This window comes from Lytechinus pictus, chromosome 2, assembly GCF_037042905.1.
Source record: "Lytechinus pictus isolate F3 Inbred chromosome 2, Lp3.0, whole genome shotgun sequence".
Lineage (NCBI taxonomy): Eukaryota > Metazoa > Echinodermata > Echinoidea > Temnopleuroida > Toxopneustidae > Lytechinus > Lytechinus pictus.
In genome coordinates, this window is record NC_087246.1 from 64283009 (window position 1) to 64427187 (window position 144179).

A 144179-nucleotide genomic window follows, 5' to 3' on the forward strand; every position below is an offset into this window, starting at 1 on the left:
ATGTTGACGCCGCCGCCGTCGCCGTCGGAAAAGCGGCGCCTATAGTTTGCTCTGCTATGCAGGCGAGACAATAAAAACAGTGAACTCATGAATAAAATAGCGTGGATATCCACGGCAACAGGCGTCAATTTGGTGCACTGTGACAAAAGCGCGCATCAGCATTGGACATTTTTTATACACGCGCCCGATATGCGCTAAATTAAGCGTAATTTATACAGGAAATCTGCATAAACCATGGACTAAACCATGGGTTTTCAAAACCACCTTTGTGAATTCGGGCCAATATGGCCCTGGCAAAATCAAACATACAATATTTTTCGCATCCTACCGAGTACCCATTTAGCACCTGGGTCGAGAGTGGCAAAGTGTGGATTAATGCTTTGCCAAAGGACGCTAGACAGCGGTGGGATTCAAACACACGACCATCTGTTTACAAGGCGAGAGTCAGAACCACTACACCCGGCTCTTCCACATATGTATCTTTTAATATTTTCTATTTTGTTTGTTTGTGTATTAGCTTCATAACCTTGTAGAAAAGAGAAATTTATATCCTTTTTTTATTTGATGACTTATGACTTGTTTAGTGTAGAACCAAGTTAAATCATATTGGCCCATGTTCTGAACTCAGATTTCGTCTAAACACTAGTCTAAAGTTGTGGATGAACTATGGATAGCCAATTGTAACACTAATCTCTTAGTGCACCATTAAAACATAGGAAAGAATAAAGTAACAAGTGGAATGCCTCTGGCCGTCTCACCTGCATCACGCGATTCAATATAGCAGCAGTGCTGATTTTGAAAACTACTATAACTCGCACAAGATGTTCAGTGATACTTGGTTACTCTTATTTCCACGTTTTATGAACTAGACCAATACACTTATAGAGATATGATGGCAATTCAACAAATACCCCCAACGTGGCCAAAGTTCATTGACCTTACATGACCTTTGACCTTGATCATGTGACCTGAAACTCGCACAGGATGTTCAGTAATACTTGATTACTATTATGTCCAAGTTTCATGAATCAGATCCATAAACTTTCAAAGTTATGATGGTAATTCAACAGATACCCCCAATTCGGCCAAAGTTCATTGACCCTAAATGACCTTTGACCTTGGTCATGTGATGTGAAACTCATGCAGGATGTTCAGTGATACTTGATTAACCTTATGTATAAGTTTCATGAACTAGGTCCATACATTTTCTAAGTTATGATGACATTTCAAAAACTTAACCTTAGGTTAAGATTTTGATGTTGATTCCCCCAACATGGTCTAAGTTCATTGACCCTAAATGACCTTTGACCTTGGTCATGTGACATGAAACTCAGGCAGGATGTTCAGTAATACTTGATTAACCTTATGGCCAAGTTTCATGAACTAGGTCCTTATACTTTCTAAGTTATGCTGTCATTTCAAAAACTTAACCTCAGGTTAAGATTTGGTGTTGACGCCGCCGCCGCCGTCGCCGCCGCCGCCGCCGTCGCCGCCGCCGTCGGAAAAGCGGCGCCTATAGTCTCACTCTGCTATGCAGGTGAGACAAAAATAAGTAATATACAATGTAAACAAGATTTTAAGAATTTTTGGCATCCCATAATTTCAGCACAGATCAATCATACTCTAAGTTAAAAGAGACTTCATAATACAGAATCAGGTTCAGAACTTTACATCCACCTGTAGGAATTATAATAAGCTTACACAAGAGTGTCGCTAAGACGAGCACATAATACGCCCTCCTATAATACTGAAAATGGAGTTATTGTTCAAGCAAGAACAGTGGAAGGTGGCAACTTTATCTTTGACCTTCTGACCTCAAAATCAATAGACTTCCTGGAATCTATGCTAGTATCATACACCAAATTATATGAGCCTAGGTTAAGTTTAATAAAGTAAAGTTATCGTGTTTACGAGGACTGCAGAAGGGTAAGATGAAAACATGTCAGTGTGACCTTGACCTTTTGACCTCAAATTCCATAGGCTTGGTTGGGATCCATGCTAGTATCATACACACCAAATTATATGAGCTTAGCTTAAGTTGAACTGAAGTTATCGCTTTTACAAGGAAAAGTTGACGGATGGACGGACACCGAGCGTGATACCATACCGGTAGGCCTAAGACTTCCCGTAGGACAGCATACATGTATATAAAAAAATCGGACACCCAAAATAAGTCATACCTATAGAGGCAGGCCTGCAACTTCCTGGATTAAGTAGGGTAACAACTAAACAACAAGGAGAGCATATTCCATGAAGCACTTTGTCGGTGGTATTTTCCTGACAACTATTATAAGCTACTAAAATCTTTGCAACTGATTGGCTGGAAGCACATTTGTCAGTGAAAATCAATGTTATCATGCTTCATGGAAGTTTCTACTGGAAAGGAAGGAAGTGCCGTGCCTTCCTGAATTGAAGCACTTTCACATGACTGTACATTATATAATAGATAGTACATGTAATTACACAACTTCAGCTAAGAAATTTAGAATAATACATGTACTGTAGTGAAGGGTTCTCTAAGGTTTCCACAAATTATAACATAAATTGTATGGAGTCCAGTTTTTTCATGGACCGAGATGGATATAAATATTTTATGATAGAAGGGGGTATGATATGATGTACCTCATAATATACACCGTCACCAAAATAAAATAAATTCATTTTTCTGAGAATATGGCATTTTGGGAAATTATATCACATAACATAATGAGGAGCTGCTCGTCTGTGATGTCACAAATCAAAATATACATATCCATAACTTTATTTTTCTTTGACATATCAAACCTTCACCAACATTTTTCTCTTTTTTTGCTGCTGTTATCAAAACAAAGTTATCCTAAGGATTAAGTTCTTTTTGAAGGAAAAAAGAGGCATACCTGCTTGGCACCATTTTCCTTTATTAGCTGGGTCATTCCGGAAATTAAACTTCTGTTGGTCAGCAATGGTCTCGATTAGTAGACCAATACCAAACAGGACTGTTCCTACGTAGTCCAGGGCCTCAAAAGAAGTTCCCTCATCATGTTTCTGAGCATTGATGAAGATGACTGGTAGACTCACCGTGAAGACCCATACAGCCTGCAAAAGGGTGAGAAGTAAACCACATTAAATCCACATTGACTTTGTACAGCGATTATCTGGTTCCAGGAGGCAGTAATATATAAACCACTACAAACCACTACTACTACCACTACAAAAAAAAAAAAATATATATATATATATATATAGCTTTTTTTTTTCATATTACAAAGAACATTTGTACAGAAACCACCTTCAGTCTATGGTAGTCTAGATCCAAAACTTCAGTCCTAATCTCCAGGAGGGAAAATCCATATGAAATAATTCTGAAATCCATAGAATCAAAAGCTTTCTTGTGAGGGGCCAGAGCTCTTTAAAAAAATCTTATCGGCCGGATGAATACATGAATATTCATCACTTGGTAATAGGGCAGGAAAATATGACAATTGACCCATTAATTTGATGGTCTCTTCCACTCCGCACTATCCATTGTTAATATGTGTGAGTAAAGCTGTCATGAAAGACAGCTCCTGATTGGCTCTGCCATCTTGGTAGTGAACAAGATGCAAAAAGCTGCATCACTGGAGCTGATTTGCAGCCTCTTAGTGTAGTTTTTCTGCATCAGACCTTTTACACTAGATGCAGAAGGATGCATTGAGCGTTGGCTATTAAAGTGGAGTAAGAGGTGAATAATTTGAGATGTCTTTAAGCACTTTCATAACAATATCCTTTCCTTGCATCATACATGTACGCACTAACACTTCATGTGTGTTTCAATGGCATTCCCATTAAACTTCATGTTGACAATATCTTTAGGAACATAATATACCTCACATGTTCAATCATTTCATTATAAATGCAAGACCAGTTAACCTGTTATAATTAAATTTCTGTAATTCCCACACTTTGTTTAGGTAGTACTCCTTAATTCCTGTATGCCATAAATTCAATAGTCTTGACCTTGATCTCGATTCTCACCTGAAAAATCCAGAAGCCGGCAAACTTGAGGCAGTTTTCTCGCTTATCATCAAATCGTTTATCCTCGCCTATCTTGATAATTCTATACAAGAGGTACCCCGAGAGGCGTATGCCCCACAAAAACACCAGGACAGTAGCCACAATCTGACGTACACCATATGTCTGAAAGAGAAGAACAAAAATAAGGGAATAGTCGGTCCTTTCTAAGTTACTTAATATTTTCCCTTGGATTGCTTATTAAGCATTACCAAAATGGTTTGACACTAGCAAATTTACAAGTTCTTCAAACTGCAACATGACAAATAAATTTGAGAGTTTTTCATATACATGTAGTTTGGCAAGTAATTACCAATATGTGTGCTGTTCAAATCACTACTACATTTCCACATACACTGTAGTACTAGTAAAACATTTTCAAAACGGATACACAGTACATTGAGTTATAAATTTCTCATGTTTTCATGTTGAATAGTATGTATGGGGGAGGGTGAATTTAGCAATAGCCAGACATCTTGCTAGAAGAATTTTTAAGGGATTGCAGACAATTTTATTCAATAGTTTTATTGTTATGACATAATATACTATTAGTATTTAAAAGCCACTGGAAACAAAATTTATATGTTATGCCTGCATTATGGACTAAAAAGATTATTTTGTATATTAATCCCATATCTTTTTACTACTGGAAAACATGAAATCTTTGAAAAGCCTTATGTCCATCAATAATAATATAATATAGGATATTTATATTGCGCACATATCCACCTTGTTAGGTGCTCAAGGCGCTCCTATATTACCCGGCTAAGCTAGGCGTTCATAGCGCACACAGCTTTTTAAGGAATTACTTCCTACCGGTACCCATTTACCTCACCTGGGTTGAGTGCAGCACACTGTGGATCAGTTTTTTGCTGAAGGAAATTACGCCATGGCTGGGATTCGAACCCACGACCCTCTGTTTCAAAGTCCGAAGACTTATCCACTGGGCCACAACGCTCCATCAAGACATATGATCAATAATAAAAAAAAAAAAGAAGTCTGAATCATATTTTACCTGAGCAAGAAAGAAAGACAGCAAAGCTAGAACAACAAAATTGGTTCCTCCAGCAAAATCTGTGACTTTGTCAAACTTGCATGTTGCTGCTATAATGAAGAAAGATGCTTGCATTGCCACAGTAACTATGGCACAAAGAGCCAAGTTGTACTCATCAATGATGAATGGGCCTCCAGTTTGGTTATTGGAAGCGTCTGTAGGGTCCATGGTGGACTGCAAAGAAATATGGATGAGATTAAGTTAAAAATGCCAATAAATAAAATGAAATTTTTTTAAACAATAATTTCTGTAGTAGTACAAAGTATAAATATTCACATCATTGGTTCTAGGTCAGGCATTCCATCACCAGACATGAAATCTTTCGTTTTATTTAGCAGAGAACTTGTGTAACATTTGCAGAATTTCTGAAAAGGCCTATGCTGAATGCATATAAAACTTCAAATGTTTTTATTTCAATACCTTACTTTAATGATCAATGATTTAAATAGTTCACAAGTATAGGCAAAATCATAATATAATATTATATTTCGAGATTAGGACTGAAGTTTATACGCACCCAGTGGTGGTGGTACCTCGTAGACATCATGCTACGATATATGAATGCGATTGGTTGGCGCATGTATCAGTATGTTTTAGATCTAGATCTAGCTACATTGGAAATAAGACAAAGCAAACCTTTTGTTTGGAATAAAAAATTTAGATTTCATATCACATATTTTGAGAAAATAGTAAGCTGATATTCTCCATTAGTGACTTTATGTACATTATTGTGCTCTGTTTCCCACATCAAAAGAGGGAATTAAGCCTAAACTCTAGTCTGGACTAGTCTAGATCTGGAAGTTAGTAGTTATTTTTTTGGACTCACTCACACACCAATACATCAGTCCTCTCTCATTTCACCTTCGAGAACTTTAGTTATGAGAACAAATATTCGTCAGAGTCATAACAATATCCCAGGATAAACAAGTGGAACGCCTCTGGCAGTCTCGCCTGCATTACGCAATTTAATATAGCAGCAGTGCTAACTTTGAAAACTACTATAAAATAATCATTCACAAAAACATAATTCATATAATGACATAATACCACGTTCATTGACCATAAATGACATTTGAACGGAGACTTAAGACTGTCAACTACACCCATGTCCACATTTCATTCACTCTATCCATAAACTTTCAAAGTTATGATGGCACTTCAACAATTACCCCAACATGGCCTAAGTTTATTGACCTTAACTGACCTTTGACTTGGTTTTGTGACCTGAAACTCACAGGGGATGTTCAGTGATGCTTGATTACTCTTATATCCCAAGTTTTATGAACTAGATCCATAAACTTTCAGAGTTAGGATGGTAATTTAACATATACCCCCAACACGGTCAAAGTTCATTGACCTTAAATGACCATGGTCATCTGACCTGAAACTCGCACAGGATATTCAGTGGTACTTGATTAACCTAATGTCCAAGTTTCATGAACTAAATCCATAAATTTTCAAAGTTATGATGGTAATTCAACAAATACCCCCAACTTGGCCAAAGTTCATTGACCCTAAATGACCTTTGACCTTGGTCATGTGACCTGAAACTCAGGCAGGATATTCACTAATACTTGATTAAACTTATGTCCAAGTTTCATGGACTAGATCCATAAATTTTCAAAGTTATGATAGTAATTCAACAAATACCCCCAACTTGGCCAAAGTTCATTGACCCTAAATGACCTTTGACCTTGGTCATGTGACCTGAAACTTGAGCAGGATGTTCACTTATACTTGATTAACCGTATGCCCAAGTTTCATGAAATAGGTCCATATACTTTCTAAGTTATGATGTCATTTCAAAAACTTAACCTTAGGTTAAGATTTGATGTTGACGCCGCCGTCGAAAAAGCGGCGCCTATATAGTCTCGCTCTGCTATGCAGGCGAGACAAAAACCACACCTAAAGAGATCTTTGAAAGTTTAATTACTCAATTCTATATAAATGTCAAACGAGCATTATTATTTTTTGAAAAAGTTTATCGCTTTCTTCACACAATGAAAAGGGGACAATCATCGATACGAAGAAGCGTTGATGGCTAATGGATATTCAATAGCAATAAAAGCCAATCACAGAAAAGGAATTTGACTTTTTTTGACCGCGCCTTTTTTTGATGAAAAATCCATGTCATGAGACACTAATTCACTACATACGTGTACAAAACACATGTTAATAAATTTACATATATTTGGAATATTTTTGAGCTAACGACTGCAAAAAAAGTGCAAATGTATGATAATGTTGCTCTCTTTTTTTGGTGAAATTAAATCATGACATGGATTTGGTCATGCCTCATGGATTTCATTTTGCGCGAATCACCACCATTACGAGTCATATGGGAGTCTTCCGTCAGTGTAGGAGAACTGAGAAAAGATCAGAAAACAGACGATTTTTCAGTGGGACATGGGTGTTCACGAAAACTAACCTCGCATGCTTGTGTGAATGCCCGTAACCAGCGCCAGCAGATCGGCGTATCGGGAGTGGGTGAACAAGCATCCGTGCGAGAACTAGATTTTCCTTTTCTCTTTTAATTTTATCTAACGTTAGATATTTCAACTTACCAAGATTAATTGCTAGCCTAATAGCTGTTCTTATTCTTTATAAACTTCTCGTCTTTCTGTGAAGCTTTTTCTTGCCTTGGTCGTCTGCTGATCGGGCTTGTTGTTTGTTGGTACAGGAAAGGGGAGATCACAGGAAGCTGTAAGCGCGATATCAGCTAATAAATGGTTTCGTAACAATCACCGATTGACCTACAAAAGAACGCGTTTCCTCGCACGTGCGTGTGTTTACATGGTTCGTAGCCTTTTTAACCAGTTTTTTTAAACAAATGAAAATGTCTGTCAGCAGAAAGACGCGAGGCATGTTGCGTACAATCCTAAGAAACTCCTGGCTATTTTTTTGTGCGAATAAAACTAAAATAGATTATGACATATTTCTTACCTTCATAACTGAACTTGGTAAAAAAGAGTTTAGGCATAATTCTCTTTTGATGTGGGAAACAGAGCACAATAATGTACATAAAGTCACTAATGGAGAATATCAGCTTACTATTTTCTCAAAATATGTATGTATACATAATTATATACGATTTATTATTATTACACATATATTCGGATATCATTCAAGGTACCAGATATTAAATTCATCTAAGCATAAAGGGCCTATACCAAGAGAAAATACTACAAAGTATACCCGGGCAAAGTATGCGGCATTTTTAAATTAATTAAAAGCAAGCTTTTTAAAAATACACCTGCTCAACCCCGGCCCCCTGGATCCGCCAGTGTATGAACTTATGGGAGCGGAGAGGGGCTTATTTGTAAATATAGGCCTATGTCTCAGATAATGAAAATTATCTTAAATTTGTCATCATCATGTATGGCCATTTTTTTATAATGTAATCAATTTATATTTGTTTTCATTACTTCAAAAATTATATACAGTCATTAATTGGTGTATGGAAAAGGGTGGGGTGTCAACCGCACCATGATTTTCACGTTTTAAAAAAATTAATGAATAGAGATAATATACAAGCAAGGTCTAAAATCTCAATTGGGAAATTTTCACCTTTAGGTAATAATATACAAAATTTATAATCTGTTATATCCCGGCGGCCGGGTGCCGAGTTATTTTAGCCTTTTATCATATAAATACTCATGTTTAGTTAAAAAATTACATGTGTATCTTTTTATTTAAATAGGCCCTATATATTTTTTTTTCACACTGCAGTGTCGGGTAAACTTGGAAGAATTTTAGTCATTTTTCTTTTGTTTTACTTAATTAGTCGGTGATATACTAAATGCGTATTGCATTATTTATGATAAACTTCATCATCTCTATCTTGCCCTCCCCACTGAATCTCAGTTCGGGAATTCAAAGAACCGATTGATGATTTCGTGAATTTTTGGGCAAAACGAATTCATGGAAGATGTGTTGTAACAAAAAAAGCAAATGAAATCTGAAAAGTGCTTGATTGTCGTTATACGAGCATATGAGATGTCAACTGATATCCTAGTATGTATCATGTTGACAATGTCGTATGAACGGAGGGGGGGGGGGGGTCACTGCCAAAACTCTAACTCACCTGGGCCCCATTGCATAAAAGCCCAAAGTTACTATCATGGTAACTCTGTCATCGAATGGTAATTGCCATGGTAACGAACCAATCAAAATCGAGGATTCCAGACAAGTTTAAAATTAATAAATGGCAAAGTATTAATGGTACTTTTTGGGAGATGTTGTATTAATTTCTTTGCTAACTTTTCCACAGGAATTATATGGCTAAATAAATTTTGACCCTTTTGTATAGGTCCATGATAAGACTAGAGTGATTAGTTTCAGTATGGCGACATCACGTTCATGGTATCACTCTCTCTACATACGCGCGGGATGGATATACGTGCAAACACGTGAATTCATATTCCCACGTGTTATCTTCAGTATCCCAGTATCTTGACAATTATAAGAACTCTAACTAGAAGAAGTCGTCGTGTGTCTATACCGGGTATTTTTCAACATTTTCTTCTCAGGCCTAAATTAATTAGCAATTGAGAAATCAATTCCCAAACAGCTAGAACACTGCATGTGAATACTGTCACCAATTCTTACACACCGATACATAGACAATATAAAGAGCAGTGCATGGCGTCAGATATATACATGTAAAGAGAAAAGGAAAGAGAGAAGGGTGAAATATTATATTTTTTATGAATATTATTTTGAAATCTATCAAATTTTTTTTTTTTGGTGGGGGTAATAAAAAAATTAATTTTTGCTTTCTTGCAATTTCGTTTCTGACAAACATGTTCATCAAAGTGATAAAAATTAGATGGAAGAAAGTCCAGTCTTATTTCAATTTCTTACGTCCTGCGATATTTTTACTTTTATTGTTTGCTATCTAGTTCAACTTGACACACCATGGACCTACCACTCCATGAACACACTCGATGCAGAACATTCTTTATGTTTTCAGATGGTCTATATAGCTCCCATATCTAGTCTCGCCTCTCTGATTTGTTAAAGGCTATAAGAAGAATTTAGTTCTAAAAGTACATCCATTCACCAAGGTATCTTTTTAAATCATTTTGGCAGTCCATAGGCGGATCCAGGGGGGGGGGGCGAGGGGCCCGCCCCCTATTCATTGACGGAGCAAAAACAAGAAAAAGGGAGAGAAAGAAAAAAAACAGGAATAGAGGAAACAAATAAAAGAGGGGGAAAAAGAGAAGAAAGACGAGTGAATGAAATAAGGTGAGGGGAAGACTTGAAAAATATCAACATTTTCAGCTCACGCTGCGCGCTCGCATTATTTGATTTGTCAAGTACATTTTCTTTCCATGTATTTTATAAAGATCTCTAAATATCCCTTTTTAGGTTCTATTGTCAAAACCTATATCAGCTAGCGCTGCGCGCTTGCATTTTGATTGGTGAGTAAATGTATACCTCTATAGTAATTATACAACAAACTACTTAAAATCCTCCTTTCATGACAGTTCATTAACATTTTCATGAATTCCTAATAATTAAATTGTTCCCTTTTCAGAAAGGAATATCAATTCAATTTCAATTCAATTCAATTTATTTTCATTCTTCAACATAATACAAATAATTACATGATAAATCAATTAAATTCAAATAAAAGCATGAACAAAATTCAACATTGAATAAATAATATACATATTCAATAAGTGATTCAAATATAAGTGATTCAAATATCGACAGGTTGAAGAGGAATAAGAAGATACTCATAATTTTAATATGACAAAATGTCCCGGCCCTATATAGGTTAAAATAATAACAATAAACATATCAGCTCATGCTTCGAGCTCTTATCACTTATTAAGTGCGATCCACAGCCTCTTCACAATTTTCTACACAGTGCTTGAATTATTGCATAAATTGACCCTTTTGAGATCCGTCGGGATATCAAATATTTTCAGCTCGAGCTGCACGCTTGCATTATTGATTTTCATGATAAAAACGTATTTAGAATGTCAAGATTCCGGGGTCTAAATCTAGAACACACGCACGCAAGTTAATTGAGATACACAGCTTGCTCTTTATTTAAAACATGCTTGAATAAAAAAAAATTCGGCTCGCGCTTTGCGTTTGCATTATTAATGTAAGAACAAATACTAAATTACACATCCTTTTTATGATTTGCAAAACATAAATAGAATGTCCCGTTTTTAGGTCTGATTAAATCTCAATTTTTTTCCGCTCGCAATATTTAGAGAATGCATGTCCTTTTTTAGTTCGAAATGTCAAAAATTTGCAGCTCGCGGTTCGCCCTCGCAGAAATTATGTAGTTACATACCGTTACATACGCATCTTGCTCAGGATCACAAACATTGCACAGAATGTTCAGTTTTCAGGACAAAATACATGAAATTTCCAAAAAGTTTAGCTCGAGCTTCGTGCTCGCACTATTCAAATAGGGCTTATTATATTATTTTACCTGTATGTCGTTTTATAAGAATAATATAGCTATGAAGTGACTGTTAGGACTACCCCTTCAAAGAAACTAACAAAAATCAAATTTGAGCGGCTGATCGGGGAAAATATGGGTGACTTTTTTCGCCCCCCCCCCCATTGGCGAAAGCTAGATCCGCCCTGGCACTGTCAGTTAAGAATGATATATCCACTGATTATACCTACTAAAACTTCTCAGATTATCTTTGTGCTTTACTCTCTCTCAAGTTGAATGAGATAAAAAAAAAAAAAGTAGCCTAGTTACGTATGTGTTAACCAAGCTTTACTTCTAACATGTCTTACACATGGGCCCATCTACATGAATATTACTTATTTTCACTCATTTTTACAATTCAATACACATGAGAAAAAAAGACAGTGATGCATTCATAAGTCATAGACATTAAAATATTTAATATCAGTGAGAAAACTTTGCAAACATAGAAGTCAAATATGAATTGAAACATGAATTTTAGGATATTATGGACATATTACTAGCGCATTCTGTTAAACACAAGCCCTTAAATAAAATTCCTTTTTCACAAGCTAACTGAATTTCACTTATAAGGGAATGGTATATGGAAGGCAAATCTTAAAAAAATTAACATTCATGTAAAGTCAAAGAAAATTTGTAACTTTGTAAAATCTTGGAATCAATTGTTAAAGTCAAGCATTGAAGTTCATCTTGTTATACTTTCAAAGCATTTCAATTTATACTAATTTTAAAGTGACCCATGCTCTCAAATTGATAAATATGAAAGATACATTCTTTTGCTAATGTTTTAGCACTATTTGTATAAAACGAAAGATGTTTAAATTTGATTAAGTATAGTGAATATCTAAAATTCAATAAATCTTATATACATATTCATTTCCTTTAATATATAAAGTCAGTCATCTCAAAATAATTTACTTTTAATTCATTTCAAAATGAATACAGAATAGAATAAGGCATTACATTTCTTTCAAAGTCTTCAACAAGTATATATGAAAGGAATTAATTTCAAGTATAAATCAATAAATATATCTATGTCTATAAATGTACATATACACATATAAACTGGGTTCCAAAAGAAAATGGAAATTTTCACCCAGTAAAAATGAAAATATTTTTACATAGGTTAGCTTCAATAATCTTTACTAAGCACATGTCAATATTGAAGAGTGGTTCAGTCATAGAGAGGCTGTAGACCCTCACTTCAATTGGTTTCAGAATCAAAAGTCACAAAATGGCAAAAGAAAGACCCAATGAAAATGAGATGGGGAATAAATAAACTTCCCAGATTATCGCACATGTCCTTCACAGGCATGTTTAAGTGATTGGCTTGATCACAAAGAAGCTACAGGGAGTTCAAATTAAAAAAATTAATGACTGGAACAATCACATAGCCAACCACATATCCCAGAGGGAAGTCCCAGTAAGGGGGTGGATAATCTGAACACAGCATTTATCTGTGTGTGGCCGAGTGAGATGCACAAAGACACACAGCATGTTCATATTCACAGGGAGGTTATGTGTGGCTAGTTCCAGTACATCATCTAAAATTTTGATGTTAATTTCAGGTAGCTTCTTTGTGATTGAGCCAATCACTAAAACACACCTGTGAAGGGCATGTGTAATAAACTAGGAATTGTTAATCCCACCTCATTTTCATTGGTCTTTCTTTTGCCATTTTGTGACTTAGGATTGTGAGACTAATTGATGTGAGCTATAGCCTCTCTGTGATTGAACCAATCTCTTACTTATTGACATATGCTTAGTAAAGATTATTGAAGCTAGCCTGTGTAAAAATATTGTTTATTTTGACCGAGTGGAATTTGTACAGTGCGTTCTTTTGGAACCCAGTTTACATACAGACATTTCCTTCAATGCCTTTGGCAATCGATGAAAGGTTTCCATTTAAGTGGACAGTAATAAAATTGCAGCACACACAGGCGTAATAGATGGAAGTCATGTTTTACAAGAACTGGAAATCAAAGTATTTCAGTGTGGTCATCAATATATTTCAGTTTCAATTCAGGGTCCCATAACACAAAGGTTAGCAATTGACCATGTGCTTGATTTTCATGATTCATTAGACATCAAGATATTCTTCCACAATGATTTCTAAGCTTTGTTTTATGGGGCCCCCTGACTCCTTTTTCCCCATTTTTTTTTCAGTTTACATAAATACAAACATTAAATAAAAACAGATAAAAAAGTTATGAGTTTTTTTGAGGGGGAGGTTAGATACATGCATAGAGAAGACATAACAAAGGAAAATGATACAATTGCACAGATGTTTAACTAATCGTAGACAAAAGTATAATAGGCCACTCAATACATTCAAGGAAATGTATGGATCCTAAATAATAATTAAAAACCCCTGAGTTTGTAATTCCATTATAAACAGCAGTCCTATCCCGGGGGGGCCCACTTCCATTGACCATGCGCGACCATGTGGTCTCGAAAAGCACCCTAAACACATATTTTCCATATTCTGAAAATGCACCCCTTAACAAGTATTGGCGTCTGAAACCCTACCCTTAACAAGTATTGGAAACAAAACGATACTCTTGGCAAGTATTCCCTGAAATGAACCCCTAAACAAGTACAGCAATATTTTATTATGTCACGGGTCCGTCGGTCGTCGGTTTTACCTTTACACACCGTTTGGTTTAGTACGGCCCCACCTTCCACACCTCTTGCAAATCGGACTCTAAACACGTAGTGTTGGGGCAAAAAGGACATCCTTTATAAAACATTTTAATTTTGTTTTATCATCCCCGCAAATTTGACCCTAAATACGTAGCTGTCCTAGCGAAATAGATACCCTTTTTTCATTATTTTTGTGTTTTTGACACCCTTATCACGTTACGTACGTAACGTGCCCTATCTTGAAAAATACATCCTTTTTACGTGTTTTTTTGGTCGCGCATGGTATCCACTCGTCAATGTAAGTGGCCCCCCCGGGAGTCCTATATAACTCGTGGATAGATAACAGGGGAAATACTATGGTCAAACCCATAAGAAATAAATTAGTCAGCACTTAAAGGGATTCTACAAAATTTAAAAAGTAGATCTGAAACATGCAAATGTAAAATAATTTGTCAAAATGTTTCAAGTGAATCAGGGGGAGGGGGGGTTGGGGTAATTTTTTTTATTGACTGGATGAGGCATGTAGACCATGGAGAGCAGGCATTGGTTAAATAGGGACATCACATGACTGATAATTTTATTCTTTCTGTATGTTGGATATGAGGCATGTGTACCATGGGAAGGGGAGGGGGGGTGGTTCAGAGGTTTTTAGTGACTGGGTGGGGCATGCACACCCTGGGAGAGGGTAAGGGGCTATCATTCTTTCTTTCAGTGGCGTATGTATACATATCATGGGGGTGGGGGGGGGGGGGAATTGCCAACCCGTCCACTCAACACATGGTCTACCTTCACTTAGTCTTATGCCATTCCATCCAACATTTTGTCTAACAACCTTTTGGTCCAATAATCATTAGTTCTAATCATCAATACGTCTATGACAATTTCGTCTCATAACCAGTTAGTCTTATATCCATTTTATTTTCATTAATTTTGTCTAATCAACACTTGGTCCAATTAGACCAAATTATATATGGACTAAATGGCTATTGGACTGACTGGTTATTAGACGAAATGGCAATTAGACCATGTGGATAATGGATGAACTGATGTCAGACCAAATGACAGCAGACAAATTGGTAATTGGACGAATTAGCATTAGATCAATTGAAAATAAACCTGGTAGGGGAATAAAGGGCTTCACCGATATCATCATGGGTGGGGCATGATTACCAAGTTAGGGAGGGGGGTGGTTAGGGGTTAGTGACTGGGTGGGGGCACATACACAACTGGTGGAGGTTTGGGGGCTTGACCTGGGGGCAATGTAATATCATCCATAGGAGGCAATGTGCTGTACTGAAGGCTGGGTAGCTCTGTAGGAAATGTGTTGGTCATCACAGGAGGGAGGGACTGAGGGATCTCTACCATAGCAGCGCCATGTACTGCTCCTATAGGCACAGTAGCTGCTGTTTTCTTGCAGCAACACCAGTAACAAATACATGATATGGTGCAAATAGCTAGGACTACTACAACAACTGCTGCCACTACGATGATCGTAATTATTCTCGCTGTAAAAAAAAAGGAAAAAAAAGATGAAATAACATATCTGAATTTATATCAAATCATGATAGCATGTTGAAATGCCATAAAATACTTGGTAATGATCTGATAATCTGACCTAATGCAAAATGATATACATGTATAAAACAGCTACATCTAATTACTTTCAAGTTATGATGACATTTCAAAAACTTAACCTTGGTTAAGATGTTGATACCCCAAACATGGTCAAAGTTCAATGACCCTAAATGATCATTGACATTGGTCATGTGAACTGAAATTCATGCAAAATGATCATTGATACTTGATTACTCTTATGTCCAAGTTTCATGAAATGGGTCTATATGATACTAAATTATGATGACATTTCAAAAGCTTAACATTGATGGATGGAAAGAAGACAGCATGAGGACTTGAGGCACATTGAAAAAAAAGGTTTGAAAAATATATTCTGTGTCAAATATTTTAACAATTAACCAGATAAAAAACTGGATTTGTCATAAGTTTCACATGATATTAGATTTCAATATAAAGTGGGACTACAGAAATAAGATTATTGTGCAAGACTTCTCAGCTTTCTATGACCTCAAGTTTCTTTACCATGTATTGTATTGTATGGTTTGGAGTCAGGTTTGTTCGTGTGGCTGAATTACATGGACTAACCTGGATCATAGGAGTCACAGTTGACACCAACATCAGAGTTATAGCACTGTCCATCGTATGCAGGGTATAGATAACAGTCAGTTAGTGTTGACTCCCAACCGCTACAGATGGGATAGCCTTGTATCTTACCGTTGGGTGAGGATCCATAGTATCCACCATATACAGCAGTGTATACTCCATCCTAAAAACACACATCAAAGTCAATCTCAATGATAATGATACTTTCTACTTCTACTCAACTACAATAACATGCACTCTGGTATCTATCTAAGTGCTTAGCAGATTATTATTACCCTGGTCCGTGGATTCAATCAGTCATTCACCACACATTGTATGCACATCCTCTATTCTATGGGGAATATTTTGGCTAGTCCCAAATGAGACAGCATTTTATGAAAGGACTTTTCGGACGTTTTATCCGACAAGTCCCAATTTATCCGACAGTTACTCTAGTAACAGTGCCTCGCAGCCAATCAGAATCAATGACAGATGTCAGATCTGACATGTCAGACAAAAATGTTGATGAAACACTCCCTTGGACAAGCTGCAATGATATAAAGGGTACCCATTTACCACCTGGTTGGAGAGTGACAAAGTGTGGATTGTGACTACGTGTACTACTTCTACATCTACTACTGATGATGATGACGCGATCAAGGAAGATAAACAGCACAACTACCTGGAAAACTAAACATTGAAGTGACAAACTTTGCATGTAAACTGCTCCATCATTATTACACACAATCAATATAGAAATACTGGATAAATCTCATTATAAATTTATGCTGCCGCACACACGACCTTGAAGGAAAAGTGTTTCATGACACAATTAACGGTATGGAGCCACACCAACATTTAAGAAACAACACGCACACGCAAGAGAAAAAAAGTGTGGGACTTTGTTCGACCTTTTGGAGTACTATTAAGTGTTTCCGGTGGCTTCAATAGAGTGCTTTGCTGCTCTATCCATTCTTTTAATAATATCATTATTATACAGAAAATAAAATACATGAATAAATATATAGATATACAGTATATATATATATATATATACATACTTCGGGAATTCTTTCCTTTGATTTGATGAACCTCCAGTCAACCTTGTGAACTTGTATTTACTCTATATATATATAAGCCTTTATCCTTTCTATTCTTGCATTTTCATGATTGCGGTGGCGTCATAATAAGTGATTGTTACGTAACAATGATATCCTCACGCGATAATTTTTACAGCCTGCGCCTCCAATATGCTTTTTTAATTATTATTATGATGGTGATGCTGTTTTGTGCGCGGTTCCATGACTACCACAATCATGAATGTTATTATTTCAGTTCTTGTCTCTGTGAGCTTTATTGTTTCCCTGAGGAAGACGTATGTTTAACGTCGAAAATTTGGAATTCAAAATAAACTGTTGGAACTAAGAACAATGCATTACCAATTTGCCTCAGTGTTATCGTTATATATATATATATATATATATATATATATATAATGCACTCACTTACTTCACTCCCATATTCTTGAATATTTTATTTGTTCTTGTGTACAACAATGAATGGGAAATAATTGAATCACACAACTACGTTTGGTAGAATACAAATAATACACATCAGTGAGAAAATATTGTTGCTCTGCAAGTAAAAGGGCAATGTGACACTATCCATTGCATAAACAAATATCAGCCATATTGCCCTTTTACTTGCAGAATGTACCTCTGAAATAGTTCTAACACATTTGAACCTTCTAAAAGTTAACAAGCATGGGTAATTCTTCTTATGCCAGAGCAAAAAGATATGTATTACAATTTTTTATTAAGATAGTGATGTGGATATCATGACCGCTCATCTCTGGTTATTTACGCATTAGGCAGGATTAATGACCAATCACATGCATGTACTGTGCAACAAGTCATTAATGAGGATCTACTTTGTCATCTTCTAATAGAATAATCAATAACAGAAAAAAAATGTCCATAAAATAAACTGTTCCTATCTCACATAATAAACTTACTTTATATCCAAGCTGTCTACAAACTACTTCAGCTTCATTATCAGACCAAGAATCAGAGCATATGGAAGCCCATCGTCCGAGGATGAACACCTCCACTCGACCTTCATGAGGGACCTCTCCATCAGATAGTCGAACTAAAATTACACATTAGAAACAATAGTTTGCCTTGTGATTCATATGAAGATGTAGACATAGATGGAAGGTGTTTTGTTGATTTCACATAATTAAGCAATTATTCAATCAGAATGAATATGACAATATAAAATGTAGATTTAAAATGTTTATGTATCACTTTGTTGAAAGTTCATTAGATTTGTGACTGCTAATTAAGACTTGCATTACGTCAGCCAAAATTATTGCTGAGGTTCAGGTACTTGATTTGCTGAAGATCAAAATATGAGCAAATTGTTCCTGCAATTCTAGCTCTTGATATTCAAGTTTAGTGACTACTGAGAATCTACCTAAGCTCACTTAGTTGATTTTAATTATGCACATTTGTAAAACATTAATTCTGATTGAATATGTATGAAATGATAACCTTAAATGCCTATTTTTTCATTGCATGATTGCAAACCTAACATTGTCTGGAATGCCCCAATGGTACTGAATCACATATTATTGGGGTTTGTGTTTGGATGGTTGGTTAGTTGGAACTAAATAATTGCCATTTACAATATAGGCCTAACATACATTTCATTATTGATTGTGAGCCTTTAAACTAATCAAGGGGCACGTCAAAAGAAAAGTGTGATGATAACAGTGTTCCTTGGAATCAATATTTTTTAAAAAGAATTCATTATTAATAATAACTAGATTTTAATTCGTCATGCGGACGAATTAGGTGGTCTGTCGTAGACAGACAAATACTAGTAGATAAACATACATAATTATTTAACAAATGAGTAGATATAAGATTGAAAGATAAATAGACAGTCAGATAGACATACATATTTAAACAGAAACACATAAGAAAGATAGATAAACATACATAATAATTGAAACACATAAATATATATTAAATTGAAAGATAAATGGATCGATAGACAGATAGACAAATTCAAACAGATAGATATACGATAGATAGATAGAACATAGCTAGATAGAAAATAGATAGATAGAGAGACAGACATACAGATAGAGAGATAGAAAGAAAGATAGATAGTTAGATAAATATATCATGTAGGTAGATAGATAGATATAGATAGACAGACAGATATATAGATAGAGAGAGAGAGAAAGAGCGAGAGACAGACAAATAGATTGATATAGAAAGATAGACATTTTCAAACAGATATATATATATTAGAGAAATAGATAGATAGATGGATAGATAGATAGATAGACATATTTAAACAGATAGATATATATATCAGACAGAGAGAGAGAGAGATAGACAGATAGACAGATATACTGTAGGTCTACAATATAGACAGACAGACATATGGATAGATAGATAGAGTGAGAGAGAGAGAGAGAGACATATTCAAACAGATAGATATATATTAGACAGAGAGATAGATAGATATGTCATGTAGGTAGATAGATATACAGACAGATAGATAGATTTTAACATAGACAGCGGATAGATAGACGGATATGATTAGATATAAAAAAAAGTAATTATAATCTGTTTCATTTTGCAATATTTTAACTATTATTTATTAGAATTCTTATAATTGATCGTGCGCAAGTAAAAAAAAAAAAAAAATCATGTTCACCCGACTCGAACCCCTGCCCGCATGATTGAATGAGATGCAAGTCTGACGCCTAACCGATTGAGCTAGAATATTTCCCATAGACTTTACACGTAAGGAAAATACGAGAATCTCAAATCCAATTTTGCAAGTGAAATACGGGCATGATCCCGGCATCTGATCGAAAAATAAAGGCTAACATTTCCGAAAGCTTAGAATCTCAGCTACCACATACTAAAAGCTCAGGGATAACTGACAAGAAAAAATGGAGATATGACTCACAAAATAAAGGAATGTAGAATCTAGTTTTGAGAAAAAGTCATGTCCCATAGAGATTACACGCAAAATGAGTAAAAATTAGCTCCAATTCAGTTGACTATATTGTGATTTTGAACCTTGTTTTTAAAAGTGATTGTGAACACACAAAAAAGGAATACAATGGAGGAAATTAATATAATAATAACCCCGCGCGAAGCGCGGAAGCTGAAGCGTTTTATCAATTTTTTTTGCCATGAAAAGGGTCCAGAGAAAAGGGTATTCTCAATGATATATTGAATACTTCCCTTGGAAAGATCAGATTTGATTACAAACAATTTAGCGACAGTGCACATATTTAACTCGCAAAACAGAGGAGAAGAAGTGTATATGCCGGAAGGAAGATATTCCTCTCCGCGCAGAGCAATGAAACTCTGGAATTTCAAAGAGCGGATCGATGTTTCATCAAATGCAGATCTCTCTAATACCCCGGCCATCACCTCTAATTCAATTGATTTTCTAAGATTATTGAACTTCATGACAAGGAAAATAGTGCGCCAAAAGTTGAAACTTCTGTGATTTATATTGAAATTATATAAAAAAGGATGCCTAATTTCTTTGACTTATCATCTGAAGCGCTTCATTTTGAATTATAAAGAAACTTAAGTGTCATTCAAAATTTCAAACTGAGGGCGCAAAACAGGACAGGAGATGAATGTGCAAGGAAATGACATGAAGTTTAATAGAATTTGATACAAAATATTGTACTTTTTATTTAATACGACACGAATTTTATACCTTCCTCTTTTAAAATTAGGAACCTGTAATTGCCCCGAAATTATGGTTGTTTAGTAATGAGCTGAAAAGCGGGAGAAGTTGACTTTATGGAGGTGACGGCAGAAATTGATATAAAGATTTTACACGCCCGGAGCCGACCCGAACAGAAGTTGCGCGATCAATTAAAAAAAGATAACTTCATATACTTCGGCCTAACCTTACTCTAATTCCATGCCCTAATGTATACATTTGAACTTTAACTGGCAAGAAACACATATAGCTGAGGTGGAAAAACAGTGTTGGGAAACAATGGAGAACTTCAGTGTTGTCATTTAGCCGTGCGCAGCGCGGAAGCAAAATTCATATATAAATTTAGAGCAAGAGTGAAGGAGTTTTTAGAAAAAAAAAAGAATAACAAGAAAAAAAAACACAAAGCTACCTTTCTTCCCTTCCCTTTTCCTTTTCTCCTCTCTTTTTTCCCTTCTTTTTTTTTTCTTTTTGGGGACGTTTTGGGGGGGGGGCGACTGCCCCCACCGCCCCCCCCCCCCAGGCTACGCGCCTGTCATTCTCAACTGCGCCAGATGAGGCCTGGTGGCCTCTTGCTTGCTGCTTTGTTCACCAACAATTTAAGGGACAAGCCCGGTCAGCACATCATTCACAAAAGCTCTAGTATAGCACTTGAGGCCACCAGGCCCCAGATGGGTTAGCCAAGTCAAACCAAACAGTCATAACAAAAACAAAAACAAATACATATTAAATAAATGAAAATAGAAAACTAGATATTTATAAAAAAGATATGACTTGAGTTGTCGTTTGAAAGATGATATGGTCGGTGTTGTTCGGATGGTAAAGGGGAGTGTATTCCAAAGTCTAGATCCAGCTATACTAAAACGTTTTTTATTCATAAAGGCTATTAAAACATGCACTGTATAAACAAGGTGCTGTCACACTGGAATGTTTTAGCCAATGTATGCTGATATACATAAGGTATATGGCTAGCTGATTTCCTAACCCCATTTCTTAATTTTAAGAATTGCATTTTATCAACAAAACACAAATTATTCTTCAGAAATTGAATTCTTGATATTCGTCTTGTTAAAAAATGTGATTCTTGAGAAATGGGGAGAAAATATACCAACAGTATACCAACGGCAAACACCAGCTAAAACGTCCAGGGCCCCGCTGCATAAAAGTTACCATTATAACTTTGCCATCCATTTGTAACTTGCACGGAATCCTTGATTGTGATTGGCTGTTGATCAGTGTTACCGTGGTAGTTACCATTTGATGGCAAAGCTACCATAATAGTAACTTTTATGCAACGGGGCCCAGGTGTGACAGCACCCTTTTGCGCCCACAAATTATCATCATGCATTTAATAAACACAATAAATGTAGACAAAAAGGTAAACATAATTGTATACGTACTCTCAAGTTCTTCCTGCATGTTGCTTTCATCGGAGGCCATAGTACATTCTGTATAAGCCAATGATTGGCAGCGTGAATTATCGAGGTAGGATGAATAGCAGTCTGTCAAGAAAGATTCCCAACCATTACAATCAACATCACTCAACACTACTTCACGAGAGAGGGAGTCACTCCGCTTTATTGTGAAACAAAATAAAAGAATGGGAGAAAGAAAGAAATGGATATCATAACATTAACATGACATTGTCAATATCAACTTTAATGTCAATATTTTTGTTTCATTATGAAAAATGTTTTTTTATCTCTCTCCATGCAAACATGACAGCTGTAGTTGTGAGCAGTTTTGAGGGCAATATCATTTAATTTTTTTTGATATTTTCTTCCAGTTGCCCCCATTTCATATTTTCAATGTATTCTTTTCATGGTAGGGGAAATACTCTTTCAAAAAAGAGTTCATTGTTAACCCTTTCCTTTTGCTAATGAATTATAAGTATATCTGGATGAGATATTTTGTGAAATTTGTGAAAACACTGAAGTATGATGAGAAAAAAAAACCCAGATAAAAATTGTATTCACATGAGTAAATATATAAAACATTGATTGAAAAGAAAACAATTTCTAGGCTTAAGAAAAATGAAAAACATCCATTGACATTACTTGTTCACTTATACAGTATATTCAACAAATATTTTCATCAGGGGGAAAAAAATTGGGGGATATGAAAGACACCTTAACAGATAATCCACATCTTGAATATATAGGACTATGACTTAAATATCAATAAGGTAGCATGATATCCTACCTGGATTGATGAGGCATTAAGAACTCCACGATACCCTAGATTGATGCAAACTACTCTGGCATTATCATAAGACCAGGATTCACCACAAACCAATCCCCAAGAATCATCAAAGAATACCTCAACATGACCAACGTCAGGGCCGTCAACCAACCTGGATTTACCATCTGTGAATTATACACAAACAAATGAATTACCATATTCAATGTGATTGAAATCATATTGTTTGTCTATCTAATGTAATGTAATGATGGAGCAATAAAAACAACATTGAATGCACAGACCATTTTTTTAGCTTGCTAATAATAAACAGGTAGTCATTTTGAATGTCTGGATAGCTAACATATGTTATGTGGAGAAGGTTACAAGTAATTACAAACATCATACAGGAAGATAAAGATGCAAGACTTTACAAATTCAAGGAGTCCTGTACAAACTTTGTTAAATACAAATGGCAGGGTAAACTAGTCTCAGGAAGATGGTTGCAGTCTAGAAAATTATACATATAATTCTATGGTTTGATAGTACAGCTACACTTCCTCAAAGCTGAATCTATAGGTTTCAGAATATAATGAAAATGAATTAAGATTGAGATGAGGTAGATAATTTAGCTTATGTCTGGCTAAATATTTATTTGTAAGTTAGGTTGTCTAGGGAATCCATATGTTGGCTTACCATAAGGTACATCCTGATACTGATGGGTACAGACTACACCTGCAGCAAGGCCGTCATCAGAATTACATTCTACTTCATCTTCCTCCCAGGAATGTTCTAAATCACAGGATGTAATATGGCCTCCAAATTCATCACATTGTAGGGAATGCATATGAAAGGCGATTCCATCATCTGTATCAGGCACCTGTAAATGAATAATTTCTCTCTGTATATAGTGCTAATGCCAGTTCATAAGTCCATTTCGTTAATCATGAATGGAATATATACAAAAGCATGTACACTTATTGTTCTTTAATTAGCGCCACTTTGTTCACGTTTACATGATTGTATTTTGTCGCCCTCTACTGCAGGGCAATGCAATATACAAGCCAGCTTTTCAGTATTTAGGTATTCTATTATAAACCTGTTCAATCATTTTTTATTGTAGGTGAATTATCTATCATTATACATCATATTATATCAAAGTTGAAAATGGAAAAAAATAAAATGTATGAAAATAATTCATATCTAAATCTCAGCTTACAGCTCTAGTGGACTCAATGGCACCATAATATCCCAGCTGATAACATGCTATATTTGCCAGGGACCATGACCAGTCATCCGGACAGATTTTACCCCACACTCCATGGTAAAAGACGGCTATGGCACCACTGTTGGGACCTCCATCAGAAATGAATTGAACAGCGCCATCTAACAGAGATTGAAACAGATATTAAGTACTCTTAAGCTGAAAATAATTATATATGAAAAATATAGTAAAATTCACTGAGCAAAACGCTAAACATTTCATTAAAATCTGATAATAAGGAAGTTATTTAATTTCAAAGTTTAGCAATACATGTGAAAATAATTATATGCATTTTGTCATGAATATTCATTAGGTGGGCTGATGATGTCATGTCCCCACTTTCCCTTTTTTATGTTATATGAAATCATAATCATTTCATGTTTTCATACGTGTGTGTATGGTAAGTCCCTGTCATAGCAACATACGTTGCAGCAATAATTACCTTATATTAAATCGGAAACCAATTCCAATTGATTTTTTTGGAGGCCAAATATTTGGATAAATGTAATTTCATTTAATGAAATACAAAATAATAAAAACATAAGCTTACTCATTGCATATTCATGAAGAACTGCTTCACTGAAATAATGCAAAACATTAACAACTTTTTTTTATATCATGTTTGATTTTGATGAAATTTTTAGTGCTTCGTTTGTCTGATTTTAATTCATCTATTCAATTTTAAATATTGTTAGCCTGGAATACACCTTCAAATGTGATCTGGAAGATTTTCAAGCTATGGAAGGAACAAATGAGTTATTAAAGTAGAAAAAGTTATAGTGAACTAAATAGAAGAGAGGAGGGATGATAGGGGTAGAAAAGGAAAAAATAAAATTGTGCACAAAGATAAGGACTAATGTAAATGAGTAAGATTGAAATTAAACTCAGGTTTACCAAATAGAAGGTGAGAATTGTAAAGGAAAGGCAGAGGGAGGGTTACATTTATTAAAATGGAAACAGCACTTAGGTTAAATATGCTTTTATTACATACCATGTTTATTATTTATGAGTCAATAAGTTGAATACAGTTAGATGATAGCAAACTATTTCAATCATGATAACTATTCGAGGTGTATACTTTTGACTTTTAATAGATACTGCCTCAAACATTGCAAAATGATTATAGCTTTAAATGATCAATGAATAAATTTCTTTAATCTATAAATCAGAAATATAATTATAAATTTGAGAGAATTTTTTTTTAATGTAATAAGATTTTTTTTTAATCTATCTTACTCTCATGGATAAGAGATTGTGAAAGAGCACAGTGAGCACCACCGATGTATTGACAATCTGAGGTTAATTCCCATCCAATACTTGGTATATAGCATTCCTGTAGTCTGTGTTCTCCACCTTCACAATCTAACCCTGACCAAATGAATTCAGTCTCATCGCCATAGCTTATCTAGAAATGAGACAGGGGAGGGGGAGAGAAATATATTGAATAAAAATCCATCATCAGTTTTCATTCAAATTATATCATATATCTAAATCATATCATATTTATGCATTTAAATAAGTTCATTTAATTCTGGTGCCAGGTACAATTGGAAAAAGGATATAATGAGTACTACTAGAACTATCACTACAGGTGATTAATATCCCTGCCCTATGCCGTTGCCATGGCAACAGTTTCCATCAATTGGAAAATTATGTCTTGCCCATCTTTACCCCAAGACCTATGTGTGAGCAAAATATGAGAATTGGTTGAATACTGATAAAGTTGTTCGAACCCCAAGATTTTGCCTAGTTTTTGACATAATATAGGCTATTTTTACCATGGCAACACGATTTCCGACCCATGCAAAAATAAGTTCTGTACATCTTTACCTCAAGACCAATGAGTGAGCCAAATTTCATGAGAATTGGTTGAAAACTAATCAAGTAGTTCAAACCGATAGATTTTTACGCACTTTGGGGCCTATAATTTGTTTTTACCATGGTAACACAATTTCCAAACCACACACAAAATATGTATCTTGCACACCTTTGCCTCAAACCCAATGCGTGAGCCAAATTTCATGAGAAATGGTTGAAAATTGATAAGGAATTAAAACTGCAAGTTTTTTACCCAAGTTTTGTCATATAATATGTTGTTGCCATGGCAACATGATTTCTGACACACACAATTTATATCTCTTGCACATCTTTATATCAATACCAACGTGTAAACCAAATTTCATGGAATTGGTTTAAAACTGAGGAAGAAGTTTGAACTGCAAGGTTGTACCTTATTTTTGCCAAAGTATACCATTACCAGGGGCGGATCCAGCCTTCGCCAATAGGGGGGGGGGGCCAACATTTTTTTCATCAGCCATATTTTCTCCGACCGGCTGCTCAAACATAATTTTTTTTTGTTTCTTTGAAGGGGTAGTCGTAATAGTTACTTCTTAGCTTTATTCTTATTAATCAACATCATAATTCTTATTTATAATGCGAGCGCGAAGCGCAAGCAATTTTTTTTTAAATTGTATGTATTTCTTCCTAAAATTTAGACATTCTAGGCAATGTTTGTTATCCTGAAAAAGATGTATATGCAACTATACTACGAACGCGAAGCGCGAGCAGAAATTTTTGATACATGTTTTGAACTGATCGAAAAGGTAGGCCTACCTATATACTGCTTGCAGTTAGCCATGACGACATTACATATTTCAACAATCAAATAATAAGAGCGCCAGGCGCGAGCTGAAAATTTTTGGCACTTCTACCTAAAGAATAGAAATTTTATGCACTTTGTGTAACTTAAACAGAATAGGTATTTCACTAAAAAATTGATTTGAGCGCGAAGCACGAGCCGAATATTTCGAAACTTAGACCTAAAAACGAGACACTCTATTCATGTTTTGTAAATAATGAAAAGGAGTAATTGGGGATCTTCCTTATATTAATAATGCGAGCGCGAGTTGAAAATTTGATTGAAAATGATCAAAAAAGGTAGGCCTTACCTGCTAAGGACTGTTTGCACTTAGCCACAAAGAAGTTAAATATTTCAACAATCAAATAATGCGAGCGCAAAGCGCTAGCTGAAAACTTTTGACATTTCTACATAAATAATGGAAAATTTAAATCAATATTTGTAATCGTGAACAGGATAGCTATATAAGTAAACAATTGATGCGAGCGCGAAGCGCAAGAAGAAAAATCAAGATTTAGACCTAAGAACGGGACACTCTATTCATGTTTTGTAAATCATGAAAAGGGTGAGTAATAGGGGATCTTCCTACATTAACAATGCGTGCACAAAGCGCGAGCAGATGCATGCACGTGTTTCAGATTTAATCCAAGAATCTAGGCATTTTAAATACATCTTATATCATGAAAATCAAAGTGAGCGCGAAGCGCGATCATAAAATATTTGAAATTCCGATCTAAAAAGGGTCAATATCAGCTCTATATTTCAAGCACTTTGTAGGAAAATTGTGAGGTGAATATGGATCGCACTTAATTAAGGGCTGATATTTTTCATCATTATTATTATTTTTTTTTTGACATAGGACCGGGACATCATTAGGACATGTCATCATATGAAAATAATGACTTTTTTTTTTCTATCCCTCTTGCTAAGCGGGAGATGAAACAAAAGGGACAATTTAATTAATAAATTGATACCTTATTTATTAATGCATAATGAAGGCGCGGAATTAATGAGAGTGCAAATCGCGAGCCAAACTTTTTGATAAACTCATGAAAAGGAGATTTTTAAGTAGTTTGTTGTGTAATCAATATTGACACAACCATAACTCGCCAATCAAAATGCGAGCATGCAGCGCTAGCTGATACGTTTGGACAAAAGGACCTGAAAGGGATATTTTGAAAACTTTATGGAATACACAAAAATAATAAGTAGCTGATAAATCAAAATTTGCGAGCGCGCAGCACGAGCAGAAAATGTTAATATTCAGACCATAAAACTGACATTTTTACATAGCACTTTATAAAAATCAATTTGTAAATCACACAAAATAATGAAAGTTCGATTTCCGAGATGAAATATGTTTCGTATATTGACTTCCAAACTTGGTATTTAACCTCAATATTGAACAAGCTATGTAAATCACCTAACAGGCAATGCGAGTGCAAAGCGCGAGCGAAAATTTTATACAGTGACATGAAAGATACTTTTTGTTTTCCAAGTTTTCCCCTCATATCAATTTTTTTTATTCACTCGTCTTCCTCTTCTTCTTTTTTCTCTGCTCTTTTCCTTTTTTCTTTTTTTTTCTTTCTTTCCTTTTTTTGCTCCGCCAATAGGGGAGCCCGGGCCCCTCGGGCCCCCCTGGATCCGCCTATGGCATAGCAACACAATTTCCGACACATGCAAAAAGTGTGTCTTACACATCTTCACCCCAACACCAACATGTGTTCCAAGTTTAATAAAAATCGGTTAAAACCTGAGGAAGTAGTTTGATGCGCAAGATTCGCAATGGACCAACAGCTGATTCCTGCATAACCCCGTGACAGACGACAAAATGGCAGGGGCAAATGGGGGTAAGGGTAGATTGAGGAGACAATTAAAGTGCACACCCCCAATTCAGGTTTTGAAGTATATCTACTATAGCCACAATTCAATTTTTCTGTCTTATTACAAAGTGGAAATTGACTCTTTCTTTTTCTTTATTGAAAGGTTTCCCTTTGCATTGCTGGTGAATGCCCACTTTATGGTGCAAAAATGATCATATATATATATGTATATACATATAAATAATATATTATGTTTTTTGTTCAAATTATACATGTAAATGCCCACTAATACATGTCATTTCAAGTACCTTGATAAAATGCCTCAACATTTATAGGTTATCCCCCAAACCAATCATGAATTGCCATGATTTTGGTTCATGAATTACTAACCTGCCCCTCCCCCAACTTGTAAAATGCTCTAGTTTGCTGCCCTTGTATATAACCATTATGACAAAGATAAATAGATAAGTTGAGTGTATAATCATACTGTTAATTCATCATTCAATTGACTTTTGAAAGTACTCACTCAGGAAATAAAAGTGCATGGTAAGAGAAGAAATTACATTAAGCTAAAATTGTACTTTCACTTAGTGGTAAGCTCTGTAGTGAGCATATCCTGTAATATACACCAATGGTGGTTTCATCACTCCCATAGCAAGTTCGAACAGGGATACATGTGGAGTTTTCTTTCTGGCAAATCAAATTTTTGAGGCATTGTAAGCATTTGTGTCTGATTAAAAAATGGAGCAATCTTCAAATAAAGCAGAAAGGCTAATTCCCAAAGAACACTACAGCAGCATGCTGATCATCACAATTCTAACAAGTATTGGATTTTGTTGTGCTATTTTGAAAGTATTACCACTTCACCCTGAAACAGGATGGGATGATGAAGACCGAAACATCACCAATGCAATAATGCGATTGTTTTTTAGTTGTATCTACTTTTATCTCACTGTTTGTATCGTGTGGACAATAAAGAAAAGAGAAACGTTACATCGCCATCAACAGATTTTCTGGCCTTTGAGATGTCGGCACTGTGCTAGGATTGGTGGTTTGGTGTCCAAGTGTGGTCAAAGTCGAGCTGATGGTACAAAAACAACAAGTAGGAACATGACCCGTAGACGGTCACTCCCATTGCTTCCTTCAATTAATAACAAATCTTTAGATTCAATTGAGCCAGTGGCACCTAGGAAAGAAGACATCAGACAAACTTCTGATAATATATGCCTCTCGAATGATAATTCTGAAACATTGAAACAGGACTTTTGTCCTACAAATTCAGAGATCGAACAGGTTCAAAATACTCATTTGCTGAAGTCATCTGCATTTTATAGGAGACCTCACAAATCACTTGTTATACTCTATAACTTCTTTGGAACTATCGCACTACTTAATGTTCCATTAGAAACAATTGGCATCTTCATTTGCCTTGTAGATAATAATGGATCAGCTACACAGCTAACAGCAAACTTCAATCTGGTTTGCGAAGGAGTGTTTTATCTCATGGTGACTATCGGTTTAGCATGCAATCTTGCCTTCTTTAATATGTTCTATGATGCAGTCTTCCTTCAAACCAGTATCTTTCCAACATTCATTGGGGTATACTTTGCTTCAGGTCTAGGTCTGCTGGCTTTAAAATTAGTGTACCCTTTGGGAGTTCTCGCTGAGCCTTCTCATGATCCTCTTTTAGTTTCCTGCAGTGAACTACCAATAAAATTAGTGTCGGTATTAAGAATCCATGAAATGAGGGCTACACCCCTTTACACAGAGATTGGTCTAATAGCTGTAGGTATCTTCTGGAACATATGGGCATCTATACTACCACAGTCAGCCCTGAAGGACATTGGCAATGAAGAAGCAGCCTTTGAACATTTCAAGCAACCATGCACAGCATCCATCATCATCACACACATCAAGAACCCTAGAAAAATTTTGAGGAAAGTAGTAACTATGTGGCGGAAGCGCTTCGGTGTCTGTCACGTAATTCTCGCATCACTCCTTGCAGTCTCGATTTTCTTTTCATTTGATCATTTTGTCGTCTCTAGAAAGAGCTTTAACTTGTCTAAAATAACAAGGACCTACTTACTATGGTGTTGTAACATGATATGTTTCCTTCCGTTCATCGCTCTGTACCGTCATCAACTATTTCTTAGTGGTGATTCAAAAACTTTCAAGCTTAAGGATAACATTTCATTTCAATATGGTCTTACCGGAAGCCAAGATGTCATACTCCTGATTGGGACTGGAGGAATGTTCCTGATCAATTTATTTCGAATTGTTTCCGCTGCTGGAATCTTATACAACCACGATTCTCTTCCCACGGATGTACTAGCCCTTGCGTGTTTTGGCTTTATCTATTACCTTTCGCAGATGTACATAGTCACTTCAATAACTTCATTCCTGCTCATCGTCCAACGCAAACAGATAATCAGCAAAGCCGAGATGAAATTTGTACGAATCTGCTTGATGTACGCTGTATGTTTAAATGCAACAGATTGGCTGGCATCTGTAATTGACATTAGTGATTGGAAAGAATTGACATTATACTACGGTCCTGTCATGGGGTTAAAGATTGGACGATTCTTACAACCTGTAATATGGCTCTATTTCCTACATGTAACTATACTAGCATATGAGACTGAAAAAGAAATTCGTGAATCAAGGAAGGGGTGTGATACAAATAGAGAATTGAGTATTCCATAAGTTTGGCACCTTACTGAGTGGGAATGCTAGAACAGAAGCTCTGTGATCACTGCAGTCTGCAAGTATGTCTTACAATGAAAATTAATGTCTGAGTGAAAGACTGCTTGTTTTAAACTTGGACAGGTTTTCAACAATAGATCATTTAAAGGTCAAGTCCACCCCAGAAAATTGTTGATTTGAATCAATAGAGAAAAATCAAAGAAACATAACGCTGCAAATTTCATCGAAATCGGATGTAAAATAAGAAAGTTATGACATTTTAAAGTTTCGCTTATTTTTCACAAAACAGTTCAATGCGCAACTCAGCGATATGCAAATGAGAGAGTCGATGATGTCTATCACTCACTATTTCTTTTGTTTTTTCTTGTTTGAATAATACAATATTTCAATTTTTACAGATTTTACAATAAGGACCAACTTACCTTAACCATAAACTGTTAAAATAATGGTAATTGCACATGTTCAGGGAGAAATAAAACTTTGTTTCACTTGACAAGGAGGAGAAAATTAGAATATTTCATATAATAAAATACAAAAGAAATAGTGAGTGGGTGACGTCATCAGTCTGCAAATTTGCACACCGACCAGGATGTGCATATAACTGTTTTGTGAAATTAAGCGAAACTTTAAAATGTCATAACTTTCTTATTTTACATCCGATTTTGATGAAATTTTCAGTTTTTTGCTTGTTGGATTTTTCTCCTTTTTTTCAAATCATTTTTTTGTTGGGGTGGACTTATCCTTTAATGGTTTATAATAATGAATTGTATCCAAAATACTACCAATAAAATTTTTCCTCATTACGCCACTGTATCTTAATGGTGGGAATATATTACTGATCAATCACTAATATTTTTCATATGCCTTTTTCATAATTCTAACTAATTGGCAACTGAAAATGAAATTAGCTGCAATGACAAAATTGCATTAATTTAAAAACTAAAGAAATTATGTGATACATGGTTCCTGTAACAATTAATGAACAAAACAGTAAATTGTAAGTTTGTAACTTTAAGCTTTATAAGCAGAAGGCCTGATTGGTTTAAGTAGATCAAATTGTCTTATCAATTTTGCATTTTCTATTACTATATACCACATGAAACTTGCCCCTGATAAAAAGCATTTGCAAAATATACATCCAGAATCCTTTTCATAATCAGTTCAGACTACATCTTGGTAGGTAGAATTTAGGAAGTATTGGAGCCAAACTTTTACATTTGACCAAAAATGACCTTTGGCCTAATGGGAAGAATCATTTAAGTTACCACATAAGGGAATCAACCAATTAGAATGCGATTCTTTTAATTAATGTATACCTAGGCAGTGAACAAGGAACTGAAAGTAATTTGTTCACATGAAACTGATATCTGCAGAGTCTAAATAAATGAAAGTACATGTACTTGTTTTTCCGATTGATGTGGGGGCAACATATTATAATTTGCACATCATACTGCAATTTGTAGCAGGGAAGTGTGCATCACTTCACCAACTTGTTCTTAAAGTCATTAATTTTCAGTGGTAATCTTTACTTCATCATCAAAAACATGGAAGAAATGCAACCTTGTTTTATTCCAAAGACATATTATAATGGCATGATTTTACTTTGTTTTCTTTCTTGTGCTGGAGTGAGTTGTGTTATATTCCAGGCTCTCCCTCCAATTTTTCAGGATGGCAAGAGCAATGGACCAGGATATATAACATTTGTGGTCATCAATTCGGTTCTTAGCAGGAACTGAAAGTAATTTGTTCACATGAAAATAATATATGCAGAGTCTAAATAAATGAAAGTACATGTACTTGTTTTTCTGATTGATGTGGGGGCACCATATTATAACAAGGAACTGAAAGTAATTTGTTCACATGAAACTGATATCTGCAGAGTCTAAATAAATGAAAGTACATGTATTTGTTTTTCTGATTGATGTGGGGGCACCATATTATAATTTGCACATCATACTGCAATTTGTAGCAGGAAAGTGTGCATCACTTCACCAACTTGTTCTTAAAGTCATTAATTTTCAGTGGTAATCTTTACTTCATCATCAAAAACATGGAAGAAATGCAACCTCGTTTTATTCCAAAGACATATTACAATGGCATGATTTTACTTTGTTTTCTTTCTTGTGCTGGAGTGAGTTGTGTTATATTCCAGGCTCTCCCTCCAATTTTTCAGGATGGCAAGAGCAATGGACCAGGATATATAACATTTGTGGTCATCAATTCAGCTCTTAGCAGCGTTCTTCTCACATTCTCTGTCTATGTTGGATGGCTGATTAAGAACAAAGCTAAATTTCATCGCAACCAAGAAGTATTTTGGCCAACACAATGTCGACATTGTGCTCATGTCATCGGCCTAGAACATGCTGGTAGTTCATCTCCTGCACTAAAACACAATAAAAGAGAGCAGTTCCAGCAGAAATCTATACCAAGACGATGGTCACTCCCTGACAATCTTCATAGCTTTAAAGGATATATGACTAAGTACCATATGGATAACTCAACCATAATGTCATCTAAACTGTTTATGAAGCAGAGCAATTCTCCTTCAAACCAGAGGATCCAATTTATCTACAAAAAACCTCATAAGTCTCTCTTACTTCTTTTTTATATTTTGGGAAGTTTAGCACTCATTGAAGCACCTCTAGAATTACTTGGCAATTGTTTATGTTTTACAGATTCTGGAAGATCAGTATTATCAAATGTTGCCTTGGTAGCCAAAACTATTAACATTACAGCCCAAGGAACTGCATTTCTGTTTAGCGTGTTTTTCTTTAATACCTACTACGATGCTGTCATAATTGCCAAGGCGAAATTTTCAATAGGTATGAGCATATTCTTTGCTCTTAGTATTACCAACGCAGCCCTGAGAATAGGACATCCAATTACCGAAAGAATACTACCCGTTTATGACCCCTTAAAAGATTCTTGTGACATGAACACAACATTACAACAACTTGTCATTGATCAAGAAGAAGCGACACTAACAATGCGTACAGAGGTATCTATAATTGCTGTGGGTATATTATCTCATATTTGGAGATCTATGATTCCCCAGTGTTTCTTGGAAACACCAAATATTATTCCGGAATTTGATCACTTTGAGGCAATCAACAAAAGACCGCTCAGCCAAAGACTCCACCAGACCTTGAGGAAGGGTTACTTGAAAATAAAACTGAGCTTTTGGAGAACAATGGACAGTGATCAATACTTGTTACAAGAACCCTCCAGGAGATGCCACCATTCTCCTTCTCTTCGTCTTTTCTATATCTTGACAATTGTTTTTAGCATCACGTATGTTTCATTATATTTGTATACATTTAAAAGTAACACAATAGAATACAAAAGCACTAAGAGCTACATAGAATTGGCACTCAGGATGTCTTTTTACCTTCCATTTATAGGTCTTTATCACTTTCAGATTTTTCTTGCAGGTGATTCTAAAACTATTCTTCTCCGAGATCAAATTTCAGGTAACCTCATACAGAATCATGACATTGTTTTGATATTAAGTGCTGGAGGGATATTTATGCGCGATGTTTTCCGTTTGGTGGCAGCTTTAGGGATATTAATGCGCCCAATCACCATGTTTCCCGACGAGACTGCACTTGCATCATACTCAATTGTCTTCTCTGTATACCAAGTTTACTTCATTTGGACAATGACATCTTTCCTTCTAACAGTTCAACGCAGACGTCTCACAAGCGATGCTCAAGTGAAATGGGTGTCAATTTGCCTCATGTTTACCATGAGTATAAATGGCACAAACTGGCTAGTAGATTTATTTCATGAAAGCTCATGGATTGAATTTAAAACATACTATGGTTTGATAGGGACAGTAATTGGGGTATTAATAGAACCTTTGCATTCACTGTTCAGTCTGCATGCAGTAATGATAGCATATGGAACTTATCAAGGCATCAAAAAGGATACCTAACTAGAAATAAATGAAAGAGGTGGAGGAGAAGAAGAAGAAGAAAAAGAAGGAGAAAAAGAAGTAATAATAATAACAATAATAATCATAATGATAATAATGACATGATGTCCAAAAATTAAGCAGCTCACATTTCTAAAAATATGTATTATCAAAAGTAACATTACTACACAGAATGTAAGTTTTTTGTACTAATAATTTCAAACTAAATCATAAGCTGTGAAATACAGAAAAGCCATTCTAAGTTGATTTATATGCTGAGTAGTAAAAAGATATAAGGCATTGTGTGGACTAAAAACATGTTAATGGGTTGTCAAGACCGTGCATTTATCTGAAATGTGTTATTTTTCTGAATAGATATAAATCTATTGACATCCTTATCAAATCTCAAATCTCTATGTTGAAACCTTAAAACAAAGGATCATGTATAAAGAAGAACTTTTCCATAGAATACAGAGTTAAAGTGGGAAAAGGCATAAAAAATGATACCTAAGATACCTAACATCGGCCAGTGTTGGAATAACTAAACTCCAGAAAAAAGCACTACGCATTTGCACCAATTCTCCATATCTGACACCATCAGGGCCATTATTTTTTAGATTAAAAACAATGAGTCTGCAATATTCATAAATTTAAGATTGCTACATTTATGCATGCAGTTAAATATAAATATGCAACTATTGATATTATCAATTTTTTTCAATATAACTATGACTTACACCGATACAATACTCGGTCTGCTAATAACTTTCATTGCCCTAAAACAGCTTCAACCCTAATTCTGAATTCTTTTAAATTTACTGGACCATGAATCGGGAATAATCTCAATGTATGCACTTTTTCATGTTCAACTGTTTCTTTGTTTAAATGCAAACTCAAAAAGATCATTATTAGTACCTTTGCCTAATTTGAACTCAAACTAACCTCATATACATGTATTATTTTTGTTAATGAATGAACCATAACGATGGATGTTCGGGTGTGCTGTTGTGTGTGATGATGATGATGTTTTTGGGTGGATGTGTCTGTGTGTGAATGTGCATATTTTGCTTTTCCCCCTCTTCATCTGATGTGTACATATATTAATTACTGTAGTTTTTAGAGGCTTCTTATTTTCAAGTGTAAACTTTTAATTGCCTTCCTTTTCTTGTAATGATAATTCTATATATGAATGTACAATTTGATGATGTTTTATGATCAAGAATAACTTGAATTTGAATTGAATTGAATAAAAAACAATCATTTCATATGAAGTATGACAGGATATAAGAATAAGAAATAATACCCTCTTTAAAAGCATGGGACTGTGTTGTACATAACAATTATTAGAAAGGTTAAGTCACTGGTCAATGTAATAACAAATGATAAAATATTGTATGAGGTGTACAAGGGAAATTATTGTATCTTGTTCAGGTATGTATATGTATCTTAATACAATTGCTTTTTGAAAAAAAAAGCACTTTAACGATACCTGTCGAAGGGCAAAATAATACTAATAAACACTAAAGACAATAAAGCTCAACTTAGGCACTGCATGGAAGTCTGGAAATTTATGTGTGTTTTTTTAAAGCTTATACTTTAAAGCTTATACTGTCTAATGATAATGAATATAGGTAACAAACATGTCTTGATCTGCTATGGTCTACCTGCTGCATATCAAATTTTAGGGTTAAAATTTAGAAAAGAGGTTTTAACAACTGAGGTTATACCCATTGCAGATTCTTTAAGTCCACTGAAAAAATATATATATTTGAGCAATTAAGGCAAATACAAAATCAGAAAAGATTGATAGTTTTGCTTGGTTCCTTTCATCAACATTCATTTGACAAGTAGTCAGATCTAACATGTACTGGTATCCATGATTTGATTGGTTGAGAAGCAAACATGTTTGTTACCATGGTAACTGGTGAATAATGACTTGCCAGTGCTTTCATGAAATATTCTCAAAGGCTTGGAGAAGGAGGGGCTAAACCTCATTTGTGAATTCAATCTCATGGGTAAATGGGCTTGATGCTTTTGTGGAAAAAAAAGCTAATTTTCAGAAGTTTTCAAGTCCCAAAGATTCTAATGAATCAAGAGAAATATTTCAAGAGAAATATTTTAAGGGATTTGTTTCATCAATAGCAGTTTGACAGTAGTTTGAGGTTTTATTACTTAATCTCTTATTTGAATAAGATATTAATGTAGCAATATACTAGTAATGAAGTTTGAACTCATAAAGAAACTTAAGATGACTGTACGTGATAGCAAAACTGAAGTATTCTTACCGCTGTATATGCAGAAATAGCTCCAAGATATCCCAACTGCCGACAGGCCACTGTAGCTTCTTCCCACCCCCATTCATCCCCACAAACGGGTCTCCAAAAACCTTCATCAAACATCTCAATTTGACCGTCTTTAGATGAGGTACCATTGGTCAGCCTTAAGTCCCCATCTAAAAAGAGAAGTAATAAATATGCAAAACAAATATGGATTGAAGTTTATAATTTAAATTTGTTACTATTTTAAAAGTAATGAAATAAATAATGTGAATTTATTTATGATTCAATACCTTTGTCCACTTGATGTATACAAAACAACAAGAAATTGAGACACATTGAATTCATCAAAACAGTCAGTAGGCAGGTCCCAAAAAAGTGGCTTCTTTCATCCAAGTGATATTCATGACTTGAGAAGTTTTGCATATTTAATGAGCTTGATGCGAACCAAAACACCTCTTTTCATTCTGTCATTGCTGCTCTAATTGTGCATCGAATTTCATGATTCTGGTATCATTGTAAAGACGAAGAATCATTCTTTCAGGTCATGTGTTTGAATTCATTCAAAGATTTTGTAATATACGTTAAAATTGTGATCTAAAATATGCTACAAAATAATTATTTTCACCTGACAAAAACTGCTATTTTCACACTTTATTTTTGTTTGAGCCCAAATGATTTTTATATCATGATAAAGCTGAATATGTATGCTTTAAAATGGTATAGGTTTCAAAATAAGAATTGGTTTAATCGGGTCAAGATCACACTTTTCATTGTCCAAGTACATAAAGCAGCTTGAAAACAAGAATACTGCACTCTGATTGGTCAAAGGGACCACACACTGGCAAATTCCAACGGTTCCACTGCCTGGGCTCATGGGAAGGTCACACTTCCCATGTGGTAATCTCCTCAAACTACCCGCGCCTGTTGTTCTGTGAACCTTATCCAGCCAATCAGAACTCTGGATTTCATGCAAGTACAAAATTTCAGAAATCTCGTCTTGTACCTTGGTGGGAAAAGTGTGATCTTGACCCGATTAAAAGGTGCCGCATATCAAGAGTGGCATTGTGAGAAAGTACAGAAGTTCAGCTTTATGGTGATATATATATCATTGAGGCTCAAAATAAAAAATTTTGCACAATTTGCAGAAGAAAACAGAGGAAGAAACTTCAGTTTTGAGGCACATTTTCAGGCCAGAAATTCACTTTTTCTCAAACTATTGTATACAAAATAAATGACCAATGTGAAAGAATAACATTTACTCTATCTGATGGTGCAATGATATTTCATTTAACTAGAGGTTAAAACAGGTAAATTATTAGAGAAAGAAAATCTCACGAATCACGAGATTTTGCAAGGAGGAGGATTCAGCCACGAGATGATTTGGATGAATCTGGCCTTTTTGCTCATTAGCATAGGGACCTGCGGTCTGACTGAAAACCAGGGCTCCACACTAACCCATTTTTTCTACTGGTCCAACCAATTCATGTTGGACCAGTAGATACCCAGTTTTTCAAATTTTTACTGGTCCGAACCTAAAATCTACTGGTCCCAAAATATAAAGAAAACATTTAAAAAAAGGGGCAGGTTTATTTTTCTAGCCTTTCGTTACCCCCCCCCCCCCAATATAATGAAGGAATGAAGGACAAAAAGAAAGCAAGACAGAAACGAAGAAAGAAAGAAAGAAAGAATAAAAGGAAGGAAGAAAATAAAGAAAAGGTAAAGAAAGGATAGATGTGAAGGAAGGGAAAAAAGAACTAAAGAAGGAAAGAAGGAATAAAGAAGGAACAAAAATAAGAAAGAAAGAAAAGAAAAAAGAAATGAAGGAAAGAAATGAAGCAAGCAATACAGAAAGAAAGAACAAATCCAGAAAGTAGTAAAGGAAAGAAAGAAGAAGCAATAAAAAAGAAAGGGTAAAAGGAGAGATGGAAAGAAGGACAAAAGAAAGAAAGAGAGGAAGGAAGGATTGAAAGAAGGAAGAAAGGAATTAAGAAATAAAGGAAAGGTAAAATGATAGAAGGAAAGAAATAATAAAGGAAGGGAAGGAAAAAGCTAGCAATTTAAAAAAAAAGAAAAGGTAAAAGAATAGATGAAAGGAAGAAAAAAGAAAGACTGACAGACAAAGAAGGAAAGAATGAAAGACTAAAGGAGAGAAAAGAAGCAAGCAGTCAAAAAAAAAGAAAGGAAAGGTAAAAGGATAGATTTAACAAATGGAAAAAATAAAGAAGACAAATAGAAGAAAGGAAGGAATGAATGAGAGAAAGGGCTGAAAGAAGGTAGAAATAAAAAAACAAGAAAGGGTAAATAAATGATGGATGGAAGGAAGAAAGAAACAAAGTAACAAAGAATGAAGGAAATAAAGGAAGAAGAGATAAATATAGGATGGATGGACTCAAGAATTAAAGAAAGAAAAAAAAAAGAAAGACAAAAAGAAAGAGAGAGAGAAAAAAAGAAATAGAGAAAAATATTTTTTTTAAGGATAGAAAGAATGAAAGAACGAATTAAAGAAAAAAAAGGAATTTAAAAAAGAAAGACAGTAACAAAAAAAATGAAAGAAGAGAGGGAAGAAACAAAGAAAGATTGAAAAGAAAGAAGGAAAGAAAGATAGGAAGAAAACAGAAGAAGAAAGCTAAAACTATCATTATAAATAATTTATCAGTTTCTTTTTGGCTCAATTAAAATAGCTACGAAAGAAAGTCAGAAACCAAGTGTATCAACACACACATAAATGCATGTGTGGGGCTATTATGTATTCAGACGTTATCACCCGAAACCCGATCTGTTTGAACCAAAACAGAAGTGAAAATTTCTCCTTTTACTGCTTACAAATGACAGAGTTACTCCAATTTTTAGGAAATATGGACATTATAAGAGCCTTTCATGAGTATGAACCGTGAATTTTGACAGTTCTGTGAGAGATTTCTGCCAGAGTTTAGCCAAGCTTCGTTCGTGTAGCCAGTAGAGAATTTACCACGTGGGTTATGTGGCTGGCTACACGTACACTGTATGCTACTCTGACGTGCGATTCATTCTGTGTGTATTCTGTGTGTGAATGACAGAATTTAACGGGGGGAAATGGTTTGCAGTGAATTTGACCATTTCTGGAAAAGTTATTGGCCCAACAATGGTCTTTATTACTGGTCATGTCGGACCCTTAAATCTTGCTATTTTTGGAAAAATTACTGGCCAGACAATGATATTTTTTACTGGTCATGTCGGACCAGTAAATCTTCCTATTTCTGAAAATCTACTGGCCCGACAGCGATTTTTACCGGTCTGGGACCGTCGGACCGCCGCTAGTGTCGAGCCCTGTCAAAACATAAACGTATTTTACACACATCCGTTTTTTTTCTTTTGCAAAATAAATTCTTTTTTTTCACAGTGTATTTAAAGTAATTTGCACTTTTTCAAGAAAGCATCAACCTCGGCGTAACTAAACCAACAAGCAATTAAACCAATGTTATGAGAACGGACCCAATATAATTATCCGAATGGCATTCACCAAATATTGTACTACTGTATATTGCAAATGAAAATTTTGTAAACTAGAAGTGTTGTTAAACTTTTTCTAGTCAATGATTAACAGCTATCATCTATCGTCATTTTGAACAATGAATACTCTGTTACACTTAATTTCTTAATTGAGATTACAATTGTCATTTATTGTCATCTCACTGTTATATGAATAGTGATAAATGCTCTGTTAAAATCATTTTGCTCAATGATTATGCTCTTATGATGATGTTTTTTTTTTAGTCCTTCAAGTGTGTCTTCCTATTCCTCGTTGAATTCAAGTTGTCTCATTGTTTTTTTATTACCTAAAACAGCAACTAATCATCATTATGCATCTTTTCCTGGTTGTATTTATTGTAATGTGTTTTACTGTTAGCAATTCAAACTTATAACTTTTACTTTCTGTGAGACATTAAGACACCCATTAACCTTTATCAAATTGCCACTTATTCAGTTTCTCAACAACATAAATAGCATCTAAAGTGAAACTTGAATAGCAGTGGTTTCCAATTAGCAAAGTTAGCCTCACACTTTTATTTCAAAATAAATTGCATTTACGCAACAAAACTAAATTTGTGCAAACTTCTTTTCTTCAAACAGAAATTCTCACAAGTTTCTGTATTTCCTTGAACATTTCATTTGGATACTTTTCTTTAGAATGTATGAATAAAAATAAGGCTATGAACTTTAAACAAAACGTCTTTTAAGCTGAGAGTTCACAATGACATAAAAATTTATTTTCAAACTCTTTTCTTGGTTTATAAATTTTTACAGCACAATGTAAACTTCATAACCAGACATTGTGCACCGTGTCTAATGGAAGAGTCAGTCTATAGAATATGAATCAAATGCATATCAAACCTTGTAGGAGGTCTTCATAGGATTCGGCACATGTTACGGATGCTACCTTGTTCGATGTGCATGTAAGACTATCCCAGTCAGCTGAACAGTAATACAGGTGATATTCTGACCCATCACATGCAATATCATGCCCAGTGAAAACCATTGGATGAAAGTCCCTGAATGCATCCTGTGGATCAAACATGGAAGCGATGAATGCTAAACCTAACAGAAAACCCTTTTGCAACCCTAAACCTAACTGTACATCTTAGACAAAATTAAGCCTGGATCCCTCACAGCTTAGGGTCTTTTACTGGCCTTTAATACTTACACCGACTTCCCTTCGTGTCTGCCTACTCCTTTGCTTTCATCCCCTTCTCTAACCTGATTGGTCATCACAACTCTCTAATGCCCTTTTTGTCTCCTTGTTTCTAGTGTTGCTGTTGCATGTCTATGGTCTATATTATGTTTGTTCCACTTTATATGTTTGTCATTTTGCCTCCGACGAAAATTCTGCCAGGATCGAAAGCTTAGGCCCCTTTTGACTATCAAAATTAAGCCTGGAGTAAATGTCGCACTGCAAATGTCATGTCACTGTCTTATTGCAGGGCTGTCATGTGATTTCTCTGAATGTCATGTGACACGCATTCTTCCACTAAGCTGTCAAGGATCTATGAATGTGTTTTTATAAAATTTCCTATTTAATGATGCTCTATGGTGCCAAAACACTTTCCCTTTCCTAAATTCTGTCCCATCTGAAAAGCATGTACCTAAAACAGGTGTTTTATTTTTCATGAATGTAAACATGTAGCAAAAGTAGGAATTTCTTCCTTTGTGTAAAAGGTGGCATCCCTGATGCTTGGGACTTCCAACTTACTTGATCTATGTGATAAGATGTTCCAAAGTAGCCTGCTTGCCTGCATGCCACCTGTGCAGTTCTCCAATCCCAGTTATCGCTGCATACCGATTTCCATTGGCCGTCATGGAATAAAGACACTCGACTGCTTTGATAGGTGGCATTGCCAATCAACTCCACACTGAATTCTGAAAGAAAAAAATCATCATTAACATTAATTTGATCTGATAGGACTGAATACCACAATCAATCATTTGCATATAATAATACTACTACTAATAATAATAATATCACTTATATAGCGTATAATAAAGAGAAAGTTTCTCTATGCACTTTACAATAGAGGAAACAAGAATACATAAAATCTAAAGTTATAATAAAGTGTATGAGCAGTTATTTCCATTAAAGAATTACACTTACAATAAAAACAATGTGGGGAGAACTGATAACAAGTAAAGCTTGACATTTAAGGTCAAAATTAAGTACCGGCAAGTCAATTATAGTGGAAGATTGCAATTGAATAGAGGAAAACAGAGAAAGAGAGAGCAAGGGAAAGAAAAGTATAAGAATTATATGGTGGGAAAAAATGCAACTATTTATGTGTTGTTTTATAAAATCATTTACCAATTAAAAATCTGATGCTGACCATGAAATTGTTTATTACTATCAGAGTTAGTTATTAATTTAGTAGTAGTATGCTTCCAAAAGATTCACATGATGACTGCATTGACATCAGAGTGAGATGTTAACTTAGTACCTAATACAAGTTCATGGTGTTCAGGATAAGATATTAACCTACTATTAGTACATTGCTATCAGGGTTAGATGCTAAACTAGTATTAGTACTTTGCTCTCAGGGTTAGACGTACTGGTATATTGTTATCAGGGTCAGATGTTAACCCAGTAATATTACATTGCTATCAGGGTTAGATGTTAAACTAGTATTAGTTCTTTGCTATCAGGGTAAGATGTACTGGTATATTGTTATCAGGGTCAGATGTTAACCCAGTAATAGTACATTGCTATCAGAGTTAGATGTTAACCCAGTAAAAGTACATTGCTATCAGAGTTAGATGTTGACCTAGTATTAGTACATTGCTATCAGAGTTAGATGTTAACCCAGTAACAGTACATTGCTATCAGAGTTAGACGATAACCTAGTACTGGTATAGAGTTAAATGTTAACTTAGTACTGGTACATTGCTATTAGAGTTTGATATTGACCTAGTATTAGTACATTGCTATCAGAGTTAGACGATAACCTAGTACCTAATACTAGTTCATTGCGTTCAGAGTTAACCTAGTAGTGGTACATTGCGTTCTGAGTTAGATGTTAACCTAGTATTAGTACATTGCTATCAGAGTTAGAAGTTAACCAAGTAACAGTAGATTCCTATCAGGATTTGATGTTAACCTAGTACTAGTATATTGCTATTAAAGTTAGATGTTAAACTAGTATTAGTAAATTGCTATGAGGATTAGATGTACTGGTCTATTGCCATCAGTGTTAGATGTTGACCTAGTATTAGATCTTTGCTATTAGGGTTAGATGTTGACCTAGTATTAGTTCTTTGCTATCAGGGTAAGATGTTAAACTAGTATTAGTACATGCTATCAGGGTTAGACGTACTGGTATATTGCTATCAGAGTCAGATGTTAACCCAGTAATAGTACATTGCTATCAGAGTTAGACAATAACCTAGTACTGGTATAGAGTTAAATGTTAACTTAGTACTAGTACATTGCTATTAGAGTTAGATGTTGACCTAGTATTAGTACATTGCTATCAGAGTTAGACGCTATCAGGGTTAGATGTTGACCTAGTATTAGTTCTTTGCTAACAGGGTTAGATGTTGACCTAGTATTAGTGCTTTGCTATCAGGGTAAGATGTTGACCTAGTATTAGTTCTTTGCTAACAGGGTTAGATGTTGACCTAGTATTAGTTCTTTGCTATCAGGGTTAGATGTTGACCTAGTATTAGTTCTTTGCTATCAGTGTTAGATGTTGACCTAGTATTAGTTCTTTGCTAACAGGGTTAGATGTTGACCTAGTATTAGTTCTTTGCTATCAGGGTTAGATGTTGACCTAGTATTAGTTCTTTGCTATCAGGGTAAGATGTTGACCTAGTATTAGTTCTTTGCTAACAGGGTTAGATGTTGACCTAGTATTAGTTCTTTGCTATCAGGGTTAGATGTTGACCTAGTATTAGTTCTTTGCTATCAGGGTAAGATGTTGACCTAGTATTAGTACATGCTATCAGGGTTAGATGTTGACCTAGTATTAGTTCTTTGCTATCAGCGTAAGATGTTGACCTAGTATTAGTTCTTTGCTATCAGGGTAAGATGTTGATCTCGTATTAGTTCTTTGCTATCAGGGTAAGATGTACTGTATATTGCTATCAGATTTAGATGTTAACCCAGTAATAGTACATTGCTATCAGAGTTAGATGTTAACCCACTAATAGTATATTGCTATCAGAGTTAGACGATAACCTAGTACTGGTATAGAGTTAGATGTTAACTTTGTACTAGTACATTGCGATCAGAGTTAGATGATAACTTAGTACTAGTACATTACTATCAGGGTTAGATGTTGACCCAGTAACAGTACATTACTATCAGGGTTAGAGATTGACCTATTACTAGTACATTGCTATGAAGGTTAGATGTTAATCTAGTAATAGTACATTGATATCAGAGTTAGATGTTCTGGTACATTGCTATCAGGGTTAGATGTTAATCTAGTAATAGTACATTGCTATCAGGGTTAGATGTTAATCTAGTAATAGTACATTGATATCAGAGTTAGATGTACTGGTACATTGCTATCAGGGTTAGATGTTAATCTAGTAATAGTTCATTGATATCAGGGTTAGATGTTAATCTAGTAATAGTACATTGATATCAGAGTTAGATGTACTGGTACATTGCTATCAGGGTTAGATGTTAATCTAGTAATAGTACATTGATATCAGAGTTAGATGTACTGGTACATTGCTATCACGGTTAGATGTTAATCTAGTAATAGTACATTGATATCAGAGTTAGATGTACTGGTACATTGCTATCACGGTTAGATGTTAATCTAGTAATAGTACATTGCTATCAGGGATGTTAATCTAGTAATAGTACATTGATAACAGAGTTAGATGTACTGGTACATTGCTATCAGGGTTAGATGTTAATCTAGTAATAGTTCATTGCTATCAGGGTTAGATGTTAACCCAGTAATAGTACATTGCTATCAGGGTTAGATGTTAATCTAGAAATAGTTCATTGCTATTAGCGTTAGATATTAACCTAGTACTAGCACATTGCTATCAAGGTTAGATGTTAACCTTGGACTGGTATCATGCTATCAGGGTTAGATGTTAATCTGATACAAGTACATTGCTGAGTTACAGTGCCGGCCGCGGGAAACGTCACAGTGCCCCCTAGGGCGAACCCGGTAGCCCGTAGCGGACATTTGAGGGGAGCGGACGAGGGAAGACGCCCGCGTCCGCTCCCCTAGGACATGAGTGCCCTAGGGGAGCGCCCACGTCTATCCTAGGGTGTTTCCCTAGGATGTTCGGCCGTGCATTCTTGGTCGAAAGAGGAGGTCTGATTTGACACATTCGTTCAAGACTGCATGTGATTTTTATCTCATATCAAGCATAAGTTTTCGATCATTTATCGTGGATAAAATCTGTTATGAAAATTACACAGTTTTGAGTTGATAACTGGGATTTTAAGCTTTTTCACCGAATGACTTATTGTGTTCGATTACACACTGGCACCAGCGTAAAGGGTCCTTTCCTATGAATATTCTTCCCGTGGTGTCCGTTATTTCATTCACTGACATGGTTAGTCGTGATCTTAAATGAGTTGCTGACAAAGGAGCAGGTATTTGTCGATGTTGACCCTACATTCCGGAGGTCGTCCTAGAACTATTTATACTCTTCTTTCCCTGCATGGTCATCCTTTTTTATATACCCTGACATGCCTTTCAGGCGCGGATCTACGAGATGCAGAAAAAAGGGAGAAGAAGAAAGCAAAAATGAAAGAAAATGCGAAAAGGAAGGGATGGATTGAAGACGAGAAGGAAAGAGATAAGAGAAATAGAAAAAGTGAGAGAAGGGGAAAGGGGAGAAAGAGAAAATAGAGGGGGGGGCGAAGAGGAGAAAGAGGGAGAGGGGGTAAAGAAAAGAAATAAGGAAAAGGTGAATTGGAGAAGAAAACAAAAAAGATGAAAAAAGGGAAGGTGAGACAGAAAGAAAAGAGGGAAAAGGAGAAATGGAAAATAGATTGAAAATCGAAGGGGAGAAGAAGAGACAAAGGAAGAAAAGGAAGAAGGACAGAATGAGAAAGAGAGAAGGATAAAGAGGGGAAATTAAATAAAATGAAGAAGGGAGACATAATAAAATGGAGTAAAAAAGCGGAGGAGGGAAGAGAAGGAAGGGTGCAGGAAAAGGTAAGAAGTACAGGGGACAAAAGAAGTGGGACTTAAGAAAAAGTAGAGGAAAAGAGAGAAAGTGGGAAGAAAAATTTGGGAAATTGTCCAGTTTTTCATGTCAGAAAATACTTTAGTAACTCGCATCTGCCCATTTTTACACTGATGACAAGTATTGAACATTCTTGCGCTCAATCTTGTAATTATTTTCTCTCACCATGCTCACAATTTCCTGCTCTCGTTGCATTAATTAAAAACTTGTCCCGAATTAACATCCGCTCATTCAAGAAAGAAAAAAGAAAAATGAAAGAAAAAGGCAAAAAGGAAGGGATGGAAGGAAAATGAGAAGGAAAATAGAAAAGGTGAGAGAAGGAGAAGGGAGCGAAGAAAAGAAGGGGAAAGGGGAGAAAGAGAAAATAGAGGGGGCTTATTGTTTCATGGTAATATGGATACCCTATAGTTCTGCAGTACTTAGTTATGAAACTTGTTTTACTCAATAATGCTCACGCGTGATGATTAAAAGGATTTTCGACTATATAGAGGTGAACCGGGACGGGGCTTTCATTCTTTAACTTGGCTTGACTAACTCCTTTGTTCCCCGAAAAGGATTGTTAGGTTTAATAGTTAGCGTTTGCGTGAGCACCCTCCAAAACTCTTAACAAAAGATGAGAATGGTTTGTATAGCTCCATTCTTGCTTTGTCGGCAAGTGATAATTAACTCGTTAAGTACACATTCTACACACTACGTCATAGTAGCTTTCGTAAACATATTTTTACTTGGGTATGTGTTTAAACATTGAAGCTAAATGTGCTAAAAAAATTAAATAGTTACATTATGTAAATAACTTTTGTTGCTTTGCTCTGAATCGCATTGAGCATCCAATCAAGATGGAAAGTGCGCTTTACAAATATCATGTATTATTATTTTTAGCTACCATATAACACTGAATTCTGTATTATACCAAGTTGTGACTTGGTTTTATCATTTCCAATTCATTTAACAAATATATTTCGAAGGAAAATCTTATAACTTTAATTGATGTCCGACTAATCTATCAATATAAAACCGCAGTTCGTAAACATGATAGTTTAATATTTACTTTGACGTCAATTATTCGTGTTATTATCATCATGTAGGTGTATCAGGGATATTAATATTCGTTTTAATCCCATCTATAATTTTGTATAAAATTGCGCGAACTATATGAGTTGTTCTCATCATGAAGCTGGAACCCCTCTTCATGCTTCTCCTTTATTATTTCCACCACTTTCATCTCTTCCCAATTCGAATATCTACCAATGTAACTTAAAAACCGCAATAGAGAGCAGGCAATTCAGATGTTTTATAAAAAAGATAAATCTGTTCCATCTGTTACATTGAGGTAAATTTATACTTTTATAGGGTGAGGGTTTTAGAGACCCGATTTAAACCGAAATGAAAAGAATATCCTCATTTATTGTTGCTAACGCATCAACAAATTAATCCCCCCCCCCATTTCTATGAAAATTCTGTCATAAATTGGGAAGCGGATGTGATCAAAGGAGATCAAAGGTGTGGGTGGGGAGCAATACTCTACCAGACTGTTGACAATAACAAAAGAACCAAATAACAAATCGATGAGCACAACCAGTTTTGCTGGTGTTCGCTTTTTGCACATCTACTTTGTATGATCTTGGTCATACTAGTATTCGTTTTCAACGTACCTTTCATTCCCTTTATTAGGGTTTTATCAACCATGTCAACGAATTGACGATCCCAATATTGACCATACGTTTGTTTTAACATAATGAGAATTAGCAAATGCCCTTGATATTCATAATTCTGTTTTATTTTAAGTTTGTCATTAATGTTTGTTAACATTCACTCTGTTAATAACTTGTCAATTTTGATTTACCAAAAAAAAATCAAATCTGCTTATTAATGTCTTTTATCTATTTTAATTCTTTTTTTTTGTTAATATGCCTTTCTTTCTTCTTTCCTAATTCCACCCTGTGCACCCCGTTAAAACTCAATGAAGAATGTTTCAAATGTTTTCTAGTTCTTACACTGTTCATAAGGAGATGGGATTATGTGTATAGTTCACGCTGAAGGGAGAGGAATGGGTACGTATGGAAAAAAAAACTTATCCCAAAAGATAGAGAATTGATCTCCATGACATTAAATCACAATGGTGTCCTATTTTTTTTTTTTAAACAAGTTTGTATGATACATGTATGTCTTCCACGTAAGGCGTAAAGAAAAAAGTTTACCTAATGCATCAAATTAGATTAATTGATTAGATTCATTGCGGTAAATGAAAAATAATAAATTCGATGTTCCAGCCAGGATGACCAGATTCATAAAATTAAATACGGGATAATCGACAAAGCACTATGTACCATCGGATCGACCGAGCCAGGCCAAAAAATCAACAAAAAGGCTACACAATGTTAGACTTGTTAACGTAATATATTAAGAAAGGGGAAGGGAGGGTGAGCGGAAGAAAGAAAAGAGAAAAAATGAGGAAACAAGAAATGAATTGAGAGGAAAGAAAAAATAAGGAAAAATTAAAAGGAAAAAAGTTTGAATAAAAGGATGAAAGAAAGAATAAAAGACAGATAACGGTTTCCGTCATTACTTGAAATGAATAAAGAAAGAAAGAATTAAAATAAAGGAAGGGAAGATGAATAAATGTGTGAAAGAAAAAACATAAGGAGAGAAAAGAGAAAAGTAAGAAAAATGGAGGAAAAGAGAAATAAAGAAAAATAATTCCTTCATTATTTGAAAGAAACAAAGACAGAAGAAAACAGGAAGGAAGCAAAGAAGGAAGAAAGGGAAAGAAGGAATAAGGGAAAAGAATTAAAAAGGGAAAACGTAACTTAAAAAATGAAAGAAAAGAAAACAAACAAACATCTAAAAAAAAAAATAATAATAATCTACAATAGATTCCGATCACGCTAGTTTAAAAACATAATGGTCTATCACAAGATAACCAAAGTACATGCACATGTAAACATAATGCATGGTACGTATCCTAGGGTTCCCTAGGATAAGTGCGGGCACGGCCAATATTATAGAGCTCGCAGGAAACTGCGGGCGCGGCTAAATGCCCTAGTCTGCTCCCCTTGAATACCCTCGGGTAGACGCGAAAGCCCCCTAGGGTGTTTGCGTGCTCGGGCGTGACGTTTCCTGCGGCCGGCACTGTAGATGTTAAACTAGTAATAGTAATAGTACTAGTTCTTAGCTATCAGTGTTATATGTTGACCTCTTGTGGCTGAGTAAAGATTCAGGTATTGTCTTACTTTCTTAACATTCACAAGAAACCACTTACCATTGTAATAATCCTGCTCACAGATGACGCCACTATCATTTTGATGAGTGCAATCAGATAAGATGGTTCCCTGGGCTAAAGGGCACTCATCAAGCGTTAGTTCTGTACCAAGGCAGTTGTATCCAACAACCACCACACGGTAGGTATTCATGCCAAAGAAAGCCTGTGGAGATCATAGTAGCAGGGTAGTTAAGTTATGAATGACTTAACGAATGACCCGTGGTTAGGCCTGGGAGTAAAATTTGAACAATCAATGCATTTGGTCAGTTTACCAACATTCAGCAACCAAATACTACTTTTTACCCTAACTCAATGTTCGCCAGATCTTGATTACTGATTTCAGACATGTGACTATTAAAAGTAAAATGCAAGATAACAAATGAAATTCGAGGTAAAATTTAATGAATTCCAAACATTGTAATCATTTCTAGACATGACAATGATGGCAACGTAGGTGACAGAGCATCATTCAGTGGTGTTGATTGCATGTCAATAAGCACAGGATGACCAAGTCATCTTACTTTTTATGTTCCACCACTGGTAGGTCATGTAAATAAGTCAATCTTTTTTGTGATTTCTGGTAATCAAATAATATGGAATGGCAAAAAGGTATTCGTCCCAGGCCCACTGGTGACTCTTACTTGCGGTTAATGACACACACTAGATTTTTATAGATATATTTTCATGTGATATAGTTCTTACTAAAGGGTCATCAGTCGTTCAAAACTTACAAACAGCTTTATGAAACGCCCACCAGGGTCCCGTTTCATAAAAAACTTGTTCTAGTAACAAATGCTCAATTTCTATAACAAATCTACCATCAGCCAATCAGATTGAAGAATTTCAGAAGTTTTTAACTGTTATTGCAGATTTATTATTATAACAAGTTTTATGAAACTGGCCCCAGGAGTAAGTAGTCATTGTGACATGAAAGTACAGAGATTGGAAAAATCGATTCTTATCCTATTCCCTGAGAAAATAAACCAACATGATATTAATATCAATCACACTGGATCTTTATTTTTAAATTTGGTGTATATCTATAATAAATGAAATGCTTTTGGGACTAAATACATTTATGAATTATTCAGGGCCCAATGGAAGACTACTAATATATTGTGAATGGGCTATAACTTGATAAAAGATGTAAATAAACAAACTAATGAATAAAATTATAAATAAAAACAAACAAATATATAAACATATTATAAAATATTAAGTTTTTTATGAAAAAGAGCCTTTGTTAAATATATATAGATGGTCAGCCATTAACTTACCCCTTTCTTTGCAAAGGTGGCTCGTTTGTATCCCACTTGTCTGCAAACTACATGTGCATCTTCAATGTCCCAGGCTACATCGCATATTGACCCCCAGCGTTCTCCTGTAAATATCTCTACTCTACCTGCGTAGGGTACGTTTCCACTGACAAGGCGTACAGCACCACTAACTGATCATACACAAAGAAAAATTGAGATTAGGGGAGTGTTTCATGAGAAGTTTTGCCTATGATTTTCACCAACTAATTTGCTCTCAGCCTATCAGTTGGAAGGATCTGGAGAAGCTTACATGTCAGTGAAAATCATATCACGGACGAAAGATTGATAAAGTGCACCCCTAACTTGTTTAAAATTGTTATATAAATAAGCCAGTACTTAAGCTAATTTCTACCTAACACGAAGTTACATAAAGTAGATTAACAATTGACACACCAGAAATCAGTCATTTGGTGCTGAAAAAACCATGTTCACAAGTTTAGACGGAGCACTGGTATGGGTGGATAGACGAGCAGCTACAAAATTTATGCCTCTCCCAGCCTTTGGGAGACTCCATAAAAACCAGGTTGAGAGAGACAAGATTAAGCACTGATAATGCTGTTCCAAATAAATATAATAAAGATATGAGGAGGTTGTACAGTGGGTTAACTTTCAAATCTTATATTCACTGCTTTATAGATATGTCATGCATTAATTACTAAAGGTGTATTGAATAGAAAGATAGAAAGAGAAAATGTTAGGTGAGATTTCAAACAATGTGCAACTGTAAACTGTAAAATGCTGACAACTGCACAAACACATTCTGCACCAGATCTCGATCCTATTAGAAAATGGACTGTAGAAGGATAGGGAAGCCTAATAAAACCCTCCTAGACTTATATTCTGATAGCTTTGCAGTTTTTTCTTTATTTTCATCAAGACTTCCTATATTTTTTTCTCTCATCTCATGTATATTTTGGGATCCTTTTTTGACCGGGTACAGTGGTGTTTTCATCACGTCTGTAAGTGGGAAATATAGTCTTTAAATCATTTTCCTTCATGTTTTTCATCAGCAAATTAAATAATTGTGTTAGAATATTATGCTTATATAAACATTCTTAAAATTATTAGATAACTAATTATAATACTTAGAGAAATACATATAAAAATATAAATATGCATGATAGTTTACTAAGAGATATAACAAATTTGATTAATATTCATAAAATTTATAAGACATTTGTGAAGAATATGCATATTTGAATAATAAAGTATGCATACATTGAAAATTAAACAAGAAATCCTTAATTTCAAAATTTAATCTTGTACTTTATGCAAAGAAGGTTCACAAAGATTACTAAGACTCTTTGAATTCATGCAATATGTGGTTGAGATCTAATTAGGCTTCAAAATAGCTCAGTCGAGAACAAAATTTTATATAAAATTGAAAATTATGCGACAAACATTATAGATAAAAAGTAAAAGATATTGAAAAGATCAGAAGATTGAAAAGTACATAAGAGCATACCAAATTTAGTTTCATCACATACAACACCCACATCATCATCGTGTGTGCAGCCACCAGTGTTATCAAAGGTTGAACTGTATGTGCAATCTCTCAAAGTTGCCGAGTGTTGATAACAATATAAGTCCCCTGCTAGATCACCCGAACCAGGACCAAATGAATGCTGAAAATCAAAATATATGGTCCCATGAAATCACTCTATAGTAATGATATGATGCGGTCAAGGTATGCATTGTACGTATCTATAAAGCGCTTACAGATTTTATTATTACCCCGGTCATCGGATTCAATCAGCCATTCTCACACAATGTATGCACATCCTCCACTCCCTGGAAAGCATTCCAGCCAGTCACAATTGAGGCACAACACAATACTGACAAGCTACAATGACTTTCATATCCTACTGGGTACCCATTCAGCACCTAGGTGCAGAGTGGCGAAGTTTGGACTAACACCTTGTGAAAGGACGCTATGCAGTAGTAGTGGGATTCGAACACAGGACTCTCTGATTACAAGGCCAGAGTCAGAACCACTACACCATGGCTCTTCCACAATACTGAATTTAAATGAAAGTGCCAAGCATAAATGGTAGTTATGAACTAGAGGACAAACTACTGTAAATTTTAAGGGGCCAGAGGTGATTCAAAAGTAAATGTTATGAAATAATTTGATAACTGGAATGTGGGATGGCAAATGAGTTAGTTATTAAACATTTATGGATGGCAAATGAGTTAGTTATTAAATATTTATGGATGGCAAATAAGTTAGTTATTAAACATTTATGTGCAGTCTGTTGGTGCCAACTTTCATGAGCACAGTCATAAACTGGGGAAGTATTTTGATCTGCAATGAGTTTTCCTAGGTTTTTGGCCATAATATGCAGTTACCATGGCAACATAATTCCCTACACTTGCAAAAAAAGGCTCGTACATCTTTACCTCTAGACCAATGTGTAAGCAAAATTTTGTGAGAATGGGTTGAAAACTGATGAAGCAGTCTGAACCACAGGATTTTTACCCAATTTTAGCCATACAATACTTTGTTACCAAGGCAACACAATTTTGAATCAAGGCCAAGTAATTGTAGTTTGAATAAGCAAATACCGTATATTTACCCTGGATAATGCGACATCCTTATATCCCAGCTCATTACACAAGACTTTGGCTTTATAATCATCCCAGTCTCCACATACAGTCCACCATCTGTTATCATGGAATATCTCTACACGGCCACTGTACTCATCATCACCATCTACTAATCTTGATTCCCCATCTGAAAAGTCATGAAACAAAGGCCAAAGGTCAAAACGTTATCAAAATGCATGGGGAAAAAATTCAAGACTGATGAAGGGGATAAAAGGTGAATAAGAAAAATGATGGCATGATCTTGAAATAAAAGAAACCCAACTATTTATGAATAAATTATTGTCAATATCATGATTTCACAAGGGATACATAAATACCTTACAGATATCAATGATCAGGTTGAATTTTGTGCTCTTTGTTCATTTTCCTTTTCATTATTCTACTCCTTCTTTTCTTCCAGAGGCTCTTTGTTTTTTATTAATATTTTTTATCCTTTCTTTCTGCATATTCATCTTTTACTTTATTTAACTCTTAACTACTTCAGAGCATCTAGAAGTTTATTTTTCTCTCAAAATCGTCAGTGGAAGAATATCATGTATTAACAATCGCTTTAGGGGCCCATGTAACCAAAACATATACATTCAATTGTTAAAAGTCCTTTTCTATCATGTTTTCTTTTTTCATTTCTCTAAATTGTATTCATATGTAACAAGGCAAAAGCGATTTTGTGTCTCGCCCACTTATGAAAATAACCAGAAATATCGTGATTTGCGAGGGCACGCAACAGAATTGTATCGAAACTTCATTGTGAAATGACTGGGATGGAATAACACTTGTCATAAGAGTCTTGCATGTAAACTTTAACATTGACCTGAAAATGACCTTTGACCTAACCATGTGACCTCCGACTGCAGCATAACATGCAGGTCCCCCAAGTCCATCTACCATCCAAGTTTGTTTGAAAAGTGACTTACGGTTGCGGAGTTAGGTGTCATAAGAGAGTCTTGCATGTAAACTTTAACGTTGACCTGCATGTAAACTTTAACGCTGACCTGAAAATGACCTTTGACCTTACCTTGTGACCTCCAACTGCAGCATAACATGCAAGTCCCCCAAGTTCATCTATCATCCAAGTTTGGTTGAAAAGTGACCCTTAGTTGCGGAGTTAGGTGTCATAAGAGAGTCTTGCATGTAAACTTTAACGTTGAACTGGAAATGACCTTTGACCTTACCATGTGACCTCCGACTGCAGGTCCCCCAAGTCCATCTACCATTCGAGTTTGGTTGAAAAGTGACTTACGGTTGCGGAGTTAGGTGTCATAAGAGAGTCTTGCTTGTAAACTTTAACGTTGATCGACCTGCATGTAAACTTTAACGCTGACCTGAAAATGATCTTTGACCTTACCATGTGACCTCCGACTGCAGCATAACATGCAGGTCCCCCAAGTCCATCTACCATCCAAGTTTGGTTGAAAAGCGACTTACGGTTGTTGAGTTATGTGTCATTAGGTTTGTGACGGACGGACGACAGATGACGGACGGACGACATTTGGTTCCCCAAGTCTCGCCTTCACCTCTGGTGGGCGAGACAATAATATTATTCCTTTTATACATTCATTTCCACATACAAAGAAAAAAAAGTCTGTGGGATAATATGAACAAATAGAATGGACTGTCAGAGGCATAGCTTGAATTAATACCTACCCTAATGGGAAATTTAATTAATCAGCTTCAACTTTATCTTTACTTCCTTTAACCTTTCTCTATAACTATGCTTTTATTCTCTATGTTGTATACATTTCTTGAAATAAGATAAGGTCCCTGTTACATAAAATATAACATTGTTACATAAAATAGAACATTGATTGTTCGGTCAAACATAACCTTAAGTCTATGGCAAACCGTGTACAAAAAGTCAAATCAATTTTTAATATCAAGTGTGCCTTTATGTTGCATCACCCCCCTTTACCAACCTGGGAGGGCACATACAACCCCTGCATCATTGGAATGTGTGCAGTATGTATGGTCATCATAAGCACAGCTAAGAAATGAATCCTCATTGCCTGTACACTCCACCATAGTTGCGAACACATCCTCTGTACCTCCACCAAAAGAGCTCTGTTATGGGAATTAAATGGGGGAAATATTGAATGTCAGGCTATAATTACTCTATTCTTATGACATTGTGCATAGGTATTGGACCTAAAATGAGTTGTCTATAGCCACTTCTTTGATGTACATGTAAGTCTCACTTAGGTTAGAATCCACTTAGACTAATAAATGGAAGTTATACCAATTTGATAACTTGATCTAATGATCAATCCAGTCATTCTGACATTTCCTAGTTTAACTAAATCAGATCAAGCAAGTAGTAAATTAACTGAAAATATGACAAAAAAGTAAATGAATCGGGTGCAATTACAAATGCTCTATATATGAAGAGTTTGGTTGCAAAAGGGGCTAGGTCCACTTTGGACCATTCCGAGAAAAACCATGTTTTTTATTCTCACTTATTGCAATATTCTTACGAGAAACTAAATTGTCATGATGTACTAATATCATGTGAACATAAAATTGGGTATAAAAGAAATCTACCCGTCTTCAACTTTTTTCTATATATTAAAAAAAACCCTCATCATTGTGGACGTAACCCCTTTTTTCAAGCAAACAGAAATGATCCAATCTCTTTTGATTAAAAAAGTGATATTTCTTTGCCCCTTTTATTCACATTTTCATTTGAATTTCAAATTTTCTTTGATATCATCAGAGTGACTAAAAATTTAGAGGTTTTGAGACAGAAAACAATAAAATTCATAAACAAGTGGAATGCCTCTGGCGGTCTCACCTGCATCACGTGATTCAATATAGCAGCAGTGCTGACTTTGAAAAACAACCTTTGAATAATTATTCACAAAAAACACCATTCATATGATACAATACTACGTTCATTGACAATTTGACCTTGATAATGTGACCTAAAACTTGTCAGTGATACTTGATTACCCCTATATCCACATTTTATACAGTATATCTAAAAACTTTGAAAGTTATGACAGCAATCTATTAATTACCTCTAAAATGGCCAAAGTTCAATGACCTTAAATGACCTTTGACTTTGGTCATGTGACCTGAAACTCGCATGAGATGTTAAGTGATACTTGACAACTCTTATGTCCAAGTTTTATGAACTAGACCAATATATAATTAGAGTTATGATGGTAATTCAACAAATACCCCCAACATGGCCAATATCCATTGACATTTGACCTTGGTCATGTGACCTGAAACTCGCACAAGATGTTCAGTGATACTTGGTTACTCTTATGTCCACGTTTTATGATCTAGACCAATACACTTACAGAGATATGATGGTAATTCAAAAAAAAAAAAAACATGGCCAAAGTTCATTGACCTTACATGACCTTTGACCTTGATCATGTGACCTGAAACTCGCACAGGATGTTTAGTGATACTTGATTACTCTTATGTTCAATTTTCATGAGTCAGATCCATAAACTTTCAAAGTTATGATGGTAATTCAACAGATACCCCCATTATGGCCAAAGTTCATTGACCTTTGACCTTGGTCATGTGACCTCAAATGTGCACAGGATATTCAGTGATACTTGATTACTCTTATGTCCAAGTTTTATGAACTAGACCAATAAACTTTCAAAGTTATGAATGTAATTCAACAAATACCCCCAATTTGGCCAAAGTTCATTGACTCTAAATGACCTTTGACCATGATCATGTGACATGAAACTCATGCAAGATGTTTAGCAATACTTGATTAACCTTATGTTTGAGTTTCATGAACTAGGTACATATATTTTCTAAGTTATGATGACATTTCAAAAACTTAACCTTAGGTTAAGATTTTGATGTTGATTCCCCCAACATGGTCTAAGTTCATTGACCCTAAATGACCTTTGACCTTGGTCATGTGACATGAAACTCAGGCAGGATGTTGAGTAATACTTGATTAACCTTATGGCCAAGTTTCATGAACTAGGTCTATATACTTTCTAAGTTATGCTGTCATTTCAAAAACTTAACCTTCGGTTAAGATTTGGTGTTGACGCCGCCCCCGCCGCGGTCGGAAAAGCGGCGCCTATAGTCTCACTCTGCTATGCAGGTGAGACAAAAATGGACCTAACCCCTTTTGACAAATGAGCTCTTCAGAAGAGTTTGGTTGCAAAAGGGGTAGGTCCACTCCAAGAAAATCATTTTTTTAATTCTCCCACATTTCAAAATTTTTATGCAAAACTAAATTTTCATGATACCCAACCACGAGAACATAAAATTTGGTATAAAAGAAATCTACCTGTCTTCATATTGTTTAAAATATTCTTTTCCAAAAAAAATTTGTGTGGACCTAACCCCTTTTGCAACAAAACTAAAATGGACCTAACCCCATTTGAAAAAAAGTGATTTTTCTTTGCCACTTTAGTTCACTTTTTAATGGGTACTTCAACTTTTCTTTGGTATCATCTTATGGAGCTACTAAAAATCTATACATTGAGACAAAAAAATAAAATTTAATGAAAATTGGACCTAACCCCTTTTGCAAGTGAGCTCTTCATATGTATCTGTTTAAAAAAAGTAATGTGATCATATTCAGGAGAATACTTTTAAGTAAATACCTGTATATAGCATAACCATATTCAATGACTCAAATAGACAAGTTATTTTTATGGCTAGACCGATCTCAACAACTCCAATCAATAAACATGGCAAATTGACACAGTATATACATGTACCCAAGACTGACATAAATGAAAATAGAGGGCACTATGATACCAAATAATTAGCGAGGAGATAATTTCTGCGTTTTGTTTGAACTTCTTCTTGTTTGCACCACCTAAAATGGTGTGCCCACTCCCTCCCCTGATAAGCCACTCATATAAACGTACATCCTGTGTAACTTCGACGACTCCTTCATATCCCATCTGTCGGCAGACCACTTCACCATCATCCTCGTCCCATCCCGAGTCACAGATTGTCATCCACCCTCTATCGTCCATCCATATCTCAACACGTCCTTCATTAGCAGTGCTTCCATCTACCAATCGTATGTCTCCATCTGTGTCATATTAAAAAAGTACCTCAAACTTATTAACCCATTGCCCATTTCCATAAAAACTCTTTTGGTCGGGATCTACAACCAATCCAATCATGATTCTTGTTGCACCATGGCTTTATTTGGCATCATCAGGATATAATGGTTTACCATATTAGGACAGGTATAGTTTATACAATAGTACCAAGGTCTTGCATAAAAGATGTCTTGAAGTTAGAGGTCTATTTTAAGACAAAAGAGAGAAGTACATATAATTGGTTGACTATACCGTTTGATTGAAATCCATTATGAAATCAGAAATGAATCAGTGATTTTGATTTAAAATTCTAAAAAATGTTACTAAATGCCTTTAAACCACCCCTTGCAAATGATTGTGAATTTTATGATTATGATGATAAAGAATGAGGGTTGACATTGATCTGTAGACAGTTGATACTGTGATTATACAATATTACATGATGAAATTACATCAAATAAATGAAAGCTACCTTCATTATACAGACAGATGACACTAGCATCTTCATAGTGTGAGCAATCATGCTGAGTCCATGGTTGACGTAGACAATCGGCTAATCGGGTCTCTGATCCAGTGCAGTCCATCCCATCTAAATGAATAGGGCCTCCTCCCTGGCCAAAGTAAGCCTAATAAATTCAATCAAAATCACATTGTTTGAAAGGGAAAATGTACAGATGATTACTTTCAATTTTTTTTTCCAAAATGAAAAAAAGTTTCTTCAGGAGGAAAAACATCCTTGCTGTACATTTACATAAAGTACCATATGATAAACCAATTTTTCTTTAAAGAAATTCACATTGAAAGTAGCTTGGAAAGTGCAGATTAAGATTCTTTTCTCAAAATTTATGATGGCTACGAGGTCTGGCAAATACATCACTCATTCAAAGAATTACAAATGCAAACTTGAATTGAAAATATGTATTTTATTCTTAGTGAAAGCAAACACTATGCAGTTTACAAGCTCAAGATAATTACCCTAAGGCCAGGATTGAATTCTATTTGTACTATATTATTTCATCACTGTTTAAAATAAAAATGGAACAAAAAAGAGAGCATCCTCACCTAAACAGCTCAAATCTGTCTGTTCGGAGTTTTCACACATTTTTAAAAACTTCTTTAGTTTTTCCTCTTACACAGATGGCTAGTCATCTCGCACACTGCAAGGAACTTATGTATGTCCCATTGGCTCAATGTATTATTTCCCTAAAAAATTGGGTTCTGATTATTAATGACTATTATTCTATTGTTAAGTTGCACTGAGATGATACTGATCTATATTTTGATGAAAAATGACGTAACAGTAAAAATCAAGATCACATTTTAAGGTATAACTTAATAATTCAGTGGGAGAATGACTTCAGTATATAGAGGAGCTGTAATGAAGCAAGATTTAGTCCAGAGGAACAAACAACGGAACAGGGACTGAGCTTTCGGTCTATCGCCCTCACCATGCTTAGTGCTTCGACTGCACCAGGGAATCCTAGTTGTGTGCAAACGACTTGAGCATCTTGTTGATCCCAGTTATCATCACATACTGTTCCCCATTGACCTTGATAGTAGACTTCAACTCGCCCTTCATGAATGTTTCCACCCTGCAGTCTTAGGTCACCATCTTTAAATCAAAATAGAGCAATAGCAATGTTGAATTCATTGCTACTTTGAAAATACAAGTTTCTGTAGCAAATAATGATTAAAAAAAATATTGAACAAAAATACAAGCACTGTTATGTTTACATGGCCAATGAAATTAGAAGACAAAATGTTTGTGTTGGAACACACAGGCCTTTAACATTGGGTGATTGTTGAAGGATATGCTGTTGATGTTGAGAGGCTGTCATTGTAATGATATAAAACACCATCAAGTGCTAAGATTATCATTCATTATTGGATTTATAATCATATACTAAACACCCAAAAACTGTTTGCAGCTCAGTTCAGCAGCCTGATATTTCCTCTTAAATCTGATATCATCGTTCAACATAAAACTTTAAGCAGGGCTGACATTGTAGCACCAGTGGGGTAAGGAATCACTTTCTATACCCAAAGGTTTGGATCCCATTTCATTTAGCTTGTTTCATGCTTTCAACACCAACACTTGAAGTCATCTATGCTTACCATCTGGTACGTGGCATGAAACCGTTGCCTGCGTACTATGGCATGTGAAGTATTCATGTGTGTCACAATGAGTCAATGAGGTCTCATCACCTTCACAGTAGAAGCGAAAGCTAGCAAAGTTATCTCCATCACTTCTATAATCACTCTGAGATATATTGAACAGAGTGAAACAAAGACGTACCAGTTATTGCAATATAAACTGCATTTTGTAAAGACTTTTTCTTGAATCAAATGTATAGTCTAATTCTAAAGAGCCAGAGTACTTATATGCTATCAATGTCAAACTTTATTGTCAAAATTTGTAACCTTTGCCATAAAAAAGATGAACAATACTGTAGAAAATTGTGTCTATCTGATGCACATTATTAACATTTAAGATTTGTTCTACCATATATCATTATCAAATCATTTCCAGGGGAGGATACAGACAGAATTAGTCTTGCTTGCGTGGCTTGACAATAGTTACAGTTTTGGGCTCTTCAAAAATAATTTTGTATTACATAAATATTCAGTGTGAGGCTTTTCCTTAAAGGAGAATGAAACCCTTGAAACCAGCTGAATCCATATCAAAGAGAAAAATCAAAGAAACATATTGTTGAAAGTTTGAGGAAGATTGAATGAATAATAAGAAAGTTATGAGCATTTGAATATTGAGATCACTAATGCCATGTAGATCCTCCCATTGGCAATGCGACCAAGATCTGTGATGTCACACACGTACAATTCCCTCATTACATTAGTACTTATTTCACTTATATTCTCACTTTTATAGAGTCTATCACAAGGTGAGGTGTTCTCCTTATGAGAGGACAAGTACAGAGGTGTCACAACATTATATCATTGATGAATCGTTTGTCATATGATTAGAATGAGCAAAAAGAGATGTTTTGTGGTATATTTTCAGTGTCCAAAAGGGGAGAGTTGTTCATCTGTGACATCATAGATCTTGGTCGCATTGCCAATGGGAGGATCTCCATAGCATTAGTGATCTCGACATTCAAATGCTCATAACTCTTCTATTGCTAGTCCTATTTTACTCAAATTTTGTTGATCTTATTCTTTGATTTTTCTGCTTTCACAAAAGCTAACTTGCTCCAAGAGTTTCATTCTCCTTTAACTACCGGTACACTCTAATAAATAATGTATTGATGCACATATTACACCTTCCACTACTAGTATTCTAGTAACATCAAATTCTGTAATCATTGCTCAAACAGATTAACAAAGCTGCACAAAGATATTTTATCTCATGCATATTGCTATGATAAAAAATACTGTAATGATACTAAAAAACCAAACATTTCCTGTGAACCATTGACAGATAAAATCACTATTGCCTTGTGAATGATATAAAATCCATTGGTTTTAGAAATGAATTCCAATAAATCTTGAATTATCAGAATGTTACCCCTGACATAATACTATTGTTTGGGTTATGATAGTCATACACAGAAAGTAAAATCAAATGGTAGAATACACCTCTTCGTTGAGAAAGGCACAACTTTTTCTGAGTCTTAATGATGGTTGAGCTCAGTCAATGATTTAGAACAAATTAATCTTTTATTCAGGTTGTGAGGTTAATTAATCTTCCCCTCTTCCTCAAAAATATAATACATTCAGTGTCCCATGAATCAGGGAGATTTGATTTTAAAAGTGAAGTGGGCTGGAGGACCCCTCAGTCTCGATTACCCTGTATGAGCGTGATACTTACTGCACCAAATCCCACAGAATGAGTGAAACCTAGCTGCCTACATGCAACGGTCGCATCCTCAGATGACCAATCAGTGGCACATATAGACATCCATACTCCATCAAGATAGATTTGTAGTTCACCCTCTCTCGAGGTCCCATTTACCACTTTTATATCTCCATCTAAAGATTGCAAATTGAGAATGTAACCATTGGTGAAGGTGATGGGCAAATCATCAATTTCGAGACAAGTTGGTTGTAGCTAGCTTTAGTTTCAAGTTAAGCGATATGATTTGATTTGTAGGGACTATATAGAGACACCTTACAATCACATGACATTGTCTGAATACGAGTGCATAAACAACAACCCGACTTGTTTTGTTTTATTTTTTAGATAGAGATGAATCATGCATATCAAGTAATTCAAGATGAAGTGATTACAAGTCTGGGAACATACCAGATGGAGGGATACAAATGACACTAGCATCTTCGTTATGAACGCAATTATGTTGGTAGAAATCAGCTCCTGGACAGTTGACTAGCATAGATTCACTCCCCGTACAACGCAGGTCATCTAAAAGGATAGCACCACTACCTGCACCAAAATGGGCCTAGATATGAGAAAAATTTTGGGAAAATGATATCAGTGAAGATATCTTGGCAAAATTAGTAATAAAATTAGTAGTATTAGTAAAAAAAAAAAAATGTTCAAGTTAACCTGCAGTCAAAGCAATTTATTTGACCAGTTCATATAAAAACATGTTATGTAGCTCTCCAAAGCTGTAGTTCCCAAATCATACAGACTTTTACGGAAAAGCGACATGCAATGTATGTTTAGATTTCACAATTTTGCAATGAAAGTTTTGCATCATTCTTATACTACTACTGGGGGACCTTGAAGGAGAGGTTACTAATTTGTTCTGACAAAAACCATTGACCTATCTTTGGAAAAGAAATAGAAAGTAAATTGTGCAACTCAACCTAGTTATTTCATAATTTCTACAATGATCAAGTCAAAGAAAACTTAGTAAAGCTAAGGAATGGACAGTCCATTGTGCCAGAACTCCTCACAATAGCAAAAGACAGATTTTGTCTCACCAATGACCAACCTGAAGTCAAATGATAAGTAGTATTGGTAGAAGAGTTACAAATTCCATATTTTCAGAAAATCAAATATATTTCAGCTGTCGTACAAATACTGAAGGACCAATTAAAGTTTTGCACCTTAGATTGTGGAAAGAGTTACTCTCTATGACTGAATATTGTAATAGCAATGGTTCAATTCTGGATCATTGGCACCATGCAAAGGCCATACACTGAACCATCGGCTCAAATACATGATGTCATTCTATTCAAGCAGGGGGTGAAACAATAGATCAATCCCCACTCCCCTCCTGAAGAATAGGTTCCAGGCTTGGATTTATGCACTGAACCCAGAAAACTCACCCTTTGTGGTGCATCTGTAGCTCCAGTAAAACCAAGCTGTCGGCACACTACTGTGGCATCCTGTAAGTCCCATGAATCATCACAAACTGTTCCCCACTGGAAGTTATAAAAGATTTCTACCCGTCCCTGGTACGCTGCTCCACCACCTATCAGCTGTATATCGCCATCTGTATAGATGTATACAGACTAAATTATATTACTGCTAATACACCTTTAGAGCTAGGAGTTTATCTTTCTATATACATGAGTTACCCCCAAACAGGCCTCACTTGTGACACTTCGAGAGTGGAACAATTTTATTCTGGGTTTATCCATATGCATTTAGGGAATTATATTTTGAACAATCAGTGGTCTGATTTTAGTTTAATAGCCACCTTTTGGGGTTTAATACTAAACGTCTGAAGCCACAAGGCATATATCAATAAATCTACAATCAAACAATAAATTGTACTTAGGAGTGGGTTTAAACACCTCCTGTGTCATGTTTATACATCAATGCAATTGAGTGACCCATGGGTGGTAAAAACATAGCAGAAATCTTTTTTTTTTAAATGTGCACCTTCCTTCAATTATAATACAGGAAATGGTTGTATGAAAAGTAATGCACCAGTTTCATCCAAAACATAAACATCTTGTAGGGTTTATCAATAATGCATCATAATTAATATTCTGATGAATAGAGTGATAGGTATCTTGATAAATGAATGAATGACTGGATGGGAGAATGGCACTGGTGTAGATTTGAGCAGCGATACTTTTGTTCAATCAGACAACTTATTGGTGTCATGCCCTCATTTCCATAGTGTGACATCACTATCTACTGCCATGATGAATGGAAGGATGAATGAAAGGATGGATAGATGAATGAATGTACAATGATTGAATAGATTTTACATACCATTTGTTGGCATATAACATCTAACACTGGCATCTTCCACGTGCAAGCAGTCATGATTGTAAAGCCCACTATGAGCACAGTCTAGTAAGCTGGACTCTGTTCCAGTGCAGTACACATCATCAAGAATGATGTCACCAACTCCCTCACCAAAGTAAGCCTATTGATTTCAAGCCGGCAGAAAAATATATATCTTTATTTTCAGGGGCTACATTTCACAACATACTGCATAAAGCTGCATACTGGATAAGCTTTAAAACTGCAGTGAATGGGGACTTTCCAGGGCTCTTTTGAGTGCTTTTTCCTGATTTCAAGTAACATTCTCAGTTTTACTACCAAAGCTTGTTTAAATTAATTATCAAACAATAGTATTGGATAAATACATGAGAATACATCCAACATAATTTTCTGCCCACATACACAATTCAATGAACTGACAAGCCACTCAGTGATCAATAATCTATAATAGATTTAGTCTATTAATCAAATCATTAAATGACTATATAACGGGAAAAAATATGATTGAAAAAAAGTTTTATGGTTTTAGGGCAAGGCCACTTTAGAGCACATTTCTATTACATCGCATGAGAAATATGCGTAGATTTTTTTTAAAGGTACAACAAATGCTTATAAGAGAGCATTCAGTCCAATCATTAGGGTTTCCAAGGCCATGGCCCCAGAATTCCTTCCCAATTATAAAACTAACTTACATGGCCAAAATTGATACCAACGTAACCTGGCATGACTTGGTTGCATACTACCATGGCATCTTGCTCATCCCAGAAGTCATCACACACTGTTCCCCATGACCCTTGATAGTACACCTCTACCCGGCCTTCTAAAGAAGTTGACCCACCGACCAGTTGAACATCACCATCATTGTCTAATGGATGAGAAATACAGTGAATTCAGAATTCATGACTTGTCTATATGAGATCTATGATAAACTGCTCACTCTTTTCAAGTAAAAACCCAGAATTCCACTAGAAATTCTAAGTAGAATATAGATATATTAAAAAATGAATCTTACTAATCAAGGCCCAATTTTGCATATAAAAAAAAAGATCTAATCATTAATTTTTTTTGTGCTGTTTGATATTGAGGTTGTTTTGGGCCAAGGTAGCTTTCATAATCGTATTGGGGTGTGCATAGATCTTCTATTCACATTGTGATTAAACATGAAAACAATTATCATATGAAATTTACAACTCCCAAATGAACTTATATAACTCCCAAGTGAAATCTGAGGCTCCATATAACTAAATGAGAAATTGAGGTCAAAGGAAAGACAATTAAGATTTAGAACGGAAATTGAGCGCAAAAATGCATGTTTCTCTGTAGCATGGACCATATCCACAAGATAAATCTCCCATAATATATCTGAAAATGATTACCATCATGAAGGGTTGTATTCTAGTATTTTCCTGCATTACTAAATACTACCGGTAATTTCATTATTTCCTGTTTTTCCTTAAAAATTATCAAGATTATTTCCATGTATTTCCCCTCATTTTTATTCTACAAATATCGGCTTAGAGTCTCCAAGTTCTCTGTTCCTTATGTTTTAATATCTACTGTAGATAATCCTAAGAAGAAAGATCTAGGTAACTTTAGTTTTACTTTTATCTAGACCTAGGCCTAATTCTACTTTTTAAAGGCCTATTCTTAATCTAGGAAATTAAGATTTGAGCTTATATCAGAAACAGGATGTAGACCATGAGCAATTCTTGCAATAGACTCAGGTAGATCTCACACTTTGTTTTCTAATTTTCTACTTTTCCTTTCTTTTTATAGATGCAGTCCATTTATAGATCTAAAATCTAGATCTAAGTTACTAGTTAGACCTAACTTAGGCCTAACGTTAACATTAGTCAGAATTAACTCAATAACTTTTGTTAGACTCTAACATAGATTTCTAGAATGAAATTGAAGAGCAAAACTCAATTTTTTTTTCTCCAGACACCCTAATTTTAGGGCTTAACGTTACTTAGGCCTAGGCCTAGCCCTTAAATTTAACGTTAGAAATACAATAACATAGACAAAATTATGAAGAAATAAATACTTGAATTGATCTTAATCCTAGATTGAAGTTTAGCCTTTAGGTTACTTTATTATCTTAAATTAAAGCAAACTTTAACAGTCTTAGAAGTTAGGTGTGGAAACATGTTATTGTTATGGTTATGGGCTAGACCAAAACTTCGGTCTGTGTTTTTTTTATGGTTGTTCCGCTGAGCTCCGTTGCGTTGGCTACATTTGACTTATCAAAAAACAGACGGCTGCCAGCTGTCTCTAGAGACTAGAAATAGATCTAACGTTAGTCACTGACTAAGACTAAGTTAGAGTCTAGACACTATAGTTCGGAATATCTGTCATTTATTTCACAATTTCTGACATTCATCCCCATTCACCAACGCAGTTCAGCGGAACAACCAAATACAGAGACGTACCGATACTGACGTTTTTGGTCTATCTATTAACGACTAGACGTTAGTCACGGGCATGCGGCCCCTTTCAATCCGATCCCCACACTAACTTACAGCACAGCCACAGGCCCCAAATCTGTCTTCAACCGGACCATTCAATTCTCGGGCTAGCGTGGCCGTGGGCGCCGCGCCAGCGGCGCGGGCACAGGGGGGTGAAACTCCGCTTCTGCATCCGGTTAGACATGGGGAAATTTTGGAAGGTCAAAAGTGCACACTGCTCCCATTTTTCGCGTACAAGCCTATGGACACCACAACTTTATGGCACACCAGCGAAACGGAGGCGTGGTCATAATTGGCCTGCGCGCACAGCGTAAAGATATGCAAATAAGTATATTGTTACTAATTAGCATAATGCGCGACGTGATTGATTATGAAATGAATTCATAGAGTTGCGTCTTAGGTAAATAATATTAATAAGGTAGATTATGTCATTCATTCCCCCGTTCACCCCCCGGTATTTAGTTGTTAATTCATCTTTCCTTGTTTACATATTTTCCTGTCGCGATTATTACTACATCAATTAATAAAATTATTTATTTGCTAAATAGCTATTTCCCTTGAAGAAATGTGGAAGCTTACAAGGAATTCATTAATAGGATTGAACTTAGGGATCTGCTTGCTCGATCTATTCATGCAGTCATCACTGCATATTATTTTCATTACACATCATTGATAGCCATAATTATTTATATGTTTGGGGTTTTTTTTAGGGGGGGGGGTAAATACTTAAAATGATCAGAGAAATCTGAGCAAGAGAGCAAAGCAATTTAGAAGGCCATTTTGTCTTTATTTTGAAATTGAAATGAACAATCTGGTGCAAATCTTATAAAGATTTAAAAAAAAAAACATTTTCTGAGTTTGGGATGGGAGCAAAATTAAGACAGCCCAGTACCCCCCCCCCTCCCCCCCGCATGAATTCACTCTCATCAAGGCTATCTTAAAAAGGTCACTTCCAAACAAGATGAAATTTTATTTGTACCTGCCCGCCCCAAAATCTATCCATCGATCCCACCCTTCCCCCTCTCTTCCACACACACACATACATGTACCACATAATCATGCGAGCAAACAATTATTCTCATATCATTTTTATCCCACTCTTAAGTCAAAGTATCAAACTCATTTATCTCTTTAGGAAGAATATCTAATTTAGCTGCACCTGATCTCAAAATGTCACAGTATGCCATATTTTTATGGGCTATCTTGCCATGCATGCATGGTATTTTGATACTTTATGTTATACTCTTACCTGTTGTACTAGTATTATACCCATAGATACCTGACAAACAAAATCAATCAATCAGTAGCACCATCATATTCCAGTCATATAGAAGTATTCTTCATTATCATCACTACCTACATCACAACACAGTTTGGTAGCAATAACATCATTATCACATATCTTTCACGCAATGTGAATAAATAAATCATGAATATCAAAATTAGAAAGTATATTTCAAATTAAAATATTTATTAAGGAATCAATTTCTGAATATGTGATCAAAATATTCCTATCCTCTTTTTCTCGCCAAAGCATCACATTACATCAGCAAAATGCATACAATGAATGCAACAGAAATTGCAAGGCTGTTACAAGGGAGGGGATGTAATTTTTTTGGTAAAATCTAGAGAAAACAAATTTTAAAAAATTACTTTCATAGGTATTGAAAAGCCTTATTTAGTCAATATAAGGGGACATCAAGGATGTCATTAAAACAATTCACGATATACCTCTCTCTCAAAGTCGGTTACTCAAATATCAAGTAATTTTTTTTCAGCATTTGCTGACAAGAAATAGCATGCTAATCTAACCAAGGGCACTTCACAAAAAAGGGAGCACATTGCCACATTTCTCTAAAGAGTGCCTTCCCAAATCTGCACATTAGTAAATTAGTAACAAAATTGCTTATTGTCTATTGTTGTGAAGTGCTGCTAGAGCTGTGTTCTATTTCCAACAATTTTTTTTTTCATTTGAAGAGCTAATTTAGTTCATAATACGGGACATGAACAATACAGTGCTACAAGAACAAAAATAGATTAAAAACGAACAAAACAGTGCAACTTTTCACTTCCCCAAAAAAATAAATTCAACAGCTTAATGTCCAGCACTACAGATCCTTGTTTCATAAAGGCGTCAATTATGGTAAATTTGCCCCATTTGTAACTAGCAACTAGCATGGGAACCTCAATGTTGATCTGTTACTTTAATGTTTCCATAGTAATTACCAGAATGGCAAAGAGTTAGAGTAGTGGTTAGACTTAATGAAATGGGGTTCAGGAGTGAGAGTGATTTCTTAATCCTTTGTTCTGTCACCTTGGTTTTTTTTAGTATGCACATTTTCAATGAAAATCCATTATTTCTTATTGTCTTATGTATGTCTGTAGGCATGTACATAGCCCAGAACTCAGTAAAGACCCATTCTGAATTGATTATATTACCAGAATACAACTTATCCCTTTCAAATTACTTATATCATTAACAGTTCTTTCACTACTACTACATGTAGATGATTAGAACTTTAATAAAGGGTGGGTAGGTGTGCCCTTTGGGAAAATATTTCAATCTTGTGTGAAACCTATGGACCTAAATATCAATACTCCAAAAAAATTTCTACAGATGTGTAGTTCAAGCAACATTCAATATGTATTGACATGTTTATTCAAATTCATTCAATTTTTAAAATGTGTAATTGTGATGAAGTAGCTACTTGTTATGAACTTGGCCTCCATATTTTTTCTTATAATCTGCCCTGGTGATACTCAAACTGCCTGCGGAACCTGCATGGTAAACACAAAAAAGAAAAGAACAAAATGAGCTGCTGATATAAATTATTCTTACTCATCTAGTTCAGTTTATTAAGAAGTGTTAAACTTTTAATTAGGCCCTAATCTTCCATGCAATATTGTTTAGATAATGCACATATAGTAATCTATATAGCCAGATAAAAATCATAGATCACTATTTATAAAGCATTATTCATTGAACTTTTTTGATTAAGTGTGTAAACTCATTCAAATATATATCATAAAATTACTCTCAATATTTTGTCCTTTTTTATTTCTGTCTACAAAGTAACTGAGTTTTAAAGTGATATCACATATGACTCATGTAGATAAGATAAGAGACATGGACAATAAGTATGCATTGATGAGAATGGAAATACTGGTGAATCTTAATCCAAATAAATATTTACTCACAACGGAGCTTTACTATATGGGATAACATGATTCAGAAAAAGTTGCTATAGCCCTCCCCCCCCCCAAATAAAAAAGAAATAGGAGGCCTTTTTTTAACGAAACCAAGCATACCTTACAAGTTTTCAGTTCAAATATCCTGTTCCTCATCAGATTGTAACTCTTGGTGGTGTGTAAATGGTAGTTGACTTTGTACTTCTGACTGGGCTGGGACTGCTAAGAACTTGATCCCATTGGATCTGCAATTCAAAATACACACAATACAGTTTAGAATTTTAGAGGTGATAAACAAAATCCCTCTTTTAAAACAATATTTTCAAAATTTCCAGCTATATATAGTCCTATCCTAAGCCTATGAATATTCCCAACTAGAAAAAAGCTGGTCTTGACCGAAAACTTCTTTCTCTCTGTATTATGTTCCACTGACGAAATAGGCATGGGCCTACCTGGCTCTGTTTCCACTGACCATCTTCATTGTCAATAAGAGTCAGTAAATGGTTCAAGCATATACGTGGCCTACTATAGCGAGGCCTTTTGTCAATCTTATACACCAAGCCAGCTTTGACAGATGTAGGATAATTATTATTTGTGTGATAATTTGGCTCTCGCTCATTCACCAGTGCAAGACAATTGGTTTTTTTTTAAATCGTCTAGATCTATAAACATGTGAATCTCTACATCTAAGTGAGTTCCTCTTCAAGTTTGATTTTGATTTTAAAAAAAAGTTAGCTTGCTCGCAAGTTTAAATGACCCTTTGCCTTTCACCATAAATATGGTCAAGTGAGGAGGAAAATAAAGATAAATCAATTGGATCAGCCCTCTCTCTACTTATACTTATAAAATTCAGAATGGGGCACTTTAAATTTTGTCACCCCTTCCCATAAAAAAATTGCACTCATGGTATACGATAACTGAGCAGTTTGAAACCTGACAAAGAAATGTTGTCCCCAAAAAATAAGAATCATTTAACTCTGTTATATAATTTTAGTCCAACTAGGGACTAGAATAAAGTTAATTTAAATCTTCGTAGAAAAAGTCAAACCAGACAGATCTAGAATTTCATTTTTAGAAATCAAGATCGAAGTTAGACCTATCCTAGGGCCTTACTTTTTAGTAAAAAAAGACTAATGTTAAAATCTGTCTCAAACCATTCCACCAGTGGGCAGTGGCAAATCTACCGATATCAATATCATTCCAAATAGATTTAGGGGCCTAGTTCATTTAAATAATTGATTTAAAATTAATTTCTTTTTAAACGCAGAGAATTATATTGATTCATATAAAGATGGAATAGCGGTGTCAAAAAATCAGTAGGCTCAGGCCCAACTTTAAACTTCAACTCAAGCTTGTCAGTGACATTAATTCCCAACACCTAATGACCTAGCCTACATCGCCATCGGCAATTTCGCAGCCGGCTGGCACCGGCGGTATCAATGCCCATTTCCCGCTCTGACTATATTATTTGGCTTATAATTAATGCAGCTTTGCCGTTACTGAACAAGTCCACATCTACCCCTGATATATGACATTGTACTGAAATACAGATTTAATAAGGACGGACATGAAGCATTCTAATTAACCAACTTAGTTCTACGAAAAACTATTATTTTCTGAGAAAATATGAAAATATGTCAGTCAGATCCGGAGTCAGATCTCAGTAATGGAAATATGGAAATTGTGGTTTTCGTAGTAAACTACACAAAGTACATAAGGCCCTGACTGCGACGCCGAACCCCAGCAGCAAACACATTACAATTACAACCGAGATCAAAGCACGAAATTGAACTTAACTTACTTTTATTTGTATGGAATGCCATTACTTTGATGTAGATGTTCCCTCATATTTTTCTGCTCAACTGAATTTCACTCAGAAATCATGATTCCAGATAATAATTCTATAAACAGATAATTAGTCTTGCTATTGTATTTCAAATGTTGAATTTCGCAGAGTAAAAAAGAACGACACTTCGCACAGATATCGTAGGGAATTGTGGGAAGGAAAAAAATGTTTAATGCATGAGGACATGAATAAAACATTAGCGTTTTATCCAATCATACAAGTGCATTATGCGTATTTTGACGTCATTACTCATGAATTAAACATTGACCTTCCAAAATCAACCTTCAAATTGGCCAAATGGCAGCCATGTTTGTTATGTACAAAACCTATGGAAAATCAAAAACGCGCGGAAAGAGTTCCCTCTCTAGCTCCCTTCGGGAGCTTACGTATACGTAAGATCGTATCTCTGTGCGCGGGCAAGTCGGCTGCCAATACCGGAATTTGGCAGTTCCTGCCAAAGTTGCATACTTACACAATGGAGTCGCTCTAACATCAACATTGATAACTAAATAAATAAGAATGTGAACTAATGAGTAATTATGAAATACTAATCGACGCCTTATCATTTTGTCTCCTTTCAATTTCCAGTTCAGAATCTGAGTCGTCAATCGATTGTCATTTATCGCGATCGATCGTACCGGTATCGATATTCGATCAAGCCTGCGCTGCGCTGGGCGCCGTTTCTCTTCGATCGAAGGTTTGGTGAAACTATATAGGCCTATACCACCTCAGTGACGTAGGCATATGACAGTCGCATTCCGGCGTCACTTCGGGAACCATTATAGTTCCAACCAAAGGTTCCAACCACCTCCTCTGATGGCTATGGCCTCCCACTGAGATGTTCATAATCATCTCATGCATGTCTACAAATTTTTTATTTATTTACTTATTTACGTTTTTATTAATAAATCGTCAACATACAAATCCTTAACATCAAATTTCACTTTAAAAAATACATAAAAATTAATGATAAATCATAATATTAAAAAAAAAATTGGAGTGATCAGGAAAATAAAGAAAAAAAAGCAGAGTACATGTATGCATAAGATAAGATGACGAGATCTCGGATCTCGTTATGTCTACATCTTTTAGAAGAAATTATATAGATGGCAAGATCTTGGATCTCGTCATGTCTACACATTTTAGAAGAGATGATCAGATGGCAAGATTTCGGATCTCACCATGTCTACATCCTGTGGGAGAGACAGATGACAAGATCTTGGATCTCGTCATATATCTACATATTTTAGAAGAGAAGATCAGATGTGCAAAATTTAGTGAAAATGACATGGATTTCATTTTAACTGTTGAACGTCCTTAAATGCATAATCACATAAAAAAGGACATTTGCAGGCCACCGCATATGAATTTGTTACCCCCTATTTTGTTCACCTAATATGAAGGTTTTATTCAGCTTGGGTCGGCTGTATTTGGCAGTTAATGATACGCTTACCGCCTTGACCGAACTGTGCGAAGTCTGTGTGGTCTGTGTGGTAGAGGTAGACCGGGCCGTAAACACTACTTCTTGGGGGTGCATAAATTGCCCTAATTAAGTTTATAAATTGTGACAAAATAGAATCACTGTAATTTGTTTATGATATTGACTGTGGTACGACATAAGGATAACGGAGCAGCTTCTGTTTATGTTAAGATATAGACATATAAGGAAATGTTTTCTTCTGACCAAAAAGTGAGAATAATTTTCTCTGATTCTGTACTCCTTCCCTCGATGTACTCCCGAGTTCAGGTTCAGTTGTCTTAGCGACGCGTTGTTTACTACTGCGCGCATTGTGTGTGTACGTGATTATTGCATAGAAAGGTATTCGGCGTATTGTGTGGTGTATACACCGTTCATGCGCTGCACGTATACGTATATGCACCGGTATGCACACATTATTCATCCCTGGATTTGGCTTCTTAAAATGAGACAAGCATGATTTAACGTGAAAATTGACGGAGCTAAATATTAATCAATCAATATGAATTTTATATGTATGAAAAGCTTACATGTTACATATCCCTGTCTGGGAACGAGGATTTCCAAATCTAACGCAAAACGCGCTGCTGCCAGGTTGAACATCGTATACCAAAATCCAATCGAGCACAGTGCGACCAATTAATGGATATTGTGCATGATAAGAACAAAAAAGTCAATTGCATTGTAAAGTTTAACCTAGAAGTGACGAATTTTTTTTTTCAAGAATGGGCATGATTTTACATGTAATGAAAAGGAAATGTTCTCTTCTTCTTCTTATATCTAGGACGAGGATATTGTACCCCCTTTCAATTTTTGATAGGAGAGGAAAGAGTATAAAGAGTTGATAGGCATACTAAAATAGACAATCGTGCGCAGTGCGACTAATCAATTACGTAGATTATGCGTGATAAATACAAAAAAAGTTCATTGGATTGTAAAGTTTGACCTAAAAAACACGGCGGTTTTTTTCAACCAATTAGGTTGAACCTTATATCACAAGAAAGAGTTACAACCTGTCTATCTGATAGTCGTTGAACTGAGACATTTTGATACGAAAGTCAGACGCTGTAAGAGAAGATCGAGCCCAAAACAGTGCAAAAAGTGCTTCTCTCACACAAAAACATGAGAAACTGTGTATTTTCAGTCAAAAAAAACACGGTTGTTTTTTTAATCAGAATATAAAATGACAGATATCATGAGATGAAGAACAAGTCTAAGATTAAGAAACCGTTTGAACCCGTGAAAAATCTCGAGCGGTTTTTGAGATATGAGTTAAAAGAGCCGAAAATGGGTCTATTTTGTCAAGTTTTTGACGCCGGAATAGGGGATTTGCCACGGTGCGCGTTAAGTGAACACAACAAATTCATATCACCATTTCTTTTTATGATGTCTTCATGAAAAAAGAATCCACGAATTTAATGTAATATCACTTTATAAAAAGAATGATTGCGAAGCGAGAGCGATTTTCTATTTAATTCATTTAACGACAAGAAAGCCATAAATTTTAAGCACTTTGGGTTTGACTTCTCATCAGAGTAAAAATTACGTGAGCGGGAGCTGTAATTTATTAACTAGTCGTTTCAGAATATCTTCAGGAATATCATTGATAACCTCTTGGAAATTATTCAAACTCGAAGGCAACTGACTCAATCTCCTCATCAGTTTACCGTAGCTAGGGTTTATTTAGCAGGGGGCACTGGGGGCCTTGAACTTTTGTAGGGACACCAAGATAAATTTGTATTGGGGATACTCCTACGAACAGAAGTTTGAGAAAATCTTAGTTTTATTCTAAAAAAATAAGATGAGTTATCTCACAAGGCTTAAATAAATAATGCAAGCAGGTGTTTCGCTAGGCCTTTCTGGGTTGGGGGGGGGGGGGTGCATGGAGGCCATTGATTGCCTTCAGATTTCGGTACCGATTATCGACTTCCAAGAGTCCTGGAAGTTTTCCACATTCTCATCAGTCACATTTTTTCGGATCTTTTTGCAATAATAAATAGGATATGGGTATCTAATCAAGCAGTTTGATATACGAGCGCAAAGTGCGGGCTGATTTTAATATATTCATACCTAAAAAGTGGACAGTTCATGCATTTTTTAATAAGAACATGGTATTAGAGCGGTAAGTGCTAGCTGATTTTTAAACTTCAGATTTAGACCTAAAACATTGGAAGCAATGTACACATGAACATGATGAATTACTAATTTATACGACATGCAGTTATATATATTTTTGTTTATGTTATCATTAATTGTATATATTGTAAAACAAAATGTTCATGCCAAACGAATAAAGTTTGTTAATAAATTCAAATTCAAACAACAAGCGCGAGCTATTTTTTTTATTCTTAGACATGAAAACTTGACATTCTTAGCATGCTTTGCAATCATGAACAGGATAGGCAATTAACTTAAAAATCGATGCAAGCGTGAGACACGAGCTAAAAAGAAATCATGCGAGCGCGTAGCGCAATCCGAAATTTTTAAAATATTGCAGTGATTCAAAGAATGAATATCATATGAATAGAATGCATTATATCACTAATCAAATGATGCGAGCGAGAAGTGCAAGCTGATTATTTTTTATTTTCCGTTATGAAAATTGGATATTCTAAGCACTTTATGTAATCATGAAGATAATGGGTATGTAATCAAACAATATCTGCGAGCACAAAATTTTGATACTAATATACGGGGAAAACGGACATTCTGAGTATTTTTGTAAACATGAACATAAAAAACATCATGCATCGTTGTACGGAAGAAGTAGGTAGTCCTGTAGTGCTTCCGATCATTATTCCTTCGAGGTTTCTTAACTGGTCTTTAAAACAACTAAACGTGTGTGGAGGGCGGATATTTATGGGAGAATTTGGTGCTTGGAGGGCCAGTGTTTGTCCAGTCTGGTTTTGAAAATGTTTAAAGTGGATGCCGAGATTACAGAAGAAGGAAGACTGTTCCAGGAGTCAATCACTCTCTGACTAAAGCTGTTTTTTTTTTCCTTAGCGATGAGTTGCTTCTATATTTGTACAGCTTCATGTGATGACCTCGAGTGCTACTTTGGCCTACGGGTGTAAAGAAGAGATCTGGATCAAAGTCTACCAGTCCATTCATGATTCTATAAACTTCAATCATATCACCTCTGATTCTTCTGTAATGTAGAGAGAACATGTTGAGTTCCTTCAGTCTTGTTTCATAAGTTAGATGCTTCAATTCAGGCACTAGCTTGGTGGCTCTTCTCTGGATCTTCTCTATCTTGATGGCATCCAATTAGAATCTTGGATACCATATAACATTGCAGTATTCAAGTAGAGGACGAACTAATGTCTTAAACAGGACAGGTAACGTTTCTCTAGATAGGTACGTAAATATTTTCTTTATGAGTCCCAGCATCTGGTTAGCTCGATTAACTGCTTGAGCTACATGTGCATGATAGTTAAGTTCATTATTAACAGTACTCCTAGGTCTCTCTCAGCCTTGGTCTCTTCAAGTATCTGGTCGTCGATTTAGTATGTAGAGTTATTGTTGTGGCGACCCATGTGCATAACTTTACATTTGGACAGATTGAAGTTAAGGAGCCAGGAGTTTGCCCATTTTGTGGCTTCATACAGATCTTCTTGTAGTGATAGATGTTGGCTATTTGAAGATACCTCTCCATAAATCTTGGTATCGTCAGCATAGATCTGAATATCATTTAACTAAACAATTGATGCGAGCGCAAAGCGCGAGTTGAAAGAAATTATGATTCCTTCCTGAAAACAGTTTAAGCACGTGTTTAATAAAGAACACAGTTTTAGAGCGCGGAACATGCACGATCTGATTTTTTTTGTATAGATTTAGAAAAAAAACCTCAGGATATTCGATGCAATGTTACCTTGAACAATATGTAGGGTATATTAGTAAATATAAATATATATATGATTTTAACGTGGAGCACGAGCTGATTTTATTCATTTTGCGACATGAAAACTGAATATTCTAAACACTTTTTACAATCATGAATATATTAAATATCTAATGAAACAATGCGAGCGCGAAGAGCGAACTGAATTTTGTATATTGACCTAACAACTGGACATTTTAAGCATGTTTTTACTTCTTTTTTTTTAAGATCAAACTATAGGAATTTATTTTCTGAAAATGTTACGCAGATGTGGGGTTACCGGGGTCACCTCCATGGCTACATCCAGGATTGGTAATGGGGGGGGGGGGGTTAATTGGCTTCCACTTAAAACGTGGTAATACCTCAACATTTTCATGTGTTAAAAATATAAGAATAAAAGATAATAATCGTTCACTGCCTATGTCGAGCATTAATTCGGCGCCCCATAGGTTGAACATCGATTCGACGTCCCTATGTCGAACATCGATTCGGCGCCCCTAGGTCGAACATCAATAAGCGCCCCGCCCCCCGGTCGAACATCAATTCAGCACCCCTCTCGGTCGAATGCACACCCCACCCCCATGCCGAACATCAATTCGGCGCCCCAAAGTAGAACATCAATTCGGTGCCCCCTAGGTTTAACATAAATTCGGCGCCCCCTAAATTGAACATAAATTTGGCGCCCACCCCCCCCCCCCATGTTGAACATCAATCGGCGCTCCTACATAGAACATCAAATCGGCACCCCCAAGGTTGAACATCAATTCGGCGCCCCTATGTCAATTATCAATTCGGCGCCCCCAGATTGAAAATCGATTTGGCGCCCCTAGATTGAACATCAATTCGGCGCCCCGAGGTAGAACATCAAATCGGCGCCCAGGTTGAATATCAATTCGGCGCCCCTAGGTAGAAAATCAATATGGCGCCCCTACATTGAACATCGATTCAGCACCCTTATAGGTCGAACATCAATTCGACGCCTCTCTTTTTAAATTCTTATATATTTAACACTTGAAAATATAGAGTAATACCTCTATATTTTCAAGTGTTAAATATATAAGAATTTAAAAAATCGTAATCGTTCACTGCTTAGGTCGAACAATAATTCGGCGCCCCCTATATAGGTTGAACATAAATTCGGCGGCTCTAAGTATGTCAAACATCAATCCAGCGCCCCTATGTCGATCATCGATTCGGAGTCCCTATAGGTAGAAAATTAATTCAGCGCCCCGCCCCCCTGGGTCGAACAACAATTCGGTGCCCCCTAGGTGGAACATAAATTCGCCCGCATGTCGAACATCAATTCAGCGCCCCTATGTCAACATCAATTCAGCTCCCCCTAGGTCGAACATCAATTCGGCGCTCCCTATCTCGAACATAAATTCGGGGCCCCTAGGTCAAACATCGATTCGGTGCCTCCCTCGGTTGAATATTAATTCGGCACCCCCCCCCCCCCCGACCCCCATGCCGAACATTAATTCGGCGCCCCGAGGTAGAACATCAATGCGGCGCCCATTAGGTTGAACATCAATTCGGCGCCCCCAAGGTAAAACATTAATATGGCGCCCCTAGATTGAACATCAATTCGGCGCCCCGAGGTCGAACATCAATTCGAAGGTCCCTATCTTGAATATAAATTCAGGAACCCCTAGATTGAAAATCAATTCGGCTCCCCCAGGTAGAACATCAATTCGGCGTCCCTAATTAAAACATAAATTAGGGGCCTCCCTAGATTGAACATCAATTCGGCTCCCTCGGTTGAACATAATTCGGCGCCCCCAAGGTCGAACATAAATTCGGTGCCCTTTATATCAAACTCCAATTCTCGCCAGGTAGAACATCAAATCGCCCCCCCCCCCCGAGGTTAAACATCGATTCGGCGCCCCTATGTCAAACATCAATTCGGCGCTCTTGGTAAGACATTAACATTGCGCCCCTAGATTGAACATCAATTCGGCGCCCCGAGGTCGAACATAATTCGACGGCCCCATGTCGACTAATAAATTCGGCACCCCTAGGTAAAACATCAATTCGGTGCCCCCTCTATATTGAACATCAGTTCCGCTCCCATAGGTAGAACATCAAATCGGCGACCGTCCCCCTAGGTTGAACATCAATTCGACGCCCTCCCCTCATGTTGAACATCAATCTTCGGCGTCCCCTTTTTTACTTCTCACTTTTTCTTCTTCTTTCCCTCCTTTTTTTGTCCCCTTTTCCTTTTCCTCTCTTTCCTTCCCCTTTTTGGTGCCCCCTTTTCGCCTAACAGGAGTGGGTCACCCTAAAATTCGCGCATGCAAAGCATTTGGCGTAAGTTTGGTGTTTCAAAAAGCTCATTTCCTCCAACTAAAGAGCAGAAAGTTTGACAACAAAAGCACAAGAACCAATATTTTTTTAAATGTTTACACCTCTTAATTAAACCTTCCTCATTTTTTTTTTTTTTTACAAATTTTGGTTACAGAAATTTCAAACTTTTCAGGTAGGTTTTTGTGAACTTTTCGCACCATTTTAAAGAATTGGAGGTGCTGTTAGCCTTAAAAAGGGCAAAAGGGCTACATCCAGGATTGGTAATGGGGGGGGGGGGGTTAATTGGCTTCCCCTTAAAACGTGGTAATACCTCAACATTTTCATGTGTTAAAAATATAAGAATAAAAGATAATAATCGTTCACTGCCTATGTCGAGCATTAATTCGGCGCCCCATATAGGTTGAACATCGATTCGACGTCCCTATGTCGAACATCGATTCGGCGCCCCTAGGTCGAACATCAATAAGCGCCCCGCCCCCCGGTCGAACATCAATTCAGCACCCCTCTCGGTCGAACTAAAGAGCAGAAAGTTTGACAACAAAAGCACAAGAACCATTATTTTTTTAAATGTTTACACCTCTTAATTAAACCTTCCTCATTTTTTTTTTTTTTTACAAATTTTGGTTACAGAAATTTCAAACTTTTGAGGTAGGTTTTTGTGAACTTTTCGCACCATTTTAAAGAATTGAAGGTGCTGTTAGCCTTAAAAAGGGCAATCGACTAGTAATATGAATGGATTATCCATCTTAAGTATACAATTCTAAATTATACTGTGAAATATGATGAAATTTACATGAATTTTGGCTGAGTAATAGATATTTAAATAGGAATTTATTTTCTGAAAATGTTACGCAGATGTGGGGTTACCGGGGTCACCTCCATGGCTACATCCAGGATTGGTAATGGGGGGGGGGGTTAATTGGCTTCCCCTTAAAACGTGGTAATACCTCAACATTTTCATGTGTTAAAAATATAAGAATAAAAGATAATAATCGTTCACTGCCTATGTCGAGCATTAATTCGGCGCCCCATAGGTTGAACATCGATTCGACGTCCCTATGTCGAACATCGATTCGGCGCCCCTAGGTCGAACATCAATAAGCGCCCCGCCCCCCGGTCGAACATCAATTCAGCACCCCTCTCGGTCGAACTAAAGAGCAGAAAGTTTGACAACAAAAGCACAAGAACCATTATTTTTTTTAATGTTTACACCTCTTAATTAAACCTTCCTCATTTTTTTTTTTTACAAATTTTGGTTACAGAAATTTCAAACTTTTGAGGTAGGTTTTTGTGAACTTTTCGCACCATTTTAAAGAATTGAAGGTGCTGTTATCCTTAAAAAGGGCAATCGACTAGTAATATGAATGGATTATCCATCTTAAGTATATAATTCTAAATTATACTGTGAAATATGATGAAATTTAAATGAATTTTGGCTGAGTAATAGATATTTAAAGCCAACGCAGTAATCTTACGAGGTCAATGTCCAACCATTTTTCGAGAACCTCGAATTGGGTAAACTTCAATGATCGATAGCAAAAAATCAAGCGCATGAACCCATGTTATTTTTGCATATTTGGGTCATTACCTCTGTCACTGTGCAAAGTTTGGTGAAAATGACATGGATTTCAATTTTACTGCATGTGTTCTTAAAATGACCTGAAAGATTTTACTCCAATTTCCAATCACTACCCTCCCTTTATTTCATTCAATCTTCTTACTCCTTCTTTTCTTTCTCTTTCTTCCTTCTCTCCTTCCCTTTTTTTTGCGCCGCCAATAAGTGGAGGGGGAGCGCCCTGGATCCGCCTATAAAACAACAGCATGAAATCATGACTATCAGATTTCTGTCTTGTAACTTCTGAAGGTTTCCATGGCGAAGAAGAATAGTGTATAGGTTTTATTGATTTTATTTTATTCATTTATTTATTTTATTTAAACACGGTAAAAAGCCCTCAATCAGCCAATGACTGGTTTTCAGAGAGGGCGTGCAATATACAACAATACAAAGAATACCAAATCATAACAAAGTAAACTAAGTAAAACAAAACCTATATACAAACCAAAAGAGGGAGGATGAAACAAAACAGAAACAAAATCAAAACAGAAAAATAAAATGCGGTAAAAGCTTATTGAGTAACATAAATATTAATACAAGTGGTTGTTTTTTCCATCTATAAAGACGATAATCATTCAGCATTCAAAATAATGCTGATGTGCTGAACAAGGAATCAACTTTTAGCACAATTCGAAGGGCCCTATTCTGCATTACAATGAGACGATTAATTTGGGTTTCCCTGCATTTCTCCAAATATAATAATCAAAGTGGGGTAAAATAAGACATTAAACTGCAATGACATAGCAGTATCTTGAGATATTATGGTCTCACACGTTTTAAACAGTATAGACTTGAAGTAATTTTGCTTTTCATCTAATCAATTTGGTCATTCCACGTCATAATCATTTAGTACCACACCGAGATATTTACATTTGTGCATACGATTTATAGGAAATCTGAACATTGGCAAACTGACGTTGTTTGCGTTTTGACGAAATGATCATAGTATATTCACATTTGCTATAACTCATTGCAACGGAGCCAATTGGCAATATTATTCAAATCTTCATTGATTTTACGTTCAAGATCAACTGGGACATTGCAAGCAAAATAAAGGCATGTATCATCGGCATATAGTGATAATGTACGGTGCCGAACAACTTTGGTTAATCATTCATATTGGTAGAACTGCTTTACACAATAGTGTTTTTTCTCCTAAAGAAGAACACACTTGTCGAAACATCGAGTTTGGGTGGTCCTTTTAAGGACCAACAAAGGTACCATGGTGTACCGTGAAACCTACTACACTGATTGTGTCTTCTTTTCATATTTCATTTTTCATATATACATGTATATGATAAAAAAAATTATTTTTTCCAGGAGCAGGAATAATTAGACAGAATAAAGTTATTGTATCTCAAAATAGTTGTGTGTTTTGTACGAGAATTATAGCCTCTTATAGATGCAACATTTTCCTTGAGTGAAAGATAATGTGGATAAAATTGTTTATAAAATCGTTTTTTCGGGAAATTAATGAACAAATTATGGGTATTTCTTACAATCTTCAATTTCAAAAGATGGGGAACACCTCTGTTTTCATGGCATTTTTACATTACATTGCTTCTCAAAAGGGGGGCACGTGCCCTATGTGCCCCCCCCCCCCCCTGGATCCGCGCCTGAGTCTAGTCATTAGCCATTATTAGATCTGTTTTGTGTTGGAGCTAACAGTGACTGCAATATGATAAAATTTTCAAAATTTTAAGAGTAAAAAATTATTTTCGGAGCACTTTTTAACATGTTTAGGATGCTTATGACAGCTTTTAGCACATTGTATAATAGTGCGCCATTGAATAGGCAATATAATTTATAATCGGCGCCTTAACCCTAAATAGACTGGGCTATTTTGATGCCTAAGAAGACTGGGGGGGGGCTGATTCAGCCCCCCCCCCCCCCTATGATCTCGGCCGTCGACCGCGCGATCGTGATGAAAATTGGCACGTACATTACCCATGGCATAATCTCCAAGACTGGAGGAACAAATTTTCCAAAAAATCTCATAATTCATTAATTATGCTAATTTATGCGTAAAATCAAAGTAAAATTCACAGACTCAATATCACAATTCTTTTCTTATGTATTTTATTGTTTTTAAAATTTCTTATGTATTTCTTTGTTTTTCGACTTTTTGTTTTTTATTGTTTTTTCAATGGAAATCGTCCGCTACTTTATTTTGACCATAAACAAGATGAAATTAATTGATTTTGATTAGTAAAATTGAAAATAATGATACATTTATGAATTTTGGCTAAAAACACAATTTGCATTGGATTTGTACAAAAATTCACGTTTTTGAGCAATTTCGGGTGGACATGCACTTACAAAATGTTGCGTAATTTTGGAACCACGTACCCGGACGTCACAAATTTGGTCTCAAAAGTTGTGCAAGACTTGAAAAAAAAAGTCATGGAACGGCGCGGCACCAGCTTTTTGCGTTACAGATTTATCGCGAAAAATGTCGAGGGGGGGGGGGCTGAATCAGCCCCCCAGTCTTTTTAGGGTTAATACTAGGCCGTATTATTACCTCTTTTTTTTTCTTCAGACCAAAATGGGGGCGGGGTCGATCATGAGGGCCAGTGGGGTTTGGGTGGCAGAAATGCATTTTCTCCGATCAACTGCTCGAAGAGCTGAAAGTAACTTTTTTTTTGGGGGGGGGGGAGCGGGGTTGACGAATTTTGCTTTGGAGTCTCATAATTTACAATCGTGAGTGGTAAACCAACTGTTATAAAATAGTGACGTCACAATGGATGAAGAGGTGATCAGCTGATTTGTCACATGATCTGCATTCTAACTTCATAGTTACAGATCCGATGTCTTATTTTATAAAGACTGGTAAAGTTAGCTGAAAATAATCCATGGACCAAAGTTTTTGAATACCACTACAATATCTGAATACTTTACTCTGCATTGCTACTAAGTATTACAAATATGACTCCGAGATCGAATAAAACGTAGGTTGGTTTCGAAGTCTACTCACATAGATACAAAGCCTTTGGTGCATCTTTTACCTAAGATATATAGACATAACGAGATGATTATCTGAACCTCTGGGTGATTGGGTGGCTTTTTTTAAGCTTCCATACAAAACAATTCCGAAAGTTGATGCTCGTTTTGCCAAACTTTGGCAAAACGAGCATCAACGTTCGGAGAGTTCATTAAAAGTTATTCAAATTTGCAACGTATCGTGGGACTTCAAGGAGTTGAGTACAAAAATGATTCTAAGTCACTTCATCTCGAGTTTTGATGTCAGCCATTATGAAATAAGCCTACCTGATCTAAAAAAAAATAAAGCTAACATAATATAGACCTATAAAATCCCAGCTTTGGGAATATCACTGGTCAAGCCTCCCCGCAGCTGAGGGCCTAGGAACGATTTTTTAAATGGGTTTGCTGGCTTGGAAAAAACAAAGTGAAAAAAGGGTTTTCTCCAAAATTAAGGTGACTTTTTGAAAAAAAAAAAAAAAAAAAAAACGCTTCCCAGGGCGACGTCCAGCATTTTGTTCTTCGAGCAGCCGATCGTGATTTTTTTTTATTAAGAAAGAACCCTGCCCCCGTTAATTGGAATACGCTGGGACCCAAGCTGGGGCCGCTCTTAGCCCATAGGCGGAGGCTGCAGTTACTAGTAGTAGCACTAGCGTACCTACGGGGGGGGCAGGGGGGGCACTCTGCCCCCCCTGACGAGTCTCAGCCCATGCAAAAACGTATCTTTGCCCCCCCTGACGGGCTTGAAAAACCTTTTTTGCCCCCCCTGACGAGCTTTAAGACCTTCAATGCCCTCCCCCCCTGACGAGCTTGAAGACCTTTTTTTTTTTTTTTTTTTTTTTTTTTTTTTTTTTTTTGCTTGTCAATTTTTTTCTGGTACGAAATCCTTTATTTGTGATCGAAGACCTTTTTTTTTTTTTTTTTTTTTTTATTTATTTTTTTTTTTTTTGCTTGTCAATTTTTTTCTGGTACGAAATCCTTTATTTGTGATCGAAGACCTTTTTTTTTTTTTTTTTTTTTTTTTTTTTTTTTTTGCTTGTCAAATTTTTTGGCGGACGGTTTTGCCCCCCCTGTGGAAAATCCTAGGTACGCCACTGAGTAGTAGTATGTAATTTGCTGTTATGCTGAACACAAGCGATAGGCCCTCAATGTCTGATGTGGCAAAGACTACGAATTGTGGACGCGAACTCTAGGCGCGGGGAGGGGGGGGGGGCGGAGGCCTCAGTTATTGTCTTTGCTGTTATACTGAACGCAAGCGATAAGTCTGATGAGGCAAAGACTACGAATTGTGGGTGCGAAGCATCAAAAATTCGTAGTCTTTGCCAAATCAGGGGAGCGTTTCATGAAAGCACTTGTCAGACGTTTTATCCGACATGTCCTGTTTTGGTTCCATGACGATTGCTCCGCCGACATTTGCTCCGCCGACAATTGCTACGCAAAATACGACAACTGCTCCGCCGACAATTGCTCCGGACAGTTGCTCCGCCGACAGTTGCTCCGTCGACACTTGCTCCGCCGATATTTGCTCCGTCGACACTTGCTCCGCCGATATTTGCTCCGTCGACATCTGCTCCGCCGATATTTGCTCCGCCGACAATTGCTCCGCCGATAATTGCTCCGCTGACATCTGCTCCGATTATACGACAATTGCTCCGCGACAATTGCTCCGCCGTCAATTGCTCCACCGTCAATTGCTCCGCCGTCAATTGCTCAGATAACAAAATTGCACGAACATCTTACAAATTGTTTTGTTCTTATTATTCGTTAATGTTTTATTTATTTATTTATTTATTTCTCCCCCCATCATCACAGCTTTCTGCTTAAAAAAACATATTGTTCTCCCTGCCGCTGACACTTGACAAATTGTAACGCAGATAGTGAATCTGGATTTTTGTCCATATATTATTATCATTGGTTTCACTCCGGTCTTGAGCGGGGAGAGAATGTGGGGGGGGGGGGTGCTGGACACGATATCTCTTCTTATACTTATACACCATACATTCGTGCGGGCTCCCCTCTCCTCTCTCTCCCTCTTTCTCGTTTTGTTCTTTCACGCCATTTATTTTCATTATCAGCATTATAATTTTTATCAATATTTTTTATTACGTCTTGGGCCTTATCTACCCTTGCACCTTTTTTCTTTCAATTTGTTTCAATGATCATCACTGGCGTACAGATGGGGGAGGGGCGTGCTAGGTCACGGATCCCCCATTCTCCCTACCAATGGAAAAAAAGAATAAAGGAAAGGAAAATAAATGTCATCCTTGTCTGGCCCCCTCCATTTTTGTTGTTGGCTCCTTACGCTACTGGTGAGTCACTATAAAATCAGACTTCGGTTGTATTTTGTTCTATTCTGTGCAATAGCGACAATATAAATATATTTTGATAAATGAATATAATGTATGTATCTCTCTCATAACGTCTAAACAAATAATGTTGTTTTTAAAAGACAATAATATGTATACCAGTAATATATATTATTGTCTTTTAAAAACAACATTATTTGTTTAGACGTTATGAGAGAGATACATACATATTCATTTATTAAAATATATTCATAATGTCGCTATTGTCCCTTTTCTGGTAAATATATCCAAAATATTCTATTTGCGCATCACGCTCTCATTTCTTTTACGAGATATCCCCCAAGCTATGCTTCATGTTTACAATTAAAAAAAAAAATGCGTATAAATAGAAAGGGGACATTACGCATTTTTTTTTTATTGTAAACATGAAGCATACATGGGGGGGGGGGGAGATCTCGTATCACATTTTGCATGACTACAGTACAGGTTTTCGACAAATAAGTTGGGGGTACCGTTGAATTTCACCTGGAGCAAATATCTCCACTTCGGAGCTTATTTAGCCAGAGCGATTTTGACGCTAAGAATGGGGTATATCTAAGTTTTTTTGTACTGTCATAATAATTACACGAGCACGCGTATTTTTTTTTTCATTTTAATCACCAGTCACGTAATAACACTTACACAGAATGCCACCCACATGAATAAGAATTAAGAATATCTATCCCTCCTTTGTGCTTATCCCTCTTATTCTATTTCTTTCTATGTTATGTATCAGGGGCCGCGGAACTTTTTTTTCCAAAACCGTGTACAAAAACGTAAAAATTATCATATGATTGTGATTTTTAGCATGGTCAGCCCCCCATTTTGAAAACCGTTCCGCGGCCCCTGTGTATGTCATGTAAGCATAGTTTAAATTTACTTTGCAATATAAATATACAAATTTGTAAATTGACGTCTTCAGCCTGTGCTACAATTGTTATGCACATGAAAGTACGAATAAATAAATAGTCGTCGCATTATCGGAGCAATGTACGGCGGAGCAAATATTGATTTTGGCGGAGCAGATATCGGCGGAGCAGATGTCGGTGGAGCAAATATCAGCGGAGCAATTGTCGTATAATCGGAGCAGATGTCGGCGGAACAATTTTCGGCGGAGCAGATGTCGGCGGAGCAAATGTCGGCGGAGCAGATGTCGGCGGAGCAAGTGTCGGTGGAGCAAATGTCGACGGAGCAAATATCGGCGGAGCAAGTGTCGACGGAGCAACTGTCGGCGGAGCACCTGTCCGGAGCAATTTTCGGCGGAGCAGTTGTCGTATTTTGCGTAGCAATTGTCGGCGGAGCAGATGTCGGCGGAGCAATTGTCTGGTCACCCCTGTTTTATCCGACAGTTACCATAGTAACAGTGCTTGTCAGCCAATCAAAATCAAGGAAAGTTGTCAGATCTGACAACTTGTCGGACAGAAATGTTGATGAAACGCTCCCCTGACGTATAGATAACTGCAGCCTCGATAGGCGTATAGGCCGCTCGGGCCTAGCTGATGACGACTTGCTTCAAGTGTTTTACGTCACAATCATCGTCAATCTTCGCATTATTGTGACGTCAGGTTCACGCGATAGCAATTTGTACGCGCGTTGTTTCCTGGCAACAACATCATGTACAAAAAAGTGATGGCGTAATAAACAAGAAGATAGAAAGTGACGTGAACAGACTCGAGAAAAGGGGACTAAAACAGAGTCTAAGGAAACCAAAAAAGGAAACTGATCAAGATGGGCTTTCCAATAATGTTTCTAAAGCATTATTGGTTTACTGTCCTTGCCATTTTGACATTAACAGTTGGTTATCTTGACATTGTTGGCGCGGAACAAAACTATGGTCAGCCAGGTGAGTAACGAACGTAAACTATGGTCATCTATGGTACGGTATGGTATTGGTAACTCTCTAACTCGAGATATCTAACTTAGTTAGATTCTTCATGTATGCCAAAAATTGGACTGGAGATCAAACATGAATTTGTATGATATTCTACAAAAGTATAATATATATTGTTCTTTACATTCTCAAGAGTAAATGTGCAAATAGCATTATTAAAATGAGGAAAATATATGATTTTCTCGCGAAAAGCAACAGGCTGAGCCTGTTATTTTTATAAAAATAGAGGTCAATTGTGGTATACGTACCTAGTATGTGTGGCCATGGTATGCGCAGGTGTTCTGCGCAGAAACAGAACCACGTTGACGTCCTGTCGCAATGAAGAGTTAACCTAGCTAGGCTAGGGCTAGGCCCTACATCTAGACCTCTAGTCTAGATCTATTCTAAGCCTAGTACTATAATCTAGGTCTACGTCGTTCAGTCTATTAACGTTATACAAGAACTAGGTCTAGACTTCAGACAGGATCTAAACTTGATGTAGGCCTAGGCCTAGATCTAATCTAGACTTAACTAACGTTAGGCCACCGCCAAGCCTTGCCCAAGGCCAAGCGATGTCTGAAGACTGAAGCCACACTGGAGACGGAGTGTCAGCATGCCATAGCCATAGGCATAGCCATATTTAGACTAGATTAGGCCTAGCCTTAGGCCTAGATCTAGACTCTAGATTTTATTTCGAAACTAGTCATGTCCCTAGATCTAGCCATAAAACAGGGAGGAAAATGGCACTTTTTTCACAAAGGTCAAAGTTCAGCCTGCCAGAAAAATGTGATCCAATTTTTTTTAATAATGATGTTTGTTTAGGATGTAACTTAGGCCCATGCCTATGGAAAGAGAAAAAATCAGGGGCTTTTTGACACCAAGGACTCGTTAAGGGTATCAAAAACTCCGATTTAGAAAAAAGGTGGCTTTGAAGGACTGGTCAGTGGACAATTGCGGGGCCAAACGTATTTAGGCCAGGGTATGTTTTTTTTCCAAAGCTTTTTTTTTTTTTAACTAGCTAAATGTCTTTAGGGTATGTTTTTCCCCCAAGCTTTTCTCCGGGGCTTTTTTCTCCTCGTTTCTAAAAAGTGTTCGGGTTCTTCCCGATTGTGGTATTTTTACCCTATACTCATATACTGCAATGGGGAGGGGGGGGGGGTATGCAATACCCATGAATATAGTTTTGTCTATTTAGGTTTATTGTTAAGCAAGTAGACAAAACTTGTTTAGGGGTCATATCCTGGAGACAACTTGTTTAGGGACCAAAATGTGAAAATGAAGCCCGCGAAAAACAACTAAAGGGGGTAATTTTGCACACGGAGAAAAACTCGTTTAGTGTGTGTTTGGAAATAATTTGGTAACGCATGTGTACAGCAATACATTTGACTGCCCCCTCCCGGGATCTAGGTCTATTTCTGTATTGGTCTAAATCTAGATAGATATTTATGGGAAAATGAAATATCTATTGGGCACATTTTTTTTCACTTTGTCGCAATTTTTCAATGTGATTTGATTTCCAAATTTAAAAAAAAAAAATTACAGCATCAGAAAAGGCATCAAATTTCCTATTTGGCACTTTCTCAGTTTCTGGACAAGTTTTTGGCATCAATAGTTATTATTATTTTTTTTTTGTTAATTTTTTTTGGGGTTAATTTGTAACACTCCATCTCGGAAGTTAAAAATTTGGATTTATGTGTGTGTCCCATTTCTTAACTAGACTGTCTATGGCAGGGAAATGCTGAAAATTGACCTAGGCCCCATCTTACAAAGAGTTACGATTGATCCAATCAATCGTAACTCTATGGAAATCCATCAGTGTCATAATTTTTTCTACAGGAAATTTGCACAATATACTTTGTAAACAAAGAGAAGCACAGATAATTTTCATGAAAACAATGAATGCATTAATATACATCATAGTTAGAAAATATTTTGAACAAACATGCATAATAGATATTGACGTAGCTGGCCGTCCATAGTTTTGATTGACCGGATCAATCGCAACTCTTTGTATAAAAGTAAGACAGGGCCCAGATTTCATTCTTATTTTTTGCAGCCATTTCTTGGATTTTTTTCATTTCTGTCAGTCTTAAGGTTAAACTATTTCTTTTCAAATCCACAAAGAAAATGTGAAATTTTATTGAAATAAGAAAAGTAAATTTTTCCTCCAGACACCATACTTAGACGTAGATCTAGATCTGTCTAGTGGCTTTTAAGGCCTAACCCTAGATCTAGATCAAGATTTACCCCAGTCTAGATCTAGAAAAACTAAACTTTAGGTTCTACTCTGACTGACAAACGAATAACCGAGGCTGGCTCTCGCTCAGTATCACGCCAATGAAGCCAGCCTTGTCCTAGGTTACTCTAGATCTAGACTCTAAATTTAAAACCCTAGATCTAAAGTGAGATCTAGATCTATTCTACAGTGTAGATCTAAATCTAGTCTTTGTTACAAGGCTAGGTTTAGATCTAGATTCTAGATCTAGACTCATAAGTTAGATCTAGATCTATTTAGAGTCTAGATTTAGATCTACAGACTATACTCGTGAGTCTAGATAGATCTCGGCCCCGTCTTACAAAGAGTTACGATTGATCCAATCAATCGTAACTCTATGGAAATCCATCAGTGTCATAATATTTTCTACAAAAAAAATGCAAAATGTCCTTTGTAAACAAAGGAGAACACACAAATTGTCTTAAAGAAATCAATGAATTTATGGATATACATGTACATTCATATCTAGAATTTTTTTTTAACACACATGCATTTTATATGTTGACTTTGCTGGCTTTCCATAGTTGTGATTGATCGGATCAATTGTAATTCTTTGGAAGACGGGGCACAGGACTCTATCTAGAATATAGATCTTACCTAGATCTAGAACTTAATTTTTAAATTTAGAATCTATTTCAAAATTTTCAGACTAAAAGTCTAAATTGTTTTTTTTTTATTCATAAAGCCTAATCTAGATCTATTCATTCATGCTTCGTCATAGATTGTCACTACAGAATAGATCTAGATCTACAGTAGATCTATAGATTTAAGTTCTATACACTGTTAAAAACCCTGATTTTACAGAAAAAAGAAAGAAGATTTTGCAAAAAACAATAACAGAATCATTCTGTAAATTCATAAAACAGAAATTTTTCTGCAATTTAACAGAACAGGTCTGTTTAAAGAGGGGAAAAGGGTGGTTTATTAAAGGAAATTTGTAAGGTTCCATACACCAAATACCAATTTCCTGTAAGATTACGCAATCTGGTAAGATTACAGGTGTTCTCGAGACTCTGCTGCAGGAACTGCTTTTATTTTAAGGATAAATTTTCTAACAGTGTAGGCCTAGTAGATCTAGATCTATACATCTATGTATCTATTTAGCCTAGACCTAAGCTTTTGTGTGTGTTTTTTTTTTTTTGGGGGGGGGGGTCATGTATTTAGAGGGCATTTGATTGATTCAATGCTTGGGAACGCGATGAGTCATACAATTTGCTAACCGGAAACTAATAGATAATGTTCAGGGTTTTTCTCTCTATTATTTGCAGCTGAAGAGGGAAGTATCCGACTGATTCATGGTAGAACAGAGAACGAAGGATCAGTTGAGATCTACCATGGAACACGATGGGGCGGTGTCTGTGACTGGTGGTGGCATATGAGAAACGCCAATGTTACGTGCAAACAACTTGGCTTCCCAGGGGCTAGAAATTTCTATCGGAGGGTGGGTTTTTATGTTCTACCTTCTCCTGCCTTTTCCTCTTTGCTCCCTCTTAATATTTATATATAAATCACCGCTTTGTGACCCAGTATTATTTTTTTTGTAACAAGTGCAATGCATGTTGTCCATTACTATCGTCTTAAAAAAAAGAAAATTTGCCAACTCTCCATTAACCTCCAAATAAATAGGAGCCTATGTTTTTTTTTTTTTGTTTTTTTTTTGGGGGGGGGGTATTAGTTTTTGTCGGTTTTTTTTTGCTGTTATGGTTTAATCGCTGTTGTTGCTGTTTTGGTTATACATTTTTTTATCCTTATCATTATTATTTATTTTTTATTTATTAATTTTTCTATTTATTATTTTTGTTTTTTGGGGATGGGTATTTTTAGTTTGTTTGCTTGTTTTAACCGATGTGTAAAACGGGGGGGGGGGGGGGGGGGTGGCCTCGACATGTCTTTGACCTTTGCTATTCCCTGCATCCACTGCATATTGGTTTTACCCTTTTGTTATATTTATTTTTCAGGTATTGGTTATTTTCTTCTTATTCATATATCTCATATATTCTTATTCGTTTCTGATGGATGTGAATAAATTAAATTTGAATATGAACTCGAAATAATGAGAAGATACTTTTTAGGGGTGGGGTGACAGCGAAGGCTTTAAAAATATTATTCAGATACATGCACCAGTTTTTTTTTCAAATCTACTGTATATTGTTATCTCCGTACAACAGGCATATTTTGGTGCTCATGTAACAACTTTTTGGGTGTATAAGATGAACTGTATCGGGAATGAAACAAGACTAGACAACTGCTACCATCGACCCTATGGACGCCCCTGGCTCTGTAATTCGCAATGGGCTGCTGGGGTAGAATGTATACCTAAAGGTTTGTATCGTTTTTGTTCTATTATGGGAAATCGGGCCGGGAAAGTAGTTTGAAAAAAAGTAATAATAAAATCACACGAGATCATGAATGTGTAATTCCGATGCTTCTTAAGTAGCAAAAAAGAGGATTCTTGGTTTCTAAAATTAAATAATTAATTCAGAAAGTTTTGTAATGCTCACAAATTCATGAAGATAAAACAAAAATATTTAGGGAGAGAGAGAAATCTATATAGGAGCATTTTAAATGAAACAAAAAAACTTGCAAAGTGATAATCATTTCCTAACGAAAATGAGGAATGATAAAACCAACAGAGAAAGCACGCACAAATAGCTTTGATGTGCCATTCGATGAGAGTGACAATGCAAAATAATGGTAGTGCACGCATCTTCATTGAATATTCTTGAAGATGAAGTCCCCCAATAGCTACATGTACCTGAAACTGGTTTGAAATATTGGTGACGAATAGCTTTGACAGCATACTTCTGTACTCATGATTCGCTATAATGAACAAAGCATCTTCTTGTTTCCATCTACACAGATCCGCCTCAGGGATCACTGCAACTGATTCTTGGTGGAGTCCCAAATGAAGGTACCCTGGAAACATTCTGGGATGGATCATGGGGCAGTGTGTGCCATACAGACTTCGGGACACCAGATGGAAACGTTGCCTGTCGACAGATGGGTTACCCCAAAGGAGTTCAATCAATCAAGACAGATGTAAGGCACTATTTCTATTATTTTTTAACCTGTAATTAATGATGATATACATCGGTTATGTTATAAAGCATTGTTTATTTATTTGTGTATCTAACGGCACTATATGATATTACTCAAACGAGACTCAATAAAGTCTTGCTACTTCAGAAAAAAGTACTGAGAATAATATGCAATATGTCCTTTAGAGCTCATACAGATGAATTGTTTCGTCATAAACGTATCCTTAAAGTCAATGACCTGTACCGCTTGCAACTATTCCAATTCATGTATAAGCTAGATAGAAATAGTGTACCTAATGTCCTACAAAAGAAATTTATGAGAAACAATACTTTACATTCATATAATACGAGACATTCAAATGACTATCACTTACCCAAAAGTAGAACAGTATTTTCTAGCAAAACTGTATTTTTCACAGGACCAAAACTCTGGAATTCTCTGGACAGAGTAATAAAAGAGGCAGCTAATCTAAACCGATTTAAATTACTCATCAAAAAATTTATTCTGAATTCTTATTGATTCAATCAAATATTTTGTGAACCTCATACTTACCCACGGTAGTATTGATTATTTTAAAGTCAATATTTAATTTTGTATATAGTGTAAATACATTTGTGTTACAGTGTTTATATATAATTTTATAGAATTTTGCTGATTATTTTACTCTACTTATATCATATTACCCTTGTATAAAATTTTGATAGGGGGTCTACATTTTACAAGCTTTGCTTTTTAGTAGGCCCCTCCACTTTTTTTATTTCATTGCTACGTTTCAATCCTGTGTGTTATGCATTTTTTTCAGTGTTAAAATGATTTATTATAAATGTACTTTGATGATTGTGGAATATGAATATATCAATAAATAAATAAATAAATACTCCAGCTTTTACTATCGCTGCTTTTCCAGCATGTGGCTCATTCAAGGAATCGGTCTGCAAGGTTGGCCACACCCTTGCAGTAAAATTTCTATTTAAAAAAAATTAGAATGATAATGATAAAACGCTGTAAAATGATATTATGAAGAACTTTGGAATATTATATGATTTCTCTATTTTCTCTCAAAAATTGTTCTTATCAGGGTCATTTTGGATTCAGTACTGGACCGATCATTCTAGATGCGATGGATTGTGACGGCAGTGAGACACACATCACGCAATGCAACATGCCTGTAGAACCCTTTCAACATGCCTGCCCCTACACTCACAATTGGGACGTTGGCGTTATATGCAAAAGTAAGTGCATATGATTCAATCTTGGCCTAAATAATTTACGTTTTACCTGTTTTACCATACTTAACTTGTGCCGTGGAACGGTTTTTAAATGGGTGGAGGGTTGATCTGGGGAGCGTTTCATGAAAGGACTTGTCAGACGTTTTATCCGACAATTCCTATTTTATCCGACAGTTACCATAGTAACATTGCTTATCAGCCAATCAAAGTCAAGGAAAGATGTCAAATCTGACAACATGTCGGACAAAAATGTTGATGAAACGCTCCCCTGACTGCCAAAAAAAAAAACACATAAAACACCAAGTTGTCATATTTCCGTTTTTGTACATATTTATTAAAAAAAACATTGTGGGGACGGGGATCGAATCCCCCGCCCCTTGTCCCGGCCCGACTTAAAGTTAATGACCGTAAGAAAATTTTCAGATATGCTGATTTGCGTGCAGACCTTCAATACATTTAATTCAGCAGTGCAGGTTTTTATGGTTGTTGCATTCCCTTGTCTACATTTCCCCTATTTATTAGACTTTACTTTCACCACATTGGGTGGCCAAGCTCTTTTATCGTCACATAAATGTAATAAATAAATTATACATGAAATAGTAAAATCGTATCAAATTGAATTCTTTTCATCGTTTTAAGTAATTCTTTTTTTTTACAAGTAACTCATCCATTTCTCTAACGATCCTTTATTTCAAAATATTCAGCTAACACAGAAGGGGACATTCGTCTTGTGGATGGTAGCGGGCCTCATGAAGGTCGAGTAGAGATATGGCATAACGATGCTTGGGGTACAATATGTGATGATGGTTGGGATTGGCAAGATGCTAATGTAGTATGCCGCCAACTCGGTTACAAAGGAGCCATTAAAGCTTCCGGATTCAAAGGGGTAAGAAAATCAAATCGAATTCATGTTCATATTTAGTTTTAATGTGACAGCTTTTTATATAGATTTTTGTATCGATATCATGTATATACTGTTTTTTCGCCCCCGCAGACGAAGTCCGGAGGGGGCATCAAGCGTTGCCCCTGTCCGTCCGTCCCCCAATTGGTTTCCGCGCAATAACTCGAAAAATATTTAATGGATTTAGAAAAAATTGGTGTGTAGGTAGATGACACCAAAAGACAGGCTAAGATCGAATTCGGAGTCCGCAGGTCAAAGGTCACAGCTCATTAGATATGCTAGTGTCACTAGCTCATTAAATATGCGAGTTGGTTTCCGCATGATAACTTATGAAATATTCAACAGATTAAAAAACATTGGGGTGTGTAGTTAGATGACATCAAAATGCAGGCTAAGTTAAGGGTAATAATTGAAAGGGTATAAACAAAGACAAAAAGCACCAGATTCATTATTGGTTGGTGTTAAAGTAGGATATGTGTTTGATCACGTTGTAAAAAAATTGCAATTACCCGAATTCAGCATATATTGTTATTTATTATTATTGACATCTACGTGTATATAGTCTTTGTTTTTCTTTGTGATTATAAATATAATTTTGTCATTATGTGATCTCCCGGTTTTTTATCTTAAATAAAAGAACGCGCACACGCACATAAATTGATTTTCATGCAATTGTGTACAAGTTTATCTCGTGCCGATAATGTTGTCATTTTCTGTTAATAGGAAGACTTTGGTTATACATGGGCACCTATACATACATCTTTCATCACGTGTACGGGTACAGAGGAACGCCTCCTTGATTGTCTCTTCCGAGATGGCTGGTCTCACGCTTGTTATCATGTTGAAGATGCTGGAGTAGTATGTGCAACGGGTGATGAAGCCACCATTGAGGTTGAAGCAAAGAATACAAGAGGTTCGTACATTATGTTAATCCAATGATAGTTTCCTGAACTCTTACTTATAGTTTATGGGGAATCCAGCCCTTTGAAAATTTGATGAAAAAAATTCAGCACATTTTAAATGGGCTCCGAAATTTTCCAACATCTCTGATGGACCACCGAAGAATCAAAATGTGCCCTCCTTTCATGACAGTCATGTTTTATCCGACAGCTTATCATATAGTAACAGTGCTTCTCGGTCAATCTAAATAAATAAAAGTTGTCAGATCCGACAGTTTGTCGGGTGAAAATTTTGACCGGTATAGAATAGAAGAATCTTGGCGTAACACCCCTTACACAGATGTTAGACCCACCATCACACCAACAACATCGATGCCCAAGGAACCTCGTGAGATGAATATATACGAGCAAGAACAAACAAGGGAAACTCCCCCAAACACTACTCCCACATAATTTGAAATTGCGTTTGAAACAGAGTTGCTCAGTCAGTATCAATTGCAGCTTTATGGTGATAATGAATTTTGTATTAAAAAAAAATCAATACGGTATTTTACAGTACGCATCGTCGGAATGGGTCAAGGACAAGGAAGAGTTGAAATGAGTTTTGGCAATGGATGGGGACGAATTTGTGACGAAGACTGGAGTGACGATGAAGCCAAGACTGCTTGCTATCACGCTGGATACTTGGTAACTCTTAATTATTACCACCCTTACAAGATAATACTGCAGTAACAAATCCAATTGTTTTCTATTGCCTGCCACCCACTCTCTGTTATGCAACAGTCACATCAATGAAACCGACTCCAAACTGAGTCGTATGTCATTGGAAATGGGCCCGGGAAATGGGCTCATACCTTTAATCGGTCAGCAGTCGGTTTCGCCGGAGTGACGGTGCCAATAGTGTGATGGCATATACATAGGGAGTTTTAAATTTGATGTCAACATTGACCTTGAAAACACTATGCCGTTGAGGAATAATAGTTCAGTTTAATATCCTAAAATTTTTCTTTAAAGGGTTATAAAAACAATTATATCAAAATATATCTTACGACCTCCCATTGTTTTCGAGTCATTGTCGTTTCTCTTTTCATAATATCCGAGACTTAATCATTATAGTTGCCATATATTTTCTCAATAATAATTTGTACGCTCTGATTTACCAAATGACATTTTTTCAATCATGTAAAAGGCATCGGAATTTTGGTTTAATGTCAGTGGTAATCATGTGGGTGACCCTGTATGTTGGCTGAGGTGAAAAAAAAACTTTTTAATTTACTAACTATATCCATTACTTCATACATGTTATGAATTGAACGTTATTGCTATATACTTGTTTGTTCTTTTTTTCCTGTTATTAGTGGGAGGGCTCACGCATGGCATCATCCAAAGAGTTTTCAGCGCCCGCTGATCTTACTGCGCCATTTATTATCGATGGTATAACCTGCACCGGTGCCGAGAATGAAACCCTGAGCGAATGTCAGATCAAAGTTTCGGCAGATTTGACTTGCGAAACTGGTGACGTCGGAGTCGTTTGTGGAGGTGAGTATAAAGGGCAGGCCAACACACAATTTAGAATTTGTCTACGATCAGATTTGTATCATTTGATGCAACATTGAGACAGGGAACATCTTCCTGTGCAAAGTTCGAGATCAATTGATGCATAAGTACAAATTCATGGTGAATCATTGTCGGGTTTATTAGATAATGACATCATAGCAATCATACTACAATTTTAAACCAAGAGATCATGTTTGAATTAGTTTTAAAAATTGATATTAGTATTCTGACAGTTAATTTAAACTTAAAAAAACACCCCCCCCCCTCCAAAAAAAGAGAAGATAATATTCGTCTCTATTTTCTTTGTAAAATGAGCAAAGTGTGATGCCCCTCCCCCAAGAAACTTAATTCGTTTATTACTTTATTCTTTTCTTGAATTTGAACTTAATTCATTATTATTCTTATATAAGTGAGTTACCAAACATAGAGTACCGAAGTGATGACGTCACAAAAACGTGTTTTTTTTTTTTTTTTGCATTTCAGCATTTTTGATAATATATTTTGGTAGAGCATGATGAAATAACTCCACTATCAAAATTTGGTGCTAATCGGTCTACGAGGGCCTGAGATATGACCTCATGAATACATAATGAGCCTCAATGTATTATTGGCCTGGTTCTATAGGTAAGGAATCAGGCCAATAATACATTGACTTCAATGGAGCTAATTAGGTATTCATGCGGTCATATCTCAGGCCCCCATGGACCGATTCGCACCAAATTTTGGAAGTGGAGGTATTTCACCATGCTCTACCAAAAATATGGTATCAAAAATGCTGAAATGCAAAATCGGAAAATTAAATAACGTCACACCTCGGTACTCTATCGTGAAAGGTCAATACGGCCCCAAAAGAAACCAAGAGTCCTTGAAAAGACAAAACTTAGAGAAAAAGTCTACATTACAATAAAATTTGCTTTTGGTCGCTACAGCCGCTTACATTTTCTTCAGCCGGTAAATGAATATTTTGTCAATGAAAAACGAACTAACTTTCAATCGTTGATGACATCAGATTTAGGGTCCCCAAAGAGAAAAAAAAACAAAAGTATTTCATGAAGTGAATTCCACCAACTTCATTGGTCTAAGACAATCAGATGGGAGGATTTCACTAGCTTATACCATGGACCTATGCTTGCGGTTAGTTCCATAAAATGTTCCCCAGATAACAAATTTGATGTTGGAGGGTAAAAAAGTGCTGCACTCTACAGTGTCGTATCTAGCTTTTTGCTAATCGAGGGGGGTTGACAAGTTGGTTTGACCCAATAGCGATGAGCTGCGACGTAATGCATCCTACCCCACCCCCGTAGATCCGACACTGTTCTGCTTGCGCGACTGTCGACTCTCGTGATCAGGAAAGGGGTGTCAGATTTGATTCCACACTCCACGTTTTTGTCTCGCCTATCAGATGTGAAGGCGAGGCTATTAAGGGATCCAAGTGTCGTCCGTCCGTCACAAAAATGACTCATAACTTTGCAAAAATAAGTCACTCACTTTCTAAGAAAACTTGGATTATACATGTAGATGTAAATGTACTTAGGGGACCTGCATGTTATGGTGCAGCCGGTAAGGTCAAAGGTGAGGGTTTAACCCCACTTGATCCGTCACTGCTCTAACCAGGTGAGGTAAATGGATACCTGTCATCCTTTTACTAGTATTAGATTTTGACATTTTCTTTATACTGCCACTGAACTGCTTGAAATTAATCCTGCTATTGTCTTGATTATGAATTTAAATCAATTTAGCTATGCGATATAAAGGAATTTATGTTGACTTGACACGTAGGTACATGTATGCTATAGAAACAACATTCAGTAAGTAATATCTAAGTGAGAATATTCTTATATTTTTCTATTTTATTTATTTTGCTATGTAGGTTCGACAGCGCCGTCTGGCGGTATGTCAATGGCAGTGATCGGAGGAGCGGTGGGAGGTGGTGTTGCCGGAGCAGCTGTGATTGCCGTTGCTATCTACTACATAAAGTTCGTCAAATCTGCAGCGTAAAGAAGGAATCTCTTGATGTCCATTTTTTGTGTGCCCTCCCCTACGTTATTGAATTAAGTTGTTAATTATAAAGCGATGGACATGTCTTCACTGACGTTATGCACTAACCATATCATACTCATTGGCCTACCTACTTTCCTGTTGAAGATAATGTATCTTTAAACTAAAGCAATACTAATATTTGGTGCAGCTTAGGATTGAATTGTTCTGTTCAATTGTTTCATCAGAAAATGAATTCGGGCAGGTCGATTGCCTAATGTGACTTTCGGTTTTAAATACCAAGTTAATATTCTTTATTGTTCTCAAATGACAGTTTCTCACGCTGCATATGACACATGCATGAGTGATAAACATGACACTCGTATTCGAGGGTAAAATGTTTGGCTATGTAGTGACGGTTCGTTTAATGAAGGCTTTACAATGTGTTAAAACATTTATTCTCAGAATACCAATCATACCGAGAGGCCAAATCGAAATTGATTAGATAGAAATTGAGTGGTTATTTTCAACATTGTTTTCAAATTAATGTTGAAGCTGATGAATTTAATTTATCTCTAAAAATTTATGACGCAATTTCATTTTATTTTCCATTGAAATGTTATATATATATGATTTTTATTTATCTTGCAACGAAAAAGTCATTAAAAGATCAAGACGAAATCACGCCTTAACCCGAGTATTTTTTGTAATTATTTATTTTTATCTGCACTAGTAAAATATGAACTGGGTTTGACTTAGAAACATTATTTATCGCCCATATTTTACTACCGTCATTTTCGATTTGAGCAATACGATTCTGCGTTCTGAGTGGCGTTAATCCACGTATCCCCTAAAGGTGCCAGCCCATATCATATTCATAAACAAAAATCGAGGGCTAACCCGAAGGTATGGTTTTTTGCTTTGTTTTGTTTGTTTTTTTGCTCGCCTATATATCAATAGTATATACTGTATTGATTCCATACCGTCGCTTTTCCGACAGCGTTTTCGTCAACATTCAAATCTTAAACAAGGTTAAATTTTTAAAATGTCATCATAACCCTAAAATGGATTTATTTCATGAAACTTGAGCATAAGGACGATTGCAAACAAAAGCGAACATTATCTAAAAATATATATTGGCTCTATTTTATGTTAATATCATATGGAAGTTCATTAATACAAAGGAAGGTCATAATTAGCCTCGATTTTTTTGGTCTCACCTGCATAGCAGAGTGAGACTATAGGCGCCGCTTTTCCGACGGCGGCGCACAGTGGGCCAGAATGAGTTGAAAGTGCGCCAAAATTATATTCCGTGTTAGATTTTTACTTTAACATGTTGCTTGTGGGTAATTTGGGCCGTAGAATCGACTGAACATAATTTAAAGCCGATATGACGTCACCTTGATACCAAATTTTGATTGGCTACTTAAAACCTATCTGTGAAAAGACAAATTACGCTAAACAATGTGTAGTACATAAACTTTGTGTTATGTGCTACTTTAAGATTGATCAGAGTGAATAGTGGTTTATGCTTCTCACATAATAATAATAATAATAATATGAACATTTGTAATGCGCCGGTATCCATCATAAAAAGATGCTCATGGCGCAATAAAGAAAAGAAAAGAAAAGAAAAGGAAAAAGAAAAAGAAAGGAAGGAAGAAAGAAAACCTACTAAAAAGAGGGGTAGAATAACAATTACCTAAAAGCTTGCGTGAATAACCAGGTTTTAAGAAAACTTTTGAAAGTGGTGAGACAAGAAATATTGCGGATTTCTATTGGCAGTTTATTCCATAGGAAAGGCCCAGCATGTTGAAATGATCGATCCCCCATGAATTATGAGATTGTGGTACAGCGAGTAAGAAAGAACTAGAAGACCTAAGGTTGCGATAGGGATTGTATGGAGTAATCAAAGAAGAGTTGTATTGAGGTGCAGTTCTGTGAATAGAATGGAAAACAAGTAGTAGGATTTTAAATGTAATGCGCTGTGCAACAAGTAACCAGTGAAGAGATTTGAGAATGGGGGTTATGTGATTCCTCTTGGGGGACATGGTGACGATACGGGCAGCATTATGTTGGAGTTTCCTAAGGCGATCTAACTGAGATTGTGAAACATTATATACTAAAGCATTGCAAATATCAAGACGGGATGTAATGAGTGCATGTATAATCTTCTCTGTACAAGACTTAGTGAGATACTTCCTAATGAACCCCAAATTCCGTAATTGGTACTGTACTGATTGACATATACTAGAGACCTGGGTAGACATGGACATATTAGCATCAAACATAACCCCAAGATTTTTGCACTTATCTGAAACTCTGATTACAGAACATCCTATTTTTATGGAGCAAACATTAGACTTAGATAACTGAGCCCTAGAACCAAGCAACAAGAATTCAGACTTAGCATTATTTACTTTAAGAGAGTGTGAGCACATCCAATCTAGTACATCATTAATACATTCTTCAAGCTTTTTGATAGCTAGTTCAGTGTTATCTTGACCAGCGGCGAAAGAAGTATACAGCTGAACATCGTCGGCGTAACAGTGGTACTAAATAACAGAGTGCTTATCTAAAATATGCTTGAGACCACTGATGTATACAGAAAAAAGTAGGGGACCTCCCACCGATCCTTGGGGAACTCCGCTTGTCAGGGGAACTTGATCTGACCTTGCACTGTTGACACAAACCAGCTGATATCGATCAGATAGATATGACTCAAACCAGCTGAAGACCTTTCCCCGAAGACCAAGAGATGACAGAATATCCAAAAGTATGCCATGGTGAACCGTGTCAAATGCAGAAGACATGTCTAAACAAACCAAAGCTGTGACACGTCCGGTGTCCATCTCTGACAATATGTCATTCGATAAGTTCACCAAGAGAGTCTCCACGCTGTGATTAGGACGGTATGCAGACTGCCTTCCATCAATCAGATCGTTTTCAATGAGATAGTCTGACAGTCTAGAAAAAGCGACACGTTCCAATACTTTAGATAGGTATGGCAAATTGGAGATTGGCCGATAGCTAAGGAGTGACTCACAGTCCAAAGATGGTTTCTTAAGTAGAGGGTGGATGTGGGCCAGCTTCAGTGCTTTGGGAACCTCGCCACAAGAGAGACTCATGTTGACTATCGCTGCAATCACTGGTGCGACTGTTGGAGCACATTCTTTAAGCAACTTTGTCGGAGCAGGGTCGAGTCCACTTGACTTCACAGGAGTTGTACAAATAAGGGATTTGATTTCATCTGCTGTGGTCGGTTCGAAGACTTCCAAAATTTCATCCGTCAGACAAGGTCGTTGAGAAACATCTGGAGAAAGGCTACGTTGGATTGAATTAACCTTGTCAACAAAGAAATTATTGAAGATATCTGGGGGGCGTTTCATCAATATTTTCGTCCGACAAGTTGTCAGATCTGACAACTTTCCTGGATTCTGATTGGTTGAGAAGCACTGTTACTATAGTAACTGTCGGATAAAAAAGGACTTGTCGGATAAAACGTCCGACAAGTCCTTTCATGAAACGCTCTCCTGCTAGCGACTTATCACAGGCAAGTGAAGGAAGAGGGGATGACTGCTTCCGGTTAAGAAGTTGATTAGCAACCTGGAACAGACGTCTAGAATCATCGCCACAGTCTTCAATGACTTTTCTGTAGTAAGATTGCTTAGACTGACGAATAAGATAATTAACGTGCCGTTTCTGCTCTTGATACAACTGACGATCAATCTCTAATCGCGAAGACCGCCATTTCTTTTCAAGAAGCCTCCGTCGTTGTTTCTCAACGGTACACTCTTGGGTATACCAAGGAGCCTGAGGGCGAAGTTTGACCTTGCACAACTTAGCCGGTGCATGCTTGTCCATTAGATTGATGAGGCTTGTGTTGTACTGAGCAACTGCAATGTGAACATCCAGAGAGGAGCCACCAGCAATGTTGCTCTGCTTCAGATCATCAGCGAACGATACTCGGTCAATAGCTTTGATGTTACGTACAACCGACTGTCTCACCTCAGGACGTGGTTTGGCCACATTAAGAAAGCATGCTACTGTCAAATGGTCCGAAATGCCAGGGATTACACGAAGACCAGAGAAAATATCTCTATCAGAAGATCGTATGATGAAAGCATCAAGAATATGACCACGTTCGTGCGTAGGTGATGTTACCATCTGAACAAGGCCATAACTGGAAAGCAGTTCATTGAACTTCTTCGTGTTGGGCAAAGTCAAGTTATCCAAATGAATGTTGAAGTCACCTGTAATAACAAGGGGAGAGGGTCGGAAAGAGGTCTCCTCCAAGATAACAGTAAACTCTTCGATGAAAGTAGAGAAGGCAACACGGGTCCCAGGAGGGCGATATACCATAACTACGTCAATACTGATATTGTTAGTGGATGATAAAGTAACAGACATCATCTCGACGCTCTTCATATGTAATGAAGGCCTTATAGCTGCCGTCAGTCCATCACGGTATAGGATCGCAAGACCACCTGCTCTCCTGTTTGCTCTACACCTATGCCTAAAGGTATAAACTTGAGGAAGGAGATTGGCTATAACTGCGTCATCAGATGATGTCAACCATGTCTCGCAGATGAACACTACATCAAAATTATGCTCGAGGACGTAATCTTGGAATTCATCAGATTTATTCCGCAAGGACCGGGCATTCAACATACTCATTGATAGCCGTCTTTCAATGACATCATTAGTTGAAGATGGTGTGGAGGACAGGGAAGGCGAAGGCGAAGATGGCAAAGAAGGCGGAGTGGCCAGACACATGTGTTGTGTCACCAACTGAAGTTGACACTTTTCCGGTGACCTACGTCCACGATGCGTACGCTTCTTCTTCTTCCTGGCAATGTCAAGAGAGATGATGGTTTCCCAGACTTCTCTGTCCAGCCAATGTTTGGTGTGCGAAAGACTATGAAGAAGGACACGATCATACCTAAAAACGATCATGCCTAAAAAGTGTGTATGAGATGCCGAAAATAATTTTATGGCATAAAAATGATCATTAATTAGATTTATAAAAAATAAAATAAAATCTGAAAAATATTAACCGTGCTTTATCAAGCTGTGTGGACTTATGTAAAACGCAGAGTATATATAACACCACGAATGTATCACTATAAGGAGGGTTTTTGGCTGAAATTATTCTACAAGTAAGTTTTATCTCTAGAAGAGTTGTGGGTATAGCCCTTATTTGCGTTAGCAACCTTTATTTTGTTTATATTATGCCCGGAATTCATGTCATTTTCATGGAATGGAAGGGGAATCGTCCTCGCCGTGCAAAAGCGAACGGCAATGTACACCCATACGGTGCGCTACGATGACTGCGCGGTATAAAAATGACCGTTTTTTAACAGGTTTTTGGGGTGTTGTGTCAAGTAAAATCGGCTCTAACATGAAAACGGGCAAAAACGGGCAGCTAAATTTGGTATCGACTTAAAGCTGAGACATCGGAAAAAATGATGCTTATAGAATTTAGACGGAAATCCACGGAAATCTAAACGTTTTTAATGTAAATGCAAAAAACATGGATTTTCAGCCTATTTCGAGGAATAATCATCCTATAAACCTTCCTGAAAGGTATCTTTTATCTACTTTGAACCCTTTCACACGAAAAAAGAATATATCAGGATTATGTGGGAGTCATTTCAGATTCCTACATGAAAAACCTCCTGTGAAATGGCCTGTTTTTCAAGTAGGTTGTCATATACGCGACATTTCGCAAAATGTCACATTTTACGATTTGAGGTAAGAAATTAACCACCTTTATGCAAATTCCGGAATGAAATATTTTGCTGAAGTATTCTTCAAAGTGTTATCTCTCAGCTGGGCATGACAAAAAATAAAAATCTGAAATTGCCCAAAATGACTTTTGGCGCACTTTTGTTTCGCCCCGGCCCACTGTGCGGCGGCGTCAACACAAAATCTTAACCGAAGGTTAAGTTTTTGAAATGACAGCATAACTTAGAAAGTATATAGACCTAGTTCATGAAACTTGGCCATAAGGTTAATCAAGTATTACTGAACATCCTACCCGAGTTTCAGGTCACATGATCAAGGTCAAAGGTCATTTAGGGCCCGGGGGCCACTTACATTGACGAGATGATACCATGCGCGACCAAAAAAAAAAATACGTAAAAGGGATGTCTTTTTCAAGATAGGGCACGTTACGTACCTAACGTAATAAGGGTATCAAAAACACTAAAATAATGAAAAAAGGGTATCTATTTCGCAAGGAAAGCTACGTGTTTAGGGTCAAATTCGAGAGGGTAAAAAGACTAAAATGTTCTAAGGATGTACTTTTTGTCCCAACAGTCAGCTCTACGTGTTTAGAGTCCGATTTGCGCGAGGTGTGGGAAGTGCATGGGGCCGTACTAAACCCAAGTAGGTAAAGGTAAAACCGACTTCCCTGACATATAACAATTAAAATATCGCTGTACTTGTTTAGGGGTTCAATTCAGGGAATACTTGCCAAAGGTATCGTTTTGTTTCCAATACACTTGTTAAGGGTAATGTTTCTAAGGAGCCTTTAAAGTGCCATCGTCTTGACGACTTGGCGAGATACTTTATATTGCCATGTCGACATAATAACCTTATTATGTCGACATGGCGAGATACGGTATCTCGCCAAGTCGACTTGTTAAAAGTTATATGTCGACATGGTGAGATACGTTATCTAGCCAAGTCGACTTATAAAAAGTTATATATCGACATAGCGAGATACGTTATCTTGCCCAGTTGACTTATAAAACGTTATATGTCAACATGGCGGGATATTTTATCTTGTCAAGTCGACTTATAAAACATGGCGAGTTATGAAGTGTCCGAGGCCCGGCGAGAGTCCAAACTTGGATAATACTTGTTTAGGGTGCTTTTCGAGACCCCATGGTCGCGCATGGTATCCACTCGTCAATTGAAGTGCCCCCTCCCCGGATTTAGGGTCAATGAACTTAGACCAAGTTGGGGGAATCAACATCGAAATCTTAACCTAAGGTTAAGTTTTTGAAATGTCATAATATAAGGACCTACTTCATGAAATTTGGACAAGGTTAATTAAGTATTACTGAACATCCTGCCTGAGGTTCAAGTCTTTTTGGGTCACTGAACTTTGTCCAAGTTGGGGGTATCTTGAATTCCCATCATAACTTTAAAAGTTTATAGATCTGATTCATGAAACTTGGACATAAGAGTAATCAAGTATCACTAAACATCCTGTGCGAGTTTCAGGTCTTATGATCAAGGTCAAAGGTCATTTAAGGTCAATGAACTTTGACCATGTTGGGGGTATTTGTTGAATTAGCTCAGATCTCTGTAAGTGTATTGGTCTAGTTCATAAAACTTGGACATATGAGTAATCAAGTATCACTGAACATTCTGTGCGAGTTTCAGGTCGCATGACCAAAGTCAAAGGTCAATGGACTTTGGCCATGTTGATGGTAATTGTTGATTACCATCATAACTCTGTAAGTATATTGGACTAATTTATAAAACTTGGACATAAGAGGACATAAGGAGGCGCGATAGCTCAGTCGGTATAGAGCGGGGGATTCGTATTCCGGTGACCCGGGTTCGATTCCCACTTGGTGCGCTAGTGCCCTTTGGTAAGGCATTAATCCTCATTACCAGGTCCTTCGGAGAGGACCTTAAGCCGTCGGTCCTTTGGTTGTTTGCTTACAAGCATTCACGCTTTCTTAGCAATCGGGTAAAAAAATCCCCACCAATCACCAATCACTGAACATCTCATGCGAGTTTCAGGTCACATGACCAAAGTCAAAGGTCATTTACGGTCATTGAACTTTGACCATTTTAGAGGTAATTATTAGATGGCTGTCATAACTTTCAAAGTTTATAGATATAGCGTATAAAATGTGGATATAGTGCGTCCCAGAAAAAACGAAACCGAGATTTATCGATGATTTATCATAACTTAATCACAAATACAATAGACAAGTGACCTACCATTGTAAAGCTTAGAATCACCTCTTTCATGTGAAATTACTTAAATTATTTCTCATTCACGCATGAGTGAGCAAAAACAATTTGAAGAAAGGATACCAAAAACTCATTTGGCGGGGGGTATCTGAATTTCAAAAAAAAAATCACATGCCTAATAAGTTCAATATCTGCTCTTTTATCTGATACCTTAATCACAGAAAATGGTCAAGAGGTAAAAAAGTTATGTCCCCTCGAAACAATGCTTGTATTTCCATAATTCAAAAGACTTAATGCATGGCTAATCGTCAACAAAACGGAGTGTCGAGTGACTCGGAACGCTAGCCTGTAAAACCTCATCATTTCATGAAATTAATGAAATTCAAGCTTTATTTCAAATGACCAGAACTTTATCATTTTTCTACCATTTTTTGTAATTGAGGTATCAAATTAAAGAGCAGATATTGAACTTTTTAAAAGTGTGGTTTTCTTTATTAAACCCAGATACAGCCCGCCGAGTGACTTTTTGGTATCCCCTCTTCAAATTGTTTTTGCTCACTCATGCGTGAATGAGAAATAATGTAAGTAGTTTCAGATAAAAGAGGAGATTCTAAGCTTTACAATGGTAGGTCACTTGTCTATTTTATTTGTGATTAAGTTATGATAAATCATCGATAAATCTTGGTTTCGTTTTTTCTGGGACGCACGGTATAGGGGTAATCAAGTATCACTGACAAGTTTTAGGTCACATGATCAAGGTTAAATGTCATTTAGGGTCAATGAATTGAACGTAGTATTGTATCATAATATATGAATGGTGTTTTTGTGAATAAATATTTTATAGTAGTCAGCACTGCTGCTATATTGAATCGTGTGATGCAGGTGAGACTGCCAGAGGCGCTCCACTTGTTTTTCTTATCAGCCATTCCATGTAACTAGGTTTAAAAAAATTGCAAGTTAAACCAACCAATCAATGAAGAATATTTATATTTTGGCTAGGTACATGTCAAAAAGGTGTAAATCTGATTTTTCACTGCCTTTCACTTGCAAATGACCGAGATACACGAACCTAAAAAGATGTCAAATTTGCATGAAAAGTCTTTTTTGTAACTTTTTTAATGACACTAATAAATGTTTGTAAATTGACATTTTTTTGTATTCTTTCAAATCTTATAGCCATTTTAACTTATCACTTTGTTTTTTGCACTTTTTAAAACCGAGTTTGACAATGTTTCAAGTTAAAAACACTCTCGAAAATCTGTCACGCGAGTCCCAAAAATACATCCGTAGTTTAGTTTACTTAAAAAGTATAAGGTAGTATAATTTGTAGTTGATAAAAAGAAAGAAGCATATAGTCCTATATCAAACCAGCAAAGAAGATTGCCAACTAGAGACCCCTTCATTATGAAAAAATGACACCCTATAAAAGTACTGTCACGCGAGTCGCATTTTTCAGGGTATGTCACCCTCAAGTCACATATCACAAAACGAGCAATATTTTTGGGGAAAAGGAAAAGGATTGCAAGTTTTTTTAGACAGATGTCAATTGTTTAGGCCTGAATGATTACTTTTATTGAGAAAAACGTTGTTAAATGCTATTAATAAGACATATGGGATTCCAATATGTAGTCCCACATGTGAACTTTCATGTAAGTAGATGTATCAGAGCGTGGATTTTAAATTCCTTTGCTTTCAACATAAAGGGGATGCAAATTACCATAAAAAATGTTCTGTTTGAATGAAATTTGGCCCATTTTATTATATAAAATCATGATAATTTGTTCAATTTGTAGTCCAAAATGATACTTGTCACGCGAGTCACACTCTTATGTCACGCGAGTCACTATTTCAAATGGCAATCAACTCAAAACAATAAGTCAAGCATCAATGAATTTTAACATAATATTTCCAGATGTTTCAAAATACTCTCCAGAAAATTTTATCAAAATCTGGTGAGTATCTTCTTAGGAAATTACAGACAAGTACAGTAAGGTCAGGAATCTTCAATAGTGTCGCGTCACTGCAAAAGTGCCGGACAAAGTGTAATGCGACTGACCGGAGTTTTTCAATTGTCAAAAGAAACTCGAAGTTGCTTCCCAAATTCAAATGTCTTATTTGAGACTTCTATAAAATTATGTAAGTAATATTTTGCAAGTATTGAAATGGAAAAAAAGTGTTTTGATTTAAAAAAAGAGTATTCATATTCAGTCATTTTTCTCCATGTTCTTTTTGTGTAATGCGACTGACCGATTTGGGGGACGTTATGGTGTCCACAATATATAGAGCATACAACCTTTCTGGGCGGGCATTTCCAATCAGTCAATAATATGCTCACGTGACAAGAATGCATACCACTGATTGGCTAAGAATTTTGCGTGCCTGTACGTGCCTTTAACTCGTTTCCCAAACATGCCAAACCATGCTTTCAAACTACAAGCTGAGTCGCTCATCCGTTGTACTCTACAAGTCAGACTGGAATTTCTTTTGCGGTCGCGTAGTGACAAAATTCATCAAGGGGGGGGGGGGGGGTCAAATTGACCCCCTCCCAAATTAACCAGGGGTTAAATTATAAGTATACAAAGATAGCATTTATACATTTTTTTTTGTTGTTAAAAATGAATTCCTTGTCCGAAATAACATAGAAGTTGACACAAAAATCATTGGAAGCCAAGATATACAATTTTAAGGGGTGGGGTCAAAAGTCAATGACCTTTTTGCCCCAAATCGTTTTTGTATCACCTGCATAGCAGTGTAAGACTATAGGCGCCGCTTTTCCGACGGCGGCGGCGGCGGCGTCAACATCAAATCTTAACCTAAGGTTAAGTTTTTGAAATGACAGCATAACTTAGAAAGTATATGGACCTAGTTCATGAAACTTGGCCATAAGGTTAATCAAGTATTACTGAACATCCTGCCTGAGATTCATGTCACATGACCAAGGTCAAAGGTCATTTGGGGTCAATGAACTTATACCATGTTGGGGGAATCAACATCAAAATCTTAATCTAAGGTTAAGTTTTTGAAATGTCATCATAACTTAGAAAATGTATAGACCTAGTTCATGAAACTTGGACATAAGGTTAATCAAGTATCACTGAACATCCTGCACGAGTTTCACGTCACATGACCAAGGTCAAAGTTCATTTAGGGTCAATGAACTTTGGCCGAATTGGGGGTATCTGTTGAATTGCCATCATAACTTTTAAAGTTTATGGTTCTGATTCATGAAACTTGAACATAATAGTAATCAAGTATCACTGAACATCCTGTGCAAGTTTCAGGTCACATGATTAAGGTCAAAGGTCATTTAGGGTTAATGAACTTTGGCCAAATTGGGGGTATTTGTTGAATTACCATCATAACTTTGAAAGTATATTGGTCTAGTTCATTAAACTATATTTAGGACATAAGAGTAATCAAGTATCACTGAACATCCTGTGCGCATTTCAGGTCACATGACCAAGGTCAAAGGTCAATGAACTTTGGCCGAATGGGGGTATCTGTTGAATTACCATCATAACTTTGAAAGTTTATTGGTTTAGTTCATAAAACGTGGACATAAGAGTAACCAAGTATCACTGAACATCTTGTGCGAGTTATAGTAGGTTTCAAAGTCAGCACTGCTGCTATATTGAATCGCGTGATGCAGGTGAGACCGCCAGAGGCATTCCACTTGTTTTTGTTGGCGGCACCCCCTCAACTTTTTACCGAATTTGCTGAAATAGGTGCCAAAGTGCTCAGGAGGTCAATCTGCATCTTTGGAGCTGGTCCTCTATGTGATTTGAAACAGACATTTTTTCACCCTGTATAGCCAACCACTATTTAAAAAAAATAAAAAATCGGCTCTGTGATTTTCCCAATTTTGTGAGTTCCAAAAGAAAATGAATTGAAGATACATAATTTTGTATTTATTCTGCTTTAGAAATTTTAAATTCGTCGGTTTTTGCTGTGGCTAAAAGTTTTTTTTCTTTTATGAAAAAAAAGGACGAAGAAGTGCCAGCCTTTAAACTTTATTCGTGGCCAAATGAGCTTGTTATTTTCTTGATTACCGTAATTTGTGGATCCCAAATGCAGCTACGTCAGGAAAAACATGACCACCCCCTCCCCCCCCCCCAAAAAAAAAAAAGAACGGAAAGAAAGAATGAAAGAAAGAAAGAAAAGGAAGGGAAAGGAAAGGAAAATAAATAAAGGTGTAAAATTGGGATCTTGAATTTGCAAACTCAAGGTGTTTTTTTCGGGCAAGTATGCAATGTCATCCGAATTCTCTTGAGTGATTAAAAAAAAAACTTCTTTAACTTCTTTGGCCCGTATTATGAAGTCAGGTTGAACGTTTCTTATGTTTACTGTGCTCTTTCCTGATTCATCGATGGTGAAGACAATAATATATTTATACTTCCTAGACAATTGGGTAATTGGGTTAGTAAACGGTATGACGTTTGTTAGTCTTGTATTTTGTTATTATACTCGAGTAACTTCGTCCAACTATCTCACCGTCTATTTTCTTATAAAAAAATATAGTTTGGCAATATTCGTTTTTAATAAACTCTTAATGTTCTCTTTCTTTTTTAATTCTCGGAAAGAAACTTGATAACTTTAATCGGTTTCCCAAAATGGAACAAAATGTCAAATCAATCTTGGATCTACAACTTGGCTCATATATGATGCGGCTCATTCTTTAAAGTTATGAGGAAGAATCAGGGCAAACAAAATAATGAAAACTTCTATATCAACCGCAAAGAATCGAGATAAATTGTCCCAAAATAGCAAAGCATGGATACTCTTTCATAGGCGTGTCCATTTCTCTATAAAAGAAGACCAATTGAAATAACCATTCCTGGTATAGCCGAAAGTTATAATGTTCAAATATGGGCATTCAATACTCACAAAACGATAACGTCATTCAATCAAAAAAGAGAACCCTAGCCTCGCGAGGGAGTGGTCCGGTTATTGTTATTTTCCCGCTGTCTGTAAAGATGTAGTCCATTGTTATTCAAATTATGAGTGTGATGTAAACTCTTCTTCTCGCCAGAGGATAGGCTGAACAGGTTTGCAGTTTACTCATGAATATGCATGATTACTTCTTGAAGGAAGATACGGTTTTGGTTCACTGAGTCAGAGACCTGGGGCCTGTTGCATGAAAGGGTCTTTCGTAGAACCATTCTACGTAAGAACGAGATATCGCTCAACTGTTTCACAAAGCCAATTTGGGCGATACGAAGAATGGTCCTTGGAAAGACACCTCCAGACATGTCCTACGTAGGCATGATCTTCTTTGCACACCGCCCGCCACCGTCGGTATTGAGAGAAAATGCATTTACGGCAAGCCACACTGACATATCACCTCTAAACATTTTTTTGGTTGCACTCTGATGCATTTGATCTGGGATGGCGCCAAGTTATTTTTATATGGGGGCTAGTTGTCATCAATTTCAGGTCGTCTTTTTGCACGGCAGGACGACCAAAAACGGATGTCATTTTAACTTCTCCGGGGTACATGTATTATTCCCGGGGGTAATGTATAGGGCCAAATATTTTTTTAAATATGTTTTCTTCTATTCTCCCTCCGTCTTATCCCCACCCCTTTTCTATTAAAAAAATAAACATGAAATACTTAAAATGGGCGGCACTATATCTATTTAGCCGACCCCTCATGCTTTCTCATTAAAGATAAACAACAAATTTCTTTAAAAGAAATTAAGTAAGGTAAAAAACGTGTTAAAAAACATTCAGCAAAAAAAAAACAAGACAAACAAAACTAAGATGTTAAACATGCTAAATCATTTATTTATTTTAATTTTATTTTCATTATAATTATTTTTTTTGCTGAGATTTATTTTAAGGACGTTCCACAGTTAAAGTGAAATCCATGTCATTTTCACCAAACTTTGCACATAGATTCTTTAGAACCTTAATATTCGAAATATGCAAAAATTAACATAGGTCCATGTGCTTGATTTTTTGCTATAGAGCTTCAAAGTTCACCCAAATTGATGTTCTTAAGAATTGCGCATTCAAAAGAATTTGGCATTTTTAGACCTCCCAAGATTACTACAATGAGTTTAAACCTCTATTACTCAGTCAAAATACATGAAAAAGTCATCAGATTTCGCAAGAGAGTTAGTAATTATATCGTTAGAATGGAGAATCTATTTATAGTGCTATTTGTTTGCAATTTTAAGTTTAACAGCACTGTCAGTTCTTTAAAAAGGCGTAAACGATAACAAAATCCCAATCTAAAAAATGTAAAATTTCAGTAACAAACTACAAACGTACAATAAATGCTGCACTTTATTCAAAATCCATGTCATTTTCACAAAAATTTGCAGAGTTGTAGAGGAAGGTATACCTAAGAGGTACAAACATTAAAAAATAGGGGTTCATGTGCTTGTTTTTAAACTATCAGCATTTTTATTAATGCAAATGTGCTTTTTAAAACACCAAAAATGCGCCGAATGCTTTGTATCTATGTGAAGAAAAAATCAAAACCAATCTACCATGTATTCAAACTTGGGGTAATATTCGTGATTCTTGGCAGCAATGCAGAGTAAAGTATTTTGAAATTGTAGAATTTTTTTTTGAATGGTCCATGGAATAATTCAATTTTTTAGCTTCATGAAATGACGCATCGGATCTGCAGTTAAAGTGCAGAAGATGAGAAAAATCAGCTCATACCCGCAGCTAATTAATCTCCTGTTCATTCATTGTGACGTCAGCGCGCACAGTGTAAATTATGCGCAGATCATAATGCGCATAAACATAACTGTGGAACGTCCTTAATCAATGAAAATTAATTGTTGGATTTGAAACAGTGAAACAAAACAAAAAACCTGCAGCTAATATTGAATTTAAGATACAGATTAAGCCTATAGCTTACGAATACATCACAATCATTACAAATGAAGATAAGTTCATTAAAGAAAAGATTATGGAAAGTCCATCGAAGAGGCGCACTTTAAATCTTAGGGTAGGCCCCTTTCGGCCCTTATGTCATAGCATATAATCTCTATACTCCTTAACTTTGAAATGTTGAACATATATATTTTTTATGTTATTTCTTAAACCTTATATTCTTATATAAACTTCCATAAATTAAGTGATCATCTTTAAATATGACCAGCGTTTATGATCGTTGTCATATTTAGCATTATTTCTGTAAAAGTATTTTTTCCATTGCGGATTGATTCACACCTTTTTCTATGTTTTAATTATTATTGCAAAGTACTACTTTATCCACTTGGACATGTTTGCAGCCATTTTCATATTTTCATTTTCTTCTGTTACTCATCATGCAACTGAGGTATGTTTATACTCTAAACACTCACATTTGTATTTCTTGCGTTATATCTGATAAATAAAATAAATAAATTAGATTTTTCACACGCAGCCTCTCATATTTTCCTTTTTAGTCTCATACAATCAGACACTGTTGATTTTGTTTACTCCATTCAAACCCTATATTTACCTCAACAAATAACATATTAACGCATAATTTGCAAAATTATCATTATATCCCATTATATACAAGTATTCTATAAAAATGCAGAATATTGAACTAATAAATGTCGAAATTACTTAGTTAAAATCAATTTTTATGTCGGACAAGGGTCTCTTTCGTTGAAATATCAATAAAAGGTGTCTCTAAAAAGACACCGTGTTCTAAATAAGGGAAATAATGAAAATTTCGATTTTATTTAGTTATGTTTGTGAATCTTTAAAGTTTTTTCTCTTTTAACCTCATAAAGTAAGCTCCATACATCAATTCTACTATCAGGAATAAACAAAACATTCTTTGATCTCCTACTATTGAAATATCGGATTTTATGTAAAGTCGTCATTCAGAAATAAAAGGTTCAGGTGACGATGAAGACTAAATATTTTTCCGATACTATCGATATCAAACGATGTCGCGGACTTGGAAGACAAGATTGCCTTCGTGAAACGGAAAGCGCTGATTTGTCGCCAATCTTCCTATCTCGGAAGAATGGTCCTAGGACGTTCCTACGTATCGCTCATCTCGTCATGCAACAGGCCCCTGAGTCATCCCATTCAACCCTTCTAAACCGGTGAGAATGTGGGTGTTTTCCTAGTTTCGGCCAAACACCATGCCGGTCTGTCGAAGTTACATAAAAAAAATTATACAAAAATGTTATAATAGTTATTCTACAAGACCAAGAATATTTGTTTTCCTGAAAAGTTATTACACCTTGTCACGTGAGAAGTGCAACCTAAATTTCGTCATCACACAAGTAGAGGCATCTTGACAACGCTATCCTCAAATTATTTTTTTATCACACGAATGTGTGTATTAATCATACTATTTAGCGATATGACAGTAAGTGAAATGATTAGAATTATTCTGCTATTAACCATCTGTTCGACTATGCTACCAGACTGCCATGGCGCACCTGCTGTGGTAAAAGATCTACAAAGAGAACGTCGTGGCGCTGATGATGAGGTGAGTTCAATGTTATTTTTCTATGAGCCTTTTTTTTTTCTGGGTTCGCGTTTGTTAAACGGTATTACGAAATGTGCTGGATCCCCGCCTAAATTGGGATTAACTCTAAAATCATAAATTACATAACCATTTTCTGAAGAAACTGCTGATTCTGTGCATTAATTGATTGGATTAGTTTTCAAAGTCAGGGAGTATGTCTCTATATTTCATCGACATGGCTATCGATATATATTCTCGATTTTCTTAGTTTTACCATGCGTTCTGTGATAATAACGGCCTACACATAAAATTTTAATGTTAATGGTATGGATTTAAGGAGAATTCCTACCCTTTTCCAATCCCACCCCCCCCCCCAAAAAAAAAAAAACACGCAACCCTTTCTCATTGATGTTCACTCAGCCGATAAAGTATGTTATAGCAGAAACTGCACTTCAAAAATTATTAAGGTAGTGACTCCCTTTTTTAATAATAATATTTTTGTTATTATAGAACTATTGGTTACACAATTTATTTTTATTGCGCAACGCTTTTGAATTCTCCCTATTGTGCAAAATGCTTTGAAAGTGTATGATTTCATTTCGTAATGATGTGGAGCGTTGTGGCCCAGTGGATTAGACTTTGAAACAAAGGGTCGTAGGTTCGAATCCCAGCCATGGCGTAATTTCCTTCAGCAAGAAACTGATCCACAATGTGCTGCACTCAACCCAGGTGAGGTAAATGGGTACCGGTAGGAAGTAATTCCTCAAGAAGCTGTGTGCGCTGTGAACGCCTAGCTTAGCCGGGTAATATAGGAGCGCCTTGAGCACCTAATAAGGTGGATATGTGCGCAATATAAATACCCTATATTATTATTAACCATGAGTTTGAAAAGACTGGTAAAGATGGACCCTTTTTTAAAATAAAAACAACTTGGGTTTTATCATATTTGTGCTGAAATCTTTCAATGTTGACCTTGTATATTTTATACCTTTTCTTTATCGAAGAAAATGTCGACATTTTTCTATAATGGAAATGAGAATGCCCGTGGACGGTGCCCGTGGACAGTGCCCGTGGACTGCTGACATCACAAAACAGTTATATGCACAACTCAATGACATGCAAATGAGAAAGTCGATGATGTCCATCACTCACTTTTTTTATTGTTTGAAATATAGAATATTTCAATTTTTACAGATTTGACTATAAGGACCAACTTGACTGAACCATAAAATGTTAAGGCGATGGTAATTCCACGTGTTCAGGGAGAAACTTTGTTTCAAGGACAATGAGGAGAAAACGGGAATAAATCATATTTCATGTAATGAAATACAAAAGAAATTAGTAAGTGATGTCATCAGTCCCCTCATTTGCATACCGAACAGGATGTGCATATAACTGTTTTGTGAAATTAAGTGATACTTCAAAATGTCATATATAACTTTCTTATTTTTGATGAAAATTTTCAGTGTTATATACTCGTTGGATTTTTCTCTTTATATCCAAGTCAACTCTTTGTTGGGGTTAACTTGTCCTTTAAAGACATAATGAATAGAAACTTATTTTTCGCGGCACATTTTTTGTCAAGGTATAGAGAATATCCTAGTTGAGGTTTTCACACAATGTAAATGAAAAAAAAACCCTGTCATTCAGAAATATATTTGGTTTGAAGAGGGTATCTATATATTCAAGGTGGCCAAGGTGGCTGTGCGGTAAAAGGTGCGAAATAGAGTGGGTGTCCTGTCTCATGATACAGTCTTCCTAACAATTCTTGGTACACAAACTGACGTGATATTTCATTCGAAACAACGTTACAGCTTTGATCGACATGGAATCGGTACCATAACCAGACCCAGGAATTTATTTTTGAATGGGGGAGGCCGCACAGACAATTAGCAATTGGCACACCGGAATGACTTTGGAGTTTGGATCCGCACCTGTAATAAAGCCAGGCAAAAATATGGGTCCTTATACCGTTCCATGACATTTTGTTCCACCTCTGGCTCTTATTCAGCAAAGGACTCAATTTGTGTCACGAACTATTTGACCAAAGAAGGAGGATTCTGACTCGATATAGGGGGGCGCAATCACGCATTAAAGAGTAAAAATAATTCTTAACTCCTGAAAGTCAAAGGGAATCACGATGTACAATATTGGGGAGGGATGCACCCTCCATGTTTACCTATCAATCATGGGCGGCGGAGCAGAGGAGTATCTTATGTATTGGGGGAAGCAGAATGGTGTCCCCCTCCCCTTCATGAACAAAGGATAATACCCTGCTCCGCCGCCCATGCTACCTACGTTAGTCAACATGGTCAATGTGATCTTTGTTTAGAACTATATTAATAAGCCAAAAAAAAATCTGCGCGAATTGTCATTGATCTATTTGCCTATCGAGACGCCCACATATTCATTTGGTAACTAATATTTTGATAGATGGTATTTTGATTTTCGTTTCTTTGAAACACACAAGAAAAACTCTTGGAATTATTCGTGATACTAGGCCTCCAAATCATTTTCTCTGTCCTTTTCTAGCAAAAATACAATTTTATTATCAAATTTTATTGATTATCATTTTGTATATCGTATGAAAAGAACGGTATTCCAGCATCCCCAATGGAAGAAGAGAGCGACGGCGCCTTTCAGTCCGACATCATGCTGACAGACGAACAATGGGCGAATCTCTGGGAGATGCTTGATGACGAGCGTGTTCATGGCGACCGGAGAAGAAAGAAGAGAAAAGCAGTGATCTTCCAGCACAGAAGATGGCCTCTGAAGACAGTACCCTTTGAGTTATCCAGTGATTCTGGTAAGTTATCAATGTGATAAATAATTTTTATCGAGTGGTTTACAGACATAGTTTTATTTTTATTTTTGTTAAGCAATGACGACCAAAAATGAAATTAAAAAAATGTTTAGAATCTGTGGTCATTTAGAGCCCCCTCCCCCATAAGGAAACTTTTTAAGTCTTTTTGTTTCCCTCGCAATTTTCTTATCCTCTTGCAAGATAGGATTTGACCAGTTCGTTTTAACCATGACTTGTGGTAGGGTCCTTGGCCCGGGTCCATGGTTTAACCAAATGAAGATTAGCTGCATGCCACGTACTGCGTCCTATATACCCCCTTCCCGAAGTTGCGCCACTGTACCCTCATTAGAGTCATTACAAACATTGTAACATGGTAAACAGAGAAGGAGGTGCTGGAGTGAGATCCCCTCTTCCCTTGTTAGGATCCATGGCCCTGCATGGGAAGCGGGTGTGCAGGGGGTGATGGGTGTATTATTCTCCATAGGCAGCACCCCCTGGAATTCTGGAAGGTGTAAGAAAAATGGAGAAATGTAACCCAAATAACATTCATTCTGTAGAGGAAACCTTCTTTTTTTCTTCAAATTTACATCAGCACCTCAACTAAAAATCGTTCCCAGTGCCCTCTTCAGGGGCCGCGGAACGGTTTTCAGATGGGGGGGGGGGCTGACCATGCAAAAAATCACAATCATATGGTAATTTTTACGTTTTTTGTACACGGTTTTGGAAAAAAAGTGGGGGAGCGCCGAAGCCTCCAGCCCCCCCCCCCCCCTCTCCCCGCTTGCGTGGCTCCTGCTGTTAGGGAACCCCAAGATCCGTTACTGCACAGTTATCCATTTTATAGATTCATATTTTGTGTGAAATACTTTTAAACTTTATTTTAATTGTCCGTAATCAGCATGTTTTCTTCAGCGAGATAATGAGAACAATTACAAAGAGTATGATGACATTGGCTTGTTTTATGTTTCTAGCCGGTGACATCGGGGTGATCATGGCGGGTATGAAGCAGTGGACCGATCATACCTGTATCAAGTTCCAACCTTACAGTCCAGATCAGATCTACAGTGAACTCGGGCACAATTCTAGACTCTCATTTGTGAAGGATTCCCGAGGCTGTTGGTCGTATCTTGGTCGGGTGTTCTCCGGTGCTCAGCAAATCTCAATTGGGGTGGGATGCGAATCGGTAAGAAGGGATTCCCGTATTGTTGGCTTGTATAAAGGGGCGGTACTATCGGGGAGGGGGGATGTTACTTTTTGTGAGCCTTCTTGTATGTTGGTCTTAACTCTATGCATCATTCTCACAACAGGGGCCAAATGGGGGGGGGGGGAGACGCCCTAAAGAGAAAGACAGATAAAAAAATGAAGAGGGACTGAAAAGAGGGAAGAGGAATAAAGAAGAGTATAAAAAAGGAGCCTTGGTTGTGTAACCTTATGACGCCACCTTTAGGGTCTTATTCTTGCCCCCTTCCCTTCCTCAAGTGAAATGCATTGAGCCGCCACAGTTTATTTTATTTAATCATTTAATTTGAAAACGGAATATGGAACATGCAGAAAGTTTCCACAAAATACAAAGTCAATATAATCGAATCTATTATAGGACATTTGGGGCTGTTTCATAAATTCTTGTGACAGTTGAGATAGGCCTCATATTTTACCCAGTGCTTTTAACAAAGTGAAAACGAATTCTATAAATTCTATAGATTTTTACAAATATTAAACTCTGCATTCTATAAGTGTGACATTTCCAATAGTTCAAAGAGTTCATTTAATGATATTAATGCCTCTGAATTCCCTAATTAATAATGAATAAACATTGTGTTGCTTTTTAAATCCTAAAACATAATGAGTAAATGGTGTAGGCCTAACCTCTTACTACAAGATCTTTATAACAACAAAAAAATATTCTCTCTATACGCACAACCGTATGATTATATACGAAATTGGTGATCGGCAGTGTTTTATTGCACTCCAATATTCTCTTGAAACAGCCAGGCGTCGTCGCGCACGAGATCGGCCATGCCATCGGGTTTCACCACGAGCAGTCTCGCCCTGATCGTGATGACCACGTGACTATCCACTGGAACAACATCCAATCAGGAACCGAAGTGAACTTTGTTAAGTACACCACCAATCAGGTGACGACACATGAGATCCCATACGATCCCGGCTCGCTCATGCACTACGGCACTCATGTAAGTCTATATAACTAGTAATATATCTCTATGATTTTGTTTCTACTAATTGTTTTATTTATTGGCAAAAAGAAATCGGGAGGTAAAAAAAAATAATAAGACAAGGCATGAGCTGCATATTCAGACTCTTAACTCGAGTGAAGGCTTTGCACAGCAGACTAATCCCTTGGTGCCTATCAATCCACATTCTGCGACAGTGCTGCAAATATCTCAAACTTACAGATGAGGAAAATCTAATGAAATTCTTTAACAGAAGACGTTTATCTACCTATAGTTATATTATAAACCGTGTAATTCATTTAAAATGATAAAGGGTTTAAGCTCTGTATTTTCACTCTTATTGACACTAAAATAAGTTCATGTTCTTATATATTCATTTAACACTTTACAACCCTTCCACCAGTACTTCTCCAAAAATGGCTTTCCAACAATCACCACGAAAGATCTTTCCAAACTTGACCTACTCGGCAACCGCGATTACCTCAGCTTTCTCGACATCAAACTCGCCAACATAATTTACAAATGCAACGAGGAGTGCACTACGGAGATCGTGTGTCTCAACGATGGTTACCAGGGGCCTAACTGCAACTGTGTGTGCCCACCGGGTTTCAGCGGGACCTTCTGCCACCAGACAGGTGACCCAGTAGATCCTGTGGGCCCTTCTGAAGAATGTATGCACACATACACTGCTGCCTACGGTGAGATCAAGTCTATTAACTACCCCGGGAACTATGACGACATGTTTGATTGCAGCTATCGCATTCAGGTAAAAGGCCAACATTACAACATTCTGTTCATTCTTGTTTTTGTTAGTTTTGAAATGGTTTGAGGAAAACCAGATTGCAGATTTTAATGAAAAAAATGAATATTTATGAAGATAAAGGATTATGTACAGTGGCGTAGCTAGGATTTTTTTCACGGGGGGGCACTGGGGGGTCCTTGCTTTTTCAGGGGGGGCACCGGCCATTTTTCCGGTGTGTGTGTGTGTATGTGTCACAAGGGCGGATCCGACTTTCGCCATTAGGGGATGGGGCCCGAAATTATCTTCACCTATATCAGTCACTTCTTAGTTTTATTCTTATAAAACAACATAAACATGAAATAATCTCATAAGCCTTATAAAAAGTGCGAGCGCGAAGCGCGAGCGATTTTTTTTTTTTTTTTACTTTCATGTATTTTTTCCTGAAAATTTAATTTTCTGGGCAATGTTATGTGTGATCCTGAACAAGATTCGTATGTAACTAGATGGTTACTGCGAACGCCAAGCGTGAACAGAAATATTTATCAACTGTTCTAGCATTATCGAAAAGGACTGCTTAAGGACTGCTTACAGTTACCCACGAAGACGGTATATATTTCAATAATGCGAGCGCGAAGCGCGAGCAAATTTTTTGACATTCCGACCTTTCTAAGCACTTTTTGTATTAATAAATGGAGTAGATATGTAACTAAATAATTGATGCGAGCGCGAAGCGCGAGAGGAAGAAATTTTAAAATTGAGATTTTAGACCTAAAAGCGGGACACTCTATTCATATTTTGTAAATCATAAATAGAATATAGTCAATTGGGTATAATTAATAATGCGATTGTGAAGCGTGAGTAGACGATTATTGATATTCTGATGTGAAACTGGATAATTTAAGTACATTTTAAATAAAGAACATGCAGGCTATCGCGCATGTTTTAGATTTAGACCTAGAATCTGGGCATTCTGAATACATTTGTTTAATGGAACATTATGGAATACAATATGAACTTGGCAAATCAAACAATGTGACCGCGCAGCGTGAGCTTAAAATGCTGATATGTAGACCATAAAACGGACCGATTTCACAGAGCACTTAAATTTGTAAATGAAAAAAAAAATGAAAGCTCGATGTCCGAGCTAAAATATGTTTTGCATATTGACTTCAAAACTTGCTCCATATCAGCCTATTGAGCAAGATATGAATCTCATCGAACAGGCAATTCTGGCGCGAAGCGCCAGCAAAAATTTTATATAGTAACATGAAAAGATTTGTTTTTTAATTGCAAGTCTTCCCCTCACATTATTTCATTCACTCGTCTTCCTCCTCTTTTTTTTTTTTTTTTTTTTTGCTCTGCCAATTTTTTCTGGGGGGGCACCTGGGGGGGCACACCAAATCTCAGGGGGGGCACGTGCCCCCCCAGGCCCCCCCGTAGCTACGCCACTGATTATGTAATGAGACTGCCCACACACAACGAGAAGTACCTCAATGTATTCCTCGACAAATTTATCAAACTCCACTGATGATTCACATGTGGGGGTAGGGGAGCTAGCTAATCGCTCTATCCATCTCTTTTCCTGTTTCGCTTATTTGCGATTATGCAGAGGTATTGATTGAAACAAAACATTTTCTAATCTTCATTTTAGGGAGGGCAGGGGTCGTCGATCTCACTCGTGTTCAGTGATTTCGACTTCGAGGACCATGAAAACTGCGAATACGACTACCTCAATATCCGATCAGGTGACAGTGACCTGACAGGAAATACATACTGCGGCAGTGAGCGTCCACCCGCGTTCTATACACAGAATAGCGAGATGATTTTGACATTTCACTCTGATCCTTACGTCAACGGTCGTGGATTCCGTGCTACCTATAACATCATCGGTCCCCTGGTCGGAGAGGAATCAACGACTGTTCCAACGACCACGGCCCAGACAACAACACAGATGACCACGACAACCGAAGGAGAGAGTGGAGGTATGTAAAATGATTATTAAATTATATGAAAAAATATGTCTAAGCTTGCGATCTGCCTGTTTACTCTTCTCACTAGATTCAGAATTATAGGGAATGATCGATATGAAAATTATTCGGCTATATTTTGTGTTTGGAATGCACTTTTTGCACTCTGAGAGTATTGATCCAGCCCGATTGTTCTTTCCACCGTTAAACATTCCAAGATATTGTTTTGAATTAATTATTCATTATCTGTCTCATACTGCCCCCCCCCCTTGTTTTCACCCAGAGTTCGTTGGTTCTTGCGGTGGATATTTTTCAGCTCTGACTGGCACTTTGGCTTCTCCAAATTATCCGGCCGACTATTCGAACAACGCTGTCTGTTACTACACCATGGTCGCTCCCGCCGGTCGTCGCATCGAGCTCACTATTCACCACCTTGACGTCGAACCCTCGACCGAGTGTGAGGGCGATTACGTCATTGTGAATCCAGGCAGCGGGATTGAAGTCTTAATGAGGTAAGATTCTATAGGCCCGAGCAGCTTTTAACCTTTTTTTTTAAATAATGCATATAGTATTTTCACTTGTTTGGATGAATTACAAAAGAACAATGTATATCTCGGGCCGACCGTGCCGTGAATCGAACCCGAACTACATGTATATGGTGTAGTCAGGCGCCTTCGACCCCAGACCTCATGGAACTAGTTCACTTGAACAATAATTACGACGATTGCAGTATAGCGCCATCCATAGACTATGGCCTTAAAGGGATGTTCCAAATAAGACAAACAAATCGCTGAAAATTCAATCAAAATTGTACAAGGAATAACAAAGCTATATATGGCATTTTAAAGATTTCCATTGTATCGGTGAGACAGTTTTAGACATATTTCATGAATATTCAATGAGCAATCTGATGATGCCATATCCCCACTTGTTCTTTTGTATTTCATTCCATGAAATTAGGTGTATTCAAATATTTTCTACGTAGAACTTAAACTTAACAAATTGGATTGACAACTGATTTAGTGCATTAGATATCAATATTGCTGCTACTTATTTCATTACAAGGGATTCATATCAGTCACGCATGTAGGAAAAAATGAAACAATAATGATTTCATGTGATAACGTAAGAAAGAGGAAAGTGGGGATGTGTCATCTTCGGCCTTCCTGATGAATATTCATGACAGAGTTCATAATTATGATTGTTTTTACAAAATATTGCTTAACTTTAACATTCAACAACTTCGTTATATGTTATTCGATTTTGATAAAATTTTCAGCATTTTACTCTTTGAATTTTACTTAATTTATTTATATATAAATATTTCTAACCCGGAGTACCCCTTTAGAGATTATCATTATGGTTGCTTGTGGAGATGTTGTCCTGACAAGGAGGAGCGGGGGTGGATATTTGAGTCAAATATAATAATTACTCTTATCTCATGTTGATATCCCAGCCCCCCCCCCCCCAATATTGATGAGCACTCACTGGAAACAAATAATTATTATTTTGAAAAATATTAGAGGCAAATTGGGAATAAAATTATAATACACGTAAGGTCCTGCCAACCATGGCCATCGATTCTGCCGTATATTAGGATTCAATATTCAAATTTCAACCAGTAAAGTGCTTCTTTTATGTCGATTTTGATATTGCTATAACATCACATTTACAATTCGCTGTATGTTTCCTTTGATAACTCGCAGGCTCTGTGGGTCTCAGGCGCCAGGCGGGACCTTTATTTCTTTACAGAACTGGCTCCAAATTCGATTTAGGTCTGATTCCTCTGGCACACGCTCAGGATTCACAGCCTCATATCGCACCGTAGACATCATCTAACCATGACATCTAACTCTGGTTCAGGTGGGCGTTTCATGAAGATTTTTGTACGACTGAACACACGACTGATGACCATTTCTGTTGCTAAATGATATATCCCCATGTATAGCTGACTCGCCGCCTAAGAACATAGTCCAATCGTTCGTAAAGTCACTCGTAACTTTACAAAGAGCTTAATGAAACAGGGCTATGGCGCCCTTAATATTTTAAGGAAAAAAGGAACTTACAGGACTGAGGAAGATGCTGGATATATTATGAAAGCTGGGAGACTTGATTACGTGCTTACAGATTGATGTAAGTTATTGAGAAGCTGACTGGCATTCCGAATATTGTGCTATATTTCAGATTGTGCGGAGTTTGGAAAGGAGAATAACTTGTTTGCTATTAATAGGAACAGGGGCGGTGGATCGAATTTGAAAGTGGGGTGGCACAGGGAGATAAAGGGCACTTTAGATTTTGAAAAGTGCATCTTAAAACAAAGTACGATAAAATTGAAATAAAATATCTACCCCACTCTAACATGTCTCAAATAATAATTAAAAGTCGTTAACAAGAAAACACTATTAGGCGTTTATCCTTATCCAAGGATACGGGTGCACACCGTAAATCCCCCCCCCCCCCAAGAAAGGTTCCCTTCATTTTTGTCTAGCCTCTGCAAGCAGAGCGAGATTATAGGCGCCGCTTTTCCGACGGCGGCGGCGTAGTCAACATCAAATCTTATCCAAGGTTAATTTTTTGAAACGACAGCATAACTTAAAAAGTATATGGACCTAGCTCATGAAACTTAAACATAAGGATAATCAAGTATTATTGAACATCCTGTTTTGTTTTCAGGTCACATAAGTAAGGTCAAAGGTCATTTTGGGTCAATGAACTTGACCATGTTGGAGGAATCCATATCGAAATTTTAACATAAGGTGAAAGGGTATATTTCATTGGGAAAATAGTTTTTTCCAACGGGAAATTGTGACAGGCAAGTACCCCCTTCCTGTGATTTTGCTTTCCCTGCAAAAAAGGAGGTGCTAATTGTAATCAAATTACTTTAACAGACTGAAAGTTTTAAACAAACTAATGAGATCAAACGGGGCACTTGATGTGAAAGGAACACACTGCAAAAGAGAAATTTCACTATGAAAAAAAGGAGCTAAAGGGTGCAATAAAAACATTTTGAAAAGCGATTATCCAACTGATAGATGTACTTTCAGAAGGGAACAGAACGCTAAAAAGGAGAGCTTGGTCGGACATGAAAAGAGCAAAATAAGAAAGGCCGCTTATCTCATCCGAGAAAAAGCACTTACAGGAAGAAAGGAGCACTCGTTAACTCACGGGTCCTTCTAAGATGGAAAGGGGCACTGAACACGTTTGCCAGAGGGTTTTTTATTCGGCAGAAAGGGACACATTAATGCTCAAAAAAGTGGGGGAGTTGTTCCTCCTACCCCTTGGATCGCCCCCGATGAAGGAATGATTTGTCACACCATTTTGCCTGTCTTTTCTTTTTGCTTAAAACGTTAGGGAGCAAATTCGTTATTGATATAAATATCTTAATAAACAGGTTTTCATTTATCTTTACCTCTTAAAAAATCGGCGAAAATCGATCGAAATGGTGTCGTACAAAAGTGTTTTAATGATGATGTACGATCGCTGAATCGTTAATTATTAGTACTCTGATTTGAGGTATTTGATGTTTTTTCAAGGATGTATAATCATGATATTAATTGATTTGTACAATTGTGTTTCATCCGATTGGCAGTGCAATAATCGAGATGAGGATGAATAATAATTTTGTCTAGCAGTCTTATAACTTCTCTTCTTGTAATAGGGTCTTAAAAATAAATTCTTAGTGCCTTTGATAGGGCTGATATTCTCAATGTGCTGTTTCCTTGAAAATCGATGGATCGGTAATAGTATCAAAACGTTTCGAAAAGTATTATTATAAAATAATGTTGAATTTAGACAAAGATGAACAGCATATTCAAGGATAAAGGAGGATAATGAATTTGTAAAGGGTTGTACTTCTAAACCCGTAATTTTCATCAGCACTGCCAACTTCAAAATCGCCATAGAACACAAATTGAGATTACTCAAACTGTTATAGTAGCTGATGGAACTTTATAAAATCAACTTGATCCCATCTACCCCGTATTAAATTTGATATTTTTGCAGGGTTCCATTTAATTCCAAGCATTATTCTCAATATTATCTGGAGAAATCTCGACATGCAATCATTTAAGGCCTGTTGTAATAGTGTGATTTCATTTTCAGTTTACTCTTATTTTTAGAATTATTTTTACACATAAAAATGCTGTTTTAATTTTAGATACTACACTGTGTTATATATTAATACTATATTTAATACAGTTTAAAGAAGTGTTAAAAATCTTAAATAGCGAAGTTGTAACATATTAAATCTTCAATAAATCAAGTATGGTTGTTTAACATGTGAAATACATATAAACAGGAATATATAAAATTTTAAACAACATATTTATATGCGTTTGTTCTTAAAACACTAACCAAATCATAACTTTTCATTGTTTAGATTGGAAAAGTTGATTTTTTTTTTGTTAAGTTGGGTTTAAAAAATCAATGGTTGTTGCATTCAAAGTTGTTTAGTGTATTATATAAATCTACTGATTTGATTTTAACAAATTGTATGTAAAATGCGTACAGGTCCGTTGTGTGGAGCAGTTATTTTGTGTTGCTGACAATAATAATGCTACCCATTGTCAATTTGCATAAAACTAAAAATAAATAATAAATAAAGAATAAAAACAGGCCTTAATGAATAACAAAAATGTTCCAGATCCAAATCTAATCGGTCATGTATGTGGAGCATGCATTTGTCGCATTTTACGGAGCGAATGTCCTCGGAGCAAATGTCGGTGGCGCAATCATTGTCGCATTATACGGAGTGAATGTCGGAGGAGCAATTGTCGGTGGCGCAATCATTGTCGCATTATACGGAGTGAATGTCGACGGAGCAATTATCGGTGGCGCAATCATTGTCGCATTATACGGAGTGAATGTCGGAGGAGCAATTGTCGCATTATACGGAGTGAATGTCGGCGGAGCAATTGTCGCATTATAATTATATACGGAGTGAATGTCGGCGGAGCCATTGTCGCATTATACGGAGTGAATGTCGGCGGAGCAATCGTCGCATTATACGGAGTGAATGTCGGCGGAGCAATTGTCGCATTATACGGAGTGAATGTCGGCGGAGCAATTGTCGCATTATACGGAACAATTGTTGGCGGAACAAATATCCCCAAATATCGGCGGAGCAATAGTTGACGGAGCAAATATCGGCGGAGCAATTATCTTCGGAGCAATTGACGGTGGAGCAGTTGTTGGTGGAGAAAATATCGGCGGAGTAATTGTCGGCGGAGCAAATATCGGCGGAGCAAATTGTCCGGAGCAATTGTCGGCGGAGTAGTTGTCGCATTTTGCATAGCAATTATTGTCGGGTCACCGTTATTATGGTAACTGTTTGATAAAACGTCCGACAAGTCCTTTCATGAAACGCTCCCCTGGTTTTCCAGCGTGCAATGGGATATTTTTATACTTAATCCAAGTCTTCAGTCTTCTACAATATTCTTCTTTTTTTATAATTCTGCTAGTTCAAACTCATCTAGAGCAGGATATATTTATTATCGTTCGATCATTTCCCATCCCCTCTCAAAAACAACGCGACAATCACAATCTGTCTAATTTTTACTTTTGCAAAATCAGTATTTCGCAGTTGAAAATAACTTTTCATACAGTATAAATATACCTTTAGGTCATTTTGAATTATGTGACTTTGTTGGAATATAGCATGCGGCTGGACCGTTACATTTTAAAATGGTAAATATTAATTTATTCAATAAAATATACATGTAATATCATTTTTATATAGATTGAATCGTTTCGTTCTTCTTTGTTGATAATTAAGTACTCTATTTTGACCAAAGTATTAATCAACAGTTGTTTCTGTTTGACAACAACATATATTGGTTTAACCAATATCTAATTACAACAGGAGAGGGGGGAGAGAGAGAAAGAGAGAAACTTACAGAGACAGAGAAAAGGAGAGAAGAAATTGGCATTAGTTTTATGTGCTATATAGCTTCTATTCAAAGGTTTCCATGGCGAAGAAGGAGAAGAGTGTAATTGGTTTCATGGTACTGGGCATAATAATGTTGGTGGTGAATGTGCTATAGCGTATAAACAGGGATGGCCTTAAAGGTTTGGGCGGGGCGACCACCCTATGATTTTAAGGAGAGAAAAGGGGAGAAGTATATTTTGGTCATCGCCCCCCCCCCCCCATCCTCATCAAAATATATTGACGCCGCCCTGAGCGTATACTGAGAGAAGATGAGGAGCAAGAATCTGTGATGGTTGAAAAAGAATGAGATAAGAATACTTTCTTTCTTTCTTTTTCTTGGTCGTGAAACTTTTGGGCGCATGGCCCCAGACCCCCATAATTTGTGTACGCCATTGTTACAGAGAGAAAGAAGGGGGGGGGGAGAAAAGTTTTCAAAAAGGGCACTTCATAGAATTTCAGCTAAAATTTATTCAGCTTTATTCTTGAGAAGAATCTCTTCATTATAGAAATTATATTTAGTGCCCTAGCTGGACCCTCTAACATTTCAGGCATCTCTCCAAATTTGGGGGTAGATTATTTTGCGAGGGGATTCATAATTATTAGGAAATGTGAGTTATCTTTAATGGTGAAAATTCAAGTTCTGTTAAGCTAGAAATAAAGACTAATAGCATATGGGGGGTCTTCCAGAAACTAAAATCAAACAGGACTTGAATGACTTAACAACATTCAAAAGTTATCCGAAGTGAAAGGGTAATTATCTCACAATAAATCATTCATTGTTTAATAGAAATTGTAACAATTTTATTGTAAGAAGACCACAAGACGTCTATTATAGAGATCAGGAAGAGAGAGTTTAATCATCGCAGTGAACAAAATCATCACTGTTATTGTTCTCGAAAAGGTCATGGTTATATGTCGAGATAAAACCGCGAGTAAAGGAGAGTTGGAAGTTGGAAAAGGAGAGTCGGAAGCCAAAATGCACGTAAAACGCCTTTTTAGTTAATAGCAAAAAAAAACTTGGCAGATTAATTAGCAAAACAATAAAATTAAGTTATAAACAGGTTTCACCTCCGCGAGTTGTTTTAAGAGAAAGGGAAATTGGAGAAAGAGAAAGGGAAATGGGTTAAAGAGAATCGGATGATAGCTAAAGAGAACAAGAAATCTTGGATGATGGCGAAAGTAAATAATGTGGTGTTTGCTTTTAAAGCAAATTAAGTGAAATTGACATCGTGAAGAAAGAGAATGAGATTTTGAATATTCAAGATTCAATATAGGTGAAGGGGTTAAGGAAAGAACAGTAAGTAAAGTGTCCTAAAGAAGAAGAAAAAAGAATAATGAAAAATGTGTAATGAATAAATGGATTGATAATAATATGCATAAAATGAAAGATGTATAACTCATGACGTCAGTGGCGTACCGCATTGGGGGGGGGGGGGGCACCAGCAAAAAGTCACTTAGTGAGCGCGCGAAGCCCGCTCAGTTGCCACGTATACTGACCTATATAATAGAGATATTTTAAGGACAGTGCCATTAAACAGATATGTATCTCACTGAAAAAAAAATGCGAGCGCGAGCTTAAAATTTTTGATATTCAGACCTAAAACAGAACATTATAAGCATCGTATCATGATACGTACCTGTCTCGCTAAACAAATAATGCAAGCGCGAAGCGCGAGCTGAAATTTTTGTATATAATTACTGACCCCAAACAGGGACATTTATTTTAGGAATCCATTAAGAGTATACAATCATAATCTCACCAATCACTATAGTCATCTAATTCGAGTGCCAAGCGCTTGCTGATTTTGTTAGAATTACATCTAAACACATGAAGCGCTTGTATATAGTCATATACCGTATTTACACGTGCATCGGCTTTTGGTTCAGAACCAAACGCCGATGTAGAATCGGCATTTGGTTTATCTTGCACCGCGTTTACACGCTGTTACAGCTCGAGGTGCAGAATCGGCTCGCGTGGCAAAAAGCTGAAATGATACGCGCACCAACGTGTTTACACTTAATCGGCATTTGAATCGGCTCGCGGTTCTGAAAATGGGGCAATCACTTTAAGTAGTCATGAAAAAGAAGCATATGTCACTACATAACTCGAAGTGCGAGGAATTTGGTGTATATTGACTTGAAAACGGAAGGTTTTAGTACAACAGGATTATATATCTCGTTAAATACGAGCACCAGGAACAATGAAGACATAGGCCCTGAGCAAATAATATTTTATAAAGTTACGAAAAAAATGTTTCTTATGTAATATAACATAACATGATTTTAATATAACATTATAATGAACAATAATTTCTTCTTTCCTACTATGTTTCTCTTCCTTTCTCCCTCTTTTTCTCCCTGTTTTGCCAGCTGATGGGGTATGTCCCCCCATACCCCCGTAGTTACGCCACTGCATGACGTCATTAACTGATTTTGTTAGTTTCGTATTAAAAAAAACTGGCCATCCGATGGGGGGGGGGTACATGCCCCCATAGTTACGCCATGCACTGCATGATGTAATTTCTATTTTAATGATCGCACTAAGTTTGGTTGGCGAATGAGTAGACTACTGTGATTGCCAACTTCCTTATTCATGGGGGGGGGGGGGGGTAAGGGCTTGAGCAACTTTAGGGCTTGGCTCTCTGCTTTGCTCTCATATTAAACGATCCTTGAAACACTTCTGCTAATTGGCCTTGACAAGTATCAACATCAAAGTTAGATGAAGATTGTGAGATTAATTTGAGTACTGCAATAGTTTTACTTATTACCCTTTTTTCTCTCTTTGTGCAACAATAAGATGCCGCGAAATCATTTTGAAAGTGTAAAAGTGGGAGGGGGTGGGATGAACATGCATTTAATAACATCACAATTTTGATGGCCAGGGTCACGTTTGTAAACATGTTTACAGAGCCTTTGGAACGAATTTAGTTTAAAACAAAAATTAGTGACGGGTTCGCTCCCAAAGGAAATTTCTACTTTTGAGCATTCCAAAATAATGTTCAGGGGGTTGTGCCTATGGGGTATAAATACCAATCAGCACCCCAGCTTCCCCGCTTCCCAGGGCAGGGCCATGCATGTTTACCGACAAAATGAGAAGGGGAAAAAGCCCCAGCCCCTGGTTGCGCGGTCCCTGTATATTGTTACTGAACAATCGTCAATTCCTATCCGGTCGCTATTTACATTTTTTGATGTTTTATGTATTTTTTGTCACGCCAGTCTTCCTTTTCTCAATACGCATCCACTTCTGGACATCAACCATGTCAACACTTAAAGCTACTGCTTCCGAAATATACACTAAAAGGAAGGATTAAAAACTGAATCTTATAGTTAACTATGCTTGTTTTCGTAAACTAAAGGATACGCCAACAAGATTCTGCCCAAGCATGACAAGATAAAGTAGTGTTGTAACTGTTTTGTAGAGCTATTCAGTAATTATTTGAGATAGCTATATTGTGTTATCATATCAAATCTATATAAGAATATCACACACATGACACAGTCATGATAATTAATTTTGAATGATAGCCCGATTTCATTAATTTATTGGTATAAAAAAAGAACCCGCAGATTTGGAAAATGCCCCAAAAGAATAATCAGCAGTTTCACATGGTATCTTCAAGTAAACTTTAAAATATAGGGAGGCGACAGGGTGTTTTTGACGGGGGGGGGGGGGACGACCTAAAAGTGATGTCATAATTTCATGCTTCAACTGAGTCTATACCATTTTTGTCATAATAGGCGCCGCTTTTCCGACGGCTGCGGCGTCGTCAGCATTAAAATCTCAATCAAGGTTAAGTTTTTGAAAAGTCATCATAACTTAAAAAGTATATGGACCTAATTCATGAAACTCTGACATAGAGATAATCAAGTATTACTGAACATCCTGCATGAGTTTCGGGTCACATGATTAAGTTCAAAGGTCACTTAGGGTAAAAAAAACTTAGACCATGTTGGGGGAATCAATATCGAAATCTTAACCAAGATTAAGTTTTTGAAATGTCGTCATAACTTAGAAAGTATATCGACCTCGTTCATGAAACTTAGAAATAAGGATAATAATGTATCACTGAAGATCCTGTATAAGTTTCAGGTCATTATGATCAATGTCACAGGTCACTTAGGGTCAACTAACTTTGACCATGTTGGGGGTATATGTGAAATTGTCATCATAACTTGAAAAGTTTATGGATCTAGTTCATGAAACTTGAACATAAGCATGATAAGAGTAAGCATGTATCCCTGAATGTTGTGGGTATTTGTTGAATTGGCATCATGACTCAGAAAGTTTATGGATCTACTCAGTTCATGAAACATAGACATAATTCAATTAAATTCATCTATTTAATACGTTCATTAAAACACATATATAAAGACATAATAACATAGACAATATATAATACAAATAATTATGACATTAATAGTGAGCAAAACAATACAAAAAACAAGAATTAAACATTACTTTACTAGGATAGAAATGAAAGTATAAGGAGTGGCAGAAAGGCTGAACCTTATAATGATTAAGTCAAGCTCCCAACATGATTATAAACCAAATTATGTATTACCGATTTAAACAAAAAAATTAATGTACGTGTGCATACATGCCATTATCAACCCCTATTTAATAATTTGGACAGACATACACAAACACATTATCACACACATACACCCACACATATCACACACACACACACATAAGGGTTATCAAGTCGTCTTAAGTCCAAAACTTGACAATTTAGAATGTTTAACATGATTTTAATAATCATGTATCATAGTTTATATAGTGCTTTCCGATGAGATGCATGTTTGAAGGTTATTATGAGCAATCGCGGAAGACGGACAGTCAACCTGCCCGATCCTGCTACTACTCTATTCTATTCGCCGACTTGTCAAGCCTTCTACCAATTAGTCTGCAGGCACAGACCCTGATTGAAACTTTGATCAACAAGTGTGTCTCCACGCAAAGACTAGCACATAAAAAACTTGCTGTTTAAATTCCTGAGCGAGAGGGCCTTCAGTACACAAGGCATGAGCATGGGTGGAAATACCAGGGGGACAGGAGGGACGCATCCCTCCTACCCAAAAAAGTAAGGGGATACAATTTCAAACGTCCCCCTATTTTTGGTATTTTATGATGGAAGGAAATACATCATTCAAAATCGTAATAAAACATGTATTTTTGAGACATGACCTTCCTTTTTGGGGCTGATAACCCTTTTTTTCTTGTCAAATTCATTTTGGTCGAAATGACCTCATATACATTTGGGGTGATAACCTTTTTTTTTTTTTTTTTTGCTTGTCAAATTTTCCAGCCCCTGGTCCTCCCTACCTTTGGGGACAGATTTCCGCCCTTGGGCATGAGCATAGGCTGCAATTCAGACCCTTAACTCGAGTGAAGGGTTTGCACAGCAGACTACCTTCTACTCGTGCCTGCCTACGTTTACTCAGCTTTCCACTCCTTTTGGTTAGACAGTCGTTTTAAAGGACAAGTCCACCCCAACAAAAAGTTGATTTGAATAAAAAGAGAAAAATCCAACAAGCATAACACTGAAAATTTCATCAAAATCTGATGTAAAATAAGAAAGGTATGGCATTTTAAAGCTTTAATTCACAAAACAGTTATTATATGCACAACCTTGTCGGTAATGCAAATGAGGAGACTGATGACGTCACCCACTAACTATTTCTTTTGTATGTTATTGTGAGAAATATGAAATATTCTAAATTTCTCCTTATTGTCAAGTGAAACAACGATTGATTCTTCCATGAACATGTAAAATTAGCATTGTTTGATACTATATGGTTTAATCAAGTTGTTCCTTATTGTCAAATCTGTAAAAAATGAAATATTGCATAATTCAAACAATAAAAAAACAACAGAAAAAGTGAGCGAGGGACATCATTGACTGTCTCATTTGCATGTCACTGAGTTGTGCATATCACTGTTTTGTGAAAAATAAGCGAAACTTTAAAATATCATAACTCTCTTATTTTACATCCAATTTTGATGACATTTTCAGCGTTATGCTAGTTTGATTATTCTTTATTTATTCAAATAAAAAATATTCTGTTGTGGACTTGACCTTTAAGGACTACACTCATTTCGAAAAGAATACTCCACTTTCTCGCCATTCCAATTCACCTCCAATTCTACCTATAATCCACTTTTCTTATCTCAGTCCCTCTCGGACTTTACACAATCATGGTCAGGATTGTGTACCGTAAACCTCTTCCGCGATTGCTTTCCGATGCTTTTTAAAACATATATTTTAGCATTGAATACTATAAATTTTTCTAGTTGTCAAAATTATTGGGGGACCAAATCGATATGTTTGTGCCCCATTGTGTTCATGTGACTGATCTCCCCTCCCTCTCCCATGATACAGGGCAGCGTTCCTATGGTCATGATCTTTTGCAGCCTATCTTCTTGTCGAGTGTATCCTGTTCATGTAAATATACATTATTTTATTTGGAAGTTCATAATAAAATGCCCCGATTATAGGTCACACGTCGCAATTTTCTCCCTGGTCACCAAATTAATGGGGTTGGTACCTCTTAAAATCCAATTCCATACCATATTGATTAAAGGTCTCTAAAATTTGAAAATATCGCGCTTGAAATTTAGGAATTTTTCGCTCGTTCACATGGCTCACTCCCGTACAATGAAACGCCTAGTGACAACGCAAGCTCCCTTCTTAATTTTTCTCAAGTTACCCTTATCGTGAAATGAAATCAAATGCCTTCAAACATGCATGTTTAATACCAATGGGGCCTGATGGGTGTTATAAAATGTAGACGAAATGGTTATGAAAAACATTCTCAAGCATTTTGAATATTTGATTATATTTTGTTCGGCCGCTACGCTCCCTCTTATTGCGCTCCTTTTTGTTGCACTGTATAGTCTGGCTTTCCTCTACCCCTTCCTTTCTGCGAGACCTCCGTCAATTTCAAGCTCCAAGCTTAAGATTGTGGTCTCCCACATTTTTTAAATAGTTTATATACATGTTTCAACTTTATTCAGAGAAAATTTTCCTTATAGGCCTTTTATTCATATCTGATTTAGAACAATCGTGGAGCTATTAATAGCTCCATGGTTCCGAACAATACTATAATTATGTTAATGCATTATGTTTATGGTTATGAAATGCTGAAGATTATTACACTTAGATATTCTATGTTATTGGATTGTGGACATAAAATCAAATCAAATCAAGTCACCATGGGCGGGGGACTATAGCTACTTGGTCAGATCAGTATAGTCTCCCACGTGACAACAGGCCGTTTCCATTGCATTGCATTAACCAACATCGAACATTTCTCAAGCCCCTGCTAGGAGCCCCCTCAAAATTTTTAGTCTGGAACCGCATGTGAATTATCATATCACTGAAAGTAATTATAAATGTATGAAATTAATTTGTTGGAAACAAAATTGGATTCAAATTTGAATTTGAAATGGAATAGGCCTAAATTTTGATCGATGTCCGGGGAGGGGACTAGGAAGAGGGGTTTCTCACCCCTTCCCTTTGGTCTTTTTATTCTTTTATTTTTTATTTATTTTTGCTAAAAGAGCCTACATGCAAAAATTATGAAAGGTATGGAATAGGATTTTTTCATTGTAAAATTTGAAACCGTCAATGTTGGAAATTTGCCCCCTGTGATTACATGCCTCGCAAAAAAAAGAAAGAAAGAGAAAGAAAATACCGTTCAAGCACAGCAATTTTAAAGAACCTGTGTCATGTGCATAGTCTCAATCAATCCCGACATCAACCACCCCCTCCCCCACACATACGTACACTGTATGGAAGGGGGTGGGGCTGAGAGTGGTAAACCGGAGTCGTCATAAAATCAAATCGCCCGGCGCACTAGCCGGAGCCTGAAAATATATGCACACAAAAAAAGAAATAAAGGGGGCAAGCCTGATTAACGACGTGTAGGCCTACAACAATCAAGAGCAGCAGCCATCTTTTGACTCTATTATGCTTGATTGCTTGTGCATGGGCCGGCCGGCATACATTTCTTTTTCAAAGTTGATGCTGGATTGTTATTCTGACCATTGAGGTGGGGGATTAGCCTCTTGTCGAGGCACTGGCGGCTACTTCCCGAGCGATATAGCTCGCCAGGCCTAATTCGCTTCGCGAATTAGGATATCCCTCGCTTCGCTCGCAGCTCGGGAAGCAGCCGCCAGTGCCTCGACTCGAGGCTAGTGGGAGATCTGGCTCATTGATTGACTCGGCCTTGGATGCCTTTGTTTACATGCGATGTGTATTGAGAAAGTACGTGTATACAACCATGAGACAGGCTAGGCCACTTACGCACGATAGCAGACGATCGCTTAACGTAAAAAAAGCACGGGGGTCATATTCCCCTTTCATGTCCATATCTTACGGATCTAACCAGACAATGTTGAAAAGAACACATTAACGGAAGGAGCTACACTTGAAGCTGAACACCAACTTCATTTGTTTAATATGATTCGGAACTGTGCTACAGCTACAACTTCTTCGAGTTGTCGATGAATAATGCTCACTGCTGCCCCGAACTTCTGTTACAGCAGTGACAGTATACTAGCTTTCTACGACAGAAAGCAAGTCAGTCCTCGGGCAGCTTCCACCGGGCTAGCTCTGGATTTATCAACATGGCTTGTACCTGTTCTACTAGTATTCGAAGCAGCTGGGAGAGGTGTTCTTGCCCGGCTATCCTCCCAAGTAGATATCTTCAATGGTGGAAGTGGATTGTAACTGTTTCTCTAGCTATTGTCTACTTTGTGTCCTGGGGAAACATTCATAGCTACCCATTGCTGTTCGGCCCCCTCCAGGAGGAATTTCAAACGTCTGCGATCGAAACAGGTGAGATTAGTCTGCTTGAAAGGAAGTTTTAATTTGTTTGAGGTGTTCATATTCGTATCACCCGCCTCTATTATACAGACAGACAGTCTCTGAATCTTTCCTGCTATACTATTGAATTCTGTCATATGCATGAATTGTGGGTAGATGCCCCTTATTATTTTTTCTAATGAAGATAGGTTGTCCCAGTGCAGTGTACGTAGGCCTATACCAAATTAATAACATATATTTCTGCAGGTACATGTAAACATCAGTCACAGAAAAGGCCTACTACTGTACTAGCCTTATCCACCCTCCCCCCCCCCCCCCGAAAAAAAAAAACGAAAAAATAATTTATTATGCTACATGATGAGCAGACATGTCAGGAACGATTAAAAAAGGTGGGTCTAAATTTAAGCCAATCCATGTGAATATATTATGACTTAATGTCCCTGTTTATGCCTATCATGTATCAGGGAAGTAGGAGTTTCCCAGGGCCTATGTTGCCCCAACATACTAACCTCGCAATACGTGTGAGTGATGTTGCCCATGCGAACATAAACGCATCTGCATGTACAATACTTGCATGTATAGTATTCTGTATTGCTTCGACCGAGAGGCATTTATATAGCGATTTTTTTTATGATGCTCTGCCTCTTTACTGTCCAGGATTTGCTGTTAGTCTTGACTTTCAGAACCCGTTTGGAAATACTGGGCGTTTATAACAACATTTAAGATTAATATGGCATATACCTGAATACAAAAAAAAAATGTGCGCGATCATGTTCATTCTCATTTTTTTAGTCGTTACTGATCATTCAGTTCAACAACTAGGCCTACATAATCTGAAACATATATATACACAATAAATCTGATAAAGTATTACCGAAAAATAACATAGCATATTAATTGTAATTGTGCAAAACACACTGAGTCACTATAGTTACGGAATATAAGATAAAACTGAGTTTGCAGCTAAGCAATCAAAGCAAATAAAAACTGAATGGTATATTATATTTTAAAAAAAAGATATGAAGAGAGGGGCGGTCACTCTTGTATATGCAAATGCTCCCTGCTACATGCATTGATATCTTTCCTTGGATTGTGTGTAATTGAGAAAGATCTCCCTCCCTCAGTAAATTCTCCGTGAAAGGTGAATAATTTGTGCTTTATGAAAAAAAAAATAGAATTGTTATTATTCACGTATGAGAGACCCTTTTTATCATGATATAATAATTTTGAACATGGTCTCTGCATAGTTACCTAAGTCGAAATGACTGAAATGTCTCCGATCCAGAGTTATACAACTCCTTATGATAAGAGCGTTTCATTGTCAAAATTCCTCAACTGATATCTTCAATTAGAGAGAAAAGGCAATATACATTAGCTTGGGCCCCCCCCCGGGGGGGGGGGCACTTGAATTGAATAGTGGATACCATGCGCGACCAAAAAAAAACACGTAACAAGGACGTATTTTTCAAGACGGGTCACGTAACGTATACGTAACGTAATAAGGGTGTCAAAACACTAAAATAATGAAAAAGGGGTATCTATTTCGCTAGGAAAGCTACGTGTTTAGGGTCAAATTTGCGAGGGTATAAAAAAGACTAAAATGTTTTATAAAGGATATAGATCTAGATCTACTTTTTGCCCCAACAGTCAACACTACGTGTTTAGAGTCCGATTTGCGCAATGTGTCGGAGGTGGGGCCGTACTAAACCCAATGATGTAGGCAAAGGTAAAACTGACGACCAGTGGCGTACCTAGGATTTTCCACAGGGGGGGGGGGGCAAATTCGTCCGCCAAAAAAATTGACAAGCAAAAAAAAAGGTCTTCAGCACAAGTAAAGGATTTCGTACCAGAAAAAATTTGACAAGCAAAAGGAAAAAAAAAATGTCTTCAAGACTCGTCATGGGGGGCAGGGATATGTCCCTTGCATGGGTTGTGACTCGTCAGGGGGGGGGGGGCAGTCTGCCCCCTCTGTCCCCCCCCCCCCGTAGGTACGCTAGTGCTGACGACTGAAGTCGGTGACTTGTTTAGGGGTTCAATTCAGAGAATACTTGTCAAAGGTATCGTTTTGCTTCCATTACTTGTTACGGGTAGGTTTCACGCGCCAATACTTGTTCATTTCAGAATATGGAAAATACTTGTTTAGTGTGCTTTTCGAGACCCCATGGTCGCGCATGGTATCCACGCGTCAGTGGAAGTGAAGGCTGAGGCACAATACTACATGTACAGTGTGTTAAATCATAAAACGGTTTTAATGATATTCTGGTTCACTCTCTTGCAGTTTTTTAAATATTTTTTTATTCATTTTAATTTATTTCATTTTTGTCTCACCTGCATAGCAGAGTGAGACTATAGGCGCCGCTTTTCCGACGGCGGCGGCGACGGCGTCAACACCAAATCTTAACCTGAGGTTAAGTTTTTGAAATGACAGCATAACTTAGAAAGTATATAGACCTAGTTCATGAAACTTGGCCATAAGGTTAATCAAGTATTACTGAACATCCTGCCTGAGTTTCATGTCACATGACCAAGGTCAAAGGTCATTTATGGTCAATGAACTTAGACCATGTTGGGGGAATCAACATCAAAATCTTAACCTAAGGTTAAGTTTTTGAAATGTCATCATAACTTAGAAAATATATGGACCTAGTTCATGAAACTTATACATAAGGTTAATCAAGTATCACTGAACATCCTGCATGAGTTTCACATCACATGACCAAGGTCAAAGGTCATTTAGGGTCAATGAACTTTGGCCGAATTGGGGGTATCTGTTGAATTACCATCATAACTTTGAAAGTTTATGGATCTGATTCATGAAACTTGGACATAATAGTAATCAAGTATTACTGAACATCCTGTGCAAGTTTCAGGTCACATGATCAAGGTCAAAGGTCATTTAGGGTCAATGAACTTTGGCCAAATTGGGGTATTTGTTGAATTACAGCCATGAATTTGAAAGTGTGTTGGTCTAGTTCATAAAACTTGGACATAATAGTAATCAAGTATCACTGAACATCCTGTGCGAGTTTCAGGTCACATGATCAAGGTCAAAGGTCATGTAAGGTCAAAGAACTTTGGCCACGTTGGGGGTATTTGTTGAATTGCCATCATATCTCTATAAGTGTATTGGTCTAGTTCATAAAACGTGGAAATAAGAGTAACCAAGTATCACTGAACATCTTGTGCGAGTTATAGTAGTTTTCAAAATCAGCACTGCTGCTATATTGAATCGCGTGATGCAGGTGAGACGGCCAGAGGCATTCCACTTGTTGTGTAATTGATTCAATTGTTCACCATATGACCTGTAGTCTTATATAATTCAGTACGTATTTATAAATGTGACGATAATTTTTTTTTTAATTGGTCCTTCTCTTCGCCATCTCGCACGTAATTAAATTACACTGTATAACTATGATGGTATTTCATAATGTTTTTAGTAAGTTACGCACAATATTTCGCAGGACTCTTTCTTGTGCTAGATTAGTTTCTCAATAGTATGAAATCAGATATTTAACACAAA

General features: G+C 36.6%; 5 protein-coding genes and 1 long non-coding RNA gene across 7 annotated transcripts in view; 2 read left to right on the plus strand and 4 right to left on the minus strand.

Moving 5' to 3' along the window:
• Positions 1–7814, minus strand: part of LOC129253805 (uncharacterized) — an 11447-nt gene extending 3633 nt beyond the window's left edge. The window contains exons 1-4 of one of the 2 annotated variants that reach the window (XM_054892231.2): positions 7648–7814; positions 5045–5257; positions 3994–4155; positions 2877–3075 (exon numbers count right to left, since the gene is read on the minus strand). In XM_054892231.2, the coding sequence (XP_054748206.2) occupies positions 2877–3075; positions 3994–4155; positions 5045–5251 (568 nt within the window). In that variant the 5' untranslated portion in view covers positions 5252–5257; positions 7648–7814. Of the gene's footprint in view, positions 1–2876; positions 3076–3993; positions 4156–5044; positions 5258–7511; positions 7592–7647 lie in introns of those variants that run through there. The other variant, XM_064095385.1, reaches the window with a different exon arrangement.
• Positions 7815–14898: 7084 nt separating this feature from the next.
• LOC129268846 (neurotrypsin-like) lies at positions 14899–25942 on the minus strand. The gene is made up of 8 exons (XM_064095876.1): positions 25792–25942; positions 24511–24677; positions 23988–24171; positions 23316–23479; positions 22514–22688; positions 18361–18494; positions 16350–16530; positions 14899–15694 (listed from the first exon to the last, which is right to left on the minus strand). The coding sequence occupies exons 3-8, from the start codon at positions 24136–24138 to the stop codon at positions 15387–15389; spliced, it is 1113 nt and encodes a 370-aa protein (XP_063951946.1). The 5' UTR covers positions 24139–24171; positions 24511–24677; positions 25792–25942; the 3' UTR covers positions 14899–15386.
• Positions 25943–37649: 11707 nt separating this feature from the next.
• Positions 37650–74110, minus strand: LOC129268835 (deleted in malignant brain tumors 1 protein-like). Its single transcript, XM_064095386.1, has 18 exons — positions 73955–74110; positions 66675–66847; positions 65968–66124; positions 65070–65236; positions 64081–64234; positions 63646–63806; positions 61935–62079; positions 61268–61431; positions 60292–60445; positions 59637–59806; positions 56694–56838; positions 54750–54907; positions 53639–53798; positions 52135–52304; positions 50858–51020; positions 43139–43305; positions 42283–42451; positions 37650–38084 (listed from the first exon to the last, which is right to left on the minus strand). The coding sequence occupies exons 1-18, from the start codon at positions 74046–74048 to the stop codon at positions 37876–37878; spliced, it is 2880 nt and encodes a 959-aa protein (XP_063951456.1). The 5' UTR covers positions 74049–74110; the 3' UTR covers positions 37650–37875.
• On the minus strand, positions 71076–73833 carry LOC129278336 (uncharacterized). The gene is made up of 3 exons (XR_008586239.2): positions 73438–73833; positions 71757–71881; positions 71076–71225 (listed from the first exon to the last, which is right to left on the minus strand). It is a non-coding gene; the product is annotated as an uncharacterized LOC129278336 (long non-coding RNA).
• A 15586-nt stretch (positions 74111–89696) lies between the features above and the next one.
• On the plus strand, positions 89697–102512 carry LOC129253803 (egg peptide speract receptor-like). Its single transcript, XM_064095877.1, has 10 exons — positions 89697–89925; positions 93496–93668; positions 94396–94549; positions 95088–95266; positions 96345–96498; positions 97200–97381; positions 98120–98309; positions 98852–98982; positions 99654–99834; positions 101723–102512. Exons 1-10 carry the CDS (start codon positions 89811–89813, stop codon positions 101848–101850), a joined length of 1587 nt encoding a protein of 528 aa, XP_063951947.1. The 5' UTR covers positions 89697–89810; the 3' UTR covers positions 101851–102512.
• Positions 102513–117808: 15296 nt separating this feature from the next.
• Positions 117809–130161, plus strand: LOC129269807 (blastula protease 10-like). The gene is made up of 8 exons (XM_054907291.2): positions 117809–118222; positions 120794–121007; positions 121973–122184; positions 122990–123193; positions 123597–123959; positions 125587–125917; positions 126186–126414; positions 127609–130161. Exons 1-8 carry the CDS (start codon positions 118064–118066, stop codon positions 127739–127741), a joined length of 1845 nt encoding a protein of 614 aa, XP_054763266.2. The 5' UTR covers positions 117809–118063; the 3' UTR covers positions 127742–130161.
• Positions 130162–144179: the final 14018 nt, after the last annotated feature.

What these genes read in the sequence shown, in the direction of transcription:
- LOC129268846 (XM_064095876.1), bottom strand. Translation starts at nt 24,138, where the DNA reads ATGCATTCCCTACAATGTGATGAATTTGGAGGCCATATTACATCCTGT. An exon ending in CATGCAGGAAGAACTTGAGA is followed by an intron (nt 18,495 to 22,513) that starts GTACGTATACAA and finishes GTGTAATTTTAG; the next exon opens with TTCGACTATCTGATGGAGAG. An exon ending in CTGTGACTCCTATGATCCAG is followed by an intron (nt 15,695 to 16,349) that starts GTTAGTCCATGT and finishes TTTTTTTTACAG; the next exon opens with CGAGAATAATTACGATCATC.
- LOC129268835 (XM_064095386.1), bottom strand. Translation starts at nt 74,048, where the DNA reads ATGATAAGGCGTCGATTAGTATTTCATAATTACTCATTAGTTCACATT. An exon ending in TGTTAGAGCGACTCCATTGT is followed by an intron (nt 66,848 to 73,954) that starts GTAAGTATGCAA and finishes CTCATCCATTAG; the next exon opens with ACAATGATGGTGATGTTCAA. An exon ending in GGTTGTATGTGCCCTCCCAG is followed by an intron (nt 54,908 to 56,693) that starts GTTGGTAAAGGG and finishes ATGACTTTTCAG; the next exon opens with ATGGGGAATCAAGATTAGTA.
- LOC129253803 (XM_064095877.1), top strand. Translation starts at nt 89,811, where the DNA reads ATGGGCTTTCCAATAATGTTTCTAAAGCATTATTGGTTTACTGTCCTT. An exon ending in TTCAATCAATCAAGACAGAT is followed by an intron (nt 95,267 to 96,344) that starts GTAAGGCACTAT and finishes TGTTCTTATCAG; the next exon opens with GGTCATTTTGGATTCAGTAC. An exon ending in AAGCTTCCGGATTCAAAGGG is followed by an intron (nt 97,382 to 98,119) that starts GTAAGAAAATCA and finishes TTCTGTTAATAG; the next exon opens with GAAGACTTTGGTTATACATG.
- LOC129269807 (XM_054907291.2), top strand. Translation starts at nt 118,064, where the DNA reads ATGTGTGTATTAATCATACTATTTAGCGATATGACAGTAAGTGAAATG. An exon ending in GTCGTGGCGCTGATGATGAG is followed by an intron (nt 118,223 to 120,793) that starts GTGAGTTCAATG and finishes TCGTATGAAAAG; the next exon opens with AACGGTATTCCAGCATCCCC. An exon ending in TCATGCACTACGGCACTCAT is followed by an intron (nt 123,194 to 123,596) that starts GTAAGTCTATAT and finishes CCCTTCCACCAG; the next exon opens with TACTTCTCCAAAAATGGCTT.